The 124,860-nt window shown below is 37.9% G+C and overlaps 11 protein-coding genes and 1 long non-coding RNA gene across 24 annotated transcripts; 4 read left to right on the top strand and 8 right to left on the bottom strand.

The window, feature by feature from the left end:
* The first annotated feature begins 15,897 nt into the window (after nt 1-15,897).
* LOC112127176 lies at nt 15,898-19,263 on the top strand. The gene is made up of 3 exons (XR_002910435.1): nt 15,898-15,954; nt 18,984-19,123; nt 19,215-19,263. It is a non-coding gene; the product is annotated as an uncharacterized LOC112127176 (long non-coding RNA).
* Nucleotides 19,264-20,124: 861 nt separating this feature from the next.
* On the bottom strand, nt 20,125-22,757 carry LOC106671958 (cholinesterase 1-like). 4 transcript variants are annotated; one of them, XM_024227594.1, is made up of 7 exons: nt 22,670-22,757; nt 22,208-22,275; nt 22,047-22,153; nt 21,851-21,979; nt 21,649-21,793; nt 20,681-21,593; nt 20,125-20,622 (listed from the first exon to the last, which is right to left on the bottom strand). In XM_024227594.1, exons 2-7 carry the CDS (start codon nt 22,272-22,274, stop codon nt 20,214-20,216), a joined length of 1,770 nt encoding a protein of 589 aa, XP_024083362.1. In that variant the 5' UTR covers nt 22,275; nt 22,670-22,757; the 3' UTR covers nt 20,125-20,213. The 4 variants fall into 4 exon arrangements, with proteins under 4 accessions (XP_024083362.1, XP_024083366.1, XP_024083364.1 ...); XM_024227598.1 differs by lacking the exon at nt 22,670-22,757 and having other exon boundaries at nt 20,681-20,996; nt 21,057-21,593; nt 22,208-22,437; XM_024227596.1 differs by lacking the exon at nt 22,670-22,757 and having other exon boundaries at nt 22,047-22,141; nt 22,208-22,443.
* Nucleotides 22,758-28,795: 6,038 nt separating this feature from the next.
* On the top strand, nt 28,796-31,108 carry LOC106671954 (cholinesterase 1-like). Its single transcript, XM_014402967.2, has 7 exons — nt 28,796-29,104; nt 29,159-29,265; nt 29,321-29,449; nt 29,506-29,650; nt 29,706-30,242; nt 30,300-30,615; nt 30,674-31,108. Exons 1-7 carry the CDS (start codon nt 29,038-29,040, stop codon nt 31,077-31,079), a joined length of 1,707 nt encoding a protein of 568 aa, XP_014258453.1. The 5' UTR covers nt 28,796-29,037; the 3' UTR covers nt 31,080-31,108.
* A 1,731-nt stretch (nt 31,109-32,839) lies between these two features.
* Nucleotides 32,840-37,690, bottom strand: LOC106671877 (synapsin). Its single transcript, XM_014402831.2, has 7 exons — nt 37,640-37,690; nt 36,621-36,730; nt 36,100-36,407; nt 35,566-36,044; nt 35,306-35,511; nt 34,849-35,243; nt 32,840-34,794 (listed from the first exon to the last, which is right to left on the bottom strand). Exons 1-7 carry the CDS (start codon nt 37,688-37,690, stop codon nt 34,619-34,621), a joined length of 1,725 nt encoding a protein of 574 aa, XP_014258317.1. The 3' UTR covers nt 32,840-34,618.
* Nucleotides 37,691-40,397: 2,707 nt separating this feature from the next.
* LOC106671948 (pancreatic triacylglycerol lipase-like) lies at nt 40,398-43,157 on the bottom strand. Its single transcript, XM_014402959.2, has 9 exons — nt 42,941-43,157; nt 41,928-42,343; nt 41,744-41,867; nt 41,449-41,685; nt 41,250-41,398; nt 41,070-41,184; nt 40,887-41,016; nt 40,643-40,828; nt 40,398-40,574 (listed from the first exon to the last, which is right to left on the bottom strand). The coding sequence occupies exons 1-9, from the start codon at nt 43,059-43,061 to the stop codon at nt 40,475-40,477; spliced, it is 1,578 nt and encodes a 525-aa protein (XP_014258445.1). The 5' UTR covers nt 43,062-43,157; the 3' UTR covers nt 40,398-40,474.
* A 910-nt stretch (nt 43,158-44,067) lies between these two features.
* Nucleotides 44,068-49,995, bottom strand: LOC106671947 (sodium channel protein Nach-like). 5 transcript variants are annotated; one of them, XM_024227589.1, is made up of 11 exons: nt 49,393-49,995; nt 48,911-49,093; nt 48,652-48,852; nt 46,752-47,054; nt 46,590-46,707; nt 46,401-46,512; nt 46,174-46,338; nt 46,039-46,092; nt 45,880-45,970; nt 44,552-44,640; nt 44,068-44,494 (listed from the first exon to the last, which is right to left on the bottom strand). In XM_024227589.1, the coding sequence occupies exons 2-11, from the start codon at nt 49,081-49,083 to the stop codon at nt 44,190-44,192; spliced, it is 1,611 nt and encodes a 536-aa protein (XP_024083357.1). In that variant the 5' UTR covers nt 49,084-49,093; nt 49,393-49,995; the 3' UTR covers nt 44,068-44,189. The 5 variants fall into 5 exon arrangements, with proteins under 5 accessions (XP_024083357.1, XP_024083354.1, XP_014258444.1 ...); XM_024227586.1 differs by having other exon boundaries at nt 46,575-46,707; nt 49,393-49,994; XM_014402958.2 differs by having other exon boundaries at nt 46,590-46,692; nt 49,393-49,992.
* Nucleotides 49,996-51,677: 1,682 nt separating this feature from the next.
* On the top strand, nt 51,678-56,372 carry LOC106671878 (gastrula zinc finger protein XlCGF57.1-like). The gene is made up of 2 exons (XM_024226709.1): nt 51,678-52,643; nt 55,082-56,372. Exons 1-2 carry the CDS (start codon nt 51,915-51,917, stop codon nt 56,357-56,359), a joined length of 2,007 nt encoding a protein of 668 aa, XP_024082477.1. The 5' UTR covers nt 51,678-51,914; the 3' UTR covers nt 56,360-56,372.
* A 126-nt stretch (nt 56,373-56,498) lies between these two features.
* LOC106671897 (THAP domain-containing protein 7-like) lies at nt 56,499-57,998 on the bottom strand. The gene is made up of 2 exons (XM_014402865.2): nt 57,788-57,998; nt 56,499-56,990 (listed from the first exon to the last, which is right to left on the bottom strand). Exons 1-2 carry the CDS (start codon nt 57,871-57,873, stop codon nt 56,576-56,578), a joined length of 501 nt encoding a protein of 166 aa, XP_014258351.1. The 5' UTR covers nt 57,874-57,998; the 3' UTR covers nt 56,499-56,575.
* Nucleotides 57,999-61,304: 3,306 nt separating this feature from the next.
* On the bottom strand, nt 61,305-66,144 carry LOC106671895 (twinfilin). Its single transcript, XM_014402861.2, has 9 exons — nt 65,940-66,144; nt 63,896-63,976; nt 63,721-63,832; nt 63,479-63,644; nt 63,197-63,422; nt 63,000-63,143; nt 62,812-62,936; nt 62,592-62,752; nt 61,305-61,381 (listed from the first exon to the last, which is right to left on the bottom strand). Exons 1-9 carry the CDS (start codon nt 65,962-65,964, stop codon nt 61,363-61,365), a joined length of 1,059 nt encoding a protein of 352 aa, XP_014258347.1. The 5' UTR covers nt 65,965-66,144; the 3' UTR covers nt 61,305-61,362.
* On the top strand, nt 65,420-85,976 carry LOC106671894 (DEAD-box helicase Dbp80). 2 transcript variants are annotated; one of them, XM_024227575.1, is made up of 8 exons: nt 65,420-65,453; nt 81,660-81,943; nt 83,533-83,762; nt 83,824-83,916; nt 83,978-84,195; nt 84,272-84,687; nt 84,745-85,099; nt 85,167-85,976. In XM_024227575.1, exons 1-8 carry the CDS (start codon nt 65,435-65,437, stop codon nt 85,226-85,228), a joined length of 1,677 nt encoding a protein of 558 aa, XP_024083343.1. In that variant the 5' UTR covers nt 65,420-65,434; the 3' UTR covers nt 85,229-85,976. The 2 variants fall into 2 exon arrangements, with proteins under 2 accessions (XP_024083343.1, XP_014258346.1); XM_014402860.1 differs by lacking the exon at nt 65,420-65,453 and adding an exon at nt 81,073-81,103.
* On the bottom strand, nt 66,675-75,150 carry LOC106671893 (protein piccolo-like). Of its 5 annotated transcripts, XM_024227573.1 has the most exons (11): nt 73,235-75,150; nt 73,107-73,172; nt 71,369-72,935; nt 70,799-70,936; nt 70,586-70,728; nt 70,063-70,236; nt 69,855-70,009; nt 69,661-69,799; nt 69,407-69,595; nt 68,694-68,834; nt 66,675-68,619 (listed from the first exon to the last, which is right to left on the bottom strand). In XM_024227573.1, exons 1-11 carry the CDS (start codon nt 74,786-74,788, stop codon nt 68,473-68,475), a joined length of 4,413 nt encoding a protein of 1,470 aa, XP_024083341.1. In that variant the 5' UTR covers nt 74,789-75,150; the 3' UTR covers nt 66,675-68,472. The 5 variants fall into 5 exon arrangements, with proteins under 5 accessions (XP_024083341.1, XP_024083328.1, XP_014258341.1 ...); XM_024227560.1 differs by having other exon boundaries at nt 71,369-73,172; XM_014402855.2 differs by lacking the exon at nt 73,107-73,172 and having other exon boundaries at nt 71,369-73,106.
* Nucleotides 76,437-80,970, bottom strand: LOC106671896 (putative protein kinase C delta type homolog). The gene is made up of 6 exons (XM_014402863.2): nt 79,060-80,970; nt 78,049-78,094; nt 77,855-77,993; nt 77,743-77,774; nt 77,320-77,405; nt 76,437-77,248 (listed from the first exon to the last, which is right to left on the bottom strand). Exons 1-6 carry the CDS (start codon nt 79,129-79,131, stop codon nt 76,991-76,993), a joined length of 633 nt encoding a protein of 210 aa, XP_014258349.1. The 5' UTR covers nt 79,132-80,970; the 3' UTR covers nt 76,437-76,990.
* Nucleotides 85,977-124,860: the final 38,884 nt, after the last annotated feature.

Here is a 124,860-nt window from a genome sequence, read left to right as displayed (position 1 = left end):
CATTCGAAGAGATTTCCCCATATGAAACTTATTTAGTGAAAGAGCTGAATCGATTCTTGATGAACCTTTCCCCAATATAACAGGGCGGTTCTGAAGTATATCATGTGGATTTCCAACGTTAAGCACCTACTCGATGCTATCAAGCGTCACAGGACTTAATTATTACACTTACTCAATAGCAATGGATATGCCAGAATCGTTTTGCAGTTGGTGACCGATCAGGTCCATCGGCGAAAAAAAGTTGTTAAACTCGTTCGAAAATATAGATAAACTTAAAATTAGAAAATTAAATATTGTATAATTAATATTGAACTCGATTATAATTAATAATTGATAATTATATAGTGTTAATACTTATTTCCAAGTGTTTATTCTAAATTGTTTGTTTGTTTTATTGTTTTTATTTTTAATGTACAGTTATAACCTTAATATTTTTAATTAATTTTTCTTTTTATGTAAGGTCTTGTTTGAGATGAAAAAGTTAGTGTCACGAGCGGGGATTCGAACCCACGACCTTCGGCTCCTTAAAGCCAAGACCAACCAAGACCTTACATAAAAAGAATAATTAATTGAAATAAGTAATTTGTTCAATTAGACCACTGAACATAAATGGCTTAATACTTTTATTGTATATATTTGTAATTGGGAAACTGTAAATAAATAAATAAACCAAAGTCAGGCTGAGAGAGGTCTCAGAAACTTGAAAACCTCTCTTTATGGCTTACTCCGGAGGACAGGATTTATCGTTTTTTCAATCATCTTAAACATAGCTATTAAATCATACATGTATCGGTAACCCAAGAAAAAGCATCTTCCCAAGAAATGTTACTTAAAACAAAAAAAAGTGGTACAATAAAAAGCTCAGAGATATCCGGCTTAAAATAGGAGAAAATGCACTCGTCAAAGCACAAACGTCATCGGACAAAAGAAAAAAATGTATCGTCTATCTCGCCTACAAATTTGCCGAGCCCACACACAATTTAAAAAAAATTTATCGGTCGTAACTTATGAACCCTATTTAGAGTCCAATCCACACAAACAGAGTACACATTTCATAGAAAAAAATTGGTACTTAAAAACATTAATATAAAATAGATTCTAAGTATATAAGGTTATCACCATAGACAATGCATAACCCATACATTTTACTATCCCTTAAACATAAACACAAGGTATACATCTAAAATATTCTGACTAGCCCCTTTAGCGAATACATGTGTAATCCAATTATTAACATTGTAAATGAACCGTTTCCTAACAATCAAACCGTTCACCTAAGAGGATTGATTACCTTTTACTACAAGTAGGCGAATTTACACACGACTATTCTTTTTCTCTATAGCAGAAGGGACAAATTGTATAAGAAATTATAACTTACTTTTTATTAGTTTATACCCACTAATATAGAAGGATACAGTGATTTATTTATTTATTTATTTTTTTAAATTAAAATACGATGGAGTCGTGGCACTTCTCAAGTCACCTCACCTTTCAGGTTTTCAGCCAGCCAAGGGAGGATACAAGGGAAATGACATACATCTATTGCATACATACTAACGGCACATAATGTTCCTCGAAGTTTTTCTTCTCAAGACAAAAGCTTAAAGAAATCATCACAATTTAAGTTTCCATTTCCAAACCGAAGCAAGCGATCTTATAATTTTTTAAAAATATAGAGCGGATTTACGGCCACACACCCCATTTGTTTAAATTCAGCACTCCAAAGGATGTCAAAATTTTCTCACTTCCCGTAACTTATTTCTTCAGCCCTCTTCATATCCGATTACAACCAAGGAAAAATTCCCAAAGGCGGAACCAATCAATTTGGCGTCCCCACGTGTAAATCCATTTGGCGGTCTCACTCCAAAGAAAGCAGAAAGCCGACCACCGCGGACTTACGTCGTTGCACGTGAGTTCTTCCTTCTTTCAGCTCCTGAACTCCACCCTGAAGGAGGAGTGATGTCACGGGTCCAACCCGGAATCACGGTGCCGAAGCCCAATGGTCGGTACATTATGCCTTTCCTAACACTTGGATGCAAGGGGGATTTCCAGGAAAAGGATAATGGTGTAACTTGGAGAGCGTGGTGAAATCTCTTAAGCACATTCGTGGGTAGGCTACACATCAGCAGGCGGAAGGCGGGTGCTCGATCAGTCGCACAGAAGGGTTAGAGTACGAGATCCTGACTGCAAAGACTACGGGCTAGCGCAAAGTTCCAAGCCCGGTAGGGCGCTACATGGGAATGGAATCGTATTGGTTTAATGGCGAGACCACTGGCGGGTACTCAGAACAGAGCCGGTTGATTGGTGGTGCCTTTATCGGCTTCCTTTACCGAAGGCAGTGTCCGAGGACATCCTCTGACAGAGAGGATCCGGCAGTTCCGACGCTGGTGGAGCCCCGACACTCTGGCTATAGTTACCTTCTCTATCTAGACAGTGATTCCCAAAGTGGTCCCTACGGACCCCCAGGGGTCCCCGGTATCAACCGGGGGTCCGTGGAAAATTAAAATTGATATGGGGGTCTCTGAACAACGTCAGGGGGTCCGCGCAAGGTTTAATATAAAAAAAATATAATATAAAACAGAAGTACGTTGGTTATCTAAGAGTGCATGTACAAATCGATTGTATGCGCTCTTTGATTCAGTGTTGGAATTCCTGGAAACCAAAGACAATGATTTGCGACACAATTTAATTAACTCAAAAAATGACAGCCTATATGTCTGATTTATTTGCCAAATTTAACGAAACTAATTTGAAACTACAAGGTGACCAATTAAATTTAATCAAAACTAAAAGCTTAATATCTGCGTTTGTTGCAAAACATTTTCTTTACAAACGAAACTTGGGAAGAGAAGAATGCTCTCAGTTTCCAAATCTTTCGAAATTGCAAATTAGAGATGAAGATTTGCTTGCTAACTGTCAGCACTTAACGTCTCTTCATACAGACCTGAACCAAAGATTTGATGACATTCTTCACTTTGATATTCCCGACTGGGTGTTGAACCCTTTTGCGCGAGGACAAACTCAGATCCCAAACACAGATGAATCCATACTAATACAGGAGCTGTTTATTGAAATATCCACAAATGAGGAACTTAGACCAATGTTTGAACAAGGATACCACAAATTCTGGTTACAAAAACAGATCCCAATTTTATATCCTGCACTATGGGTTATTGTACAGAAGTTGTTGACTGCTTTCCCGTCTTTCTATTTGGTAGAGCGTGGATGCAGTGCCGTTATGAAGCTCATCACAAAAGAAAGAAACCGATTAGAAATTATACACTCATAACATCTCATCACGTTCATCCAAGTCATAATTTTTTTATATTTTATTTTAAACAAAAGTAATTTATATATATTTATAATTTCAAAAATACTTCTTAACAAAACTTTTTTTTAAATTTGTAATTTTTATATTATGGATTTATGTGGCTTTTTTCACTTGGGGGTCCGTGGGCAATTTTTGAATATAACATGGGTCAAAAAAGTTTGGGAACCACTGATCTAGACAGTATAGCAGGTTAGTCAACTGATGCATTTCAGTACCGGGTGAGTGGCTTTCCAATAGCTATGCGGCACGCGGTCGAGTACATAGATGCTGACTCACCCCTTCGGACGGGGCAAGCGGGAGATGTCACTACGTCTGTGTGATGCTTATTTTCTTATGTCCTGTGTGTGGCTTCTACACCAAGCCTTACAAGATTACCACTGACCACTTGTGAGCGGAAGTGTGTCGCTCCTAACTTGAGAATCTAAAACGTGCGATAAGGCCATGTGCCAGGTGCGCACGTTAAAGAACCTCATTGTCCTTCTGATGACATTGCATCTCCAAGTCCAACCCGGAGTTGTGAGGCTGTTAGCCCAGGATATTCCTGCAAACAACCTCACAAAACAACAAAAACCTTACTCTCAATCCTTTCCTTCCTTTATCTCTTATACCCACCTTCCTCTTGTATGTAAGAGGATTTCCATGTTTACTGTAACTTTGGGTGTCAGGAAAACACCCTAAACCAGTAGATAGTTTGGCTAGTCTCTGTCAAGATTCTCGCTACTATTAATCAGTAAAATTTCGCGGACAGCAGCATGCGAGTCCTCAAAGCGAGAATTACTGAACTACAGGCGTAAGAAAGACTCGAGCCCATTGGATTAGATTCGTAATGGAGTGGTGAGACCTGGAGAGTAGTTCTTTAGGCGGCTGTTAGTATTCCACTTAAATCGAAAACAAAGTTTGTCCTTCGGGGAAAGTCTTTAAAGGAATATAAGTATTATCAGTTATTTGCAATAAGGTGTAAGAAGGTTTAATTTATGTTTTTATTTGTTCCTTTCCTTTGTTTAAGCACTTCTGCGCAAACTCTGCTTAATTGCAGGGGTAATTAAGTGTACCTCGAGGTTCGAGGTGACACGGTTTAGAGCCGACAAACAGGTAAGGTCATCACCGGCCCTCTGCGTGTTTTCTCCTTTTTCAGTTCTTTCATGCGTATTTTCTTTTAAACTGTAGCCATTCGATCCGGTTACTGACTTAAATGTATATGTCGATATTTCGTTTGTACCTCAGGCACTTATGGGGTACTTTAGTTACCCTCCAGACATCACACACTCCCCCCCCCCGTGTACTCGATATTCCTCGGGGATATGATAGTATAGATATAACACACACATATACACTGTATAGATATAACTTATGTTCACGCTAATAAATTACATTCATTCAAATAAATTACCATAAACACAGCACCCAATAAAAACATAGAATTCTGATCACGTCCCCTCCCCCCGTGTACTCGATATTCCTCGGGGCGGGGTTGAATCCTCTCCATTCTCGGTAATAACTTACATTTACTCTCCAGACGTCACACTCTCACCCCAGATACACCCTAGTAAATATTTGCGTGCTTTTCAACCTGTTGTTTACCTCAATTTATCTTATTATTATATTAGCTCATAAGTTTTGTTATCATTTTAATAGCACAGTTATTTATTTAATTATTAATCTCAATATATTTTACAGTTCTATTAGTTCTATAATTTTAGTAGCAGAGGAAATTATTTTGTTTTAATTTTTAGTTAGGGTAGTTTATAATAAAGATTTAATTAATTTTTTATAAAGCGCTGTCATTCATTTTACATCTGAAGTTACAGTGATAATAAAAAACATTGTGTTTAATAGTACCTATTAATATATTTTAAATCTTCCTAATCGAATCCGTTCAGGATTTCTTGTAGTGACTTTCTACCTCTAAACGAGGAGCAAGTTACATTCTCCTTAATAAAATGAGCAAAAAGTCCAGTTTTATAAGAATAGGAAAAAAAAGAAATTAAAAAAAATAAACATTCCAGGAAAAAAGCTAAAGAAAAGTAAAGCACAAATAGATGAAATGTGATAAATTATTCATTGAAATTAGTAGAATTTTCAATAAATCGGAGTCATCTGAACTCGATGACTCTTCATAGACAATAAAGCCTCAGACAGAACCCTCTGAAGACCTTCAACAATGGATATCAAGAAATATTTATCGCTAGGTTGCTGGTAAAAAGTAAATAACCATAAAATCATTGTAAACAACCAATCTGTGAGTAAACCGTCATTTACAAAACTCGAATCTACACACTCACCCTACCTTCATAATTTCTAATAACATTGACTGGATAGGAAAAGAAAATATAATATAATACAACATACAATTTTAGTACATAACTAGAGAAAATAGAGTACAAGAAATTAATAATATACAATTACCATTTATGATTAACTAAAACTATAAACTTAAAATGTTGATAGGTCATAATTAAATTATAAACTAAATTAATGAGACTACCCATGAGTTACCTACTTATTAGAACTGATGGACCAAAAAGAGTGACATTCTAAGACATAAAAAAGGCAAGATGTGTAAGGCAAACCTGAATTGAAGGAAAAATTGAATTTTAAAAATTTATGAAAAATATAAATCCTAACAAATACATCGAAAATACAATGCTGTTTTACTTATCTAGTTACGATATATGTCTTGTTGTCATATAAATATATTAACTTTGTAAAATTTTCAACAAATAATTGAAACTATGTTGATTTTTATTTCGTTACTTTGGCACAGAATGTACCAATGTTTACTTGTATAATTATTAAATTTGATTTATCAATAAAGTTTAGTTTCCGAAAACAAAAACTTTATCTGGTTCAAAAATTGTATATTTTTGTGACTGTTACAAGTTAACTGTAGATCTGTACTAGGCAAGGCAGATAATATTTTATTTTTGGAACACTAATTCCATTAAAATAAGTATTTCATTTATTGTGGGCAGATCTTATTGAGCCAAGATGATTAAATTAGATGTTGGGGCACTAAAGAATAATTACACTAACATGCTCACTAACCTGACTGCCAGCAGAGAGAGTTGATTTACCATTTGTAAATCCCTCCTGGGAAAAGAAAAAAATTAAGTTAAAATCAGAGAATAGTAGACAAGATACATACAAAAAATAGATGTTATATAAATGAAATTTACCCTCTGAAGGCAAAAATCCTCGCCTTAAAACAGCAATGATGAACAACTAACTCTGCACACTTATCACACTCACAAAAAAACTTAACGCACTGTTTAAACATCACTTTGTGAAAATGTAGAAAATAGTTGTAAAACCAGTTCAACAACCCCTGGAAAAAAAAAACAGAACTCCAGAACTGTATAAAGCATACAATAAATTATACGTAGTTTACACATAAAAATTATTGATCAGATTTTTAAAAAAATTATATTAAATGTAAGTATAACTTGCAAAATGGGTGAATATGATTTGCTGTACAAATGGTTCAAGGTTTCTAGGTATAATTTGTAGTCAGGTGAGTTCGGTAAGAGGTAGAATAGCCTTTTCATAAAATATTTTTGAACCTTGACTTAAAAAATGGGGGGATATGATTTGTTGTATACATGCTAAGTAAAGTCACTGTATAAATAGTTTTAAAAAACTTATGGAATTTTTCTTTTAACTTTCAATGGCAATGATTTTTTATCAACCAATAAACCGTAGATTTTAATAGCATTGAATTAATAGAAAAGGTAAGAAACATCATGTAGCTTTGTACTTGGGCTGTGAATTATTGTAAAAAGACCCATTTCATAACGACATTTACTTAATATTATCAAATGCAGTAGTTATGTTTGGATGTCCAACAGAAGTTTTATTTTATTTTTTTTTTTTTTTTCAAAGTTTGTATTCAACCTTAAAGTGATGAGGTATGATATTCAAAAAAGTGTTAAATATCCTTCATAAAACTATGAACCTTGCTTCTTGAAGTTCAAATATCCAAATAATGTCCACCATTCAATAACATCATGAATTTACTGAGCAATGTAAATCAGTATATACGCTTTAGATAGAACAGGCGTTCTATCTAAAAAAAGTTAAAGTAAGTTCTGTCCCACTTTTTTTTTAACATGCTTAAAATATCTTCAATAAACAATAAAGGCTTTGATTCTTTTGTTAATTGTAAGCACATCCTCTGTTTACAAACCAAAATAAGTGTAAAATTTCTTTATATTTTTCACAATGGAAAGTTCTACCAGAGAACAGGAAAAATGTCATCATAATCAGTTGTATGATGCCAAGAATTCGACAGGTGAAATGATATGTTCATGCAAGTGTCAAAAATGTATTTATTATACTATTAATAGAGACAGCAGAATTGTTAAGGACAAGTAAAGTTCTGGACCTTTCCGGACAAACCAAACTGATATCTGAGAGTCATCCTCACATGGCCTATTCTTGGAATAAGAATTGTGAGCTGTGAATAAATTGAGTTGTGATTTCATCCAAGAAAATCACAAATAATACATATTGTCAATAAGCGTCAACCTCGGAATGTTAATGCTTACCTAAAAGGTAGAAAACTTTAAGAAGATGAAACCCTAAAATACTTAAGCATCATAATCGACAACAAGCAGCAATGGGACCACCAAGTGGATTATGTAAGTGATGGTTTAGGTTGTGAAGCCATCAAAACCATCTATAACAGAGCTATCATCCCAACTTTAACTTACAGAGCTATCATCCCAATTTTCACTTACGGAGCTCAAGTTTGGGGTTAGGTGGTTAAAAAAGGGTAAAAACAAAATTCGTTGAGTATGTCTAATGCTCTTAAGGATAATTAAGGGTTACTGGACCATCTCTATGCAGCTTGTTTGACTCTGGGAAAGCCCCTGATATATTTATATGCAAAACAGCTTGATCTCATAGTTGATAGAAAATGGATCAATAGTGAAAATGCTTATGATGCTTTGTAGATAATTTAGATGTTGTAGATAATGTTGGCCCTGACTGACCCTACGAACATAGCAAATGAATTGGGTAAGCATTTTTCTTCAAATTAGGACAACAACCACTACTACCCTGATTTCCAAAAAAATACAAAATGAAAGCTTTGAGCTGGATCTTACAGGAGATGAGAGAAGAAAAGCGCCATAAAGGGGGGCAGTGTAGGCAGATCCCCCCTCCCAGAGCCGCATTAGAAAAACACCGAACTAAAGTTTAAAAACTGGGATTCATCTCATGCAGCGCCCTTTTTTACTGGTCCCGTTTTGGGGCCCCTCTTCCATGCTGGTTCATCTCTCCACAAAACAAATCATGAAAGAGCCAGCAATTAAACAAAATAAATAAATTGAAAAAAATTAATTGATTTAATCTAGAATCATTAGTTGATGACTAAAAGGCCTTTTTCATTATGTAGTTATCTTACACGAAAGAAATTAACATAAAAATCCTGAGCATAGATTGATCACGTTTGATGCAAAACATCAGTCTATTTGTTAAGTTACTTTACAACAATAAAATAGAACAAATTTCTCTTTATAAATAAAGGGAAAACACATTTTTTGAGAGTTAAAATGAAATTGTAACATTTTTTGCTATTTGAGCCGACTCGAGGGGCCAGCAGTCAGAAAGCGTTTGATACATGACAAAATATAAATCAATATTCGAATTAAACAATAATTGAAAACTGACCAATTGATTATTTCCAAAGAAATTCATTAAAAATACACAGACCCAGACTTTTATAAACTTAATAAACGTCAAAAATGAAAAGTACCTTTTACGAGGAAGAAAACGTGATGTTGGATCTATGGCCGCCAGGAGTAAAAGAGAGCGAATGGCGGGAATATTACTTCCTTGTTCCCACCTACTGATAATTAATCTTACGATTCTTTCATAATAGAAGTTAAAAAAATCTTTAAAAATAATATCAACCGAATATTTTAAGTAAGTTTTTTTAAATTAAGTCCGATTCTTTTAAAAAATGTCATCGTAATTTAGTACTTTCTGTAGATACTTGGTCAAGCTGGCAGTGATCTGATAGGCCGACGATTCTCAATTCAGAATTTGAATAATTATTTCATTTTAATAATAAATAATTAATTCGGAAATATTAGTTAATTTTTTTGCCATTATTTTTTCAAAGGATTTTGAGGAATGTAATATGTTTTATTTACAAGGAAGTGTCCTGGCATCAATGGCCATTTCCCGCCTTTCTCGTAGACATTAATGTCTACTTGTGTGATGTGTTAAGACTTTAAATTAAATACTTTACCAATCAACCGTTACTTATTATTCATTATTATACTTATAACTTATTAACAACAAACCAACGATCAATTTAAACATTAAATTGATAACCACAACAAAACAAAAGGAAAACACTTTTCCCAAGCGGAATGTAAATGTTTATATATATATGGGTGAATATGATTTGCTGTACAAATGGTTCAAGGTTTCTAGGTATAATTTGTAGTCAGGTGAGTTCGGTAAGAGGTAGAATAGCCTTTTCATAAAATATTTTTGAACCTTGACTTAAAAAATGGGGGGATATGATTTGTTGTATACATGCTAAGTAAAGTCACTGTATAAATAATATATATATATTACACAGGGCGGGCGACCAAGACCCGAGGGGTTAAATGCCTGGGTAGACTCGTACCCCATCCCTAAAGGGTCCGGGACTTGGTCGGTTCACGTGTCCTACATAAAACTCTTGGAGTTGTTCACAAACCCCAAGATTTTGGACTATTTTATCTTGGGGAGTGATTTGGCATTGTCCTCTCCTTCAAAAGCCTCAAATCTATGCCTGGCATACCTATCACACTCTGCGAGGCAGTGCCGTGCCATTTCTTCTTTTATTTCACAGAAGTGACAGAAGGGGTCTGGTAAAATACCCATTATGAAGAGGTGTCTTCTCAAAGGGCAATGGCTCATCAGGAAACCTATCAGCCTCCTAATTCCCCTCCTTGAGTTAGAGAATAGCCATTTCGATTCTTTTGGTTTGATCTCCTTCACAAACTCCTTTGATTGCCTATGTCCGAGGGACAGATTCCATTCTTTTAGGAATTGTTTCATGCCCCAGCTATTAATACTGTCTTTCGCTGTGCTTATAGAGTGGGGTAATACCGGTTGTGGCCCGACAAACGCAGTATTTGAGCCTTCTTTGGCCAGGCTATCCGCCTCTTCAAATATTTATTTAGTTTACACATCACTTTATTTATTTACCAATTTCTATACTAATTAAGCATATGAGATCCCAAATTACTAGTTTACAATAAACTCATTCAAAACCAATAAAAAAAAAAAAAATCGATTCAAAATTTTTCTGTTATATGTAAAGATTACTGAGACAGTTGAATTGCGTGTGGTGGAGTCTGTTTAATGATAAGTTATGATATTCTGTACAAAACGATCTCCATAACATCTAACCTACAAGTTATTGGTGGCTAGAATCTTTAAATCACCACATCTAACAGAATGCTCAATTGATTATCACCTGGGAGGGAGGTACTGCGAAACCGCTTTACAATGGACAGCTAAGAGAACCTGAATTGTTCAGAACAAGAATTGTCCGTTGTGGAGGGATGGGTGACCAAACAGTAGATTTTATTAACAAAATTCACTTCATGATTAATATTGGCATAATATGTAAGTATATTTATTATGTATTTAAAAATAAATATATTACATGTACATATTTGAAACATTAAAAAATTAATAAGTAATAAGTATATAAATATTTATGTAAAAATTTATGTTTTAAAATATTGTGTAATTTTCATTTGATTTGCTTTCAAACTTTTTCAATAATGAATAATAATGAGTTAATAATAATTATTTTTTGATACTACTAATTTCTTCTTGATTACATATTAGTTGTGTTATAGTATTATAACTCTTTGTTTCTTCCTTCCTCAAAAAATAAATAAAAATAAATAAAAAAATAAAAACAACTGTAATTTAAAAAAAAAAAAAGATTAGGTATTTTTGGAATGGAAACAATTTCTTCAAAAAAATAGGACTAGTAGGGGAACAATTAAACAAATTTTTATTTATTTATTTTATTATATTCTGGGAAAGCAGGATGCAATCTTTCACAAGAATATCATTCTATGTATGTAATAAAAATTTAAAAAAAAATATAAAAAATAAAAATTATGAAATAGACAGAGAAAAGGCAAAAAAATATAAAACTGTCTGTTCATTTCATTAAAAACAGCGTGTCCGCATCCAATAGAGAGGTGTCCATCATAGAGTATTTCAAAATACATTGATTTCCTATATCATTGAGTCAAAAACAGAAAAACATTGTCCTTTACGAGGGGTTTCACTGTATCTGAACCTTGAAAAGTATTTACCAATTGCTAAATCTTGTGTTAATGGATGATTTCATTGTTAATGGTCCCCTTTGGAAGAACAGAAGAAGAAAAGAAATTGAAAAATTTCTTGAAAAATGCAATGTCTATTGTCAATAACATGTCCAATACTATCAATGAGACCTCAGACAGAAGGATAAAAGAAAGTGAGGAAACAATGGAATTCACACATTGGACACAAACAATCCAAGAACCTCCTAACAGATTTCAGAAAGTAAGATGTGACAGAATGTACCAAAGGAAGCAGGAAAAACTGTGAATCCTAACAGGATTCTTAGCAGGACGCTTTAAACTAAATGGACATTTAAAGAAGATAGGTATATGTAGATTCTGTAAAGAAGGAGATGAGACACCAGCACATCTATTAACTATGGTGGTACACTTGCCCACTGGAGGAAATGTTTTGGGATGTACAATGCAGAAGAAATTAACCACTGAAAGCGGGCCTACTAATCAAGTTCCTTGGTGAAATACGACTCGCCGGTGTGCTAGAGGCACAGAATGGGGGTACAATAGCTGTGAAAGGGTGCAGTATATTACACCCCAACTAATACATCTACATCTAATAATGTGTCCATGCCTACACACCTTTGTGAATATGCATACATATGTAGTATTCAAAGATTGTTGGTTTATAAACACAGAGGATGTGCTTACAAATGAGAAATGAATCAGAGCCCTAATAGTTCATTGTAGATATTTTATACGTAATGTTGAACTGGCAAAGAACTAGGTGTGCCTCCACTCGCGGGTTATTGAGTTATTCAAATGCCTGAAGATGAACTCAAAAACCCACAAGTGGAGATAGATCCAGTAAGTGACCCTGTGCCAGTCAACATTGGTTCACTGACTGGAAGACCAAAACCTATCATCAACTCTATTTTAAATGTGTTAAAAATATTAAAAAAAATAATAAAGTGTACAAAACTTTTAACATGATAGGTTTACTTATAACAAGATGATTAAATTGGCTGCTGGAGCACAAATAGAATATTTAATAACATGCTGACTAACCTGACTGCCGGCAGAGAAGTTGACTTACACTTTGTAAATCCCTCCTGCACACTTGTCAACACTCACGGAAATACTTAACTCACTGTTTAAAGAACACTTTGTAAAAACGTAGAAAAAAGACATAAAAACGGCTCAACACCCCCTGGAAAAAGAAAAAAGAAATGTATAAAGCCTACAATAAATTAAATGTAGTTTATTTATCAGATTTAAAAAAATGGTACTAAATATAGCTATGACTTATAAAAATGGGGAGGATATGATTTGTTGCACAAATGCTAAGTAAAGTCACTGTATAAATAATTTAAAAAAACAAAAACTTATGGAATTTTTCTTTTAACCTTCAGTAGCAATTAATGTTTGAATGAATGAATAAATGCTTTTATTTACATAAATGAAATATAAAATACAAAATATTACAACAGCAATATTGTATGTACTAATTTATCGTAATATTATTATTAAAAATCATATAAAGATGATGGCTGTACGTTGTCTGTCAAGTTGCCTAATTTATTACTTATAACAATGTATAAGGAGATTTTTCTTGTGCTTGTCTTGTTTAATAATCATTATTAATTAATTAATCTTTATGTAAGCATCTTAATGTAATTAACTGAAAGAAGTTATTTGGTCAATTGGACCACGAACTCTAATGGATTTAATCTTTTTTTTTCCCCTCTTAAATATGATATATATTACATTTCTTTTAAATCATTTTTTATTTCTTTATGTTATTTGTACTATTAACTCAGATTAGTAATAGAAATGCTCAATCAGGGACTTTCTATATTTTAGTGTTTTATATAAATATATGGCAAGTGCCACCCAATTTGGACTGTTCAATATATTTACTATGTCCACTAGATTTAGATGCCCTTTTCCCAAGCACCCTTTTCTAAATTCCCTCAGAATTGGAGATATTTCTAAAAAGTGGTAGGTATCCTCCGGCATTAATTGCACATGGTACAATTAAATACCCTATCCCTCCTCCACAGTTGGCAATTAAGTCCAATCCAGAAATGCAGTATAAACTAAATGAGTTCTTGTGAAAATAGTGTTTTGCTTGATCCAGATTTAATTTTACATATAAGGTGTGGAATTCACAAATCATGGCTCTAAATAGCATTTCATTTTTAATTGTAATTTCAATTTTATTTATTAAATTTTTCGAATTAAACATTTTAAGAACTTCTTTATTAATTTTGACCCACACCGGGTTGCCTATTTACACAAGATGTTTAAACCAAGATATTTCTTTACCTATTATTACATTTGCTATGAAATCAGTAGTTTGTTTGGGGGATGACTTAATGCTTTTTAGATATAATTTGGGTAAAATTTTAATTTGTAACTGTATTTTTGAACCTTTTCTACTTCTGACTTTTATTAAATGTAACTATAACTTGCAAAAATGGGGGGAATATGATTCCTTGTACAAATGCTTAAGAAAGTCACTGTATAAATAATTTTTAAAAACTTATGGAATTTTTCTTTTAATTTTTAGTGGCAATTGTTGTCAACCAATAAAATGTAGGTTTTTAATAGCACTGAGTTAATAGAAAAGGTAACAAAAACAAAACATCATGAATTTACTGAGCAATGTAGCACTTAAGGTAGAACGACCTATTATAAGTTTTGTCCAACTTTTACACAAACACGTTTAAAATGTCTTCAATAAATGATAAAGGCTTTGACTCTTTTGATATCGTAAGCGCATCCTCTGTGTTTACAAACCAACAATGTGTAAAATTTCTGCGTATTTTTCACAATGGTCAGGTCTATCAAAGAACAGGCAAAGTGTCATCATAATCAGTTTTACGAAGCCGATAATTCTCCAGGTGAAAGATATGTTCACTCAAGTGAACTGAGTATTGGTCAAAAATGTATTTATTATATATTAATATAGTTTATTAATAGAGACAGCAGAATTGTTAAGGACAAGTAAAGATCTGGACCTTTCCAGACATACCATAGTGAAACCTGTGAGTCAACCTCACACGCCCTATTCTTGTAAGATCAATAGTGAAAACGATTGCAATGCTTTGTAGATAATAAAGTCCTGACTGGCCCTACAAACATAGCAAATGAGTCAGGTAAGTGTTTTTCTCCAAATTCGGACAACAACCAGTACAACCCTGATTTCCTTGCCCCCCAAAAAATACGAAATGAAAGCTTTGAGCTAGATATGACAGGAGATAAGTGTGTGCCTTGTCGCAGGGAAGAGAAAAAAAACATAAATGGGCAATGGCCTAGATAATCTGGCTGGTGGCATGTGGGCAGACTTTGTGAGATGCGGTCTAGGGTGACGTAGGTTTAGAAACACATTTTCTTTATTGGGCCAACGTTTCGATCTTTATTGAGATCATTTTCAGGGCTCAAAGTGTGTGTTTTTTTTTAGTAGATGTGTCATTGCAGTGTATTGTGTTGAGAGCGAGAAACCTACGACACACCAGACCGCATCTCATGTTCTCCAAATAATCACTATTTGTTAAATTACATTGCAACAATAAAATCGAACAAATTTCTTTTTATAAATAAAGGGAAAACACATTTCTTGAGAGTTTAAATGAAATTTTAACATTTTTTGCTATTTGAACTGTCTTGAGCAGCCAGCAGTTGGAAAGCGTTTGATACATAACAAAATATAAATCAATATTCGAATTAAAAAATAATTGAAAACTGATCAATTGATTATTTGCAATGTAATTCGTTAAAAATACCCAGACCCAGACTTTTATAAACTTAATAAATGCCGAAAATGAAAAATACCTTTTTCGAAGCAAAAACTGATGTTGAATCGATGGCCGCCAGGAGTGAAAGAGAGCGAACGGCGGGAATATTACGTCCCAGTTCCCACCAACTGATATTTAATTTTAAAATTCTCTTAACGGAATTTAAAAAATGTTGAAAATTAATATAAACCGGATATTTTAAGTAAGTTTTTTTAAAAATTAGGTTCATTTGTTTTAAAAATGTAATCATAATGTAATATTTTCGGAAGATCTTGAATCAAACTGGCAATGATCTGCTACGTCGGCGATTTACTTGTTTAGAATTTAATTAAATTTAGTTTAAAAATAATTACTTAATTCTTAAATATTCGATAATTTTTTGGCCATTATTTTTTTACAATATTTTGAGGAATGTAATATTTTTTATTTACACGGAAATGTCCTTGCATCTCCGGCCGTTTCCCTCCTTTCTCATAGACGATTCAGGCTACAACAAATGTCGCGACCTGAGCTCTTCTTTGTAAGTTTTTTCTCCAAATTATCATAATTTTAGATTAATCCAAGCTCCTTTCTCGATCAAATAAATGAGAAATCGTTAATTAAATAATTTACCAATCAACGGTTTGAAATGTTGATTTGGTTTGGGATGGCATAGTTGACCTTAGGGAGTAAATTAAGGTTAAGGATTGGCCATTGTAGGATCACTAACGGTTAGAGAACCACCCCCCGGTCTGGCGACCGACTTTTTCAATTTCTCAAAGATGCTAATTTAATGTACACGATTGAATATAAGTTAAAGTAGCCTTTGTTGTTTGTGTATGGTCTGGTTCCATGGGGGTGGCAGCCGGGGAGTCCGGCGTGGAGGAAGGGTGTATGCTTTGCACGCAGGTGAGAAAGAAACACCCTGGTGCTTGAGTGATGTGGATCTTTGCAGTGTATGCGCATACATACAGGAGAGCCAAAATAAAATTAATACAGCAATAACATCATGCTAATTATAGTCCTCGTCCCTCTGTATTACAATTGGCTCTCTGGGCTGTGGCGCCTGCAGCTTTGTGCATACGTTGAAGAGATTACAGATTTACAACATTTTGTAACTTGTAAGTTTGTTGTTCATCGATAGATTGGATTGTCCTACAAGTTTGTAGAGTGGACTATAGCGTTTGTTTAAGTCTTGTCGTTTCAGTCGTATGTGCTGATTCCACAATAGGCGTAAATCTAGATGGAACCCAGGATAGCATGTGCAGTCGGATTTGGGGATAGGAACGTTGTAGTATATTGTGAGAGGAGATTTGCTTGAGTGTAAATGTAAATGGATGCACTTGCTTTCGTTAATCTTTATTTTCCATTATCGAAACTACCTGTGATATGTCTGCAGATTTTCCAAAGCAATCACAGGATCTGGGTTAGAGGATAGTATAGCCATGTCATAAAGGATATTGAGGATTGGTCCGAGCACAATGCCCTATGGTACTCCTGCAGTCAGTATTCAAAGTAATCTGATCCCTGATGGACTTGAAAGAACTGCTCTGTTAAATAAGAGCAGAAGATAGTGTATAATATATATATATATATTGGGTTGTCCGGAAAATAATGCAGGATTTTGGTATTAAACAAAAAAAAAGAAACTAGTTACTTTAAAGCAATGTTCTTTAATCAAAATAATTTCCCATACTCTCAATACATTTCTCCCAACGTGTTGGTAACTTATTAATTCCGTCTGAGTAGAATTCAGAATTTTTAGAATTGATAAAGTCAATAAATGCATTTTCCAGTTCCGTTTGATTTTTGAATATTATGTGTTGTAAGTAGTGGTCCAGGTGTCTAAAAAAATGGTAGTCAGTAGGCGAGAGGTCCGGAGAGTAGGGTGGGTGAGGCAAAGTTTCATAGCCAAGCTCCAATAATTTTTGTGACGTTACACGTGACACATGTGGTCGAGCGTTGTCATGCAACAAAATGGGCCCTTTCCGATTGACCAAAGAGGGCTTCATTACTGCCAATTTCTGATGCATGGTATTAATTTGGTTACAGTATGATTCAGCATTGATGGTTTCGCCAGGATTTAAGAAGCTGTAGTGTATTAAACCAAATGAAGCCCACCATACCGTAACCATTACCTTTTTTTGATGAGTTGGGGGCTTTGGAAAATGTATTGGAGCTTCTCCTTTGTCGAGCCACTGTCCAGAACGTCTAGTGTTATCGTAGAGAATCCACTTTTCGTCACATGTAACAATTCTGGCCAGAAATGGGTCATTTTTGTTTCGACAAAGAAGTGATGCACAAACATCAAAGCGCTGATTTTTTGGCGATCGTTTAATGAGTGTGGAACCCAATTTTCGAGTTTTTTCACTTTTCCAATCGCCTTGAGGTGGTCAGCGACGGTCGTTTTACTGACTTTGAGTTGCTCTGCAAGTTCTCGAACAGTTGTTTTGGGGTTTTCTTCCACCACTGATCGCAGAACATCATCATTAAGAGAGGAAGGCCTTCCACGACCTTCTTCATCTTCAAGGCTGAAATCTCCCTCCCGAAATTTTTTAAACCACCTTTGCACAGTGCACTCATTAACACAACCCTCGCCCCAGACTTGGTTAATGTTTCTAGCCGTTTGGGCTCCGCTTCGGCCGAGTTTAAACTCGTAAAAGAAAATCGTACGAAATTCTCGCTTTGACATTATAAGGATGACTGAATTATTTCCAAGTAGCGGAATGCTACAGAGGTAAACAAACAATATCATTTGGAAGAGGATTAATAAGTGTTGACATTCATACAAATGAGTAATCCTGTAAACGTAAACAGAATATTTTATATAGATTTTTTTTAATGAAAACTTAAAATCCTGCATTATTTTCCGGACAACCCAATATATAGAGTATATATTATATTAATGATATATATACCCTCAATAGCAATCAATGGATATTTGAACTTCAAGCAATGGTTCAGGGTTTAATGAAAGATATTTAACACTTTTTTTGTATTCATACCTGATACTTTAAGGTTGAATACAAAATTTGAAGAAAAACGTTTGACACTTCAATAGAAGTGTTACATTCAATAGAAATGGTGGGATGAGTATTTAGATTCACTTTTTGTAAATGATGGTTTTACTCACATATTTGTTGTTTACAAAACCAACTCTGCACTTTTCTAATCATCATCAGCACATATTCTAGCAAGTAACTGCAACTACAATATTTGATAGTATTAAGTAAATATTGTTATTGCGAACTGAGTCCTTTTTACAATAATTCTGAGCCCATGTACAACATTGTATTATTGTATTTTCTATTAATTCAATCCTATTAAAAACATACATTTTATTGATTGACAAAAAATTGATTGCTATTGAAGGTTAAAACAAAAATTACATAGATTTGTTAAAATTATTTATAAGGTAATTCTAATTAGTATTTGTACAAAAAATTATATTCCTCCCTTTGTGTAAGTTATAGTTACATTTAATACAATTTTTTGAGGATCTAACTGATAATTTTTCCCTGTATATTACATTTAATTTTTGTAAGGTTTATACATTTCTGTTTTTTCCAGGTGTGTTGAGCTGTTTTTTTGTACATTTTCACAGTGTTATTTAAACAGTGCATTAAGTTTTTTCCGCGAGTGTTTACAAGTGTGCAGAGTTAGGTAGTTCATCATTGCTGTTTTAAGGCAAGGATTTTTGCCATCAGAAGGTAAATTTCATTTATGTAAAATCTATTTTTTATATTTACCTTATGTATGTCTACCATTTTATGATTTTAACTTAATTTTTTCTTTTCCCAGGAGGGATTTACAAAGTGTAAGTCAACTCTCTCTGCTGGCAGTCAGGTTAGTGAGCATGTTAGTGTAATTATTCTATTATTAACCCAGTGGTCAATAATTTTTGGTTTAATACAATCTATTTAATACAATAATANATATATATTTATTATTGTATTAAATAGATTGTATTAAAGTTTGAGTTTTTGTTTTTATAACCAAAAACTCAAACTTCACAACATATCACAAAAAATATGACAGGCTGTAGACTGTAGGCACTCAAAATAAAAAAATTAACTATATAACGCAGCAAACCCAGATATTATATTTTTGGCGCTTGATTTGAACAAAGCGTACCATCAAATTGGTAATCGAAAAATTTAAAAAAATTACTTCCTTTCATGTCCCCTATGCACTATGCCTACTAAAGTTTTGAACCACATGTGAATGAATGTTAACAATTCTATTCTAAATAGATTTTATTCAAAATGTATTTTTCTATTCGATGATTTGGTGGTGTACTCTACAGACTACTAAACTTACATTGAACATTTAAAGGTCGTTTTTGGTAGATTACTGGATGTCAGTTTAACTGCAAATTTGGAAAAGATGGAGACAGTTCGGAAAACTTAACTTTCTGGGGCCTACAAGGCTGTGTCAATTGGCAAACTCCACATCTGTGTTGTCTTAGACCCACCTAAACCCCAAACAAATTGTTCTGTTTTGGGAGATATTCAATTTTCAATTGTTTTCAGCACCTGGCTAAAATAGCTAGTTCTTTAAACCAACTTAGGAAGAATGATTCACCAATTGCCTGGATGCAGGAATGTGAACAGCCTTGTATAAACTTGCAAGTTAAAAGGATCCGAAAGGAATCACTCTGAGTATGAAATTGAAGCGATGGCCATGGGCTATTGTCTAGAAAAATACTGAATTTATTTAAAAATGGTAAATTCTACTTCTTTATTGAAAGCGGTAATGATCAGAATAATATCTAGTTTGATAAAATCAAGTCAAATTTATTTATACAGGTTCTGGGTCTTTTGGTTGCTGCCTCCTTTTTTGACACTGTTGAAGCCTTTTATGACACTCCTGGAGGCGGCTTGGTTGCATTATCTCAGCCTGCTTCCTCCTTCTCCGACATTGTAGGAGCCTTCTCCGACACTGTTGGAGCCTTGCCAGAAACTGTTTGAGGCGGCGTAGTTGCGGTATGGGTGTGGACTCGTTGCCATCCAGGATGTCTGGGTGTGGACTGCCAACATGGGAGGCAATGGAAGTGGAATCGTGCAGTGGTAATATATTTAACGACTTCCACGTCTCCATCCTCTTTGACAAGGCTTCATCCAATTCCTTGAAAAGTCTTGGGTCATTGAGAGCATCCGTGACCTTGAAGAAATGCTTGTTCTCTGAGTGTGGTTTAAGCTCGCATGGGCTAAAAGTTACATTAGTCAAAAAGGGGTTGAAAAGGCTTGGAAGCTTGGTCGGCTCACCTCCCGTAGACAAATCTGGCAATCAGGTCCGACAGGTTTTCCATCGTTTTGTTCTGAGATGGAGTACCTCGTAGGTCCTGGTACATGAACGCCTCGAAAGGACCTCTGTGGAATTTGGCCTCTGCCATGGCTGGAAAAACGAACCACCCATCCTTGATGATGCTCTTCAAGTCGTTATTACTTTTGTAGAATGCTGCCACTTTATACCTATCTTCCAGCACGAGATTGTTCGCCTTCCCTATGATCATCTCATAGTTGAAGTCATCCCAAATGATCGACGATACGGATGAACTGAATTTCCAGTTTTTCTCGAGTACTATTTTTGTTGAAATGTTATCAGTTTGTGATTGTTTTGTGTGTATATTTGCTGACTTACATAAGTCGATGAAAGACCCTTCTTCATCCTTCATACCAAGGAGGAGGGAAAAGTTTCCCCGTGTTTCCGGCTTTTTCCAAGGGTCATACTCGATAACCACATTGTCCACAACGGGTATGAAAGGATACAAAAGCTTCTGCAACCAGTTGGCATGGTACACTAATGTATAGCTGTACATTCTGTTTGCTTCAGTGACTATCTTCGAGCTGTTCATTGTTCTAAAACAGTCCAGGTTGTAAAAGCAAAAAAATGAGGCCATGATGTTTTTCGTATTTCCCTCCACCCATCGCCTTTTCGATAAGGCCCAGGGTGCAAACCTGGACCCACTAAGAGCTATCCCCTTGCCAATCCTGCCCGACAGAGCGCCGTTTAAGTGGAAGAGGACGTGTGCAGCTCCAGCGCCTTCTCCTCCCAAAGTAATCTTATTCGGATCACCTCCAAACTTTTGTATATTCTTGAAGACCCATTCGATGGCCATCTGCTGGTCTTTGAGTCCGTAATTGCCTGGATTGCTCTGATCTTCTGAGCTCAGAAAGCCTAAGGAAGAAAAAAAATTATAACCCCTGCGGTAGCTTAGTTAGATTCAAATTACCTAGTGGGCCCAGCCGGTAGCTCAATGTCACGACCACCATCCCTTTTTCCACAAGCCTGACAGGCTGGCAGACGCTGGTTCTGACACCTCCGTAACGGAAGCCGTTCCCGTCGATCCAGACCAACACTGGCAAGCTTTTATTTACCTGTTGACCTGAAAACTTAAAAAAACACAATTTAAATGGAAAAAATCAGGTACTGACATAAGGCAAAGGGCTATAGACGTTGAGGCAGAGGCAATCTTCCTCTCCAAACACTTTATTGGTTGAGTCTATGTCCATACAGTGCACCTTACGCTCCACATTGCCTAAATAGTCGAAACTGATCGGGTCCTATGTCAAATTTAAAAAAATATACGTATACACAAACCAAACTCCTTTCAATTGTATATTGTTTTACCCTGAAACTGTTGTACCCAATTGGTGGCTTGGCATACCTGATCCCTTCGAAGGCTAGATAATAGTTATCACCTCTGGCTGTCAATTCCCGACTGCCTTTAAAATCACCTGTTAATCCACAAGAGATAAGACGTGAAATGTCCTTTTATTCCATGTGCTCACCGATGAACTGGAGGTGGCTCCACATCGCCCAGATTCTTGCCAATGGAGACGTAGGCAGTGGGTACATCCTTGCACAACCGTTGAAATTTAAACAAATATAGCTCTATGTCAGGTGGAAATTAATTGATGAAGAAGGAATTAAATGATTCAGAGCAGAACCAAACAAGAATCAGTTAACTGAAGATAATTGATCGTGTCTCGGAAAATTTAAAAAACATAAACATTGCAACAGATAATCCTTTTTAGTCTCTTGAAATTACTATAATGAATGTAAAAGTTGTCTATATTACATTTCCATAGTATCTGAATTAATTTTTTTAAAATTGTTTGCTGTAAATATTTGTTTTTGTTTCAATAAAATTATTGTACATGTTATTGTGAACATTGAAATAAAACATCCAAGAATAATGTCTATCAACTTGGATTAGAGAAATTTGCTGGGATCGTGGGAATTATATTTACCGAATTGATGTAAGTATTTTAAGTGGAATTCTGAAGTCTGGAAGTTGTTTAGGGTGAAGTGTGAGGTTGATGTTTTGTATTAGAACAGGCTTCTCATGTGAAGTTGATTTGTGATCTTGATTGTTGAATTTGATGAATGGTTTACCGCTGATGACAAGGCTCTACTACCATGAGACCATGAGATACCAATGGAAACCCAGGAAATGGCCTGTGATGCAATGAACCGAACATGGAAATGATAAAAAAATATAACATTTTTCAAATTCTTAAAAAATATTTTAAAGATGTGTGTGGTGTTTATTGACCGTTAGCCAATGATTATTGGAGATTGTGAGATGCGTTCTGGTGTAACGTAGGTTTTAGAAAAACATTTTCTTTATCATGCCAATGTTTTGATCTTTATTGAGATCATCTTCAGGGTTCAAAGTGTTTGTTTTCTGTGTAGATGTGTCATTCTTGTGTGTCGTGTTGAGAGTGCTCTTTGTGTTAATGTCTTAATGTTTTAATGCTGGTGGTGATTTCTGTTTAAAATGTTTCTTTTGAAATGTATTATGGCTTTATGTATGCCGTTAATTCTGATGTTTGGTTGTGTTAGTGTGGCATTTGTGAAGTTAAAGTTGTTTTTGATGTGGGTAGGAAACACCTAGTCTTGTCTGCATTTCAACAAAAAAGTTCTCTGATTGATAGCTGATACAAGTTTCTTCTCATTGTTGGCGATGTCCTTCAGAATACTCTTTGCTTGATGTCCGTATGTAGTTGAAATCTGTTTATAGAATCCCATGTTCTTTGTTATTCTCGTGTAGAAATGTGTGGTGTTTAGTGACCGTTAGCCAATGATTATTTGGGCACTCTCAACATGACACATAGTAATGACATCTACACAGAAAACAAACACTTTGAACCCCGAAGATGATTTCAATAAAGATCGAAATGTTGGCATGATAAAAAAAATGTTTTTCTAAAACCTACATCACACTAGACCGCATCTCACGATCTCCAAATAATCATATTTTAAAGAAATAAAAATGCATAAAATTTAAAGAATCTTTTAAAATTAATAAAAATGAAACATTAATATCTATCCTTATCCATTTTAGATAAGATTCCCGCAACAGGGCTTAATATGATTTATGTAATATAACTAATAGCATGGTAACTTTTGTTTCCTGAAAAAGGAATTTTTTAAATTGAATTTCAGTGCAAAAAATCAATTTGACCAGTTTTCAATTATTATACAAGTCAAATATTGATTTATTTTGGTCAAATGCCTTTCTTCTAGTCACTCCTCAAGTCAGGTAGATGGTAAAATTTCAATTAAACCCTCAAGAAATGCATGTTTTTTTAATTTTGAAAAAGAATTTTGATCATTTTATTGCATTGTTAATGTACTCAATTAAATATGAGTGTTCTACACTCTGGGCTTCTTCCACCACACATCCTCATAACACAATACATCAATCAATAAGAGGATATTGTTTTGCCTTTATATATATATATATATATATATATATATATATATATATATATATATATGCAACAATAGAATCAGTAGTATTAAACCCTTAATATTTATACATTCAAATAGGAAAAAATTAGTAATTTGCATTAATTCTCTATTGTTAGCAAAGGCAATGCAGTTTATTTACTGACACTTTGTCCTTAAACGTCCAACTCTGTGGAAGTAAAGGTATCATTTGTGCGACTTCCTAGTTACTGAAGAAATATATCAATAAAGTTATATCAAATGTATGGCCATTATGGAAAAGTAAATGATAAAATATCAGTATTAAGTTAATATGAATACAAAGCAATGCAAAACAAAGAAATTAGAAATTTGAAGAAGTAATATGCTATCATTGTAAGAATTAGAATATGCTGAACAGAACTCACAGATGGACGTTTAATGTGACAAGATACTCTTTCTTTTTATGATGAGCACAATGAGCCATTTATGATTAATTATACAGGGTGGTCCAGCATAAACTCGAAAAAATTGGGCTGTAGTCCATCTCAAATAGAGTAAAATGCAACCAACCGAACTGTCCTATCTCATTCTGGATGAAGATGTTTTATTTTATTTATTTTTTAAATCCCGACCATAAACCATAAATTGGCATGTTTTTTCAAGATCTAGAGTATATGTCCCAATTTTTAATCACATTGTTGAATTCTGATTAAATTTCCTATAAGAAGGAGCTATTTTATCATATATAATTGATATATCATATATAGTAGCCATATGTTTGATGGCTACTTCGTTATCCAGCATGATAGCCATATTCTTGGTTTTGTACCCTTTGTTGTTGGGAACAATAAAAAAGAGCAGTAATGTGAACAATACTTTTAATTATAAAAGGAGCAATACACAAACAGATGTCGGCAAAATAACTAACAAAGTAACAACTTCCCTCTACTACAGTTACCGGTGTTACGAACATTCATTTTATAAATTATCTGCCAATACCCTCCCTAAATTTTTGAAATGAATAAACACTTTCTTTCATATTATTAATCAATCACAAGGAACTTGAATAACGTAATTTAAAAATAATTATAGCATAGAATTCACATATAACTTATACATTATAACTTATAATCTAATATTATTTATATAATTCTATAATTCTAAAATTTTTAATAGTAATCTTAAAAATCATTTAGACCTAATTCCTTTTTCAACTGACTGAATTTACTTTTAGGAATTGCTTTTGTAATAATATCTGCAATTTGATCTTGAGTTGGAATACATATCACTTCAATGACATTTTCTGAAATTATATTTCTTATAAAATGATGTCTAACATCAATATGTTTACTCCTTTTCATTTCACAAGTGTTTGCCATTTTAATTGCAGTTTGATTATCCTCATAAACAGTAATCTTCATTTTATTTTTACCAGTGATAAATTCAAAGAGTTGTTTAAAAAAAATACATTCAGTGATACCCATAGATAGTGAAACATTTTCAGACTCAGCAGATGACAAAGCAACAACTGTTTTATGTTTTTATTTATCTTAATGACAAAACCACAGATACTTTTACGATCCCTCACATCTGATCCAAAGTCTGCATCGACAAAAACATTCATGTTAAAATCACTGCCGTTATTCTTCTGAAAAATCAATTTACAATTTTTTGAACCTTTTAACTATCTTAAAACGTTTTTCAAATGCTTCCACGTGTTGGACTGAAATTATGCTGAAACTGACTGAAGAATCTAATTGCAAAACAAATCTGGTCGTGTACCTAATATCAAATACATTAACTTCCAACCAGTTCTCTATATGGCAAAACAATTAGTAGGATTGTGTAGGATAACAATTAATAATTAATAAGTAAGTCAAATTTAAATCCAACAGGCAGAGGTATAGCCCTTTCTTTACAATTGGTCCTCTTAAATTTATCTAAAATCTTATTAATTCGATCATTTTGAGATAAATACATTTTTTCATTTTCCCTTTCAATTTCAATTGCCAGAAATTTATTTTTCTTCCCATTAGTATTCATAATTTCTTTAATCTCAAATTTTAATTTTAACAAATTTAAAATAGATGAAAACCCATCATCTTTATAAGTGACCAAAATCATCTACCCATATTAGTAAATATGTATTAACCCTTTTATACAAACAAGGAACTACGTTATTCCTTACAAAGCCCATTTTTATAATATAAGAATTAAAACAATCATTCCATTCTTTTGGTACACATTTTAATCCATGTAACGACTTAATTAACTTACAAGCATTTCCTTCCCGAATGTTCTTTAATCGTGCCGGTGGTTTCATATAAATTGGTTCCTTCAGTGTCCATTCAGAAATGCTGCTTTTACATCAAGCTGATGAAGTCTTAATTCTTGTTGTAGTGAAAAAACTATAAGTTTGTTTTGCCTAATGTACTGGACTTTAGAAAACAACTGAAATGTACTAATAGATGCGACACACGAATACTTCAGACCTTCTCCAGTGAAAAAACTAATAGTGCTTGTAGTGTCACCATCCGAGCTACGGGTGCTTTCAGGTCACTAAGCGTGCTTTCTTAATTGGCACATTGGATATGGTATTTTCAGTAAAAACACACTTTGAATCAATTAGTTTTACACCTTGAGGTTTAGGTACCATTTCCCATGTTCTGTCTTTTCATGATTCTGTAGCTCCTCAGTAATGGCTTCATCCCATCCGTCTCTTGAGTTGATTGCTTCATTGTAAGTAGTAGGCACCACAGAAGGTAAATGCCATCATTAATTCTGCTTCAAAATCATCATACCTTCTAGGTAATCTCTTTACTCTGAAGATTGCCTTTGTCTTTTATTAGTCTGATCCTCTTCTTCAGCTTCTTCTTCTGGTATAGGATGAAGGTCCTTTTCTGCAGAAACTGGTACTTTATCTTCCTCAGTATTAATAATAGGTCGATTTTGTGATTCATCAAATTTTACAGAACAAGCAGTAATTACTTTGCGTTCATCAGGATCCCATAATCGATAACCATTTGCTGTATCCAATCATTATAAGCTGTTTACACCTTTCTAATAATTTTTCATCTCGATCCTCCTTGGGTATATGTGCAAAAGCCCGACTTCCAAATACTCTCATTTTTTCTAGGTTGACTGGCCTATTGAACCAAACTTCAGCTGGTATCTTCCCATTTGCTTTTGTTAAAAGTCTGTTAATTGTATATATTGACGTTCGTACGGCTTCTCCCCATAATTCCTTATTTAAGCCTGAGTCAATTATAATGCATCTGGCCATATCTAGTATTGTGCGATTCATGCGTTCGCATATTCCATTTTGTTTTGGATTACATGGTATGTTGTATTCTAATGTGATACCATGTTCTTTACAGTACTGAATAAATGAGTTTGAGACATATTCTCCTCCCTTATCACAACGAAAATATATTTTTTTATGAAAACGTGCGAATTTCTTCATGATATTCCCTAAATTTATCATATACTTCTGATTTTCTTTTTAGTAGGTATATGTAAACATATGTAAAATAAAAGTTGTATAATATTTGTAGCCATTATAAATTAAGAGTGTAAACGGACTTGCTACATCTGAACTCACAACTTCCAGAATTCGCCTAGGCTTCCTTTCATTTTCTAAATGGTTAAATGATTTCCTAGTCATTTTTCCCTTAAGACAAATGTCACAAATTTTGCTGTTTATAGACCGATGAATGTCCCAGTCTTCTATGTACTATTTCACCGCTCACTAAACTGGCAGACAAATGATTATGGTTCACTTCAACATGAATAGTGTATTGGTTTCCTTCTCTCTTTCCAATTAAAAATGATGAACTGTCCTTTAAAAACTTCACTTCACGTTTACTAAAAATTACCTATATTCCAGCCTTTTCGGTACGTGAAACTGAGAGCAAGTTGTACGCAAGTTCTCACCAACCATACCTTCTTAAATAATGTTTCAAAAAAATTTACCAATGTATTTTTCTTCTGATCAAATTTCATTTCCACCTTCGCAGATAAGCCGACATTCATGTATGTAGTTTTTAGAGCTTCATACATTTCCTTTGCAGTTGTTTTTGATCTCACAGTAGCGAGCACGTTGTCCGCTAAAGATTGAACGATAATATCCTTCGCCTTTACACAGTTTTCTATAGTCAGCCTCAGTCATCCTCTCTTCCTTTATTTCCAGTGCCTGAAGACAATTTTCCCGATCCAGTCGTGTCTATTCTGAATTCAAACTTACCAGTACGGCAGACGTAGACGCCATGTTTGCGAACGAACAAAAACAAATTTCCGAGCACGTCCTAATAAATTAACCGAACCGAACTTTACATTCGACACCTCTTGTGAAGGAAAAGATTTCACACAAGCTCCTTCACTGTTTCTGGGCCCATAACCTGTTTTATATGCCAATACCCTTTGCCACTTCTCCAGAGGGCTTTCTTCCCAATGGCAGCCTGACCACCTGTGGCTAAACTATTTTGCATTTCTTAAGCTTTACTTTGGAGGGGATTATCGAGCGTACAAGCAAGACACAAAATGTGCTACATCAACTTATAAGGAATTTTATTCATTATAAGGAATTTTAAGAGAATGAAAAGGATTAACTGTAGAAATGGTGAATGATGGAGTGAGTGCGGTGTTCAATCCTTTTTTAAAAAAGATGGTTCCTACTCACAGTAATTTGCTTTCCAACTAGTTAACTATCTCTTTTAAAAAAGGATTATCTGTTGTAATGTTTTTGGTTTTTAAATTTTGCGAGACACGATCGATTATCTTCAGTTAATTGATTCTTGTTTGGTTCTATTTTGAATCATTTAATTACTTCTTCCACCCGACATCGAGCTGTGTTTGTTCCAATTTCAATTGTCGAGTTGTGCAGAGTATAACGTCATCTACAGGGATGCACCCACTGCCTACGTCTCCATTGGCGAGGATCTGGGCGATGTGGAGCCACCTCCAGTTCATCGGTGAGCACTTCGAATAAAAGGACATTTCACGTCTTATCTCTTGTGGATCAACAGGCGACTTTAAAGGGAGTCGGGAATTGACAGCCAGAGGTGATAACTATTATCTGGCCTTCGAAGGGATCAGGTACGCCAAGCCGCCGATCGGGTACAACAGTTTCAGGGTAAAAAAATGTATCTCCTGAAAGGAATTTGGTTTGTTATGGTTTGTACATATAGGACCCGATCAGTTTCGATGATCCAGGCAATGTAGAGCGTAAGTTGTACTGCGTGGACATAGACACAAGGGATGAAAAGTTCGGAGAAGACGATTGCCTCTGCCTCAACGTCTATAGCCCTTTGCCTTACGTCAGTACCTGATTTTTTCCATTTAAATTGTGTTTTATAAGCTTTTAGGTCAACAGGTAAATAAAAGCTTGCCAGTGTTGGTCTGGATCGACGGGAGCGGATTTCGTTACGGAAGTGTCAGAACCAGCGTCTGCCAGCCCGGCCGGCTCGTCGAAAAAGGGATGGTGGTGGTGACGGTGAGCTACCGGCTGGGCCCGTTCGGTAATTCGAGTCTAACTAAGCTACCGCACAGGTTACAAAAATTTTTCGACCTTAGGCTTTCTGAGCTCGGAGGATAAGAGAAATCCGGGCAATTACGGACTCAAAGACCAGCAGATGGCCATCGAATGGGTCTTCAAGAATATACAAAAGTTCGGAGGTGATCCGAAAAAGATTACTTTAGGAGGAGAAGGCGCTGGAGCCGCGCACGTCCTCTTCCACTTAAACGGCGCTCTGTTGGGCAGGATCAACAAGGGGATAGCTCTCAGCGGGTCGAGGTTTGCACCCTGGGCCATATCGAAAAGACGATGGGTGGAGGGAAATACGAGAACCATCATGGGCAGAGTCTTTTGCTATCACGACCTGGATTGTTTTAGAACGATGAAAAGCTCAATTATATTCGCCGAAGCGAACAGAATGTATACTTATTCGGTGGTGCACCATGCCACCTGGTTGCAGAAGATCTTGCATCCTTTCATACCTGTCGTGGACGGTGAGGTTATCGAGTATGACCCTTGGAAAAAGCCGGGAACGCGGGGAAACTTTTCCCTCCTCCTCGGTATTAAAGACAAAGAAGGGTCTTTCATCGACTCATGTAAGTCAGCAAGTACACCCATGAAACAATCATAAACTGACATTTCAAAAATCACAGTGCTCAAGAACAGCAGAAAATTAGGGTCCCTCGTGTCGACTAAATTTGGGGACGATTTCAACTACGAGATGATTGTAGGAAGGGCGAACAATCTTACGGAGGACCACAGGAATAAGTTGGCAGCGTTCTACAAGAGCAACGAAGATTTGAAGAGCATCATCAAAGACGGGTGGTTCGTCTTTCCGGCTATGGCGGAGGCCAAATTCCACAGAGGTCCTTTCGAGGCGTTCATGTACAGGGACTTACGAGGTACTCGGTTTCAGAACGAAACTATGAAAAACCTGACGGAACTGATAGCCAGATTTGTCTACGGGAGGTGAGCTAACCCATCTTTCTCGCGGTTTTGACCCACTTTTGTTGAATATAATTTTCAGCCCGTCCCAGCTTAAACCGCACTCGGAGGGTAAGCGTATCTTCAAAATAACAGCTGCTCTCCACGACCCAACACTCTTCCAGGAAGTGGACGAAGCCATGTCGAAGAGAATGGAGATGTGGAAGTCGTTAAATATATTACCACCGCACAATTCCTCCTCCTATGCCTATACTTCACCCATTGTTGAGTCCACCCCCGGCACCACCAATACTATCAGTTTCAGTATCCCTGTCGTCCTGGATGGCAACGAGTCCATTTCCATACAGCAACCACACCGTCTCCAACAGTGTACAAGGAAGCTCCAAAAGTGTCGGAGAAGGTTCAAACAGTGCAGGAGGGGCAATCAACCCGAGGTATCTCAACCACGCCGCCTCCTACTGTGTTTTTCCTTTCCAGAACCTCTATAAATAAATACATTTTACTTGATTTTGTTGAACCAGATATATTTCTATTCATTACTGCCTTCAGTAAATTAGTGCAATATCCCGTTTTCTAAATAAATTCTATATTTTTCAAGAATAGCTCAAGGACAGCAATTCAGGAAGAGACAGGAGTCCGCGTGACAGGAGTAAATCTCCCAGATATGCCCTTCTAATATCTGCTGATTTCTATGCTTAAGTGTGAGTTTATTTCCCAGTACCTGATAAACCTACAAAGAGCCAAAATCTTTATAGTTTGATATCCTGTAAAGAGCCTACGTTTTCATCCCTTGACACCTACAAAAATCTTACCTCTTTTCTGTATAGTTTGATATCATGTAAACAGCATACGTTTTTTTCCAGCTTGATAACCTACAAATAGCTTAGCTCTTTCCAGCTGGCAACCTACAAAGAGCCTACCTATTTTAGCACTATTTATCATTCCCTGAGCAACTTAACCTACTGTTTAAATAAACACATTGTAAAAATATAAGAAAAAATATAAAAATGGCTCAACACCGCTAGAAAAAAAAGTACAAGGCATACTATAAATTAAATGTAGTATATATAGCCAGATCCAGAAAAAGTTGCCTTCTTTACAATGGTCCATGACCGACATCAAATCATAGTTTCAAAAGCAGAACTTAGACAACATTAAAAGGGTGTATAAAATTAAAAGAAAGAACAACCTGTTTTATATAATGATTTTTTATTACTTTTCCCTTTGCTTAGTTACTATATGTAATTATTATTTTTTTTGTTTTTTCACCTGATTATTTTCTTCTTTGGTTGTCGATAATATATATTATTTATATAATGATTAAACATTTAATCCAAACGATTACCATTACGTGCAGGATACAGTTTCACTTTTGCTTTCATTTTTTTTAAATATTTTTTTTTATATATACACACACAGTTATTATAAATCGATGGTTACATAATTAGTTAATTAATTTTTTTTACAAAATACAGTTAGTTTTAAGGCTCATTTGTCGCTTTGTATTGGGGGGGGGGGTTGAGTTTTAAGGAGGCTACATCAAGTTTGCGACATATGCTTTTTTTAAATATGCGGGTGGGAAAATGTACAATTTTGGATTTTTTATATATATTGTTTTTAATTTTATTTTTTTAAGCGTTTCTCCACGGAAGCCCAAGAATGGAAGGCGGGCGAAATTTAAACCCCCTTTTTGTACGAACAACCTTCTACCATTATTACTATATTATTATTATATTAATATAAAGAATTTTTTTATTACTTTGTATACAAGCCAGGGGTTTGGGTAAAACAATACCTTCTTCGCTCGCCTCCGAACGACCAAGCGCACCTAAAACACTACATATCGCACGCGGGGGGGGGCAATTTTATATTTGCTGGTGTTTTAAAATTTTCGTCATTTTGGGTCAGACGCCCTAGAAGGGCCTTGTCGATTACAAACGATTCGACAATAATTAAAAAAGAAAAAATAAATAAATAGACAAACCTTACATCTAAAAGTTTTAAATTTATGTACAGTTAAAGCTTTTTTTAGGTTTAAATTTTTATAGCTTTAATGCTAAGAGGCATAACAAAAGACACAGACTATTCTTCTTCTTTTAAAATATTGCTTTATTATTATATTTGATACTCCTTATGCCTTATTTAACTTGTCTTTTTACTTGTTAATCTGTGTGCCTCTTCACTTCACATGGCACTAATGATGAAGCTTATTTATATTAGTGCATATTAGTGCTTTATTTTCTTTATGTTTGATGGTTTTTTTTTTTTTGCCGTGTATAGCTTATTTGATTGATATACATCGCTGGGGGTTTTAGGTTAGGTCTAACCTCAAAATCCCAACCGAGGAGGTTCTTCTTCAATATTAATTTTTTTAGGGTTTAAAATTTTCAAAACATGTTTTTTATTTATTTATTATTTGAAAGGGTTCCGACCGAGGTTTTGAATCTTTTTCGAAAGTCTTAACACTAGGGCTTAACCTAACTTAACCTAGAACGAGGGCGACGGTTTTTCCTCTTTCTCTGTGTGATTGGGGTTGGAGAAAAGGTCTGAAGATAAAAATGCTTTATTCAAAAAAAGCTTATGCGCCGCCCTCCATATGCACACTGACGCATAGAAGACCCGACACGACCGGGTATAAATCTAGCAGATTTTTTCTTTATTTTTTACGGAATACCGCCGGACTCGGCGTTTTGAAGAATTATCCTACAAGCTATATGAAGAAAAAAATTTAATAAAAAGCTCTAACATATAGGCGTAAAAAGCGAAAATTGGGCTTCCTGCGGTGAACGCTGACCATCACACTGAGAAACATTTCAAGAAAGAACATAAGAAACTTCAGAAAAGTCCGTTTGTTCAAATTAATTCGATACTATCAACCACAAAAAATCCCTTATATACTAAGTCAACACTTAAATCCCCAGTTTTCTTTTTCGTACCTTCAAAAGGAGAAAAGACAAAGGAGTTGTATCTTAAAAACTAGTGTCTTTGGTTTCATAGCTGCAATGCGTACACCGTACGCTATCAATGATAAACTAAAAAACACAAAATCAAAAAGTGCAAGTGCAATTTTTATATAAAGACTTCATTTTTTAATATTATCGTGCAACCTACAAACGAATCAACAATGAGATCACTTTCATTTTATTACCTCAAAATACTAAAAAACTACTAGTAAATAATTTAAAAAATAACTAACAACAAAACTACACTATGTACCTGGATTTCCCTTTAGGCGTTGTACATTGAAACAATCGCGTTTTACTTTTCTTTGACGTACAAGACCTGCGGATGGAGTCGGCCAATCTCAACACCTCTGATGATGGTATGTCGTCTGATTGACTTTGAACCGAACCGACAGACTACTGGTCTCAGGGTTTTGCTCTCTGAAGGAACCAAAACCACAATGCTCTCTGGATCTCTAGAACCTATATGACTTTTGAACCGAACTGATAGATCCCAACTGGTCTCAGGGCTTTGCCCGCTGAAGGAGCCAAACACCCAAAGGTCTCTTGATCCAGTGATTTGTAATGTAAATAACAGTCTGATATACCAAACTCGAAATCATCAAGTTATTGGATTGTCGGTCAGATTTGGTTCAAGGCAGCCATGTTCTAAGTACCATCGGACGATTGTAACATCAGACTTGGCTCATCGCTTCCGATTAAAATTAAAACACAATTCTTGCAAGCATTTTTCTCCGTTTTCCTTGTAAGTCAACTACGCTTTGAAAAGTGCTGAATATTGTCATAAATTTTTACAATATTTTTCTTTTTTATACAAAGTTATATGTATATATATATATAAAGCCACATATATATGGTATATGGTGGATACATTAGTAAACTAAAGGGATGTCACATTATTTGTTTAAAAAGGGTTTTCTTAAAAAATGTTTTCGAAGGCCTCTGTGACATTTATATTGAACGTTGCTAAATGAATTCTATTGAGATGGTTCGGGGGATGCTACGCTAGCTTTTTTTGACGAGATGGTAAAGGAAAAATCGTGTCATCGGAATTCCATCGGGGCTTACATATCGCCGAAGATACCAGCGAATGTCTTCCTTAAGTTCTTCATCGTGTCTTCGGAGTCTTCGGCCGCTGCGGCTGTCGTACCCGAGGTGGTGGATGACTGTCGGCCAAAGGAAGGCCGAGCAGTCGTGGCCGCCGTACCGCTCACTGAGGAGACCGTGCTCGTCTGAGACACTGTAGAAATTTAAGGTTAATTATTTTTTTTTTTAAAGTTACTTGATTGAGTACCTTGTGAGTCTCTTCTGGGCTGATTAGGTACGCTCGAGGCTTCCCGACCGTCGTCCTCTTCTGCCTGGCTCGTGACGCTCATTCTGGACGTCGCCTTGGACATCCCGGGCGCCGGGGGCTTGCACACTGCCTGCATCTTCTGGCAGACGAGGTCTGCTATGAGACGCCTGTCCTCCTCCTGAGAATCGCCCATGAGGCTCAGAGCGCAGTCGTTCACCTCGATGATGGCCTCGCGGCCATCCCTCGCGACTATAACCTCAAGGGCGCACATGTCCAGTCCGTCGAACAGCTCTGAAACCGCGTCGATCCAGCTCTTGTAACGATCAACCATCTGGATCTGTTCCAGCATCGCCGACCCCGTGTTAGTCTTCCAATTCCCCGATATCGATTTTCTCCTGAATAAAAATTACAAAACCATCAGATAAAATCCTTACTAAAAAAGATGATTAGGTCTTACATGAAGGCTTTATAATTGTTGCCAATCTTCTGTATGTGTATGTCGTACTTGGAGTCGATGTAAGGCTCAGCGGTGCAGTAGGTGTTCGCGACGGCGACGACGGACGCCACGTCTTGGAAGTCAGAGTTTGTCTCCACCTTGAGCTTTCCCAAGCCTGAGTGGGCATGGCCGATCTTCACAACGGCGGGCAGTTTAGAAGATGACATCTACAGAAAAAATATATTATTAAGGAAAATTGGCTTATTTAAATAGTCTGTTACCATCTCTTTCCAGTTGGGATAGAAAGATTGGTCTATGAGCGGAAAGTTATCCTTGCCGAGCTTCTTCTGGAGTGAAATGAGGTGGCCGAAGACCCAAGGCTTATCCTGGAAGTTGTAAATTGCCGAGAGCGTGTTGATGCTCGGCACGCCGCCGTACTTGAGGCCGAGCAAGGTCGACTTGTAGTCCTCCCCGGCGTCCTTCAGGTTCTGCCGAACGAGGACGAAATCCGGCTTGAACGACCTGGCGACCCGGGTGCCGTTCCTGATGACGGTCATGTTGACGAGGGTCCCCTGGTCCGAGCTGGCGATGAGCGAGACCTCACGGAACTCGGCCTGTTCGACCCTGATGTCGTAGTCGCCGTGGATCCTCCTCACCCTGAAGTACTTGGACCAGTCCGTGTTCTGGTCGTCGATGACCAAGAGGGTGAAACACCTGTCTTTGTTGTACGATGGTCTCGCCGCGCTAGAGACTGCAGCACCTGGAAGAAGAGTTGAGATGATATGGTTCTTTTTTTTTTGTTTTCTTTTTCCTACCGATGAGGCTGGCTCCTTGTTCCTTGGCCGCCCCTGTCAGGGACTGGACTCTCTGGAGGAGGCTTTCCCTCGTCTTAGCCGGGCTGGACGGTGCGGACGTCGTCTTGCTACCTGGCCTGGAGAATGAGAGCGACGAGGGCGGCTGGCCGGACTGTTGCACCGCTTGACCCGGCGGACCCGCTCCCGGCGTTCCATGGGCCTCCTGCCCGGGCAGAGGGCTCACGGACGCCGACTGCGTCGAGCCCGGGGGCGGTGGCGGCACCTTGGGCTCGTCATCGAGCTCCGACGACAAGTCACCGGAGCTGAACCTGCGGATGAAGTCACTGCCTTTCAATTATCGCATCCCATTCGTCCAACCGGCCTAGGCTACCATTCTACCACTACGACTACTGGGGGTCAAGCACGACTTTCTGCTGTGTACTTTCAACGTGCCGAACGACAGACCACGTGATTTGACGCGACGTTGCGGACCACGGATTCGACACAGCAGTCACCGTACAATGAAGGTCGTGGCAGCTTACCTTCGTTTCAGGTAGTTGACATTTGAGGTGAAGGACTGCTTGAAGCTGGAAAAAGCAATTTTGACGGTTTGTCGTACTCTGGTGGGAGAAGATGGGGTTGGAACAGCCGGCTACAGCTATTCCGGATCTACCTACAACAAATACCCAAAAATTCTTTCTTCCACATATAAAAATGCACATAGTCATCCCTTTATAAGAAAAAACGGATAGGCTCCCTAAATTTAGAATTAAAAAGCCCAATAAACACAGATAAGCTAATCTCTTTAAAGATTAAACATTTATTTATAATCGAGATTCTTTTTTCTCGACCGTCCTTGTCTGGATGATAACAATATCCTCAAAGAGAAAAGAAACCGCAGTTCCCTTCGGGCTCGAGGTCGCTCTACCTTTCCGTCAACAACGGAAACTCTCCTCCTCGCCCCAAATCCTCCGGAATTGACCCAGATTAATCAATTGTACAGGTTGTCGCAGACGGCGAATTATTCTAGACTGGGGAGGGCGTCTGGTCAATGAACTCTCCTCTGGAAGGAGAAGATCAATAGGGGAGACCTAGCCTTCCTTTATTCCTTTTCGGGCACGCTCGACAACGCGATGCTTTTGAGTTTTTATTTTTTTTACATCACTTCCCCCACACAGATAGTCAAAACCAACAATAGAGCAAGCGAGTCAATAATAACATAATGTACCACTCCCGGATGCACTGGTTGGTCTCAATTTGATCTGTTTGCATGTCGGAACCTAAATAAACTTTGGTCATCCACTTTACATTCTCTCACTCTTTCTCACGTTCTCTCTCTCGCTTTTACTCTACCCTCCCTCTTTTTATATATATATATATATATATATATATATATATATGGAAGCACTCAGCACTCCTTGACAACAGAAGTATAGAATGTGTTCTGTTTTTGTAAATTTTTTCACCCTTTTACTCACTTTCGTTTTATGGCTATATCATTGATCTGGATTGGTCAATGACTGAAACGGTGCTTTGCAAGTTTGAATCCGTCGATGTTCACTTGTAGCCTGATTCTTGTTATTTTTGCTCCTGATGCGGAGTACAGATCCATCTCTAAATCACTTCCCCCCCCCTCTCTCTCTTTTAAATCTTTCTCTCTATTATACTCAAACATATGGGTTATCATGAAGAAGAAACATGAGCATCGGACATCATAGATAGTCAATAGTAATCAGAGAGTATTCGGTTTGTTAGAATTCATCAAGCATTAGTTATGCACCGTCATCAATAGTTATGACTTGGGAGACTGGACGGACCCATAACACGAAAATCATCAGATTCGGGGACGCCATGAATGGTCTTTCGTGTCGTATGCGAGCCGAAGTTCTGTTGGCCAATAAACCACAAAAAAAAAAAAATAGTGAAGAGAGATTAACAATCCGCGAAGCCCTCGGTTCCACTATAAATGACGGGCGAAGCCTCTCGGACATGAAAGAGTAAGCGGATCCACCGGCATGTTCCACCGAACGGAAAACATTTTGCTTTTGTTCTTATAAAATCCTATTTGCTAGATTTGGCTCTGCCTGGTTGGCGCCTAAATCAAAGCGAGACTGAACGATTGGTCATCGGATGCGAGGAACATTGGAAAACGGTCCGCTGCCTTTCTGGGTTTGTTAAAATTGATTGGTCATTAATGGTACCATCGGAAACTTGGCGAATCCAAGGTCACCTAAAGAAACAACAGACTTCATCTATGAATCAGTGTTTCTCTGAGTTTTGTAAGAAAATAACCGGTACGCTTAGTTGATGGCTCATTAGCGATGCCAAGTGAGACTGTACGGATCCAAAGGTTTTGGCCATTATTGGCAATGGGTGAGGGGGTTATTTACGGCTGTTTAAAGCGAGACGATGCGGATGACAAATTGGTACAAGCAAACACTCAACTCATTATCGGTCGTGTTTTGTCAAGCGAGACCACGCGGACCGCAGTCACGTCCGAGAAGCCGCAACAGTTGCGACGATTTCCCCTGAGTACGCGGCGGATCGATCGCGTCGAGAATAGCCCGTTTCGGGCCCGCACCGTCTCGCGTTTTACTGGGCTGAAAAAAATTAGCAAGGGTGGAAATACAAGGTGCCTGGCGAGGTGCCACCCCGCAAAAGGGTAAACGTTTTCACGTCAGGTTGTGCCGAGGTGGGGGCGTGCCTTTTTTCAAGTTATTCGATAAATAAGGAATAAAAGAGGGTTCAGACTAAAACAGAAACGTGGACAATGGAAACTTGAAAAGTTAATTATGTGCCCTTTTGAGTAAACTTAAGAGTTTGGAATAATTTTACGCAATAGGAAGGATATTGTTGAAAATAATTTTGGATACGGAAGAAATAGTGGTTAACCTTGGATAAAGTGGATGGATATTTTCAAGACTGGGCTGGTGGACAGTGTCGCATCACTTTCTCCATTGGAAATTGCCAGAGTTTTCCATTGATTTTCCATTTTATCGGAATGTTCTTTTTTAGGCATTTCAGTTCTTCTTTGGTTATTTTTTGGTTGAACAATAGAGAATGAAAGGAAAGCCACTGGAAAAGCAAGGAGGTAAAAAACCAACGTACTTACGTGAATATTCCGAAAGGCAGGAGGTCCCTTTCGGAAGGGGGAAAAGCGAGAAAGAGAGAGAACGGGGCCTGGAGCGGATTTCACCACCGTTCTAACACTGCCGAAGGGGGTGTGGACGCGACAGAGAGCCGAGGGTTGAGGGAGGCGTGGCAGCGGATCAATAAACTTACCCCCTACCATCCTCGGCCACCGCCCGATTTCGAAAAATAACCCCTACTGTATTTTGAAAAAAAAATTAACAAAAAATCAAGATGTTTTATTCAAGGAGCAGGTTGATTTGACATCCCCGAGGTGGGTTTTCAGGGTGGTTTCTGAGAAATTTGAATTCTGAGGTTTTAGGAGGGGTGCGCGGATCGATTTCCCAAGCGGGATTTTTAAACGTTTTCATAGTCCAGAGATGTTCCGTTTTAAACATGAACATCATCCAGAAAATGGTCCGGCTAGTCTCGCTTTTCAGTATTTGGTAGAATATGTGGTCCAATGACCTGGACTGTATGAAGAATATGAAGGCTGTTTATTAGTGCAAGGTCACTCGCGCCGAAGTACTGCTCGTACTTAGCTGTGAATAATGTGAACAACAGTCCGCCTAGACTTGCTTTTCCCAAAGTAACGGATGGCCCAATATCCTGAACTGTACGGCGAACGTAGGCTGTCCATGGGTTGAAGGTAGTAGACTGGTGCCAATGCAATGCACGTATTTAGACGTGAATCAATTGAACAATGGTCCGCCTAGTCTTGCTTTTTCCACCTAACAGATGAGCCGATATGCTGGAATGTATGAAGAATATTGGGTGCTTATGAGTTCAGGGTAGTACTGTTGAGTGTGGCACTTATATAGTCGTGAATAGTCCGAACAATGGTCCATCTAGTCTCGCTTTTCCCCACCTTGGTATAACTGACAGCCCCATTGCTGTCATTACGTGATATATGAAGAAGGTTGGGTGTTTGAGTATAGGGTAGTACAGTTACTCTCAAGTATTGCACTATTTAAGATATGGATCATTCGAACAATGGTTCGCTTAGTCTCGCTTTTTACCTGACTGATGAGACGATGTTCTGAATTGTAAGAAGAATGTTGTCTGTTTATGAGTTCATGAAACACTCGTGTCCAAGTACGTTATTTGGACGTGAATTGTACGAACAATGATCCACCTTGTCTCGCTTTTTTTCAATTTGTTAGACGGGTTATTCTAGTAGGATAACCAAGAACCATTTAATGTGGTTTTATTCTTATATTTTTATATATATAAAGTACAAATATAATAAATAGACGGTAGGAGACATTCATGAGTTGTCTTCCATCATGATCGGCTTGCCGCACGGTTGCATGTCCACCTGTTTGCCTTCAAGCAGCAGCTCCCCTCCGACAGGGCATAGGCGAATCCTGTAAAAAAAGACTTCAGTATCCGAACGATTTTAAAATAAAAATTTAAAAAAACACAGCAAGTATACCCTGAAGACTCTGTTAGGTTTTCGACAGTGACGCTCTCAAGGTGTATTGTGGACACGCTGACCCTCCAGGTGAACAAAAAGAGCGTGGTTGAGTGGATGAACGTCACCTTGGCCGATTTGACCCGGCCGACTTGCGACGCGGCGACCGCCTGGGTATGGACATCACCCGGTTTATGAGTCATCTCCCTGAAACACTCATTACATTAAGTTTGTATTTTTTTAAACTGATGAAATGTTTTTTTACTTGAGAAAAGTGATGCTCTCCGTTTCCCCTTGGACTCCGACGATTTTGATTTTGAAGTAGCCGACCTCGCCCTTGTGAATTCGGCTCTCTTCCGACGAGGATATCCTAAAGGTCAGCTTGTACAGCGCTCCTGGGAAAAGACAATGGAATAAGAGTTGAAATCATATAGGGTGGAATACTTACTGCAATATGGCTTTTTTGCTCCGGTGATCGTGTACAGCTTGACCTGAGACCGGCCGATCGGCGGGTTTTCCGAGGCGAAGAAGCCCATCCTGGCGCATTCCGGTCTGTCCGGTTTCTGCGGTAATAAAACATTACAAGCGTTTTCTTTTTTTTTTTTTTAACGGTCCGGGGTTGGCCTACCAAAGCGCTCTTACAGTTGAAGCACTCCCCTTTGAGGAATTTCGAATAGGACTCACACTCGACGGCTAGGAAGTCGCACCGGTCATATAAGCTCTCGATGAAGTATTCGTAACTGCGGACGTGGTTGCAGCCGATCACCCTGCGAAACGCTACAACAGAAGGTGATTTATACGTCGAAAAATTAACCTGTTAGTCTGACCTTTGATGAACGTCCAGTCCATTTCCATGTAGTTGCCGACGGATTTGTTGCACCCAGGCTGGTCCAGGCCTCCGTTCGGGTAGAAGTCGAGGTGGCCGATCGGCTCGTCAAGTCCAAGCCCACCCTGGATGAACGGTGTGTTGTCTGTATGGATGACGTCCACGAAAAGAGCGTCAGTTGGGTCAAGACGGACGACTGGGTCAGTTTTTGAGAAGTGCGGCTTTGCAGGGTCCAAAGCTGAAAAAAGACACCTTTATAAACTACTCATTACATTATTTGGAGGATAATCCATTACCTGATATCCGTCCGAGGGTGAGACCGAATCGGCTTTTCAACACGTGGCCGATGTATCCGTTCAGATGGGCACCCAAGGAATGACCGATGGCGTGACACTCTTCAGGCCTAATGCCCATTTCTTTCTAAAAAACAAGAGTAACGACTTGAAAGTCTTGAGTGAAACCGTCTATGCAGTTACTTACATGTAAGGCGTTGAGCAATAAGGCGGCCATGGTCCCGACCACCCTCGTATCCGCGACAGCCTGCGTGTACGGCGGGTTGGACCCACCCTGCCACCCGACGACGATGACGTTCGAGTCGGAAACATTTAATAGGCGCCGTTTCAGCAGTTTGATCCATTTTTGACCACCGTGTTCCAGGAAACCGTGGGAAATGAGGAACGTCCGCCCAGCACGGATCATGGTGCTGTTGGCGAATGTGGACGGCTTGTCGTAGAAGAGGCGGTGGCACGTGTCCCTTTCCTTGCGCGTGTACAGGCAGAAATCCGGGTCGATTTGTTCCGGCGAATGGGGAAAATTGGACACGGGCCTCGTTTCTGTGACCCAGGGGGCGTTGACGGAAAAACAGCCGACACCGTCGTAGCAGACGTCTTTCATATCTACACCAAAAGCACTCAATGATACTGCGATACCCTGTATATATCGGTTTAAAAAGTAACCGTAAGTCATAACCAAGATTTGTCTTTCTGGTCGACCAGTCTCGTTTTTCCCCACCTTTGTATAACAGATGGCCCCATGGCCTACACTGTGTGAAGAACGTTGGGTATTTATAAGTTTAAGGTTGTATATGCGTCCTGCGCGTGTGTAGACGTGAATCATCCGAACAACGGTCCGCCTAGTCTCGCTTTTCCACCGTGGTATAACAGATGAGTCGACGGCCTGGACGGTATGAGAAATGTTGAGTGTTTATGAGGTATTATTATTAGCACAATCGGGCCGAATTGGTAATTATAGAGACGTGAATAATCCGGACAATGGTCCGGCTAGTCCCGCTTTTTCCCACTTACTATAACTGAAGGCCCTATGACCTGGGCTGTATGCGGAATGTTTGGTGTTTATGAGTGCTGGGAAGTTCATTTGAGTATTGACGTGAATCGTTCGAACAATGATCCGCCTAGTCCCGATTTTCCCCCTTGGTCTAACTGACGGTCTAATAATGGTGTGGACATACTCTTGAAAGTAAAGAAAAAACTTACATTTCCCTTGATCTGCCAGGCTTATCGTGTTCGTCCAACGGTTCGTCGTACCCGTCGAGGCGTTGGTGACGGCGAGGAGCATCGCCGTCTGCAGCAGCACGCTGCCCGTATGGTTGTACATGACTTCTGATGTCAGATAATAGCAAAAGAAAATTCCCTTTTCTCAACAGCTATCCGGTCGTTTTCTGATCGAAGACTGGGCGAAACGACGATCACAAATCCCTTATCTAGGTCGGGGGTCAAGGATTAGATAAAACAACAAATAATAAGTAGATTATCACTCACTGGACGATGACGGTTTGACGCGGACTCCGAGTCCAAATTCGCAGATATTTTGAAAGAATCAGTATTACACAACGGTTTTTCAAGTGACGCGTTTGTTTATTTGTTGTTTGTCACGTCAACACCCTTGGACCTCGTGGCAACCACCAAAACAGTCATGGAACAATACTTGTCCATCTAAATAAATATTTACTTACTTTCCAACTTTGCCTTTCAACTCCATTTTATACCAAAACCTAACCAATAACAATTTATTCAAGTCATACAAAATGTATAAAGAACAAACAATATTACAAATGTATAACAAACCTTTAAAATATCTGGACCACTTAAATTTAGCTTAAGTAACCTTTCAGTGATGCATCAGGAGCAGACGAATAAAATAACCTCTCAGTGCTGCTTTGAGAGCAAAAACCAGTGATAGTAACCTCTCAGTAATGCATCAGGAGCAAATGAATAAAGAAACCTCTCAGTGATGCATCAGGAACCAAACGAACAAAGAAACCTCTTTCTCAGTCATGCATCAGGAGCAAACCAATAAAGAAACCTCACAGTGATGCATCAAGAGCAAACGAATATAGAAACCTCTCAGTGATGCATTGAGAGCAAAAACCAGTGATTGTGACCTCTTAGTAATACATCAGGATTAAATGAATAAAGAAACCTCTCAGTGATGGATCAGGAGCCAAACGAACAAAGAAACCTCTCTCTCTCAGTCATGCATCAGGGGCAAAATAATAAAGAAACCTCTCTGTGATGCAGTGAGAGCAAAAATGCAGTAAAAGTAACCTCTTAGTAACTCTTCAGGAGCAAACAAATGAAGAAACTTGTTAGTAATTTCTTTTAAACAGTTTTTATTTGTTATTGAACATAATTATGTGGAATGTGCGTCTTTATATATGTATGTATATATTTAAAGCAACCCAAAGTGTAATGCATATATATCAGTAAGATCCGTCGAATCCTTTCAGTTGAGAAACGGTATGCTGGTCCTGTGTTCCTTGGGCGCCACTTTCCCCCTGGATCTCGCGCCGTTCATCACCTTGGCGACAAACTTCTCGTCCTGTCTCGCTTTGTCCTTACCCCATTTGGGCTTGAGGCTCAGGTCGATCTCGGGCTTCGGCATTTCCGCCTCCTCCGCCCTCAGCATGGAGAGCCGTTCCCCGTCCCTGTAAACCATGCACGCCGCCCTCAGCGTGAAGTAGTAGACTATCTCGACACCCGAGAGGAGGGAAAAGCCGAGAAAGAGTCCCGCTATGCCACCGAAGGACACTGTGGACATGAATTTACTGTTATGTATTTCCGAAGTTGAAATGTTGTATGACTCACCCAGTAGGTCAACCCAGCCGAACAGCACTTCCCTTTTGTATCTTATCATAGGCCAGGATACGAATCCTATCTCGAGTTCGTCCTCTTCCCTGTGTTCCACGTCGAAAAACAACATCAAATACTCAAAAACATAGATGACACTAAGATGGATGTAAGTGCAGGTGGGGGTAAGATTGGGCTGTGATGCACGTAGGTAGAGGTGGGGATCAATAGGTTAATAGAATAGGTACAGATGAATGTACATTGGACCCCTAGATGAATATAGGTCCAGTGAGAGTAGATTGGAATATGGTAGGGTAGATTGAACACTGAGATGGACATATGTAAAAGTAGATGAAGGTAGATTGGACCTGAGATAGGCATAGGTCCAGGTAGGTGTAGGACGGGTGCTGGACATAGGTACAGGTGGGGATGGTTAGGGATGTGGATTTGACACTGAGATTATCCTAGATTCACGTGAGAGTAAATCGGGCGACAGACATAGGTACATGTGGAGGTGATTTGGACTCTGTGGACCTTGTGCATAGGTAAAAGTGAAAGATAAGGACACTGAGTTTTATATACAACAGGTGGGAGTAAATTGGGCACTCACATGAACGTTGGTAAGCGTGGAGGTATGCATACTGAGTTGGATGGAGGTACTGGTTAAGGTAGATAGACATTGTAATGAACATAGGTAGCGGTGGAAAAAGATAGGACACTGAGATGGACTGAGAAATGGGGATAGATTTCGATTTTATGTTGGACGTAGATACACATAAGTGAAGGTGGACATAGGTCCATAGATAATACGTAGATAATACAGGTGGAGGTACATTGGACACAGACGTGGATATAGGTACAGGTAGGTAAAGGTGGATTGGACCTGAGATGGACATAGGCACAGATTGGATATTGCGATTGTTATAGTTACAGGTAAATTTGACACTGAGGTGGATATAGATTTGTGCAGGTAGAATTAGATTAAACCCTGAGGTGGACATAACTAAATGTAGAGGTACTGAGTTTTAAATACATAAGTACAGGTACAAGTAGATTGGGCACTGAGATGGACTTAGGTACAGGTAAGTGAAGGTAGATAGGACGTGAGATGGGCATAGGTCCAGGTTTGAGCACATTAAGTGATAGACTTAGGTACAAGTATAGGTCGATTGAATACTGAGATGATCGTAGGTAAATGTGAAGTTTTAAGAATACTGTTTTAAGAACTGAGTTTTATATACATAGGTGCAAATTGGGCCTGAGATATACATAGGTACAGGTGGAGGTAGATAGATGGAAATGATATTTTAATGGAATATGAAACATAGTGATGGATATTTGGTTACCCCATCTGCGCATCATTTAGCTTTTCCACCTCGTAGACAGTGTTGTCGCATCCTAGCTCACATGGGCAGTTAAGCCCCTTCTTCATAGTTTCTTTAAAGGAAAAAGAAAAAAAGCTCAATTTCTAAATAAAGTTCGAGCTTAGAACTAACACTCAATACCTATGTGTTGGGATAAACAGATAAGCCCATCGAGCTTGCAGTAAGGGAAGCCATCTGGAGGAAAAATATCGTAGTTTTAAGATTTGAAGCGTTCAAGATAGCGCGTATACCTTTCAACATAGTGCGACCACTCACCGACTTTGTGGTAGAAGAAAGGCACGCACGAACATTTCTCCATCGAGTACCTCATCCTGCAGTCGGTCATGCAGGCCCAGTACGAGTACTCGGGGTAGGTGCGGAGGTTCACCTCGTCCTTGAATATGCACTTCCTCTGCTTGGCGGTCAGCTGGCGCGTGTCGTCTTGAATGAGAAGAAAGCTCACAGTTTGTAAAAGTGGGGAGGAGGGAATTCACAGGGCTTACTCGTCGTGTACGTCATCCGGGCCGCGAAGTATATCTTGTTGGTTGTCTTGACCCAGATGTGCTGCGGTGCCATCTCGGCGCTCGGTAGCTCCTCTGAGTCGTGTATGTATATCTTAAAAAAAAAAAAAGTTTAAATGCTTTCAGTAGCAAAAACAATGATGACTAGATTGATACGTTATAGGAGATCACTGATGATATGTTTTCAGCGTTGAACATTAGAGACCATTTGGAGTCTGTTTCGTAAATCTCCTTCACTTTGAATTTTTCGTTTGGTTCGATGCCTTCAGGCCTTCTGTACTGACAGAAACTGTCTTTATATTTGTTATTTGTACTTTATTGTTTGACTGTTACCCTGGCCAGTCGATCTCTGCGTTCTTTGTGTTGAAAGAGTAGCAGAATCCGTTTTCCGTGAATGTCGGCTTGAAGACGTCACAGCAGCCGATCGGTTCGCCTTTCCACTCGCAGTCGAACATGAGCTCTTCGCAAGGGTAGACGATCTTGTATAAGAGCTGCCTGAAGCCTCCCTGATCCAGATCCGCCTTGTCCTTGTAGCCAACGATCTCGGGGAAGTTGCGGTACGAGAAGTTGCCGACGGTCTTGATGAAGGACTCGTACAGGTGGAGCTTCTCCTCGGAAGCGGACTCGCCCCATTTCCTGAGGAGGAAGGAAATGTTCATCCGTGGACAGGGGGTGGATAAGGCGCCAATTTGTAACGTAATCCCTAGGCTCTCCCATTCCTTAACTAACTAACCATCTGACTGTCAGAACCGTCCAGCTGATTAGAGTGGTTAGAAATCGCCTGTTTTCGATAGAGTAGGTCGAGGTGATAGGTTGCGATTGATGATAAGAGATGGATGGTTTAAAAATCTTAGGATAATGATGGTTCGTTATGATAGATGAATAGTGATAGTAGTTTAATAATGGTTCGTTGGGCTAGACTGGGCAAATGACAGTGTTTATTGGGATCGATAAGTGGGATGAATAGTATGGATGGCTGGTTTGTGATAGTCGGGGTGGAGAGTTACCTAAGAGAAGATAAATGATGGTTCGTTGAGTTGAACGGTTAGTAATAGTTATGATGGTCACTTAATGTTAGTTGATAGGATGGTTGGGGTTAGTAGGCTAAAGATGGTCCGTTTTGATGAATGGTTGGAATGGATGGTTCAGTAACAGTTGGAGAGGACCTTTAGTGTTACTAAGATAATAATGGCTCGTCGGGATGGATAGTTAGTGATAGTAGGTTGATGAGGCAATCAGGAACCGACAATGACAAATGAACAAGAATGTGGCCGGGACCGAGTGTGTGTGCCGTTGGCTGAGGTCAGGGGCCGTGAGTAGGTTGACTCTACAGCGGTTGAAGGGACCCTGGTACAGCAGGTAGCCAAGTGCAGAGGCTGGCCAGTAGCCTTGTCGGCTGTGTTGAGAAGGCGAGTTGGAGACTAATGCTGGGAGTACCCTTGCCATCGTCGTCGGTTCTCCATTAGTGATTAGTGAGAACTCGTCGGGGAGACGAGACTGGAGGTGTGAAGTGAGACCTTGTCGGGGAGACGAGTCTCGAGGTGTGAAGTGAGATCTCGTTGGGGAGATGACTCTGAAGCCATTGGGGCAGTGCCCCTGCTTATATAGGCACTGGCTCTGTTGTGATTCGCTGCAGAGTGGATGGCGAGACCATTCTACACCCAGTAGTGGCACATAGCGGGTACCATGGTAACTGTCGGTGGCCACCATATAGCTCCCCCAATGGGCGAGCCTCTCCAAGCTGCGGATCAATAGTGTAGTGTGGCGTGTTCTTCCAGTAAGTTCCTCCCAGTCCCTAAATTATTCCAGGGAACATGTTCACGTTGTGTGTTTACAAACTATTATACAAAAATAAACATGAAGACTATTTACATTAATTTTGACGGGATCTTGAACATTGGTACCTTGGATAGCCCCTTATAGCCAAATAGGACAAACGATTGAACCACACTGAATCTTTTTTAGGGATGGTCTTTTTTATTTTCCCTATTTCTCACCTCATGTGAAGAGCATCGGTGTACCACCGGACCGCTGTAGGTTCACAGCCAACCATCTTACTATTATAACCAACCAACCTCTAATTAGCCATCCCTATTCATCCTCCCACAACCGACGATCATTAATCTAACGGCTAAAGATGGTTAGTGTTGGTTTGCCATGGTTGTCCCAGTGGTCACATTCCCATAATTGTATGTGGGGGCTTTATATTTAGAAACTGGCGATCAGGACTTACGCTTTGGCGAGTTCTGCGACCCGTTCCCGGCTCACGGGGTTGGTCGGGCACAGGGATATGCCGGGGAAAGGTACGTCCCAGTTGTGAAAGTCCGTGTCCAGGCCTGTGATGGTCGGGTTCGTCTGGAACTTGTCCCAAAGAGAGACGATGATGATCAGCGTGACTATCGCCCCGATTGCGACGAATATGAACCACATGAGCCTGTGGGGGAAAGTCGAAAAATTAAATCGACGTTCTTTTTTTGTCATGCAACGCGCACCTCTCGTACGCCGGGCGACCCTTCTCCGCGATGAAACGGACACCGTGGAGTGTCGAGTTGGCGAAGAACTCTGTCGTCTGGTGCTTCAGGGACGTCTCGAGAAGCTGGTGCTTTTTATAAGGTTGCTTTCTCATTTCATCTGGCATCTCGTTAAAATGGGTGACACAATTCATTCAAAACAAACTGAAAAGTGAAAATGTCGGAAAACAGTTTATCAAGAACACAGATAACAAGAAACAGACTACAAGTTGACTGATTCAAACTTGCAGTGTACCAATCAATACCAATCAATTATCAATAATAAAAAAAAGAAATATTAACAGCTAAAAGGTGATGAAATATTAAAAAGAACAATTAACAATTATACACTTCTGTGCCGTTTTATTATTAATGCTCAAGCATACATTCTCGTCTTACTTATGCCACAATCATACAGTATAATAATTTAATAAATTAATTACAAATTCATTGCAAGCTGTTACCTTTACAGAGCGATGCAGGGGAATAGATTTTTTTTTAAACTGCACACACCCTTACGTGACACGAAGCTATTACACTAGGGTGATATCTCGTTTGATTATCGTGATCAGTGATGATTTGGTCGATTTATATTGGCGTGTCCGGAACAATCGCCGGACTGATTTGTAAATATATTGTTTATTCAAAATTTGAACGGTTTCGGACCTGAGGAATATCGGGGAAATGTGAGCATTAGGTAGGAAAAAGAAAATTGCACAACGCGGAAAAAAAATAACTTTCAATCGTGAACAAAAGTTACCACGAAGTGTTTTTTAAGTGTTAAACAAAAAAAATTAAAATTAATAGACAAATGGACGTTAAAAAAGGGGAAAAACTCAAGTTACCTAATACATTATTTCCTCGGTATATTAAGGTTTTATTGAAAACTTTAAGGTGTAGTGCGTAATTCTTTGACCACAAAAGTTCAAGCAAAATTGTTTTATAAGTGTCAAACGAAGAAAACCTAAAGAAATGGTCAAAAATATCCAAATTATCAAAGAAATAATTCGACATTAGTCACGTCCTTTGTTTTCGAAGGATTTATTGAAAACTTTTGTGTTTGTTAATCAATTTATTTCTCTGAAGACTTCCAAAATTACTAATTTCTATTTTACATAGAATGAAATCCAAAGAAATGTGGTCACTTTGGTCAAAAATAGTTCAATTTTTAAAGAATTAATTCGACCATTGTCTCTTTCTTGGGTTATTAGCGTTTAATGGGAAACTTATGTCGCTTAATTTATTAATTTCAACACTTCAGGCATAACTGATTTGTAAGGGCCAAAAAATGAAAATACAAGAAATGATCAGATCGGCCAAAATTATCCAAATTTTCAAAAAAATGGTACGACAATAGGGACAACCTTGGTTTATTAGAGTCTATTAGGGTTTGTCGCATAATTTAGTGCCTAGAAAACGTAAAAAATAACTCCTTTTGAATAGTCAAATAAAACCCAAAGAAATTGTTAAATCGGCCTAAAAAACTCAAGTTTAAATAGAATAATTTGACAATAGTCACTTCCTTCGTTTGTTGCAGTTTCCTTGTACACTTTAGGGTTTATTCCCTACAAAACTTTAGGCATAACTGCTTTATAAGTTACAAAACCCAAAAGAATCGGCAAAGTTGCCAAAAAAAAAAGAAGGCAAAATCCAAAAATATAACTATTATAAGCCATTTCCACATTGTTTTATTGGAAACTAGCATTTCGTAGCATAATTATTACGCAGAAAATTTCGAAAAATAAGTGATTTTTATAAGTAAATTATGACAAAACACAAAGAAAAGGTTAAATTAGCCAAAAATATCCAAATTGCCAAAAAATATTTCAACAATAATCACTTCCTTGGTTCATTGCACATTTCTTGGATACGTTAGGGTTTATTGCCTACAAAATTTTAGGCATAATTGGTTTATAAGTGTCAATGAAAGAAAGCCCAAAAGAATCGTCAAACATTTCTAAAAATATAACTATTATAAGCCATGTTTTTTCACGCTTTATTGGAAACTTTAAGGTTTATTGCCTACAAATCTTTAGGCATTGTCTAGCATAATATTTAAGCAAATAATTTCGAAAATAAGTAATTTTTATGGGACAATTAAAGAAATCTCAAAGAAACTTTTAAAACCATAACAAAAAGAAAAAAAGACATCTTGATAATCATTTTCTTGGATTATTAGGGTTTTATTAGAAACTTTACGGTTTTTTGCCTACAAAACTTGAGAAGTAACTGCTTTATATGTGTCAATTAAAGAAAACCCAAAGAAATGGTCCAATTGGCCAAAAAATAGCCAAAAATTTAGACATATCGTGACGATAGTTACTTCGTTGGATTACTAAGCTTTTATTGGAAACTACGGTTTTTTGCCTACAAAACTTGAGAAGTAACTGCTTTATAGGTGTCAATTAAAGAAAACCCAAAGAAATGGTCCAATTGGCAAAAAAAGCAACAAAAACTCTAACGTATTATGACGATATTCACTTCCTTGGATTATTAGGGTTTTATTGGAAATTTTATAATTTATTGTATACCAAACCATCCAGAATATTGCAGTAATAAATGTATTTAAGTGTTACACAAAAGAAAAACTCAAAGAGACTGATCATCTAAAGATAGAAACCATGAGCCTCAATCATACGTCCTTCACACCCATGGTGGTTGAAAGATTTTTATCGGAAACTTTTCCGTTTGTAAGTCATTATATCGCATGGGAAACTTGTGAAATAGATTTTTATTTAATTTATCTTTAAATTTATGAAGAAATAGTTTGTTTTTAGGTGGATATTTTGTTTATGTTGTTATGTTTTTGATAAGAGTGATAAGAGGTCATAGGATAACAGTCTTGGAATTTCGTAACCTTCCTGCTGTCAATTTTACTTGTATTTTGTTTTCTTATGTTCGCGGGATGTGTTTTTGTCGTTTTTTTAATGTTTTATAGTTGATTTTTATAGTTGATAATTTAGTATTTGTGTGTTTGTCGTCCGTGATGGAGCCTGAGAGCGGTGGGAGCGTTGAGAAGAAAAATTCCAAGGCGAAGCTACTCCCCTGCCCAGAATGCGATTTCAAGAGCAAGAGCAAGTGGTCGCTGACAGCGCACATCCGCACGCACACGGGTGAGAGGCCATTTGCGTGCACGCTCTGCAGTTACAGGTGCACGCTGAAGAGCCACTTGAAGAAGCACATGATGAGCCATACAGGCGAGAAGCCATACAGCTGCGACTTGTGTGACTACCGTTGCTCGAGCCAGGGCGACCTGAGAAGGCACAGCGTCATCCACACTGGCGAGAAGCAGATCTCATGTAGCCTTTGCGATTACAGGTGTTCGCAGCAGAGCCACCTCAAGCGTCACATGATGGTCCACATGGGCGAGAAGCCATTCGAGTGCACACACTGTGACTACAAGTGTTCGCAGCACTACAACCTCAAAGTCCACCTGCTCACGCACACGGGCGAGAAGCCATACTCTTGCGGCCTCTGCGACTACAGGTGCTCGCAGCAGAGCTCGCTCAGGATGCACATGATCGTACACACAGGGGAGAAACCATACGCTTGTGACCTGTGCGACTACAAGTGCCCGAGGCAGAGCGACCTAAGAAAGCACATGATGACGCACACAGGTGAAAAGCCATATTCGTGCTCGTTCTGCCCGTACAGGTGCAGCGTACCAAGCAGGCTCAAAAGGCACATGAAAAGCTGCACAAAGAAGACAAACCTTTGATAAACACTATATATTTATATTTTATCAAATTGTATTTTTTATATTAATACACAATTTTATTATTTAAATAACTCTTATAAATCTATCAGTGACCTAGGAAATAAAGATTGTTGAGTTATTACTCACACATTAGCTTTCTTCGATTCCAAAAAAACTTATTTTTTAACTTTTCTAAGCAATAAACACTAAAGTTTCCAGGAAATATTAACTAAAAAGATAATATTGTCAGGTTATTCCGTATGGATTTGCAATTTCAATGCATATTTGACTATTTTTTAGAGCTTTTTTGTTTGATTCTTTAAAAAAAAGTTTTTCCAAGGTTTTGAGTTCAGCAAATTATGTAACAAATTCTTAAGTTTTCAATAAACCTTTTACTAATCATATATATATATATATATATATTATGCAGGGTGGGCGATCAAGACCCGAGGGGTTAAATGCCTGGGTAGACTCGTACCCCATCCCTAAAAGGTCCGGGACTTGGTCCCGTTTTACTAATCATATAAATGGATTTGTCAGATTATTTCTTCGTTTTTATGGCTGTTTCAAGCCAGTTGGAACATTTCTTTGGTTTTCTATAATTGAAATATAAAGTAGTTATGTCTCAAGTTTTATAGGCAGTAAACCGTAAAGTTTACAATAAAACCCCAATCAACGAAGGAAATGACTGTGACTGATATATCTTTGGTTTTTTGGTCAATTTTTTTCTTGATTTGTTTTCTTTCTTGAACATCCATAAAACAGTTATTTTTTTAATTATCTAGGCAATAAATACGCCAGGAAATGCTAAAGTTTTCAATAAATCTCTGAAAAACAGTTGCAATTGTGATTGTTAATTTATTGCTTTGAATTTTTGGCTTTTTTCCCAAACCAGGCTATATCTTTGGATTTTTTCATTTTGTCTCTTAAAAACAGTTATTTTTGAAGTCTTCATGGTAATAAATTTGGTAATAAACCCTAAAGTTATCAATGTTTTCAATATACCGACAATAACGCAAGGAAGTAACTTTTGCCAAATTATTATTTGAAATATTGAGATATTTTTGGTCAATTTGACCATTTCTTTGGGTCTTCTTCCTTTGGCACTTATAAAGCTGCTATGTATGAAATATTGGGATCAATAAATCTGACAGTAATTTCAAATAAAACTCTAATAAATCAAAGAAGTAATTGTCGAATTATTCTTAGAAAAATTGAGCTTTTTTATTCATTTTGCCAATTGGACCATTTCTTTGACGTCTTCTGACTTTGACTCTTATAAACCAGCTATGTCTGAAATATTGAGGTCAATAAATTTAGCAATAAACCTTAGACATTTCAATAAAACCCTAATAAACCAAGGAAGTGACTATTGTCAAGTTGCTTCCTTTATGATTTCATCCTATTTATTTTTTTCAGTTTTTGGTTATTTCATAAAAATCCAGTTCCTTGTAAGTTTCCTGTGTTGTAAATTTAGCAAAGAGCTTAAATTTGTTAGTAAATTAAAAGTAATCAAAGAAGAGCCTTGTGTCAAGTCCAATAACTGTTTATTTGGGTTTTCTTAGTTCTAATCTTAAAAAGAAACTATCTCATTAATTTTTTATTTAATTTTCTTAACAATATTCAAATATTTTCTTATGAATTAATTAATTAAAATAATCTATAATGTTCTGACAACTCAAGATGTGACATGAGTCGGTGGAGGTTTCGACCGGCCAGGTTATGACCGTCAGCCTTTGCCGAGTTTCTCCCAGGGTTTCCTTTTTTTCGGAAAATAGTTTTATGTTTTTATTTTTATCGTTTTACCTCGGTGGCGGAGAGGGAAACAGGAAGAAATACGTGAAAATGCTTTCCTCGGTTGATATCAAGGATTTTTTTTTGTTTTCAACTTTTCATAACCTTACACGTAACCTCCCTGTCAACTTTGTTTTGTAGTTATTTTGTCCTTTTGGACTGGCTGAAGGGGTATTTTTGTTTTATGAGTTTTTTTTACATATTATTTTCCACTTATTCAAGCCGGATCGGATAGGACGATCAAAAGGACAAACCCATGGATCCAGGGTAGATAAAAAAATATTTATTTTAATTTTTAAAGCTAAATGTCTTATCTTTTTGTCCTGGACTAGAGTTGAATTAGTATATTTTCAAAGAAAGTAATCTGTTTTGATAGTACTTTCTCATGTTTTTACCTTATTTGAACAAGGGTGAACTTTGTTGAAGACTTGGTAGAGATAAGGATGTTTATTCTTATCGTTGAGGAGTTTCGAGGGTTGATCAAGTTTAATGTTGAACTTTTAAATTTATATTGTGCTTTTCTTATTTGCCTGGACGCCATTTTGGTGCGATGTTGTTTTTGTTTCGGTTTTCTGATTCGTACGGTATAGAGTTTTGAAAAGGGTTGTAAGCTGTGTTTGTTTTTCAGGTGCTTTCACAGTCGACTTGATTTTTGTGGATGAAAAAGGCCATGGCGATGTAGATGTAGATTTGAAGGGCGTCGGATGGATGTAGAAGGGATCGCCATGGAGCCACACTGCAGCGCCGAGACGCCGTCTAAGCCGTTGTCGTGCGAGGAGAGCGGCGGTTCAGATGCGGAGCCCAGACCAACCGACGTCCACAAGCCTAATGGCATGCTCGCATATGAGTGCAGCCTGTGCGACTACAAATGCAGCCAGAAGACGACTTTCAAATCACACATGTTATCGCACATAGGCGGTAAGCCGTTTACATGTGGCCTCTGCGACTTTCGCTGTGCCCAACAGAACAGCCTACGTTCGCATATGACAGTTCATTCGGGCGAGAAGCCGTACACGTGCCGGCTTTGTGATTACAGATCGACATACCAGAACGACCTGAAAAGGCACATGATGACTCACACCGGCGAGAAGCCGTATGCTTGCGGATTCTGCGACTACCGATGTTCCCACCCCGGATATTTAAAGACACATGTCATGATGCACACGGGTGAGAAGCCGTTCTCCTGCACGCTCTGTGAATACAAGACAACACGCCAGGGACTTTTGAAAAATCACATGATGAGCCATACGGGGGAAAGGCCATACTCGTGCTCGTACTGTGAATACAGAAGCTCGCATAAAAGCTACCTCAAGACGCACATGATGATACATACAGGGGAGAAACCGCATTGTTGCAGCCTCTGCGGATACAGCACAACACGACCAGCGGATCTTAGAAGCCACATGATGAACCACACGGGCGAGAAACCATTCGCGTGCACTTTCTGCGATTATAAATGCAACAACCAGAGCTACCTCAAGTCTCATATGATGTCGCATACAGGGGAGAAGCCGTACGCGTGCACCCTGTGCGATTATAGGTGCACCCGCCTTGGACATTTAAGGGGACACATGACAAACCATACGGGTGAGAAACCATTCGCGTGTACGTACTGCGATTACAGGTGCGCGCAGCAGAGCTACCTCAAAACACACCTGATGACGCATACAGGGGAGAAGCCGTACTCATGCAGCTTCTGCGAGTATAGGTCGGCGAGGCAGGACGACCTGAGGCGGCACATGATGACGCACACGGGCGAGAAGCCGTACGCGTGCACAGTCTGCGACTACACCTGCTACCACAAGTCTCACCTCAAGCGTCACATGTTCACACACACTCGTGAAAAACCTTTTTCGTGTACGTCGTGCAGTTATAGGTGCTCGCGCAAGTCCCAGCTCACGAGGCACATGTCGACGCACAATATTGTACTTTGCGAATGAATTTTTACTTTTTATTTTAAAAGTTTTATATATATATTTAAAAAAAGAAAAAGAAAGAAAAAGCAGATATTCAAGCAAATTTTCTATTTTTGTATTTTTAAAATCTTTATAACATAGTTAATTTTGCTTAAAATCTCACCCTTTGATTGAATTTATAAAAAAAGTGTTTTTATTTGTAGTTATTAAAAAAATTAAATTAAAAATTAAATTAATGAATTATTCATCTAGGATCATTTCTGTAAGTCGTTTTACTCTTGATTTTAGCCTGAATATCAATTCGTCCTTTTCGCTGAGGGCGGCGTTGAGACGAGCGATCTCGCTCTTGAGTGCCTCAGTCTCGTCGGACGGTTCATCATTGTCGGACTGTGAGTAACAAGCATCCTCGATGGAAACATGGACCTGCTCAGGCGGTACGGCATGCTTCCTCTTGCGGGACAGATTTTCGGTAGGGATGGCATTCTTGGTGAGCTTGCGACGACGCTTCTGACCCATGAACTCGGCCTGGAAGTCGCGTTCGAAGCACGCTTCCTTGAAATGCTCCGAGCAGATGTAAGAGCCGTCGGCCTTCCATTCATCCGCTCTGCGGCAGCTCATCATCCACACCTCGCGGAGCCTTGGATCCTTCGGAAACCTAAAATCCGAAGAAAAAAAATTTCTTTGTTTGTATTAAAAAAAAAAAAATCTAAACAAGTACAAACAAATTGACTATAAATAATAAAACTCAATACAGTGTTCAAAAACAAAAACAGTTTCTCACTTTATTCTTAAGGTCCTAATCCAAAATTATACTTTTTTATATGTATACATATATAGTTTTCAATATAGTTGCTGAATTTCCCCTTATGGTCAATTTTCAACATTAAGAAACAATATTTAAGAAGAAAGAAAAGAAAAATCATAGGTATTGCTTGGTGTACTGTAAAAAGATCTAGAGAGGTGAGCTGAACTGCACAGCCATTGATATTACGGTCTGAATTTAATCAATAATTTTTATGTTATAAAGTTTTTTAAAATAAATTTTGTAAAGATAGTATGTGAGCAGAGGAAAATCTGTAAATGTATAAATTAATGTTTTGGGTTTCATTTAAAATTTAACTTTCTGGAAATTATATTTTCATGTCGTAAGACAATATGCCCCTGAGCTTCGGAATGTCCCTGCCTTGCGGTTCACCCGAAGGCCATTGAATTGACCACCTCGACATAAAAACACAACAAATTGAATTCAAACTAATTTTATTTCAGCTTTACAACACAAATTGAACCTGTATCTGACATATAAGAAAAAATTAATTATTGACTGTCATGTTTGTAGGACAATGAGCGAACACGGTTCGAACCTTTAGATTTATTTTATCAAACGGCACTTTTGTGAGTTTAAAAACAATCGAAATTTACGAAAAAAAACTGAATTTGTTAAAATTATATGACCTGTGGAAGGAAATGTCCATGTTTTTCCTCTTAGCGTCGTACCACGTATTAGTGCAGATCGCCACGGCGCAGCAAGTGCCCGGCATCCCCGTAACCTTTTTCCTCCGACCAAAATTCAACAAAAGTTTCTTTTTGAATTGTAAAAAGAGAAAGTAAAAGCAGGAAAAAGTCACAGGGGCAGGAGGTAATCAGTTGAATCACAGCCTTCTTGTAATTCTATGACGTCGGGACGTTAAAGTGGTGGCGAGTCGAATCTTTCTGATTTTTTTTCGGCCCGCAACATTTCGCCTTTTTTATTTTAGGCATATTTCCGTTTTTTAAATTATACTCTTTTTAAATAATAGTCCTAGGGAAAATTAGGTTTTTTAATTGTTAAATGCTGTGGGTTTTATCACAAAATTTTGACCTGGCCGTTTGCAACCTTCACGCTTATCAATTCATCAGGGTACAACAAACTTGAAAGGTACTTGTTTTTTCTTTTTTTTGTTTGTTATTTGCCTTGATAAAATTTGTATTCTTTCTGCTGCTATGATCGCAAGAAACTTTATTCGAAGGCGGTCGATCAGGTATACTTTTTTTTTTAAATCTATTGTGTCTCATTTCCTGTGCTAAGTTGGTCCAACAGTGTTTATTAAAAATGATCATATTCATCAAGTCAAAGTTTTTTTTAACCTTTTTTTTTCTTTCAAAATTTCCAGCCATGACTTATGAACGAGTGAAGTACAGGAAGTTGGAGCGTGACGAATCCGACTCCTACGTTGACGGACAGGTACTTACATACTGGGCGTCCTGATATATAAATCAGAATAGAAGGGATTGTAAAATTTGGTCAGTTTGAGGAAAGGAAGCCGAGTGTGCCATGGAAGGCGATTGCATTCGCTTCGCTCCTCACAACCGTCGGCTTCTCCCTGTTGGTGTTTGGTGTACTCATCGTAAGCGGCCTGGCGGACATCAAGGTGAATGGACATCAGTAACTTAACTTTCATTAAATGTAACGTTTTTAAATTTCCATCAACCAATTTCACATAAATTATTTCTACTATAAAAATTAATTAATAATTAGTATAGTATTAGATTAATTACTATTAGTATAGTAATTAATAAAATTAAGTAGCCAATAAAATAAATCATTATTCGTCAATCAAGAAGACAAAAACGGCTATTGTTAAGGTGGCCCCTCTGCAATTTTAAATTTTTTTAGTTTCAAATGTATTTTATTTTTACAGTACGCCGACAGGATGTGGCCCGTACTCATCCTTGGCGCCCTCATGTTCCTCCCGGGTGCATACCATGTCCGGATAGCGTACTATGCTTTCACTGGCCGGCAGGGATACACATTTGAAGAGATACCGGAATTCGACTAAACCTTGACGCCATATGGGTTTCATTGTATAGAAGATTAATTTGGGGGGGGGATCATATCAATTTTCAAAATGTTTCACATCGCCTATTTTTTTCCTCGCACTGTACTGGAATGAAAAGGGGTGGAAAGAAAAAAAAAAATCAGGTAAATCGTGAAATATAATTTTTTTCTTCAATAAAATAATTTTTATTCTTGTTTTTAAATATATAATATCATTGCCTATTTTTTATTTTTTAAATGCAATTTTATATGATAAATTATAAGATCTAGAATATACAATATCACCGATAGTTATTTATTTTTTTTTTAATTCGAAAGGGCAAGACCTTCGCATAGTTAACAAATCACCCAAATCACAATTATTGTGCGTTTAGAAACAAACGCTATCAAAATTAATTAAACAAAAATTATATAATAATAAACTCCTGCTCAAAATTAACGCACCACCTTAATTTTTAAACAGAAATTCTTTTTAGAGAAATCCAGCTAAATCTCTTCATGTTTATTCTCTTTTTTATGCTTCACAATCCCACAAAAGTAAACAAGAATTGTTTACAATCGTGTTAATCCGCTTTGAAATGGATTTGGTAAGATACACAAGAGTTTCCTCCTGGTTTATTCCTCAGTTTCACTGCATCTGCTTAACAGACACCATTTCTTTTGGAAGTTTAAACTTTAATTTAGAACTTATGGCGCCCATAAGACATTTGAGTGAGCGTGAAGCCGTCAGAGCGATGACTCTTCTTGAGGAGGGCTACAGCCAGCGACAAGTTGCAAGAATAATTGGATGTCACCATACCACCATCGGAAGAACTCTCCAACGGTTCAATGAAACTGGCAGCAACACACGGAGGCCTGGACAAGGACGTCCAAGAGCAACGACCGAGAGGGATGACCGATTTTTGCGCTTACATGCCCTCAGAACGAGGCAGGTGACAAGTTCGGAAATGAGTAGCCTCCTTCAAAGCACCAGGAATGTCTCAATTTCGGCTCCCACTGTTCGAAGAAGGCTGAATGAGTTTGGCTTGAGCAGTAGACGGGTTGCTTCAGGGCCACTACTGACCAGAGACCACCGAGTAGCCAGGCTGCGATTTGCCCGGGATCACCTCAACTGGAGTTTTGATGCCTGGAAGAGAGTTTTATTTTCTGACGAAGTTAGAATCGCTCTTAATTCTCCAGATGGTCGTGCTCGGACATGGAGACGAAGTGGAGAAAGATTTGCTCAGTGCAATATTATTCCTCGCGTCGCCTTTGGTGGAGGCTCCATCATGTTCTGGGGAGGTATCAGCATGGAGGCCCGCACAGAGTTAGTCGTTGTTCCAGGACGGTCTCTAAATGCACCAAGGTATGTGGAAGAGATCCTCCAACCTCATGTAGTGCCTTTCGCTAGGAATATTGGACAAGGCTTTTTATTCATGCAAGATAACGCTAGACCTCACCGTGCGAGATCGGTGGAAGAATTTTTAAATGAACAGAATATTGAGCGGATTGAATGGCCAGCTCGTAGTCCTGACCTCAACCCTATTGAGCATATCTGGGATCAGCTAAAAAAAAGGATTAGGAGCCGAATACAACCTCCTAGCAACCTTTCGCAACTGCGCCAAGCGGCATTGGAAGAATGGGAGAATATTCCACAAGAAAGGGTAAAAAACCTCATCAACAGCATGAGAAGACGCCTGGATGCAGTAATCAAAGCCAGGGGAGGCAACACCAGATACTGAGTAATTAAATTTGTGTTTGAACTTAAATGAAAATTTTTGACCTTTTCAGTCTTTTTTATGGAATATTTTTTAATAAAGTTTACCGTCCTTTTCTGCTTTTCATTTTCATTTGTAATGTTTTATTATTAATAACCTACAATACTAAAAATAAAAATAACGTTCAAAAAACACCTGAGAAAAACATATGGTGAAATATTGAAGTGGTGCGTTAATTTTGAGCAGGAGTTTATAATAGTGATAATAACGATTAGGAATGTCGCACGCGAGGTGGATCAGGAACGACCCGTGTGCATTGGAAAAAAAGTGTGTGTATTGTCTGATACCTTTTGTTTGTTTTTTTGGAAGACAAATCGTTCAAATATTTCTTTCTTTTTTAAATTTTGACTTTTTTCTAATGTAAAAAACAATTTTTTTCTCCTCCCTCCTTTTTTTATTTAAAAATTATATTTTTTGTTGGCCAATTATTAGGAATATCCTGCCTTGCCGTGCGGTCACTCGAGGAGGGAGCACCTGAAAAAATCGTGCCAATTTGTTAAAAAAAATTTAATTAATTAATTAATTTAAAAAATGTAAGGATAGGAAAAATATTTCCTGATTTCTTTGTCGAGACGAGCAAATAGATTTTTACTCGGCCAGCCAGAGTCTATATAGTTTTTCCCTCTCTTTGATGAAAGTTTTTTTTTTGTCTCTATTGGCGAAAAGTAAAGAGCTTTACAGGCCTGGGTCGAGGTTCGTTTTGGTTGGGCAGAGAAATTTTTCATCCTAGTTGAATGTTGTTTTGGTCAGACTGACTTGGGATTTGGTCAAGCGTAGAATACTTTGTATTTGACCGAGTTCCGTGTCAGTTGAGAATATTACCTTTTTGGCCTGGTTAAGTTCTATTTTTTTGGTCAAGGGAAGAATATTTTGAAGCAATTTTTTTGGTCTGGTTGAGTTCTGTTTTGGTCAAGTAACTGATTTTGTGATCAGGCTGAGGACATTTTTGGCCAGCTGAGACTGGATTTGATCAAATGAACTATTAATTTGTGTTTTTTCCCCCCGTTTAAAAGGTGTTTTGGTCAGAATGAGAGGGTGTTTGGTCAAGGAAAGAGTATTTTGGGCCTCATTTAGTTCTGTTTTGGTCAAGTAGACTTGACTTAGCACTTTTTTGGTCTATCTGAGTGTTGTTATCAAGCAGGTCTGTATTGGTCAAATAGAAAACGTTTGTGATCCATTCTGGTCAAAATGAGACTGGATTTGGTCAAGAAAAGAACATTTTGTGTTTACTAGAGTTCTGTTTTGGCCAAGTAAATTTTTTCGGTCTAATTGAGCTCTGTGTTGGTCAAGTAGATAACTTTTCGATCTAGCTAAAGTGCTATTTTGTCAAATATATAGCTTTTTTTGGTTTAGATGAGTTCTCTTCTGACCAAGAAATGACTGGGTCTAGTGTAGATTGTTTTGACTGAAGTCAAACGAGGACCGATATTGTTACAAAAAAGGTAAATGGTAAAGATGTAATTTTCAATTTACGCTGGGAATGAGGTTTGCTAATCATTACGAGGGTTGGATCATGTTAAATAAAATATTCTTGAAGCCAGTATACTTTCTTTTTTTCTTTTTTTTTACTGCTCAATCGTACAACAGTCAATATTTACAAAGCCATGAAATATTAATGTTAAAATGTATGTGTGGGGTGTGGATGGGATATGAGGGGGGTCGTGATAAAAGGAAAATCCCTTACTGGTGCGTTTTCGTGATCCGCTTGGCGCCTCGGTTCTGGGGACCTTTTGGCTTGTCAAACTTGCGCCCGGTCGCCCCGAGCGTGACCTGCTCAGTCGGAGGTGGGTGCAAGGCATCTACGAGGCACTCCTCAGCGACCTCTTTCCCTGAATCGACTTCCATCTGGAAAGGGTGTTTTTCCGTAACAAAAGAAATTGTTAAAAATAGGCGTTGAAATATACCTTTTTATCGACCTTGGCACCAAGAATTGATTCTATCGTTTCGATCAATGGCGCCTTGGAGCTTGAATACAGCATTCTCTCTTTGATTGGGCAAGATGAGTATCCAGGCATCGAGTATATAAATACTAAATACAAATTATTATTATTTTTTTATACATATATTTTTTATATATTTATAAAAAAATTACCTATGGCTTTTTTATTTTCGCCCTTGTAAGCGTATTCGAACCTAAACAAATGGTAACGGGCAGTGTCCTCCGGCACTTGGCTCTCGAGCTGTTTTGGCGTGAGCGTCGTAGTCGCATCAGTGTCTATCCTCTCGTTCGGTATGTCTGAAATGAGGACAACAATCAAAACGCGACTTCCACTCCGCCAGCGTACGCACCGATGCAGAAACGGATGTAGTTGGCCTCTGAGGTGGCGAAAGTGGCGAGAGACTCTTTTGCTCTTTCCGTGATAGGCATCGTGAGTGAGTTGAGCGTGCTCGCCTTGCAGTCGACGCCAACGTGGATCCTCTCAGCTGTCTGGCAGAGGCGAGCCTCCTCCTCCTGTGGCGAGAGGGGTGGTGGCGCATCCTTTATCTTCTTAAGACCCGCTGAAGAAAGCTCATCCTAGTCCAACAAAAAATTAAAAAAAAAGAAAGAAAAAAAGAGAGTTCAATACATACAATTGAAGTGGCATGCAGTTCATCGGTTATCTGCCCGCTCCCGAACTCCTGTTTCAAAGTTGCCTTTGTCGATGCGTACAGCATCTTCTGCCTCACAGGTGAATCGTCCGGTGACCAGCTCAGTAGCAGCCAGTCATACCCACCATTCACGTTTTTCTTGTCAAACCTTAAAAATTATAAATAAATAATAATAGTAAAAAATAAAATGATTCAAGTTATATCTGAAAAAACAAAGGGCCAACCTGCACATAATATAAGACGGCTGGTCGACCTCTATAAGCTTTTTGATGTTCTTGTCGTAATCGTCTTCCCATGTTCCTTTCGCCTCGACCTGGCTATTCAGCGTAAGCTCCTCTATTTTTACAAAAACCACAAATAAAGTAAAAAAAGAAAATAAATAGTGCAAAACTGTCTCACCATTGTCTATGATGACTTTGAACAGTCTGATTTTCCCCGTGTGGCAGTGTTTGGCGAAGAACTTCTTCAGCTTTTCATTCGCTGAGGAAAAAAAAATTAGATGACAAAAAATTTAACCAGGCTGGCACAAGAGTAGGCACAAAGCGGATAATGTGTGAGTGTGCACAATTAATGGTAAGAATACTAAAGAGAGGAGTTAGAGTGCGAATCTGAGTATATAATAAATAAATAAAAAAAGAGTGGGTGTGTGAAAAAAATGGAGTAAGTGAATGAGAGAATATAAGGTTAGAGGGATTAAAGGTGGTGTGAATGAAAATATAGTTTTAAGTGTGAGCAAGCGAGAAAAGAGAGGAGTTAGTGCGTGAGTCATTAAGGTGAATATAAGTTATGAATGGGTGAGAAAGAGAGAATGAGTTAAGTGTGTGAGAATGAGTGATTATAAACAAGTGAGTGTGTGAGAAAGAGAGAAGGTGTGAATCATTAAAATGAGTATTATATGTGAGTGTGATTAAGGGAAGTGTGGGTATAAATAGAGTATAAGTGATAATGTGAAAAAGAAAAGAGAAGTGAGGGATCCATTAAAGAAGAAAGTGTGAATGTGGAAGAGTATAAAGGTATAAGTGGGGAGGAAGGAGAAACTGTTAGTAAATGAAATAGTGTAATAGATTAAGGTGATCATAATGTGAGTGTGATTAAATAAGTGTGTGTGTGAATGAATGAGTGATTATACAGGACTGAGTGTGTGAGAAAGAGCGAAGGTATGAGTCATTAGATGAGTATTATATGTGAGTGTGATCAAGGAAGAGTATAAGGTGTTAGTGTGAAAAAGAAAGAGAAGTGTGATCCATTAAAAAAGAAAGTGTGAGCGAGAAAGATTATAAGGTATAAGTGGAGAGGAATGAGAAACTGAGTAAATGAAATAGTGTAATAGATTAAGGTGAGTATAATGTGAGAGTGATTAAATAAGGGAGAGTGAGTGTGTGTGTGAGAGAATGAGTAATTATACAGGAGTAAATGGGTGTGAGAATGAGTGATTGTAACGTAGTGAGTGTGTGAGAAAGAGAGAAGGTGTGAGTCATTAAGATGAATATAATGTGTGAGTGTGAAAAAGAGAGAGAAGTGAGGGATGGAAGGAGAAAGTGTGAAAGAGTATAAAGGTGTAAGTGGGGGGGGGGACTGTGTAGGGGATAGTGTAATAGATTAAGATGAATATAACGTGAGTGTGATTAAATTGTATGTGAATGAGTGAGTCATTAAAGAGAATAATATGATAAAATGACATGTCAAGTTGGTAAGCCTGCTCATTCGATAATAAACTGACAGTCACTCGTTAAACAGATGTACTCACGGAATTTATGTTAAGGTAATTAATTAATTAACAATTAATAATTAAAATTTAAATAAAAATATTAATAACAAATTGAGTGGGAGGTGGTTTTCAATTTTAACTTTTTCATCCGGGTCAGGGATGCTGCGTGCATCACCGGTGATAATTTAACTACGGCCGTGTATCCTGTCAATAATTGACTTGAGTGGGGGATGCCAATAAACAAAAAAGGTAAAGGGTTTTGAATTGTACTTATAAAACATTTAACAAAAAAAACATAAAATAAAAAAAATAATAAAATAAAAACAGCATCCACAACATAAAATTCTTGATAGTGTGGGCTGAGGCTGGATCGTGTCCATGATTTTTTTTCCTCTCTTTTACGCCCACTAAGGTTTTTTCCCAGTCTGGACGAAAAATAAGGTTAATTAATTTTTGTAATTTTTTATTGTTTTAATATATTTTTAAATTTTTTGGGTATGATTTCATCTCGTCAATCCGGTCGGCCAGCCATTTTTGTTTTCCGCCCTGATAATCAACCGTTGTCCAATTAATTAAACGCGTGTCCCTCCCGTGGGAGAGAATTAATTAATTAATTTAAAATCTGTTGTTATAGAGGGAAGGATGGGAAAAACAGACCGGCTGGAGAAAAACAGCCCCCTGGTTTAAAAGCGAAACGTTTTTGATTTTTTTAGTTCATATTTATAAACTGCTCACCTCTTATCCCAGTCTGGTGAGACATTCCGCCAGTTCGTCAGCCTCCTCCTCGGTGCCAATTAAAAAACAAACAAACTTCGATTTATTTTTGAGAAAATAAAACTTAAAAAAACAAAACAAAACGGCCAAGGGTTCTGTATCGGCCGGACCGGTCTAAGGCAATTCACCTAAAATGACTGACGTGACCGCCGACCGGGGATAAACAGGTCGACTGAACAAGCCAGTGTTGCTCCCAGAAGCAACGACGCGAAATATCCTTTAAAAACTCAAAAATCTCCCTTAAAAAACTAATTGTTCAACAACAAATAAAACATTATTTTTATGTTATTTCATCATTGAAATAAACTAACATAATAAAAAAACTACGTTACTATTGAAATTACAGAGTTTTTTTCAACGCCCCCTATCTCAATTCTAGCCTCAATTTCAATATTCCTCCACCGGCCTTCTTACACTCACACTCACTCAATACACACCAAAATTAAAAACTGTTTCCTCCAAGAACAAAATATCTTTATAGGATCGTAAATGCTGCCCTGTTCAAGGTGGTATGTATACGCAACCTGTATAGTCACGATTCAATTAACATGGAACATCGACTTCTGATAAGTCATATATGTTATTGTCTTGTTTCATTAAGGCTAGTCGGAAAAGGTTGAAGGATATGAATCGATAAGACGAGTCAGAACAATGATATATTTTTTTAAATAGATTTTAATTATTAAAATGACATCAGATTTAGACAATAATCTATTTTCTATTATATACAGTGTTACAATTAGAAAAAAAGATAAGTTTTAAATTAAGAATATAAAATCGCCCAAAATCTAACACCATAAGAGGTTGGGGTGAAAAAAAGAACTAACAGGGTTGACAATCGCAAAAACGTACAATATACATATAATGTAAAGTTGAAAAGAAAAAATACAAAACGAAAAGGAGGAGATAACATTAAAAATAAATAAACATATTTACAGCGTACAATATACACGATATAACACAGTTTTTACATTATTATTTTTTTAAGTATTTTTTTTGTTAATTTTTTTATAAATTACACCCTGTATAAAAATGGTTACGATAAAAACCAAATATATAAGGCAATACGAATATCTAAGGCATAGTATTTGAAGCACCCTGTATAGAATTTATTAAATGGGAGGTTTTTCGTTTTTGCATGCATATGTACGTGTGTAAGTGGGCATAGCAAGTAACCAACCGCTGAGACTTGAAGACATGTTGTCGGCCAATTTTGCAACTTTTAGTTTCGGCCATCTCCGTAGTAGGTGGTATTTGGTTGCTTGCGTGACAGTGTGTGCGTGTTTGTGTTGTGGTTTTGAAAACAAACAAAACCAGTAACGACCACCTGAAAACTTGATGATACGACTCATGGTTTGGTACAATTTTTAGGTTATGCCACCTCTGTAATCAACTTTTAGTTGCGTGCTTGCGTGATTGTTACATGCGTGTTTGTGTTGTGGTTTTGAAAACAAACAAAACCAGTAACGTCCACCTGAAAACTTGAAGATACGACTCATGGTTTGTTACAATTTTTAGGTTATGCCATCTCAGTAATCAGCTTGTAGTTGCGTGCTTGCGTGACTATGAATGCGTGTTTAAGTGTATGCTTTTGAAAGCCAACAAACCAAGCAACAACCACCTGAAAACTTGAAGATACAACTCCACTGTTTGGTACAACTTTGAGGTTATGCCATCGCAGAAGTCAGCTCGTGTTTGTTTGCGTGACTGTGCGTGCGTGTTAGTGTGTGTGTTTTTGAAAACCAACATACTAAGTCACAACCATCTGAAACTTAGAGATACGTCTCACTAGTCTGGTACAACGTTTAGGCTATACCATTTCAGCGGTAGGTTATATTTGCGTGAATCTGTGAGTGCGGATGAGTGTGGGCAAACTATGTAACCAACCGTTGAAGATATATTGTCTCTCTATTGTACAACTTTAAGGTTATGCCATCTCAGTGGAAGGTTTGTGTGCTTGCGGTAGAGTGCGTGACCCATGCGACCGTTGAAAAGGAAAGGTTCGCGTCCGTTTTCGGCACGTCTAATAGGTGTCATACCACGACACCGTATACAGGGTGCTGCAACGTGGGTGGATCCAGCCAGCTTAAACTTACAAAAATACATACATATATAAATATTATTTATCTAAAAAAGGCACAAGCTGTTTTTAGTCCGTCAAATGATACGGTGCACATGCACTATAAGATGTACAGGGTGCTGCAAGAGCCTTCCCGAGAAACAGTCGAACATTGTTCGTCGTTTTTCTTTATGTATTTGTACGTGATTCCCCAGGCACCCAATCTTTGTCTATTGTCTATGAATTGTATTAGTTGTTAAAAATATGTTAAAAATTTTAAAAAGCTAGACAAATGTTGAAGGGGGGGGGGGTTGCCAAGTTGAAATCTTTATAATCGTTATAAAAATATCTTATTAGGAACTTTTTAAGTCAAATTTTCCATTTGTAAGTTTGAAACAAAAAGAAAAGGAAAATGTTAGAATAACCGAGAGAGTCTCATTCCGTCGCGTTCGGGTTGGTGTAGCTGAACCCCTGGAACTGGGTCTGATCCATGGATTCAAGTATCGTCTTGTCTACCGGGGTGAGGACCGGCTTCTCCGACGTGAACACCTTGTCGAAGTACTTCGTGTCCAGGGGATGTTTCTGGAACGGATACGGGCAAAGCAAAGCAAAATCAGATTATTACATATCATTACATACCACGCATTATTACATACCACGGTCGGTTTGAAAGGAGGGTCGAGCAACTTCCTCTCTAGGAGGGGCCACTTGAAACCGTCGAAGAACGCGTGGTTCATCACGTCCGCGGCGCCGTTCTCAGACGAGCCGAGACGCTTTGTCCAGTTCTTCTGCATCAGCTGTAGAGAGAAAAATCGTTGGGTAAACTTTCGCCATATGGCTCTTTGCAAAGCCACGGTATAGGGGTGAAGTAAAGCGAGAACATGCGGATCGATCAACCTACTGAACCTTATAAGGATGTAGAGTTCCGTGGCAAGGGGTTTAAACACAACATAATTGTACTTTGGCCTTGGAAAGAGCGAGGCCACGCAAACACAGTGCCTCTTTATCCAAGTTGGGCTTTAATTACAGGTCACACGTTCCACTGTTTTATAACTTGTCGTACAGAAGTAGTTATCAAGGTGTTAGTCAGCATAAAATGACTATAACTTAGGACAGAGAAGATTGAGGCTGATTCTTGTACTTAGTCCGAGTTGGACTAGGATCGTTGGGACAACTTTCTCCACGTGGTTCTTTTGTATGTCATTGTGTAAGGGTGAAATAAAGCGAGAAGGGAGGAAACTGGTGAACCTTGAAAGGATGTAAGGGCTATGTGAAAGGAATGTTGACACCAATTAATGGAATTTTGGTAAGAGCGAGATCAAGCGGACCGAGATGTATCTTGCCCAATAGGATTCAGGTTTATACTTACATCCGACAGTATCGATTTAGCCGGGGCCGATAGATAGCTAGGCATGTGCGGCCTCGTATTGCATATCGACCAGAACAGGTCGTCCTCGTCGCACCCCGAGAACGGGCTCTGACCAACTAGCATCTCGTACAGAAGAATTCCGAAGGACCACCAGTCGGCGCACTGATTGTACTTGAGACCTTTGATTACCTAAGAAACATGACAATCAGTGTTGGCTCAAAAAAAGAAAGAAAAAAAGTATATTTTGAGTTTACCTCCGGTGCCATATAGTCTGGAGTGCCGCAGAACGTGTCTGTCGTCTTGTCGAGGTAGATCTGGAGCTTGCACATGCCGAAATCTGCTATCCTGACGTGCCCGTCGAAATCAAGTAGGACGTTGTCTAATTTCAGGTCCCTTGACGAAAAGAGCAAAATGAATAGAGATTTTTTTTTTTGGCTTATAAGCTTACCTATATACGATCCCCCATTTGTGGAGGAAAGAAAGGCCTGAGACGATCTCGGCCGCGTAGAACCTCGCTCTGCCTTCGTCGAACCGTCCGCTCTGCTGGATGTGGAACATGAGGTCACCACCGTTCAGGTACTCCATGACGAAGAAAAGGTGTGACTGGAGAAAAATCGATTAAAATCATAATTTTACGCTCGACACAAGCGACAAACCTCGGTTTGGAATGTACAGAAAAGGTGCGAGAAGTACGGATGACCCGTCGCGAGGGCGAGCACCTTCCTCTCGATCAGTGTGCACTCGACGTCGTCGTCTTCCAGTACGACGTCCTTCTTGAGGCACTTTACGGCATAATAGCACTCGGAGCCTTTCAACTCGGCGAGAAGCACCTTGACAAAACAAGAAATACGATGTTCATATTGACTCCGGACATCTGTGGGTCTGCCTAGTCAAACTCTGGCCAATTATCTCGAGATTTTTTTTTCGACAAAAATGAAAACTAAGCTGGGAAAAGAAAGAAGAACCTTTAAAATGCTCGTAAGAAGGAGAGATGTTGAAATTTGTAAGGTGGTAGGATATTGAGTTGTTGATCCTCAAAGACCTTCAATTTACAAATTGATCCGTTTCTCATTGAGCGGATGTTTGGTTCCGTTCCAAAATAATCGGCCAGTTGGCACGACGCCTGGCTCAAATAGACCCGAGTTATTACAGGACTGTCTGATTTTGACGTTTACTCACTTTTCCAAAGCTACCTTTGCCCAGGACCTTCAAGAACTGGAAGTCGTTGATCGAGTAGGACCTGAACCTCGGGAGTGTCTTGGCAGGAGGCGAGACCCTCCCAGCTGCTGTCGATTCCGACGAGTCGCTGCACTCTGACGAATCTGAAACACGGGATGCCGGGTCAGAAGGATGAAAGTTCCCGGTTGACGGATCGCCACGTCGCGGACCTACTTGCGTTCTGTTCGCTCGTCGTCGACGCCCTCCCTTTCAGCTGTAGCCGGGACAAAGCCTCGGCCATCAGCTTCTGATTCACACCGCACAGGTTCGGCATGAGCAGCTGGCACTTCCGGTGGCAGTTGACGTCGCATTCTGGCCAAAATGTCACGGTGTTATGTCTGTGTGTGAGTGTGTGCATGTGTGTTCCACTGCGGGTCCGCACCGTTTCGCTTTTTTTAACCTTCCATAACGATAAAAAGTACGACAACAGGCCCAATAAGATCAATGGATTATGTTGATCATATATGGAAGGATAGTGAGAGTAGGATATAAATACAAACGGCCTTGATACTTCTATAAATAATTATTGATCCACGTCCAAAATATACTCAAATGGTCTGAAACCCCGGGCGAAAAGGTGGGACCCGACAAGTCGAAAACATTCGTTGTCCGATGACACAAGAAACCTGGCCAAGTTCAACTTGACCTCATGGGCAAAACGTGATAAAACACCTAACTACATGCCTCATGGCCAAACTTCCCACCGGAAACTTTATAGAATGTAGAATATAAAGAAGTGTTTACCTTCGTCTTCTGAAGATGAAGAATCTTCTTGGACCTGGGGCTTGTAGAATCCGCCTAGTGTCTTGATGGAACGTTTCCAAGCGGCTCTCCTGCCATCTTGAACCGGATGTGCCGTAGTTTCCTTCTTCTCTTCTTCTTTAACCTCCTCAGGTATTGCCGGGAATCCCAGGCTCGATTTCCTCCTGTCGAGCAACTCCACCCGGATCATCGAATCGAGATGTGCGGCTTCTTCGACGATTATTTCGTCTGTTATGGACGTCTTGCGTTCGACGAGACGGCAGAGGTCTTCGTCGACGAGGCTGAGACGTTTCTTCGATATCTGCCTCATCAGCTCGCCCGGTATCGAGACTTCCATCTCGCCTCCTTTGGGTGGTTTCGCCTCGAGGGGTGTCACCTTGACCTGAGTTCCGGTCTTCTTCACGATCACCTTCTTCTTCTTGACGACTGCCTCGGCCTCCATGTCGTACTCTTCTACCTCGACTTCTTCCCAGTCGTTGTTGTTGGCGTCCGAGTCGTACTTGCTCGGGTCCGTCAGGTCCTCGTGCGTGGTGCACTTGAAAAGTTTCGGCCTGAATCCTTCGTTGCCCAGGTGACCAAGAGGGTCTTTATCCGAAAGACTTCCAACTTCCTCTTTCTTCAGAGATAAACCAAATTCAGGTTTTTTCTTTGGTTTACTAACTAATCCGTTAAGTTCTTCCCCTTTCTTTGTATTGGACAAATCCGGTTTATCCTTACCTTCTTCTTTGCCCAATAATCCTTTAGATCCTTCTTTTATCTTGAGCTGATCGACCTTCGATTCTGCCGGTTTAGGTTTATTTTCAGGTTTATCAGGTAATACTTTGGTTTCGCCTTCTGTCTTAGGTAAATCAGGTTTAGTGACTCTATCTTCTTGTTTACCCAATAATCCTTTAGGTTCTACCTTTGTATTAGGTAAATACGATTTAGGTTTATCTAGTAATCCTTTAGGTTCGACCTCGATCTTAGATAAATTCAATTTAGGCTTATCTTCAGGTTTATCCGATAATCCGTTAAGTTCTACCTTTGTCTTCGGTAAAGCAGATTTAGGCTTATCTTCTTGTTTACCCGTTAATCCCTTGAGTTCTACCTTTGGCTTTGGTAAATCCTCTTTAGGTTTATCTTCTTGTGTGCCTGATAATCCTTTAGGTTTTAACTTTGCGTCAGATAAACCCGGTTTAGACTTATCTTCAGATTTATCCGGTAATCCTTTAGGTTCTTCCTTTGCCTTAAGTAAATCAGGTTTAGGCTTATCTTCTTGTTTACTCGATAATCCCTTGGGTTCTATCTTTGTCTTAAATAAATCAGATTTAGGCTTGTATTCTTGTTTATCCGTTAATCCCTTGAGTTCTACTTTTGGCTTTGCTAAATCCTCTTTAGGTTTATTTTCTTGTGTGCCTGATAATCCTTTGTGTTTTAACTTTGATTCAGATAAATCCGGTTTTGGCTTATCTTGTTGTTTACCCGATAATCCCTTGAGTACTATCTTTGGCTTTGGTAAATCAGGTTTAGACTTATCTTCAGATTTATCCGGTAATCCTTTAGGTTCTACCTTTGTCTTAGGTAAATCTGGGTTAGGATTGTCTTCTTGCTTACCCGATAATCCCTTGGGTTCTACCTTTGGCTTTGGTAAATCCGGTAATCCTTTAGGTTCTCCCTTTGTTTTAGGTAAATCAGGTTTAGGCTTATCTTCTTGCTTACCCGATAAACCCTTGTGTTCTACCTTTGGCTTTGGTAAATCAGATTTAGGCTTATCTTCAGATTTATCCGGTAATCCTTTAGGTTCTACCTTTGGCTTTGGTAAATCAGATTTAGGCTTATCTTCAGATTTATCCGGTAATCCTGTTCTACCTTTGGCTTTGGTAAATCAGATTTAGGCTTATCTTCAGATTTATCCGGTAATCCTTTAGGTTCTACCTTTGTCTTAGGTAAATCAGGTTTAGCCTTATCTCCTTGTTTCCACGATAATCCCTTGGGTTCTAACTTTGGCTGTGGTAAATCCGGTTTAGGAGTATTTTCTTGTTTGCCTCGTAATCCTTTAGGTTCTAATTTTATGTTAGGTAAATCTTGCTTGGGCCTATCTTCCTTTTTGCCAAATAATCCTTTTCCCTCTTCCTTTGTTTCCGTTAAATCCCGCTTAAGCTCATCTTCTTTTTTGCCAAATAATCCGTTTCTTTCTTCTTTTGTCTTAGGAAAATCAGGTTTAAGCTTATACTCAGGTCTGTCCGGCAGTTCTTTTGGTCTGACCTTTATCTTAGGTGAATCAGGCTTATCCTCAGGTTTATTTGATAATCCCTTGGGTATCTTGTACTCCTTTGTATTAAGTAAATCCGGAATAGGATTATCCTCCGGTTTACCGGTTAATCTATTGGTTTCACCCTTTGTCTTAGGTAAATCCGGTATAGGATTATCAACTGCTATATCCGTCAATCCTTTAGCTTCATCTTTTGTCTTAGATAAATCAGACTTCGGGCTATCTTCTTCTTTGCCTGGTAATCCTTTAGGTTTTACCTTTCTCTTAGGTAAATACGGTTTAAGCTTACCCTCAGGTTTTCCCGGTAATCCCTTGTGCTCAACCTTTGTCTCAGGTAAATGAGGTTTAGGCTTATCTTCTTGCTTACCCGATAATCCCTTGAGTTCTACCTTTTCCTTTGTTAAATCCGGTTGAGGCTTATCTTCAGATTTATCCGGTAATCCTTTAGGTTCTACCTTTGTCTTAGGTAAATCAGATTTAGGCTTATCTTCTTGCTTACTCGGCTTATCTGATGGTACCGTGGGTTCTATATTTGTCTTAGGTGAATCTTCGTTAGGATTATCTTCTGGCTTATCCGGTAATATTTTACATTCGTCTTTTTTCTTGGTCAAACAAGTCCTAAGCTTTATGTCAACTTCTTCGATTTCTTTCGATTCTGAGTCAGGTTTCTTATGAGGTTCTTCGACTTCTTTGGTTCCGGACGGCTCTTCCCATGTTGAACTTTTTTGCCTGTCACTGTCTTTCTCGATTTGTTTTGTTTCGTCCTGTCCGAGGTCTGCCTTGTCGTCGTCCTCGTCGGTCGCGGGCGGTGTGGCTCCGTCACGTTCCGCTCCGTCCTCACTTCCACGGCACTCGCGGTTCGCAACGCAGCCTCGGACGACGACTGAGTCCTCCTCATCCCCGCCCGTATCCCGGCTCGTATTTATAAACCTGGCCGGCCGCCCGTTCCCGGTCCCGGTCCCACCTCCGCGAATAAAATCCTCCTTCTTGTCACGTATGGTGAACTTCTCGACGAGGTGGGCCCCAGGCGACTTTCCCAGGCCGAGGGCCCTCACCCTCGCCGATGCGACGTCCGACGTCGAGTACTGGCCACGGTACCGGTACATCACCGGAGGAGGGTGGAAGAGAGAATAGTACGGCTGGTACAGCATGGTGGTACGCGCTGCACTGCAAGACGCGACGCGAGACAATGCCGTCCCACTACTCCCTTCCACCGCGTATCATGTGGAAGGTGGGGCACCTGGGCACAATACGAGAAAATCCAACCTTCTCCCCCTTATAGACAAAGAAAGGAGGCACGGACCAAAATAAAAGGGGGATACGGCCAATAAAAACACGACCCCGATGCAAAACGGACCTTGTTCATGAAAGAAACCGGGAAAAGGCCTAACCGCTTCATTAAAACCGGCCACTGTAGACAGAAGACGTGAATTTAACCCTGGCACCAAGCCCGGGCATCGAGAACTACCGTCACCCCCTGCATCTCAAATTCCACCCCACAGAACCCCTCCCTCCCTCCCAAATTCCATTAAAAAACATCCATTTTAATAAATATCCCCCAAAAAAATCTAATAAAATTTCTTCTACGTTTATATTTCATCCTACCAAAACAAAAATTGGCAAACGTCCCAAATCGTAGGTATTCCCGTAACTCCTAGGAAACGTCAAAAACCACCCAATTAAGGGGGGAAAACCAGGTTTCGTGTGTCAGCAACAACAAACAAACAAACAAAACACCAAACACACAATTGTCAGTATAAGGACACGATAGTTGAACCCGATGGGTCGAGAAATTGCCGGGACCTTTTTGATTTAATTTACCTCTCTGAACCTTTCAACCGTGACAAAATGTTTCGCATATTTTGGCACTACTCCCTTACCCCAATGTATAATCGGACACGGCTGGAATTCAGACGAAGGGGTTCAAGGAGCGTACGGAGGTTCATTGGATTTAACGCTTTATTTAATCGCTCAGGTTTCTTACATCCGCAGAGAGGAGAGAGGGAGGGAGGGGGAGAGAGAGAGAGAGAGAGAGAGAGAGAGAGAGAGAGAGAGAGAGAGAGAGAGAGTGAGTGTGTGTATAAGATCTTTTCCCCATTATTTAGTACATTATTTAATTGCTAAAAAAAATATAGTTCACCAATATGGTGTCTTAATGGAGGAGTGATTGAACTATTAAGGGATGACAAGGACTATCCATTTTTTAATAGACCATGAAAATAAATAGGAAATGATGTTCTCCCTCTCCATTTTTGTTATTATATCTCCCTCTTTTTCTCGTTTTTCTTTCGTACCCGTCGATAAAGACCCCTTAATAAAATCTCTCCCCTATTTTGACGTCATAATTGAGGGAGTGATTTGAAAGAAAAAAAGTGAAATAGAACAGAGGGTGAGATTTTATATATTGAAATATGAAACTGAAATTGACACAGTTCACAGATATGACGTCATAGTTGAGGATATAAAGGCAGTACGTGCCATGTACCTTGGCTCTATCTAGTCATCATTCCCCAATTATAACTCATATTGGTGAACTGTTATTCAAAAATATTTAAGGTCGAATCTGAAGTTTTAAATAATTAACAGTAATTTTACAAAAATTGTTGCTAGCTAAGTTTTTTAAATGGATTATTTGGTGAGATGCGGTCCAGTGTGAAGTAGGATTAGAAAAACATTTTCTTTATTGTGCCAACGTTTCGCTCTTTATTTAGATCATCTTCAGAGCTCAAAGTGTGTGTTTTTTGTGTAGATGTGTCCCGGTTGTGTGCCGTGTTGAGAGGTTCTTTATTTTAACATTTTTTAAAAATTTATTTATTTATTTTTTTGGGGGTGCGTCGATGAAGTTTCATCACGTAATCACCACCCGTATGCTACGTCATTTTGAGAACCTTTCATTTTATGACCCATCATGTTCAACTATTGGAATGATTTGATATCTTAAATTTTTTAAAGTACGAAACAATTTTAGACGCCATATTCCGGGCCTTATTGTACTAAGAAACTTTCTCCCACACACACACCCGCACGCACGCACGCGCGCGCGCGCGCACACACACACACACACACACACACACACACACACACACATTTTTTCCCCTACTACTTTTTTCTTAGTTCTTATGTCTTATGTCCTTCAATCCACCTCTCCTTAATTATTTATGATTGGCTATAGTCTGTTTACAAAAAAAAAATTTCATGTGAGTCGTTGTTTGTGGGTCTTACAGAGTTTATTTTACAGAGTTCTAAATGTTTGTTATTTATTTTTGTCCACAGTCTTTTTGTAAAGTCCAAATTCCAGGTTTATTAGTTCAACCCCTCCCCAATTATGATGTCATATTGGTGAACCGTACATTCTAATCTAGATGTATATTTCTCTCGGAGGATTTCTCGACTGAAGTGAGCACCGGCGGACCCACCGGCCTGACTACAACCCACGGGTCAAACTCTCGTGTCCTCAAGACGCGTGTAAGTCCCGTTTTACCTTCGCACTTCAGACCTTGCCTGAAAAGGCCGTACAGTAGGCTGCCGCAGTGGTCGCAGAAAGTCGGCGAGACGAACGAATGTACGACGAACCTGTGTGGAACGTCCAGCTTGAACCTCTCCCTCAGGTACTTAAGAACAAATATGAAAAATATACATTAAAAAAGTAAAGACAAATAAACTTAGACAATGGACAACTCACGATCGTGCTCTCCGAATTCCTGCCCGATCCTGGGCACTTGGTGAGAAGTTTCTCGTGGCATCGCTTGTGAACAGCAGTCTGGCAAACTGTACAAAAAAAAAAAAAAAAAAAATGCGGAAGAAATAGTAAGAAAGCCTAAGAAGACAGAAAAGTGTGGCCCATCCTTAGCCTACAGACTTTTTTCTTCTTTCTCAATCTAACAAAGGTTATTTTGTAAGCAATGAGAAAGAACGAAACATTGCTATAGTTGTAGCATGGCTCATCCTCAGCTTTGGTAATTTATTGATAGACTTTTAGACTGCATAAGCCTGAATATGTGGTGGTAACAAGACAGGCCACTAAGACAACCTTGATCTTTTTTAAGCATCTTAATCTGAGGATAAGCCATACAAAAAGACCAATAAAGTAGCAATGGACACTCACTTTGACATTGATATCCTTGTTTGCCAAAACCCCTGAAACAAAGAAGGAAAATTTAAAAAAATATATATACAAATATAATATATATATTTTTTTAAATTTTAAGCAGTAGTACCACATAAACTCCTTGCAGAACGTGCAGAAGGTCGGCTGCCTGAAGAACTTGGCTAGGAACTTGTGCCCTTCGACTTCGTGAACCCTTTGGTGCTTGACGGCGCCACGCCTACGCCCGATACCGTAAGTTCGAGCCTCTTCTGGGAAAAAAATTGTACAGATTTATTCTCGGTTTATATGAACCACCCTGTATACCTTCTTGGTATCTATCCTTGAAACTACTCGCCCTCGGCCGGTACGTCTGAAAAAAAGAAGAAAAATTAAAAAATAATATTAATATATAAAATAAAATAAAAATCTTTCTCGAACATAAAAAATGTTGGGTTCACCAATATGACGTCATAATTGGGGAGTGATTGAACTATTTACGTCACACATCGATTTTTTCTTTCACGAAGAATGAATGAGAGTGTGTTTTTGTGTGTGTGAGAGAGAGAGAGAGAGGAGAGAGAGAGAGAAAAGTAGTGAGTAGTACATTTCACTACTATGACGTCATTGAATCAAAAAACTTTATCAAGACATAGAAAAATATATAGCCTCTTTTCCTCACTCATTCGTGAAAGATAAAGTCAACGTGTGTCGTTTAACAGTTCAATCACTCCCCAATTATGACGTCATATTGGTGATCCGCGATACATTTAACAGTAATATTATTCGTACAATCCTTTGTTTTTTTAGTCTTGGAAATAGGAAAGGCGCAATTTTGTTAAATAAGCTGTCTGTATTTGCAGTACGAGCTTCGAGTTTGTACAAACGTATATCGCTCTGTAAACAGACACTGTATATATGAACTAAAGGAGGGTGTAAACAAACAAATTGTTGATTGTGCCTCAAGAAGAAAAACGGAAATGTTTCGAACTGGGTTAATAGATGGGTAATATTTTTTTGGTTGGTTGGGGATTGGGAACGCTAGGAATTCGGATAAGGTCGCATTTCTTCAATAGAGGGGGTGATGGTTACTATTTGTAAACAAAAACAAAAGGATCTCATTGACCTTAATCCTTACTTGGGTGGGGTGAGGTTGTTGGGTTTTGTAGGTCTTTTCTCCCCCACCATTAAGGTTTCTGTTGAATTGTTATGTTGTTTTTTGTGTTGTTTTATTCTTGTGTGAAAGATTTGAAGTGGTGTTAGTTTGTTGTGAGGTGTTTTAGGTTTTCGTGCCTTGTCGGCCCGGAAGGGCGTTGGTGTCGTGCCCTACTATGGTACCTCATGACTGGAGAGAGATGCGGTCCGCACGGTCGAGCTGCGCTTCTTGCCGTAGGAGCCGGTGAACATCATCTCGGGGCAGCATCACCGTCGCCCTCTCGAACTGTGCCACCCTTTCACCCGTTGTTCCCGTGTCAATCCTTGCCGTGTGTCCCGCGAAACGGGGCTGCACCTGGTTCCGCTTTTCCACAGCTGGCCCGACGAGGAATGCCAGGGGGGAGGCGGCTCTAAATTTAGACGAGGCGTACGACGCGACGCCGGACGATCCGAAGGGGACCCAGGAGGACGCCCTTTTTTGAAATAAGACCCCCCCGATCACGGGAAAAGGTCTTTTTTCGCGGTGGACAACTTTTGGATAAAAAAAGAAGAAAGAAATTCGCCTATCTGGACGCGAGATGGTGGGGAGGTAGGCACGCGGATCATCGGGGGCGAGGTCAGAAGATAAAAATACACGAAGAGGGCCCAGCTGCGATTAGTCGGGCTGCTTTTTTTTCTCCAGATTGAAAAAGAAGAAAAACTAACAGCTAGCCACAAAAACCAAATCATCATTCGGTTCACAGTCGAAGGCCGAACATCATCATAAATAAGTTTTCAATCCAATTTTCATTACAGAGATTAAAAAAATAATAAAAACAAACACAGCTTACCCAAAACCACAGTAAAACCGGAACAACCAAAATGAAACTCTTAGGTGATAAGAAAGAAAAATATTTTGCCGATGGTCAACAATTCTTCCTTTTGATCAACTTAAGGACAAGACACAAGTCGCAATACCGGACCAAAAATCCGATCCAAAAGTTCAAAGAACCAAATTCCACCGACCTTCAAAGTTGGAACGTTGAGGTCTTAAGAAACCATGATGTTTGACGATTCTCAAGTGTTGTTCTTATTTATTAACTTGATGCCAAGAAACGAGTGCCGATATCTGACCAAAAGTGCGATCCAAAAGACCAAAAACCCAAACATCCCATACTCAAATAGCGCGCAAAACCGGTTTTTATAATTATTTTGATTTATAGTTTTTCCTTTCTGAACTTTATAAACTGTATATCTGTCCAAAATCCAAATCGAAGACCAAAATTCCAAAATGAAATTTTGTCCAAAAGGATGAATTCCAACGGCTTACAAAATGAAACGTTGAGGTCTTAAGAAACCAAGATGCTCAAGTGCTGTTCTTATTTTTTAATTTTGTAACAAACGAGCCGCGATATCCGACCAATTATCTGATCCCAAAATCCAAAACGTCCCGCCAAACACGCTATATCTCAGGCGGGGGTCAATATCAACAGAATTTTATAATTACTCTGGTTTAGGGGTTTAAGTAACTGTCCAAAAGATTTAGGGAAAATGACAAATTCTATCAACTTACCAAATGGATTATTGAGGTCTTAAGAAACAAAAATATTTGACCGATTGTTAACAATTGTTCTTATTTATCAACTTAAGGAGAACACACAAGTCGCGATATCCGACCAAAAGTCCGATCGAAACTACCAAAAATCCACAACATCCTTCCAACTAAGCCAAATATTTCAGACCATGCTTAAATCAAACAGATTCTTACAATTATTCTGGTTTAACAAGATTATTGGCTGTCCAAAATCCAGACATCATGTAGTCCAAACACCCAGATTCCATCAACCTACAAAGATTGAGATCTTAAGAAACAAAAATATTTGGCTGATTGTTAATAAACGTTTTTCTTTATTAACTTCAGATCACCATAGAATTCGCTCTGTTCGGCCAAAAATCGACCCAAATGACCGAAACTACTATATGACCTGCCAAACACGCCTAATATGTCAGAACAGTTTCAAATAAAACCGGATTTTTTAAATAAATAATCATTTGTGTTTTATGAAATGTCTCGACTGTTATAACATCACGTCTGTCCAAAATTCAGACCAAAAACAACAAAAAAACTTTAGGTAAAAAAAAATCCATGATGTTTGACCAAAAATTTACTTTTTCTCTTCAGATCGTTTTATCCGTCCCATCCTAAAGACGCATATGTGCCAAACTACACGCATGCAAAATAAAACAGGTTTTTTTTATAATCATTCTTGTTTTATTAAATGTCTCGACTGTAATAACATGACAACTCCCCAAAATCCAGACTAAAAACCGTATTGAAAAAAAAAAAAAAAAAAAAAAAATCCACTATGCCTGAACAAAAAACACTTCTTCTCTTCAGATCGTTTTATCCGTCCCATCCTAAAGACACATATGTGCCAAACAGACACGCATGTAAACAGTCATGCATTTGAATCGAATAAAAACAACCGTTGGTTGTCATGTCTAGATCAAATTTAGGGAGGGCCTCCTCACTTCAAATTTCGTTTCGCGGGCCTTTTTTTTTTCGTTTTACTTTGATATGAGAGATGTAAATTTTTCAAATCTGTTTAATTTGAATAGGTTTTGTTTAAATTTATGCGTTATGCGCACTTTTTGCTTAAGAAGCTTTTTATTATTTTTGATTTGTAAAGATGTGAATAGTGAGGTAGAGAGATTACGTTTTTTTATATATTATCCTGTTTTTATTTATGTTTTATTTAATAAAAACAGTTTTTTTGTTTATTTTGTTGTTTTTGTTTTCAAAGGTCGAGTCGGTTGTTTTTGTCCCTTTGACTCCGACTTGGGGCAACACTGGCCTGACGACGACTCCGAGAAACAAAACACTTTAACCCCGGGACCCCCAGCGGTTTTATTGACACGAGGCGAGACCGGGCGTACCGTTTTTCGTCTTTATTTTCCACTAATTGGGACTTTTCCTTTTTCTCCTTTTTTTTCCACCCTTAAACCTGTACCGGAAAAAAGCCGAAGGATGTACCAGGAGCAGGGCGGATGGGGAGACAAAGCGGCCGAACAGGACATCGCCAAGAACGTGAGTATACTTTGCCCTCTTATAGGCCCGAAAACGACTTAAAACTTCGTAACCATAACACGCGATCATCCTGAGACTTTTCACTTCAAACTCGACTTCGATCTTGTCAAGATTGATCATTATTCATGATGATCATTTTCCAACTTTAACCCCATAGTTTTACTCAATAAATACCTCTTCTTTAAAACAAAAAATACATAAAACGAATTTTATTACGTGATTATGCAGTAAACATTAAAAATAAGTCTGCCAACGAGACGTCTTGTCTGAATTCGGATTAAAAACAATTTTTAATAAAAAATTAATTCAAGGAATAATGATCTAATGATCAATTTTTAAAAAATAATAAGTTTTGATAATCATAGACTCAGTAGGGGAAAAACATGCTATCATGTTTCCATATTTGTACGGTTTGGCCCAGGTCTAAATTGAAAATATCAGGTTTGCCAGCATTGCTTTTAGACAGATCATTCAAGGAATTATGATCTAATGACCTTTTGATTTAATAATAAGACTTGTTAATCATAGGCTCAGTATGTAAAAAAAATGATCCCATGGTTGAAATTGTTTGCAGTTTGGTTCGGATCTAAATTGAAAATGTCAGGTTCATCAACATTGCGTCTAGATAGATTATGGAACTAAAGAGATCACTTCAAGGAATCATGATCTAATAATCAATTGTTTTAATAATAAGGTTTGTTAATCATACACTCAGTAGGGGAAAAACACGCTTTAATGATTCAATTTTTGTACAATTTGGTTCGGATCTAAATTGAAAATATCAGGTTTGCCAACTTATTTTATTTATAAAGTGAAGTCTGATATTGAAACAAAGATGGTCATTAGTTTAGATTGGTTTTTGGACGGTTTATCAATGATTTAATTTGAAAGTCTAGTGTGCCATCTTTTTGAAATATCTTGAATAGTTCCATCCCCAATCAAAAGTTCATGATCAGGTTTGTTTGATTTAGACAACCAGGTGTGCCAACTTGGTTTAGTTTTGATTAGATTGCTAAGTCAATCTTGTAAACAGTTTTTAATCAAATGTTCATGATCAGGTTTGTTCGATTTAGACTGAACCAGGTGTGCTAACTTGGTATAGCTTTGATTATAATGTTAAGTTAATTTCTTGAATAGTTTTTTTTTCCAATTAAAAGTGCATGGTCAGGTTTGTTCGATTTAGACAACAGGTGTGCCAACTTGGTATAGCTTTGATTAAAATGTTAAGTCAATTTCTTGAACAGTTTTTTAATCAAAAGTTCATGATCAGGTTTGTACGATTTAGACTGAATCAGGTGGGCTAACTTGGTATAGCTTTGATTAGAATGTTAAGTCAATTTCTTGAACAGCTTTTTAATCAAAAGTTCATGATCAGGTTTGTTCGATTTAGACTGAATCACATGTGCCAACTTGGTACAGTTTTGATTAGAATGTTAAGTCAATCTCTTAAACATTTTTTTTAGGTCAAAAGTTTGTGATCAGGTTTGTTCATTTTAGACTGAATCACTTGAGATTTTTTAGAAATCATGTCATGTTCTTACTATCAATTTAACTTGTCTTTTTCAGCGTTTTTAATTTTGTTTTTCCAGTTTGTTGGTTTGACACTGAAGGAGGGGAACAACACGATACTTGCATCGAACAAGCCACTCACAACGACTGATGGTGGAGAAGATGAAGACAAGATAACGAAAGCAGAGAAGAGCCTCCTTCAGAAGATAACGAGGACAAAGCTCGTGACTTCGAAGGCTGAGATTGAGATTCAACGCCAGGACCCATTCTCGCCGCTCCACTCAATCAAGTCGTTCGAGGCGCTCAACTTGTAAGTCAATATCTAACAAAAAAAAAAAAAAAAAAATGTTGGTTTTGATTTCTTTCTGCAGACAACCAAATCTCCTGAAAGGTGTCTATGAAATGGGCTTCAACACGCCTTCAAAGATTCAGGAGACGGCGCTACCCATATTACTTGCTGACCCGTAAGTCTTGAAATGTTTAAGACCTATGTGCGATTTTTATTTTTGCTTATTTTTTGGTCAGGCCTCAGAATATGATTGCGCAGTCGCAATCCGGTACGGGGAAAACGGCGGCGTTTGTCCTTGCCATGCTGTCACGAGTTGTTGTTGAGAACAAGTACCCTCAGGTTCTGTGTCTGTCACCAACTTACGAACTTGCGATACAGACGGGCGAGGTTGCAGCTAAAATGGGGCAGTTCTGTGATGATGTACGGATACGTTATGCCGTACGAGGAGAAGACTGTAAGAAATTTTGTTTAAAATAAACAAAGAAAAAACAAAATAAACTGCTTAGATTGAGTTTTTCTGTTTTCTGCAGTGCCAAAGCATACGAAGATAGACGAGCACATCATAATTGGTACACCGGGCAAGGTGTTGGACTGGGCAACCAAGTATAAGTTCTTTGACCTGAGCAAAATCACTGTCTTTGTACTGGATGAGGCGGACGTCATGATCGCGACTCAGGGCCACCAAGACCAAAGCTTCAGGATCAGAAAGTACCTGTCTGAGAAGTGCCAGATCATGTTCTTCTCGGCGACATACGACGAGGAAGTGATGCAATTTGCCAAGGGCATTGTACCGAACCCACTCCTCATCAGGTTGAAACGTGAGGAAGAGTCTTTAGAGAACATCAAGCAGTACTACACAGTGTGCGAGCACAAGGATGAGAAATACCAGGCGATTGCTAACATATACGGTGGAATAACCGTCGGACAGATGATGATATTCTGCCAGGTTTGGACACACAGATGACTGTGTTTTTCAGTTTTTAAAATTTGTTATGATTTTCAGACGAGGAAGATGGCGTCATGGCTGACAGAGAAGCTCTCAAGGGATGGACATGCTGTAGCGCTACTCTCGGGCGAGCTCACTGTTGAACAGCGTATCGCTGTACTCGACAGGTTCAGAGACGGCAAGGAGAAGGTGCTCATAACGACCAATGTACTGTCTCGAGGGATTGACATCGAACAGGTCACTGTAGTCGTCAACTTTGACATGCCTGTCGACCAGCAGCGCCGCGCCGACTGCGAGACGTACCTGCACAGGATCGGAAGGACTGGGCGTTTTGGCAAGACAGGCATAGCAATCAACCTCGTATCTTCACAGGAATACAGCACCGTGCTGAAACAGATTCAGGACCATTTCGGTAAGCCATTGTAAAATAAATATAACAGAAGTTGGTAATTTTTTAAAAATATTTTTATTTTTTGTAGGACGTAAGATCGAATGTCTCAACCCGGACGACTCGGATGAAGTTGACAAGCTCAATGACTAACGTACCTGTACATCAGCGTACATATTTCATATAATCATTTTTTTTTTAAATTAATTTATGCAGTAAGGATGACTGTGATTTTAAAATATACATTCATCTCGCACCGATTATTTGGGGAGATTGTAAAATATAATTATGATTAAAAATATTTTCATGTTTGTAATTTATGTTATTTTCAATCCGGTGGGGGATGCAGTACAAGGTGGATGACCCTTGCTGTTTTTTTTGCTTGTAGTTTACGAAAAAAATATTGTAGATTCATATAAACACAAAGGAGAAAAAAGAGGGCTTGTGAGAAAGTACGAGAGCAAAATGTACACAGATAACAAGAAAAATCATACACCAGGTCTGCACCTTATGATCTCCAGATACAAATCGTAGAAGTGAACATTGATGGATGAAAACTTGCAGAGAAATAAGAAAGGCTGTTGCAAAATGGACAAGAAAAGGGTCACCTACAGATGTTGAAACAATTGAACAACAATCAAATGAAGAAACGACAAGCCCAACTTCAACTGCAGTCTACAGCATACCACCATCAATCGGAACAATTTCTCCTGGTGTGGAAGAGGTGACATCTTCTAAGAAACATGACAAAAAGATTTCGATGAGAATTAAGATTGCTCAAGATTGCTCCAAACGGCTCAAAATCAGCTGTATCCGTCAAAATATCAACCCAGCACAGATGCACAATGCCGAGATAGCTTTCTTCTGATTCAGGCTAAAAATGTGATACAGATTTTGATAAGCGAAATGACAACCCAGTACCCATCTTTTATTGTCTGTTTCATTACATTATCCTACTCTTCCAAGCATATTGAAAACCAGAAGAATTGACATACGCAAGTATAACTTGGGACACAAAGGTTTGGTTAAAATGATCGGGCAACAGATTAAACCACAAAATAAATCATTCGACATCTTGGATAATACATATTTTAAAATTTTATTTACTTGTCTAAATATAAAATATAAATTTTGGCAGCTAACAAACGCTTTTTTTTTTTTTTTACTAGCTTTATATGACAAATTCGTATAAACCTAAGGGAAAACAGGAAGAGAAGAGATTGAGTATAGTGGCAAACAGTACACAGATAATAAGAAACAATTTACAAGTAAACCTCGATGGATTTAAACTTAGAAATTTTTTGACTCGTAGGTCGATGTAGATCATTAATCAACAATTGAAGAAATAAATAAAAACAGTGAAACGATAATAAAAAATTAATAGAGATAACATGCTTTAACTGTACTTCTGATGCTTCTTTCTTCTTTATTATAACTGTATTTGCTGATATATGACGGTAGATTGATTGAAGTGTAAGAGAGAAAGAAAAAAAAAAACATTGAGGCAAGGTAAAAACACAAAATGTACCCAGATAATAAGAAAAACCATACAAGTAAACATTGGTGGATGTAAACTTGCAAAGTGCCATTTGATTCATTGGCTGATGCACATCGACAACTGATGAAAGAATTAAACACAGTGAAAAGGTGGTAAAAAATTAATAGAGATAACACACAACTATTTTTCTATGGCTTTTTTTAATGTATTTGCTTTTATACGGTGGTCGTTAATAGAAATATAAGGGGTACTTTGCATATATTTCTTACATTGTATTTTTTACAATTAATACCTCTTAAAGTAATAATTAAAATTTTAGTGTTTTCTAAATTAACCTTTTTTATTGTTTTAATTTTAATTTGATATTTTAGAGAAAGTAAAAAAAATTGATAATTCTTCATAACAAATATTTTTTTATTAAACATCAAAAACAATATTTTAGCTTTCAAATTTTTTTTTCGAATTTAAACAAAATTTAAAAAAATTAAATAAATAAATAAAATTTAAACTCGTGCTTTATTTTTATGTTAAAATTTAACATAATTCGACTTAGGTAATCGGGAAAAATCCTGTTTGTATTGCTGATTAGAAATGTAATAATTGAACATCCAATTTTTTTTCTTTTATTAAAAAAAAAAATTAATACATAATCTTTTCTTTTTTGTTACAATTATGAAAAACAATTAAATTCTGAAACGTCCCATTCAGGTTGTTTTTATTTTTTCAAAAATATTACATAAAATTTACCATTTATCACATGAACCTATTACAAATTTTGTTTCCAATATTCTATTGATAATTTTTTGTTAAATTTTATATTTGTGTACGCCAGTTGAACTCTGGTCCGGGAGGCCGGTGTTCGTCCCGACTTGCTTAGACCTGAGTTAGTCTTAGTATCGCAGTCGGACAGTAAATGTTTTAATTCTTTACTCAGTCAGTTGGCCTAAAACATCACTTTTGGAACAACTCTTTCTAAAGGATGTTACACATGAATTTGCTCTAGTGCGATGAAGATGGATAGAAATATAAAGAAGAAAAAAAAAACAGAAGAGAATTTGGTCAAAGTAAAAGAGAGTATAAAGTACGCAGATAACAAGAAACAACTAAAGTTTATTTTAAAGAAAATCCTGTTTTATTTGAAACTGGTGTGAGATAAAACGGAAAAAACGGCCCGCGAAGCGAAATTTGAATTGTGTAAGTCCTTCCTAAATTTGGATCTAGGAACAACGTGACAACTAACGTTTTTTATTATTCGATTGAAGTGCGTGCATGCGTGTCTGGAACATCTTTAGGATGGGACGGATAAAACGATCTGAAGAGCAAAAGTGAATTTTTAGTCAAGCATCGTGGATTTGTTTTAACCTAGAGTTTTTTATGTGGTTTTTGAACAGATGTGATGTTCATAAAAGATGAATGATTATAAAAAAAACCTGTTTTATTTTGCATGCGTGTATGTTTGGCACATATGTGTCTTTAGGATGGCACGGATAAAACGATCTGAAGAGAAAAAGTGACTTTTTGGTCAAGCATCGTGGGTTTTTTAAACTAAAGTTTTTTTATGTGGTTTTTGAACAGATGTGATGTTCATAAAACATGAATGATTATAAAAAAAACCTGTTTTATTTTGCATGCGTGTGTTGGCACATATGCGTCTTTAGGATGGGACGGATAAAACGATCTGAAGAGAAAAAGTGAGTTTTTGGTCAAGCATCATGGGTTTTTTTAAACTAAAGTTTTTTTAATGTGGTTTTTGATCTGGATTTTGGACAGATGTGTTGTACCAGTCGAGACATTTCATAAATCACGAATAATTAAAAAAAAAATCCTGTTTTATTTGAAACTGGTCTGAGATATTAGGCGTGTTTGGCAGGTCGTATTGTAGTGGTCTTTTGGGTCGAATTTTGGTCGAACATAGCGAATTCTATGGTGTCCTGTGTTAACAAAGAAAAACGTTTATTGACAACCGGTAAAATATTTTTGTTTCTTAAGACCCCAATATTTGTAGGTTGATGGAATCTTGGTGTTTGTACTACATGAAGTTTTGGTCTGGATTTTGGACAGCCAATTTTCTTATTAAACCAGAATAATTGTAAGAACCTGTTTGATTTGAGTGGGTTCTGAAATAATGGGAGTGTATAACGTTATGGATTTTTGGTAGTTTCGATCGGATTTTTGGTCGGATATCGCGACTTGTCTGTTGTCCTTTAACAATCGGTCAAATATTTTGTTTCAGTAAGTTGATAGAATTTTTCATTTTCCCTAAATCTTTTGGTCAGAATTATGGACATTAAACGCCTAAACCAGAGTAATTATAAATATTTGTTTGACATTGACCCCCGCTTGAGATATTAAGCGTGTTTGGCGTGACGTTTTGGATCGGATTTTGGGTCGGATATGGCGGCTCGTTTGTTGCCATCAAATTAATAAATAAGAACAACACTTGAGAATTGGTCAAACATTTTGGTTTCTTAAGAACTCAACGTTTTGGATTTTGGATAGATGTGATGTTATTACAGTCGAGACATTTCATAAAATTTGAATAGTTATTAAAAAAACCCAGGTTTATTGTGCATACGTGTAAGTTTGGCATATATGTGGTTTAGGACGGGTCGGAAAAAACGATCTGAATAGAAGATGTAGTTTTTTATGTGGTTGAAAAAGCAAAATGTACACAGACAATAAGGATCAACTTACAAGTGAACCTCGATGGATTTAAACTTTGTAAGTGCCATTTGACGCGTTGGCCTGTCCAGATAATTAATCGAAAACCAATGAAAGAAATAAAAACTGAAAATTAATAAATATAATACAGCTTAACTGTACTTCTGGGTCTTTTTCTTTTCTTTTTTAAACTGCATTTGCAGATGTTTGATGGCAGATTGATATGAATGTAACTAAGCTTGCTGTTATATGACGTATAAACAAAAGGAAAAATCTGAGGAAGAGAAGAGAGATTGAGGAAAGGTAAAATGGCAAAAAGTACACAGATAATAAGAAACAACTTACAAGTGAACCTCGATAAATTTGAACTTGCAAAGTGTCGTTTTACTCGTTGGTCAATGTAGATCATTAAACAACAACTGAAAAAGAAATAAAGACAGTGAAAAGGTGGTAAAAAAGTAGTATCTATGGCTTTTTTTCTTTGGGTATTTGCTCCTAAATGATGGGGGTTAATAGAAATATAAGGGAGAAAAACAGAGGGCTTGTGGCAAGGTAAACTAGTAAAACAAATGCAGATAAGGATCAACTTACAAGTGAACCTCGATGGATTTATACTTTGTAAGTGCCATTTGACTCGTTGGCCGGTGCAGATCAATAATCAATATTAAAAAAAAAATTATGGAGGGTTTTGAAGGGAAAACGTTTTAAAGGATTAGAGAGAGAAAATATAAGGGTTTTTTTCTTACAGAACTCATTTTTTCTCCGATTTTTTATTTCCCGACAAATGCAAAGGATTGTATGTTTTTTTCATCTCGAATGAGGGTGGCGCGCGCGTCCGGACGAACGGCCCTTTCGGGGGCGGCGATGCGTGCTCTTTCAATTAACAAGAGCTTGGGGGGCGGCGGAGTAGATAGCGGCGTATTGTCCGCCCCCGTCCTTTGTGACCCGGTGGCAGATAGCGGCCACAATGGGTTCCAGGGGGTTGGGTAGGGGCGGCTGTTTTAACGACTCACGGGCGGATTTAAAAAAATACAAATCTCATATGGATCAGCGCGGGACTGGTACTACCGAAGCTTTTTTGAACTTCGGACTTTTTGGGAAATCTGCTAAAGTTTTCATTTTCACTGTTTTTATTTCTTTCTTCGGTGATCGATTATTAATCTGCATCGGCCAACGAGACAAACGACACTTAGCACGTTTTAATCCATCGAGGTTCTCTTGTAAATAGTTTCTTATTATCTGTGAACTTTATACTCTTAACCTCTTACTATCATTCTACCATAATATAACACCAAATATTATAATAAAAAAGCTACAGAAGTAATTTAAAGTGTTTATTTCTTTTCACATTTTATTTGTTTTTTCTGCTGTCGCTTAATAATCTGCATTGGCGAACGAGTCAAAAGGCACTTTGCAACTTTAAATCCATCGAGGTTCACTTGCAAGTTGTTTCTTTTTATCTGTGTACTTTTTGCTCTTTTCCTTTTCCTCAATCACTCTTCCCTCTTTTTCTCCCTTGTGTTTATATGAATCTACCATCATACTAAACTTAATTATGAAAATGTGTTATCTCTATTAATTTTTTAACACGTTTCACTGTTTTTTTCTCTTTCTTCTGTTGTCGATTATTCATCCGCATTAGCCTACGAGTCAAACGGCATTTTGCTTGTTTAAATTCGACGAGATTCACTTGCACGTTGTTTCTTATTGTCTGTATACATTTTGCTTTTTTACCTTGCCTCAATTTATTTCTCGCTTTTTTCCCCTTAAGTTTATACGTATCTGCCATCTTTCAACAGCAAATATAGTATGGGGGGGAAGCCATACAAGTACAGTTAATAGTGTTATTTCCAATAATTTTTTTACAATCTTTTCACCGGTTTTTTTCTCGTGTCGATTATCGATCTGCATTAGCCAACGAGCAAAACAGCACTTTGCAATTTTAAATCCATCGATGTTCACTTGTAAGTGGTTTCTTATTATCTGTGTTCTTTTAACACTTATCTTGCCTCAATCTCTCTTCTCTTTTTTTTCTCCTTTATATTTCTGTTATCGTCCTTAATATAAGAGCAAATGCACAAAAAAAAGTTAAACTGTTATATTTATTGATTTTTACGGCCTTTTCAGTTTTTTCTTTCTTCGGTTGTCGATTAATGATCTGCATCAGTGAACGAATGAAATGGAATTTTGCAAGTTTAAACCCGTCCATGTTCACTTGTAAGTGGTTTCTTATAATCTGTGCACTTTTTGTTCTTTTACCTTGACTCAATCTCACCCTCTTTATTGTTTTCCTACTTTATATTTCTATGAATCTACGATATAAAATATGATAATAGAAGGGTAGATACATGTATAAGAACGAAGAAAAAAGCGAAAGATATATAGTTAAAGGGTATTTAGTATATAACACAATACACTTTTTCACTGTTTTTATACCTTTTTTTGGTTGTCGATTATTGATATGGATCAGCCAACGAATCTAACGGCACTTTGCAAATTTAAGTCCATCGAGGTTCATTTGTAAGAAGTTTTTTTTATCTGTATGCATTTTAATCTTTTACCTTGACTCAATTTGACTCTCTTTCTTTTTTCCATCCGTTATATTTCTATGAAACTACGATATAAAATACGATAATAGAAGAGCAGATAAGTGTTTAAGGAAGAAGAAAAAACGACAGAAATCGAAAACTGCTAAAGTGAGTTATGTTTATTAATTTTTTACCACCTATTCACTGCTTTTATTTGTTTCTTTGATTGTCGATTATTGATATGCATCAGCCAAAGAGTCAAACGGCACTTTGCAAATTCAAGTCCGTCGATGTTCATTTGTTGTCCATTTCTTGTTATCTGTGCACTTTTTTCCTTTTACCTTATTTTCCTTACGTATCTTAGCGGAAATCTTTCGGAAAAATATTGCATCCTGGTTTTACAAGACACGAAAGCCTTCAGGACTTGTGGAGATTGTAAAAGAAAGTGGGGAAAAAATTAAGGAACAACATAGGAGGAGGGAAAAAAGGCAATAAGTTATTGGGCGGGTAGAAATATGTTATATAATGGGATGTTATATTATAGATGTAGATAGAGAGAGGCGGAGCTGTGTAATTATAGACTGGGCAACGAGGACTTGTTAAAGGGAACACCGTTACGGCCTGGGCTTCATCTTGATAGCCCGCTGGTGTTACATGGAGAACTGGCCCCGGGCGTCGAAAACAGCGCGCGCGCGTCTTTGCCAATACCGCGGCTGGTTTTTTTCCCACTTCGGTGCTCTACCCTGTATCAGAACGAGAATGAGGATAGGACAGGTTCGAGGGCCATCATTGACATCAATTCTGACACAATATTTATTTATTTAATAATCTTTCTTCTATATTCTATCTTCCTCTTTCTTTTACATCTCATAACACCTCTGCCTCTGAGGCGTTCTCACTGTCTCTTCTGACTTTTACTTTCATATTTAAATTCGTTTCAGTCCTTATTTCTCAGTGTTGTAAATTTATATATTTATATTAATGACCTTTCTGACTTTAGTTTAGTTAATCTGACACATGTTGCTTGAGTAAACTTCTGGTTCAGGTAAATTTGAAAAAAAAAATACATCGTTATTTTTTATACATAATCGAATGCCATGTGTTTCTGAGATCATATTAGTTAAATTCGTTCCAATATGACATATACCTCGATTTTTTGACAATATTCTCTCGAAACGACCAACATGGATCAGTTTGTGGTTCACCAATATGACGTAATAATTTGGGAGTTATTGTTGAAGTAATAAACGACGGCCGTTATTCCGTTATATCTTTTTTTCTGTTATTCGTTGAAGTTCTTAGTTCATTTATGACGTCATATTGATAACCTTTTACTTTGTTTCATTTTTGAGTATTTGAGAAAAAATCCACTCTCCCCCTCTCACTCTCTCACTCTCTCTCACTCTCTCTCTCTCTTTCGGTCTATTTTTCTCTCTCCTCTCTCTTTATCGCCTTCTGTCCTTAGTCTTTATTTTTTAGTGCATCCTGATCTAGTTCTTAGTTCAACTACGATCCAGTTATGACGTCATACTGTTAACCTTATTGTGTCATTTTTTAAATATTTGAGAAAAAATCCTCTCTTCCCCCTCTCTCTCTTTCTCTTTTTCTCTCTCTCTCACCCTCTCTATTTTTTATCTCTCTCTCACCACTATCTTTATAACCTTCTGTCCTTCAGACTGTATTGTTTATTTTATTTTAATTTTTGAAGGCTATAAATTTTTTTTTCTTAGTACAATTACGCCCCAATTATGACGTCATACTTTTAATATTACTGTTTCATTTTTGAATATTTGAGAAAGAAATTCACTCTCCCTCTTTCCCTCACACACTCTCTCCCTTTCTCTCGTTTTTCTCTCACTTTCTCACCCTCGCTCTTTATCGCCTTCTGTCGTTAAGGCTTTATTTTTATTGTGTCTCGATGAAGTTCTTAGTTCAATCACTCCCAATTATGACGTCATATTAGTAACCTTACAGTGTTTCTGTTTTAATATTTGAGAAAAAACTTTCCGACCTCACGCACCCTCTCACTTCACTCTGTCCTTTATTTCAAGTGTCGGCAAAGTTTTCTAGTACAATGACTCCCCAATTATGACGTCATTTTGGTGAAACGTAAAATTGTATTTGAAAATTTGAAAAATAAAAAACTGAGAATACCATACTCGGATGGTCGGCATACGATTCAGGTGACATGGTCAAATATCGTATTTTTTTTTTAAAATGGATGATTGAACCCCCGAAATCGTGATGGTGGAAGTGTGCGGAACTTTGGACATCGCGGACGCGAAAGGGGTCCCTTTTTCCCCCTTTTCTTTTTTTTCTATGTCTAGTGCCTCCCTTTCTCTACTCTCTACCCCGTCGACGATCATTTCCCAGGGGAGGAAAGAAGGTGGGGCCTCGGATAGAGCATAAATCCCGTGGTGGGGATCCAATGGCCGACCTCGCGGACCGCGGCCACCTCCTTCCCTGTGCACTGCGAGACCCGGCGGACATTTACAAACCGACGGTGGGGAGGCGAGGGAGAAGGAAAAGGGGTGACTATTAGAACATGTGACAAACCTCGTCGCCCACTCAACGACGTGAAAGTCGATTTTGTTCAACAGCTATGAAAACAAAACAAAAAAGTCCCGAGTGATTGATCGTCCCGTAAAAATAGAGTACAATGAGTAATTAAGAAGATCTCACGCTGGCAGGTATTTAGCCACATGCTGTTAAGGAATAAGGCGACAATGGGAGGGCCCGGCTTGTGTCAAAAGCTCTTGCCCAACTGGATTTTCTCCAAATCTAATAATAAACTCAGAAAGAAACAAGATTAGCGACCTCGACAGACATAACCCCATCCTGCCAAAATCCAACTTATCAAAGGTAATCCTAGGCCAGAGGTTGTTAATCAGTCGTTTACTAACTAGGAGTGTGATAATCCTTTGTTAATCCGCCGACTGCCAACAAAGAGTGTGACAATCTTCAACTCATAATTACCCGTTAATCCGTCATTATGTAAGGTTTACGAAAATCATAGGGTAGATGTGACTAATCCGTCTTCTACTAACGGTACAATAATCCGTTGTTAATCCGTCGTCTACCATCAAAGACAGCGATAATCTTCATCTCGTACTTACCATTGGTCGTTTAATATAAGACTTACGACAATCCTAGGCTAGATTTGACTAATCCATTGTCTATTAACGAGGGGTAAAATAATCCGTTGTTAATCCTAGGCTAGATGTTGTTAATTAGTAGTCAATAACTACATACTAAATACGATCACGCTTTGTTAATCCGTCGTCTGCCAATAAAGATTGCGATAATCTACTCATATTTACCGATTAGTCTTTAATATAAGGTTTACGGAAATTCCAGGCTAGATGTGACTAATCCGTTTTCTAGTAAGGGTACAATAATTCGCTGTTAATCCTAGGCTAGATGTTGTTAATCAAGCGTTTACTGACTAAGAGTACGATAATCCGTTGTTAATCCGTCGCCTACCAACAAAGACAGGGATAATCTTCATATCGAATTTACCGATGAGTTGGTTAATATAAGTTTTACGAAAATCCTTGGCTAAATGTTTTTAATCAGTAGTCACTAACTGCATACTAAATACGATAATCCGTTGTTAATCCGTCGTCTGCCAAGAAAGAGAGCGATAATCTTTAACCCGTATTTACCAATCGGTAATGTCATATAAGATTTACGACAATTTTGTACTAGGTGTCACTAATCCATCGTCTACTAACGAGGGGTAAATAATCCTTTGTTAATCCAAGGCTAGATGTTGTTAATTAGTAGTCACTAACTACAGACTAAATACGATAATCCGTTGTTAATCATAGGCTAGATGTTGTTAATCAGTTGTCACTGATTGCATACTAAATACGTTAATCCGTCGTTTACCAACAAAAAGTGCGATAATTTTTAACTCGTATTTACTCATGAGTAATGTAATGTAAGATTTAAGACCATTTTGCGCTAGGTGTCATTAATCCATCGTCTACTAACGAGGGGTACAATAATCCGTTGATAATCCTAGGCTAGATGTGATTAATCAGTTGTCACTAACTGCATACTAAATACGATAATCCGTCGTCTGCCAAGAAAGAGAGCGATAATCTTTAACTCGTATTTATCAATCGGTAATGTCATATAAGATTTACGAAAATTTTGTGCTAGTGTCACTAATCCATCGTCTACTAACGAGGGGTAAATAATCCTTTGTTAATCCAAGGCTAGATGTTGTTAATTAATAGTCACTAACTATAGACTAAATACGATAATCCGTTGTTAATCTTAGGCTCGATGTTGTTAATCAGTTGTCACTGACTGTATACTAAATACGATAATACGTTGTTAATCCGTCAGATGCCAAAAAAGAGAGCGATAATCTTTAACTCGTATTTACCGATTAGTCATTTGATGTAAGGTTTACCAAAATCCTAGGCTAGATTGGGCTAATCTATTTCTACTAACAATAAATATAGTCTTGTATTAAATGTTGTTAATCCATCATCCACTGATAATTCCGCGTGCACTAAGTACGAGTCCATGATAATCATGGACAAGTTTTCATTGATTATTAGCATGATAACGGGATTACGATAATCCTAGTTTTTATTTGTGACTAATCCGACAATCCTGTAACTAGGTTTCCCAAATTAGAAGCATATTAATCGGATTAGGAAATCCGTATATACAGCCAATCCGTCGTAGTCTGGTATAATCCTAAGTTATTTTTTTCTAAAATAATTTCCTAAAATAATAATCTTCGGCTAATTCGATAATCCTATGACCGTCAATTACTAATCACGAGTACAATAATTCCTGGCCGGATTTGACTAACAGTCTTCTCAGAAGATTATTACAATCCTAGGCAAAATGTGACAAATCCGATAATCCTAAGCTCGACGTTACTAATTTATTAATTTTTTAATCACTTTTACGGTAATCTTCTGGTAGATGTTACTATAAGTCTTTTAACTGGATTAGAATAATCCTAGATCCTCTAGACTAATCCCATAATCCTAATTCCTCTTCCATTGCTAATTTGTCATTTCTTATCACGAATACGACAAATATTTCGCTAGAAGTTATTAACTAACTATTAACTATTAATCTACTCATTAGGTCTACGGTAATCCTAGACAACATGTTACTAATCCGACTACCATAATCTCATCCAATACTAACGATTCATTTCCTATAAGGTGTAATCACAATTCCCGCCTAGATGTGACTAATTAACAGTGTACTCAAAGGATTATGATAATCTTACACAAAATGTGACTAATCCGTTAATTCTAATAAAATCCATTGCTAATGACTCATTTCTTTAAGATCCTCTCATCTGCTAATATGTCATTTCTTACTACGAGTATGAGAATTCGTAGCTAGTTGTTACTTTTAGTCTACTCAGAAGAATTACGATAATCCTAGAGAAAAAGGGACTAATCCGATTATGCTAATCTCATCCATTACTAATGATTCATTTTTTTTAGATGTGGCTTATCAGATAATCTTGACATTACTAACAACCCAGTACGACTACGATAATCCTAGAGAAAATGGGACTAATCCGATTTTCCTAATCTCATCCATTACTTGATGATTAATTTTCTATAATGTGTAATCACAATCCTCGTCTAGATGTGACTAATTTATAGCCTTTCTCAGAGGATTACGATAATCCTAGGCAAAATGTGAGTTATCCTAATAACATCCATTGATAATGACAAATTTCTCATAAGGTAAATCACTAGATGTGGCTAATTATTAGTCTACTCGAAGGATTTTCATAATCCTAGACTAGATGTGGCTAATAAAATAATCTTAGTCTTCCTCCGTTGCTAATTAGTCATTTCTTATCACGAGTACGACAATTATTGGCCTAGATGTTACTGAGTATTTGTCTACTCATTAGGATTACAATAATCCTAGACTAGATGTGCTAATCAGATTATCTTAATCCTCCTCGTTTGCTAATTAGTCATTTCTTATATCCTCACCAAAATGTGGCTAATTATTAATAAATCCTACAATAGATAATCTTAATCTTCCTGTGTTGCTAATTTATTATAAGGTGTAATTTCAATCGTCACCTAGATGTGGCTAATTATAAGTATCCTCGTACGATAATACTAGGGAAAATGTGACTAACTATTAGCCTCTACTCATTAGGATATCAATAATCCTAGACAAGATGTGGCTAATCCGATAATCTTAATCCTCACCTGCATATGGCTAATTATTCGTATAATCGTGCAATAATCCTAAACAAAATGTGACTAACTATTAGCCTCTACTCAGTAAGATATCGATAATCCTAGACTAGATGTGGCTAATCCGATAATCTTAATCTTCCTGTGTTGCTAATTGGTAATTTCTTATAAGGTGTAATTTCAATCGTCACCTAGATGTGGCTAATTATAAGTATTCTAGTACGATAATACTAGGGAAAATGTGACTAACTATTAGCTTCTACTCAGTAAGATATCGATAATCCTAGACCAGATGTGACTAATCCGATAATCTTAATCCTCACCAGCATATGGCTAATTATTAGTATAATCGTGCGATAATACTAAACAAAATGTGACTAACTATTAGCCTCTACTCAGTAGGATATCGTTAATCCTACACGAGATGTGGCTAATCCGATAATCTTAATCCGCCTGTGTTGATAATTGGTAATTTCTTACAAGGTGTAATTTCAATCGTCACCTAGATGTGGCTAATTATAAGTATACTCCTACGATAATCCTAGAGAAATGTGACTAACTATTAGCTTCTACTCAGTAAGATATCGATAATCCTAGACTAAATGTGGCTAATCCGATAATGTTAATCTTCCTTTGTTGGTAATTTATTATAAGGTGTAATTTCTATCGTCACCTAGATGTGGCTAATTATAAGTATACTAGTACGATAATATTAGGGAAAATGTGACTAACTATTAGTCTCTACTCAGTAGGATATCGATAATCCTAGATCAGATTTGGCGAATCCGATAATATTAATCCTCACCTGCATATGGGTAATTATAAGTATACTCGTACGATAATCCTAGGGAAAATGTGACCAACTAGTATCCTCTACTCAGTTGGATATCGATAATCCTAAATCAGATGTGGCTAATCCGATAATCTTAATCCTCACCTGCATATGGCTAATTATCAGTATACTCGTACGATAATCCTAGGGGAAATGTGACCAACTAGTATCCTCTACTCAGTAGGATATCGATAATCCTAGACCAGATGTGGCTAATCCGATAATATTAATCCTTTCCTACATATGGCTAGTTATTTGAATAATTGTACAGTAATCCTAGGCAAAATGAGACTAACTATTACTCTCTGCTCAGTAGGATTTCGATAATCGTAGATTAGATGTGGCTAATACGATAATCTAAGCTTCTTTGGTACTGATTCGATACCTTCTTTCCGGATTAAAGCAAATCTCTCGTCTGCCTCTGTCAAGGGAATCTAGAAAGTAGTACACTTAGAGAGGTGGTACACGTGCCCACTTGGAGAGCATAGGTCATTGGTTATGGCATGGTGTAGTATGATCTTTTTGAACCCCATGGGGCTGCCGGCCGGCGTGGTTTTCACCATTCGTTTTATTGGCAGTTGATCTGGTACGTTTTCCTCTTTGAAAAGGCGGATCACGGAGGACCTCCTGTCGCCCCCGTGTCACGTCGCCTACGGCCGGTGAATTCCTTTGATGTCGTCCACAGGCCGGATTCCTCCCTGCGCCGGGACGTGAGCTTCGACGGCCCGTGGGGGGTCGTTTTCACCGTGTGTGATCGATTTGTTAACGACCGGGGCCCGGAAGGTCTCGCTTTGCGCTCATCCCGAGGGGGGCCGGACGACGAGGGCCTGGGAGTCTTATTTATCGGGGCCCCCCTCTCGTCCGAAAATCACGACCGGCCATCACGACTCAACCGCCTTATCGACGTTTAATAACACACTGCGATTCCCACCTTTCCGCGTTTAACACACGACCCCCGAGCTAACGGGCTCGGATAAATAATTCATTTTCACCGGCCGACATTCAATCCGCCAAACAATAATTAAAAGAAGAAATAAACAAATAATACAACAATTAACGCTGTAACGACAAATTAGGTTAGAAATATATCACCAAAATGGTCAATAATCTGTGTTTACAATATGGATTTATCCTGATAATAATTATTTTTCATTCTTCCTATAAATATTTTGTACAATATATATAATTTGGGTTACAATTGCGATAATTCACACCAAATTAATCAATTGACTCAATATTGACTCATGGAAGGAAATCAAAACGGAAAGTTGATCACCGGACTATAGGCCTAAATAATTAACAAATCCAGGTCCTTGAAGGTATTTGTAAATATCAAATTTAGTCAATAATCATATCAATAAGAGGAATTATTCATGAAAGTTTTTTTGTTCGTTCTGCCGTTATTGAGTTTTGAGGTTTCGATTTGTTTTGGGCCAAATCATCATGACAATAAATACCGACTTAGTCAATTGATCGAATCAATTGCGTTATCAATAATAGGAATAATTCAAGACTATTATTTTCGGTTCGTTCTGTCAGTAATGCAATGTTTCCATTTATATTTGTTTTGGGCTACTGTCATCATAAAAAATAGCAGGTTGGTCAATCGATTTTAGTCAATAGTCTTGTTAGTAATAGGAATTATTCGGGACTATTATTTTCGATTCGTTTTGTCCATTAAGTCAATAGTCTTGTCAATATTAGAGATATAATTTTTTTTTCATTCTTTCAGTCAATAAAACGGTCTTATCATTTATATTAATTTTGGGATAATGTTGTGATAATAAATAGCAAATCTAGTCAATTGACTAAATATTGACTCATGGAACGAAATCAAACCAGAAAGGTGATCACCGGACTATAGACCTAAATAATTAACAAATCCAGGTATTTGTAAATATCAAATAATTTAGTCAATAGTCTTGTCACTAATGGGAATTATTCCTGACCATCTTTTTTGAGTTTCCTTCCGTCAGAAATGCAATTTTTTCCATTTATATTTATTTTGGGGCTACAGTTGTGGTAATAAATAACAGCTTGGTCAATTGATTTTAGTCGATAATCCTGTCAATAAGAGGAATTATTCATGACAGTTTTTTTGTTCGTTCTGCCGTTATTGAGTCTTGAGGTTTCGATTTGTTTTGGGCCAAACCATCATGACAATAAATACCGACTTAGTCAATTGATCGAGTCAATAGCGTTATCAATAATAGGAATAATTCAAGACTATTATTTTCGCTTCGTTCTGTTAGTAATGCAATGTTTCCATTGATATTTATTTTGGGCTACTGTCATGATAAATAATACCAGGTTGGTCAATTGATTTTAGTTAATAGTCTTGTCAGTAATAGGAATTATTCAGGACTATTATTTTTGATTCGTTTTGTCCATTAAGTCTTGTCAATATTAGAGATATAATATTTATTTTTTTAAGTTTTTTCCATACTTTCAATCAATAAAACGGTCTTATCATTTATATTAATTTTGGGATAATGTTGTGATAATAAATAGCAAATCTAGTCAATTGACTAAATATTGACTCATGGAACGAAATCAAACCAGAAAGGTGATCACCGGACTATAGACCTAAATAATTAACAAATCCAGGTATTTGTAAATGTCAAATGATTTAGTCAATAGTCTTGTCAATAATGGGAATTATTCCTGACCAGCTTTTTTAGTTTCCTTCTGTCAGAAATGCAATTGTTTCCATTTATATTTATTTTGGGGCTACAGTTGTGGTAATAAATACCAGGTTGGTCAATTGATTTTAGTCAATAGTATTGTCAGTAATAGGAATTATTCAGGATTATTATTTTCGATTCGTTTTGTCTTTTAAGTCAATAGTCTTGTCAATATTAGAGATATAATATTTAGTTTTTTCCATTCTTCCAATCAATAAAACCGTCTTTCCATTTATATTAATTTTGGGTTAATATTGTGATAATAAATGCCAATATAGTCAATTGATTCAATATTGACTCATGGAACGAATTAAACCAGAAGACTTAAATAATTAACAAATCCTGGTCGTTGAAGGTATTTGTAAATGTCAATTGATTTAGTTAATAATCTTGTCAATTCAATATCTAATAGAGATCTATCCATGACCTTTTGTCCATTATGGAGCCTTGAGGTTTGTCAAGTCTATTGTCTAAAATCAATTGACTAACCTGGTATTTTTATTCACACTTGCCCAAAATAAATATAAATGGAAAAATTGCATTACTGACAGGAGGAACCGAAAAAACATGGTCCTAGATTCCTATTATTGACAAGACTATTGACTAAATCATTTGACATTTACAAATACCTTCAAAAACCTGTATTTGTTGATTATTTAGGTCTATAGTCCGGTGATCAACTTTCCGTTTTGATTTTCTTCCATGAGTCAATATTGAGTCAAATAAATAAATTGGTATTTATTACATAAACCCAAAATTAATATAAATGGAAAGTCCGTTTTATTGACTGAAAGAATGGAAAAAAAAACTAAATATGTATTATATCTCCAATATTGACTCGATCATTGACTAAATCGATATTTAACGGACGCAGAACAGAACGGTGGCCCAAAATAACTCCAAAATAAATAACAATACTGGTCATTGATTGCAATTAGCAATATCAATTGATCGAGTCAATAGCATTATCAATAATGGGAATTATTTATGACTAGTATTTTTGTTAACTTCTGTCCATTGTGGAACTTTGAGGTTTCGATATGTTTTGGGCTACCGTTGGGACAATAAATACCATCTTGGTCAATAATCTTGTCAATGATTATTTGGAGATTGCGAGATGCGCTCTGGTGTGACGTAGGTTTTAGAAAAACATTTTCTTGATCGTGCCAACGTTTCGATCTTTATTGAGATCATCTTCAGGGACTGGGATTTAGAAACATTGTTTAAATCTTGTCAATATTAGAGCTATAATATTTAGTTTTTCCATTTTTTCAGTCAGTAAAACTATCTTTCCATTTGTTAATTTTGAATTAATGTTGTGATAACAAACCAATTTAGTCATTTGGATCAATATTGACTCATGGAATGAAATCAATCGTGAATGTTGACCGTCGGTTTATAGGCCGAAATAAATAACAATATCATTTTTGATTGAGTCAATAGTCTTGTCAATAACGGGAATATATCATGATCATTTGTTTCCGTTAGTTCTGTGAGTATTGCAATGTTTCCATTTATATTCATTTTCCATTCTATTGTCATAATTAATAAGACTCCGTAACGGCAGAAAGAAAAAAAATATAGACATCTAGATCTTTATTATTGACAAGATTATTGACCAAAATCAATTGACCAACCTCGTCCAATTAACACAACAGTAGCCCAAAATAAATATAAATGGAAACATTGTAATATTCAAAGAACGAACCGAAACAATCAAGTCAATATTGGAGATGCAATATTTAGATTTTTTCCATTCTTTCAGTCAATAAAACGGACATTCCATTTATATTAATTTTGGGTTAATGTAATAAATACCAATTTATTTAATTGGCTCAACATTGACTCACGGAACAAAATCAAAACGTAAAGTTGATCACCGGACTATAGACCTAAATAATCAACAAATACAGGTTTTTGAAGGTATTTGTAAATGTCAAATGATTTAGTCAATAGTCTTGTCAATAATAGGATCTAGGACCATGTTTTTTCGGTTCTTCCTGTCAGTAATGCAATTTTTCCATTTATATTTATTTTGGGCAAGTGTGAATAAAAATACCAGGTTAGTCAATTGATTTTAGACAATAGACTTGACAAATCTCAAGGCTCCATAATGGACAAAAGGTCATGGATATTGAATTGACAAGACTATTGACTAAATCAATTGACATTTACAAACACCTTCAACGTCCAGGATTTGTTAATTATTTAAGTTTATTGTCCGTTAATCAGCTTTCTGGTTTGATTCCTTCCATGAGTCAATATTGAATCAATTGACATTGGTATTTATTATTACAACATTAACCCAAAACTAATATAAATGGAAAGACCGTTTTATTGAATGAAAGAATGGACAAAACTAAATATTATATCTCTAATATGGACAAGACTATTGACTTAATGGACAAAACGAATCGAAAATAATAGTCCTGAATAATTCCTATTACTGAAAAGACTATTGACCAAAATCAATTGATCAACCCGGTATTTTTTATCATGACAGTAGCCCAAAATAAATATAAATGGAAACATTGCATTACTGACAGAACGAACCGAAAATAATAGTCATGAATTATACCTATTATTGATAAGGCTATTGACTCGATCAATTGACTAAGTCGGTATTTATTGTCATGATGGTGTGGCCCAAAACAAATCGAAACCTCAAGACTCCAGCAGAACGAACAAAAAACTATCATGAAAAATTCCTCTTATTGAGAGTATTATTGAAAAAATCAATTGACTAAGCTGGTATTTGTTACCACAACTGTAGCCCCAAAATTAATTTAAATGGAAAAAATTGCATTTCTGACAGAAGGAAACTAAAAAAGATGGTCAGGAATAATTCCCATCATTGACAAGACTATTGACTAAATTATTTGATATTTACAAATACCTGGATTTGTTAATTATTTAGGTCTATAGTCCGGTGATCAACTTTCTGGTTTGATTTCGTTCCATGAGTCAATATTGGGTAAATTGACTAGATTTGCTATTTATTATCACAACATTTTCCCAAAATTAATATAAATGATAAGACCGTTTTATTGACTGAAAGAATGGAAAAAACTTAAAAAAATAAATATTATATCTAATATTGACAAGACTATTGACTAAGTCCGTATTTATTATCACAAATAGCCCAAAATAAGTCGAAACCGTAAGGCTAACTGAACAGAACGAACCGAAAAAATGTCATGATACATCTCTAATATTGGCAAGACTATTGACTCAATCAATTGATCAACCTGGTACTTGTTATCACATGTAAATTTTGTCAATCATCTTGTCAATGATAGGAATGACTATTATTATGACTATTATTTTAAGTTCTCCTGTCCATGGTTTCGATTTGTTTTGGGCCGCCATAAATACCAGCTTAGTCAATAGTCTTGCCAATATTAGAGATATAATATTTAGTTTTGTTTGTTTGTTCCATTCCTTTAGTCAATACAACGTTTCCATTTATATACATTTTGTGTTAATGTGATAATACATACCAATTTAGACAATTGACTCAATATTGGCTCATGGAACGAAATCAAACCAGAAAGTTGATCGATTGGACCACCTTGGTATTTGTTATCCAAACATTTGCACAAAATAATTATAAATGGAAAGTTGCATTATTGATAGAACGAACTGAAAAAAATGGTCATGATAGATCCCTATTATTGACAAGACTATTGACTCAATCAATTGATATGGCCATTGAAATACCTTTAATGACCAGAGTTGTTAATTATGTCGGCCTATAGTCCGTTGATCAACTCTCTCGATTGATTTCATTCCATTAGTCAATATTAAGTCAATACATCCATAATTATTTATGTTATTTATCCTATCGCAAGAATAATGGTCGAAATCGGTCTAATTCTTTGTTAAAGTTGGGTTATTGAGCATTTCATGTATATTTGCCGATATTCAGGGTGTTGCAAATTTGTCCTTCGAAACTAGCACCTTCTCTTCTCACCAAGTGCCGGAGAGATCGTGCCCGGCTCCGTCTTCTCGGGGGGAGGAGTTTCACAAGTCACAGCCCAAGGGGTTGTGAAAACGTTTCGGCGTTAAGAGCTGATTAACGAGCCGGTGCCCCAAGGGGTTTCGTGCCTTTACGAACCAACCCCGGCTCCGTTCCGTTCGTTTTTTCCCTCCTTCAGCCTCTCTCACCTCGCCTATCTCGAATTTATCACTACATTTGATCCACAAATCCGCCTCGGAGGCGAGAGGGGAATTATCGTTTTTTTTTCTATTTATTTTACGCTGCACCCCACACACACATCAATGCTTCACACTGCGCCTGGGAGGGAGAGAGAGGGAGAGGGAGAGAGAGAGAGGAAGGGAGTGAGAGAGGGTGAAAGAGGGAGAGGGAGGGAGNGGGGAAGGGAGTGAGAGAGGGTGGGAGAGGGAGGGAGGGAGAGAGGGAGAGAGAGAGAGAGAGAGAAAAAGAGGAAATAAATCTAGGATCAAAACGTCCTGATTTAGACGGACGCAGGTGCTCAATAAAATAAAAAGTCAATCAAAACGACTGAGAGATTAGGCTTGACCTGTCTTTTGAAGTAGCACTCCCGGATCGTGACGTCATATTGGTGAACCATAAATTTTTTATATTTGAGATATAATTGATAAAAAATCTCACACATATTCACCATTTTGATCTTGGTCTGTAAGAAAAACAAAGGTGAAAAATCGATTGTAATAATTTCAGATTTTCTTTTTCCCTTTAAGTGAAATCCCCCAAATTTGCCAGGTGGTGGTGGTTAAAAACACTTGGAAAATAATAATAAACTGAGAGGACAATTAGAAAGAGAAATTTAGCGAAAGATAAGGCCTTTTGAAGGTGTGGGGCGGGGAAAATTAATTTTCCTGGGCTGATAACGAAAAGTGGGAAGGGGGTTGGTGTGAAAAAAGGAAAAAATGTCACATGACGGCGGACATAGGATGGGGGTAGCTGGTAAAAAGTGGATGGTTTGTATATATATATATTTTTTTTAAAGCCTCTCGTGCCGGTTATCATTACAATCTGGGTTTTTCAAATCGATAATTGCGTGATCTGAGAGCTTTTCGGATGGGGTAAAAACGTAGGAGGGGCGTTTATCGCCTGTTTCCTCACTGGAAGGGGTTTCGATCAAAATCCGGCAAATGTGGAAAAAATATATAAAGAAAGTCTACCAATTAGATGCTCATCAAGGTAGAAAACTAAAATTACACACCACCCTGTTGTAATTAGTGACGGGCTTTCCTCCTTCTCGCGGAGGGGGTTGGACGAAGCGAACCGTAGCGGTCCCACGCTTCCGCAAACCCGGCCAGATAGGAATCTACGTTCGCAAGATAAAGAGACTACAGGAATAATACAATAATTGAACCCTCTTCCACATCGTGTGCACAACGGCGTAATAAATTAGCCGGCGCGATTTTGAAAGATGAACGTGCAATTAGCTCGTTCTTCGTTCTGATATTTTCGTCCTATCGTGAAACAAAAGGGGTACATTTACATTTAAAATATTACGAACACTTGAACTTCGAATTCGAAATATTCTTAGTTTAGAAATCCAAAGTAACAGGAGGACAGGAACTTTTGCTCCTGATACTCTTTCTTTAAGGACTAGGACAGGAGCTCGTCTCAGTGTTCATCTTCACCCTGATACATTCGTCCTATCTTGAAACAAAAACAATTAATTTATATTCAAAATATTCTTAGTTTAGATTAAAAATTAAAAGTATCAGGAGGACAGGAACGTTTGCTCCTAATCCTCTTGCTTTTTGACTCGGACAGATGCGCAACTTGGTGTTCTTCATCCTGATATTTTTATCCTATCATGAAACAAAAACAATTCATTCATATTCGAAATATTTTTATTTTAGATTAACAATCCCAAAATAACAGGACGACAGGAGCTTTTTCTCCTGATACTCTTACACGAGCACGGTTGGGCTGATTGCTCTCGCAAAAAGAATGAGAAATGGTTTTAAATTGATATTGTTCATCTCGGCCGGACACAAAAAGAGCTCGTTTTGATGGAAAAATTTTCTTAGTTTAGTTAGTATATCCAAAGTAACAAATAACACAAAAGCTTTTACTCCTTATTCTCTATTATGACTGGAACCGGAGCTCAATTTCGAGTTCATTTTCATTCTGATATTTTCGTCCTATCATGAAACAAAAAGATTTAATTTATATTCGAAATATTTTTAGTTTAGATTAACACTTCCAAAGTAACAGGGCGACAGGAGCTTTTACTTCAGATACTCTTACAAGAGCTCGATTGGTCTTGTTGTAAGAGGAATGGTTAGAAATTGTTCATCCCAATTTTTCTTCCTGAAAACAAAAAGAGCTCGTTTTGAAGGGAATCTTAATCTTGAAATCTTCTCAGTTTAGCACAAAATCCAAAGTAACAGGAAGGCAGTAGAGCGTACCCCTGATTTTCTTACTTTTCTGACTGGGACAGATGCCCAACTTTGCACATTTCTAATTCTGCGTTTTTCTGTCTGTCAAAAAACGAGAGTTCTTTTATATTCGAAATATTCTTAGTTTAGTTTAAAAATCAAAAGTAACAGGAAGACAGGAGCTTGTACTCCTGATACTCTTACTTTTCGGGCAAGGACAGGAGCTGAACTTGGTGTTCTTCTTCATCCTGATATTTTCCATTTTTCGTGAAATAAAACGAGTTCATTTATCTTGAAACGCATGTATGTAAGTTCAAATTATATAATGTTTGTGTCTCGTTGAGTGTAAGAATGATCAAATTGTCGTATCTGCGAGATTTGTCAAATTTTATCTCTCTCATTATAAAAATGACTACATTATATTAGTTTGGTGCCGAATATATTGACTCTGTCCGTTTTGATTCCAGGAGTCGGAAGTGCAACGGATGCAAGAACCGGTCATGGAAAAACAGTCGAATCCATTAGAGGGGAAAATTGCGCACGGAAGGTCTGAAAGTAGAGGCTCATCTTATCCCCGGGTAAACTCAATTTCATTTGAGGGGGGACCGGTTGCGGATTAAAATAATCGGCCGAGGATCGATTTCCGAGCATGGCGTGGTGGGACGGGCCCATTTGTCAAACGGGATAATTGATATGTTAAGAAGGTGCGTGAGCGCGCAAAGGCGGAAACGGCATTTGGACGATGTCTTCTATTTATTCATCAGGTTTCCGGTGAAAAGTGCACCTTTTTTTGTTTTTGTTTTTTACTAGGTCCAAACATCGATACCACAATACTTTGTCCTCTAATTATTCATATTCTCATATCAAAATAAGGGCCTAGGAACCCCCGGGGCCGGAGGGCGAGCGGATAAGGATCGGGAAGATCGGGAAGGACAGCTGCGGCCCGTGGAACGCTAGCATCCCCGCCCAACACGATTTATTATTTTTATTACACTGTAATTATTTGTTAAGCCATCGAGGGCGATTTGGTAGCGAGAGGCGGTTTATTTTTCTACCTTCTCCCACTAATTACATACGAGATTCGGCGTATTGTTATTCCAGGACGGTCTCAACCGCGGACCCGTGGGTAAATCGATTTTAATACTTTTTGAACAGGACCATTTCACGGGACGGGTAACGAGATTGGTTTTTAATAAAGAAACCTAATGACGAGGTCCTAGGATCGAGGAACCCACCCACAGACGCCCAGGGGCAATTAACTGGGTAAAACAAATTAAATGGACGGACCGGGATTTAACGGTACATGGATCGACGTAAAAACGTAAGAAAACAATTCGCTATTTGTTGAAAAAAGTCCGAGCCCCTGATACTTTCCGAAAGTGTCAGGACGAAGAAATACGCGAAAGTGATAAACATAAAAAATCAGGATTAAGAAAGATGCAAAGTTGAGCTCCTAGTCAGAAAAGTGAGAGTATCAGGAGCAAAATTTCTATTTCTCTTATTTCTTTTAAGTGACCTCTTTTTGTTTCATGATAAGACGAAAATATCAGGATGAAGAACACCAAGTCGAGCTCCTGCCCCAGTCAGAAAAGTATAAGAATCAGGAGTAAAAGCTTCTTTCCTCCTGCTACTTTGTATTTTAAGTTACGCTAAGAGTGCTTCTAATACGAAAAAAATGCACTTTTTGTTTTTTGACATACAGAAAAATGTGTGGTGATTAGTGACCGTTAATGGATGATTATTCAGAGATTGTGAGATGAGGGCTGGTGTGACGTAGGTTTTAAAAAAATATTTTTTTTATAGTGCGAACGTTTCGATCTTTATTGAGATCATCTTCAGGGCTCAATAAAGATCGAAACGTTGGCACGATAAAGAAAATGTTTTTCTATAAACGTAGTCACACCAGACTGCATTTCACAATCTCTGAATAATAACAGAAAAAATTAGAATAAAGAAGACAACGAACTGCACTCCAGTCCAAAAAGTAAGAGTATTAGGCTTAAAAGCTCCTTTAATCCTGATACTTTAAGGATTAAGAGATATTCGAAATTGAACTCCTGTCCCAGTCAGAATACTAAGGGAATAAAAGGTAAAAGCTCCTGTCTTTCTGTTACTTCGGATTCTAGGCTAAACCGAGAAGATTACCCACAAAAACGAGCTCTTTTTGTTTCATATCAGGAAGAAAAATCAGGACAGTTTCAAATTTAAACAATTTCTATTACAACACCCCCAATTGTGCTCTTGTAAGAGTATCAGGAGTAGCAATCTCCTGTCCACCTGTTACTTTAGAGTTTTAACTTACTTTGATGTTATGCTGAACAAAGAAGGTTTTCTATCAAAACGAGCTCTATTTGTTTTTAGGAAGAAAAATCAGGATGAACAACTTCAATTTTTAACCATTTCTCTTACAACAAGCCCAATCGAGCTCCTGTAGGAGTATCAGAAGGAAAAGCTCCTACTTTGGGATTGTTAAGCTAAACTAAGAATATTTCGAATGTAAAAGAATTCTTTTTGTTTCATGATAGGGCGAAAATATAAGGATGAAGAAGAACACCAAGTTCAGCTCCTGTCCTTGCCAGAAAAGTAAGAGAATCAGGAGTACAAGCTCCTGTCTTCCTGTTACTCTTGATTTTTAAGCTAAATTAAGAATATTTCGAATGTAAAAGAACTCTTTTTGTTTCATGATAGGGCGAAAATATAAGAATGAAGAAGAACACCAAGTTCAGCTCCTGTTTCAGTCAGAAATGTAGAAGTATTAGGATTATTAGCTCTTGTCCAATTGTTACTTTAGATTTTTAAACTAAACCAGAAAAATTTCGAATATAAAAAAACTCTTTTTATTTCATCATAGGGCTAAAATATCAGGATGAAGAAAAACACCAAGTTGAGCTCCTATCCAAATCAGAAAAGAAGAAATATTAGGATTACGAGCTCCTGTCTTCCTGTTACTTTGGATTTTGCGCTAAACGGAGAAGATTTCCCATCAAAATGAGCTCTTTATGTTTTCAGTATGAACAATTCAATTTCTAATCATTTCTCTTACTGCAAACCCAATCGAGCTCCTGTAAGAGTATCAGGAGACAAAGCTCTTTTACTCCTGTTACTTTGGGATTGTTAACCAAAACTAAGAATATTTTGAATATAAATGAATTGTTTTTGTTTCAAGATAGGACGAATGTATCAGGGTGAAGATGACCACTGAGACGAGCTCCTGTCCTAGTCAGAAATGTAGAAGTATTAGGATTAATAGCTCTTGTCCACTTGTTACTTTAGATTTTTAAGCTAAACCAAGAAAATTTCTAGTACAAACGAGTTTTTTTATAAGGTACCATACTAACGGTAGAAAACGTACTCCTGGTGCATTTTCATCAAACAGGCGTTGGATAACGTAGATATATGTAATTTTAAATTGTTGAGCTTCTGGAGTAAAAAAATCCAAGCTCCTATCGAATAAAGATGTAATTTTTGATACGTACTTTCTCACTTAGCACTTACAAATTTAGTCGCGATCGGGATAGCTCGGCGGATTTTCTCTGATCGTCCGGCCCGTTCCCACGTCCCGGCTTGTGGAGATTCGGCATAAAACAACCGGGTGTCACAGTCACGGCAGGTTTACGAGGACATCACCCCGCATACAAACAAGGCCCGACCGCGACTAGTCAAGTCTAATTTTCTTTGTTAACACAATGTTATGAAATTGATTGTACACCCCTGTGCGGGGGATGGGACCAACCGACGGGGAGGTCCGCTTCGTACCCTGCCCTCTAATTTGAAAGGATATCGACACCCGAGCGCCCCAGGCTTTATTAGAAAGGGTGTTAAAAAAACATATAAAATTTAGAAAAAAAAAAACCTTCGGCTTTATGGGAAAATATCTCAACCCTTTCACATCCTCGTTTAAGAAAAAAAATTCCCAACCCTTCCATAATTACTGAGTACTGTCCCAGGTTGAAGACCTTGTCTGAAATTGGTTTTACAAATCTAGAAAAATCTTGCTTTATTAATGAGAAAAAAGGTTTCAAAAGGAAAATCAAAAGTATCATAGTATCAAAGGAGTTTTTACTCTTAATCCTCTTACTTTTCTGGCTGTGACAGTATCTCGTTGCTGATTTGTTAATCCTTCTAACTGTCGTAAAATTAGAAGAGTTCGGTTGTATTCGCAATATTTTTGGTTTAGTCTAAAATCCAAAATAACGTGATACTCTTACATTTCTGACCTGGACAGGAGATTTACTTGGTGTTGATGTGTGCTGAAATAAACTTAGTTTAGCTTAAAAATCTAAAATAATAGAATTATAGGAGATTATACAATAAGAGCTCGTTTTGATAGGACACCTTCTTGGTTCAGCATAAAATCAAAAGTAACGGGAAGACAGGAGCTTTTACACCTGATTCTCTTACTTTTCTGACCGGGGCAGGAGCTCAATTTTGCATATTTCTTAATCCTGATTTCTACCTGTCAAAAAACATAATTGGCTCGTTTGGATTAGAAATATCTTGTCAAAGGGTGAAATGAAAAGTAAGAAGAGAACAGGAGCTTCCTATTCCTGATACTCTTACAGAAGCTCGATTCTTCGTCTTCTTCGATGTTCTAAGAGAAATTATTTGAAATTAAAATTGTTCATCCTGATCTTTCTTCCTGAAAACAAATAAGGCTCTTTTTGATAGAAAACCTTGATCGTTATCTTCTTCTTCTTCGTTCTTATTCGTTGTCTTCTTTATTATAATTTTTCTATATGTCAAAAAACAAATAGTGCATTTTTTTCGTATTAGAAGCACTCTTAGCGTAACTTAAAATGCAAAGTAATAGGAGGAAAGGAACTTTTACTTCTGATTCTCATACTTTTCTGACTGGGACAGGAGCTCGAGTTGGTGTTCTTCATCCTGATATTTTCGCCGTATCATGAAACAAAAAGAGGTCATTTATATTAGAAATATTCTTAGTTTAGTTCAAAAATCCAAAGTAACAAGAAGACAGGAATTTTTCCTCCTTATACTCTTACTTTTCTGACTAGGACAGGAGCTCGACTTGGTGTTCTTCTTCATCTTGAATTTCTTCGTATCATGAAACAAAAAGAGGTCATTTATATTAGAAATATTCTTGGTTTAGATCAAAAATCCAAAGTAACAGGAAGACAGGAACTTTTGCTCCTGATACTTGTACTTTTCTGACTAGGACAGGAGCTCGACTTGGTGTTCTTCTTCATCTTGAATTTCTTTCTATCAGGAAACAAAAAGAGGTCATTTATATTAGAAATATTCTTGGTTTAGATCAAAAATCCAAAGTAACAGGAAGACAGGAACGAAAATTTTGCTCCTGATACTCTTACTTTTCTGACTAGGACAGGAGCTCGATTTGGTGTTCTTCTTCATCTTGAATTTCTTTCTATCATGAAACAAAAAGAGGTCATTTATATTAGAAATATTCTTAGTTTAGATCAAAAATCCAAAGTATCAAGAAGACAGGAACTCTTGCTCCTGATACTCTTACTTTTCTGACTAGGACAGGAGTTCGACTTGGTGTTCTTCTTCATCTCGAATTTCTTTCTATCTTGAAACAAAAAGAGGTCATTTACATTAGAAATATTCTTGGTTTAGATCAAAAATCCAAAGTAACAGGAAGACAGGAACTTTTGCTACTGATACTTGTACTTTTCTGACTAGGATAGGAGCTCGACCTGGTGTTCTTCTTCATCTTGAATTTCTTCGTATCATGAAACAAAAAGAGGTAATTTATATTAGAAATATTCTTAGTTTAGATCAAAAATCCAAAGTAACAAGAAGACAGAAAATTTTGCTCCTGATATTCTTACTTTTCTTACTAGGACAGGAGCTCAACTTTGCATCTTAATCCTGATTTTTTCAGGTTCTCATTTTCGCGTATTTACTCAAAAGCTTGGACGGTTTTCAACAAATAGTTTTCTTTAATGACTAGGACAGGAGCTCACCTTGTTCCTGCTGATATTTTCAATCAAACAAAGCTACTTTTTATAGTTGTTTTTTATCGTTTGGCTCTTGTCGTTTTGACATAGATAGAAGTCGATAGTCTTTGTCAGAGGTGTTCTCATGTCCTAGGTTTCGTTCCGGGCTCGGCTTCCCAACCGGGAAAACATTAGTTAACGAGGTACAACGAGTACAAATCCCCCTGGCGTTGTCAGAGGGGCTTAATCTCCCGTACCACGGGTTCGTATTTATACCGTCTAGAGTCGAGGGACAATAAGCCACACCGGGCACACCTGTGCACGACTCGCTATCTCCGATCGGCGGGTGCCTTCCGAGCCGGGCAATTGATACCCTCGTCGGTTTTCACACGGAGGCAAAGAAAAAAAAAAAAAAAAAAACCAAACCCGGTCGCGAAATATAAAAGTCCGAGGCATTAGATCATAAATGATCGAGGAGCCCCTTGGGACAAACGAGCTCCAATCAGGTTTTGGGAATTTTGATAAAAATTTGATAAGGAACGGTCCCCGACCTCCCTGTCCAATTTTGGAGCCGGGGCTGGAGTCCGAGAATACTTTTTTCATACTGGATTCCATCGGGATTTGACAAACGGCCCTCGACGGTGACAATTTGCCAGAGGAAGATTAACAACCCAGACTAACGTGGGCCTGTCTCGTCTCGCTTCGTTCGCCAAACCATCTCTAGTTTTATGCTTTATAGTTGTAATAGAACATGGAAATGATTCTAAAGAAATTGATCGGACACGACAGGAGGACAATTCGAGTGCAAAACTTCCAAACTTTAATAAACAAGAAAAAATATCAATATGAACCAGTACACCAAATCGAGCTTGTCCCTCCCAATTAAAGTTGAGATCAACCTTCTATAATTTAATGTCATTTATCTCCTGATTCTTATTCTCCTTTTGGCCAAAAAGGAGAAAATTTAGCCGGCGAGCTACAAGATATGCATAGATTTTTTTTCTCCTGATACTTTTCAACTTTTGGGTAGAACAGAAGCAAATCAAGCCGGTCGAGCTCCTAAGAATTCTTGGTGAAAGCAGGAGAAAATTCTTCGTGGAAACCAAGAAACAAGTGCTCCTGGTTTGGATCAAATTTTACATACTCCATCCATGGACTCTAAAAGATTCTTCAAGCTCCTGGTAATTTTTTCTCTATTGCCCAGAAATCTAACAAATCCAGTCGGGTCAGGATCCTACCTTGCAAAGCCGAGCAGGACTAAATTTATCCTGTCTAGCTTCTAATTTTTTTATGACACGTTTTATCTCTTGATTTTCCATTTTTGGCCAGAAAAAATTAAATCTAAGTGGCTGAGCTCCTAGATATGTATAGACGTGCTCCTGATCGTTTTTCTTTGTTGGCCAGAACAGGAGCTAGTATAATAAGAGTACAAACAGCAGCAAACAAGGGCTTCTAGTTTTGAAATTTTATCTTCTCCTGGTAGTTAACCGTCATTAAGCTATCAGATCGAGCTCCTTGATTCCATAGATTTTTTCTCCTGATTCTTTTCTTCTTTTTGTTGAGACAGGAGCAAATCCTCCTGTCCGCTGCTAGCGCGTAGAATTATTTCTCCTGATACTTTTCATCTTTTGTCCAAAACTGGAACAAATCTAGCCCGGCGAGCTTCTTTTTAACTTCTCAATAGCTTATTTTACGACCTGATACCTTTTCTCTTTAGGCCAGAACTTGAACACATCTAGCCCGTGAGCTCCAAGTGTGAGAGCGTTCCTGCAAATTATAGAACCCAGTTCAAATCAAGTTTTCCCAACTACTGTCTGTCTCCTGATAGTTTTCCGTCTTTGGAATCTAAAAAATTCTTTAAGCTCCCGATAATATTTTCCACTTCTGGCCAGAAATGGAGGAAATCTAACTGATCGACATTCTAAGTTGTATAAATATTTTTCACCTGATACTTTTTGCCTTTCGGCATGATCAGGAGCAAATCGAGCCTGTCGAGCTCCAACTTTTGAACAGATCATTTTACCTCCTGATACCATTTTTTTCTTGTTGTCAGAATTTGAACAAATTGAGCCGGTCGAGCTCCAACTTTTGAATAGATCATTTTACCTCCTGATACCTTTTTCTTTTGGCCAGAATATGTGGAAAATGAGCAGGTCGAGCTCTAAATTTTGAATAGATCATTTTACCGCCTGATAATTTTTTTGTTTTGGCCAAAATTTGAGCAAATTGAACAGGTCGAGCTCCATCTTTTGAATAGATCATTTTACCTCCTGATCCCTTTTTTCTTTTGGCCAGAACGTCAATAAATCTAGCCCGTCGAGCTCCAACTTTTGATAGATCATTTTATATCCTGATACCTTTTACTTTTGGTCAGAATATATGGAAAATGAGCTGGTCGAGCTCCAACTTTTGAATAGATTATTTGACCTCCTGATACCCTAGTTCTTTTGGCCAGAATATGAGCAGATTGAACGGGTCGAGCTCCAAATTTTGAACAGATCATTTTACCTCCTGATACCTTTTTTTCTAGTGGCCAGAATATGAGCAAATTGGGACGGTCGAGCTCCAACTTTTGATTAGATCATTTTATACGTTTTTTCGTTTTGCCAGAATGTTTGGAAAATGAGCTGGACGAGGTCCAACTTTTGAATAGACCATTTTACCTCCTGGTATCTTTTTTTGGCCAGTAAATGAGCAAATCTAGCAAGTGGAGCTGCAACTTTTGAATGGATCGTTTTATCCTGATAATTTTTTCGTTTGGGCCAAAATATACGGAAAATGGGCTGGTCGAGCTCCAAGTTTTGAATAGATCATTTCACCTCCTGATACCCTATTTCTTTTGGCCGTAATATGAACAAATTGAACGGATCGAGCTCCATGTTTTGAATCGACCTCCTGATACCTTTTTTCTTTTGGCCAGAATATGAGCAAATTGAACGGATCGAGCTCCATCTTTTGAATTGATCTCCTGATACCTTTTTTCTTTTGGCCAGAACTTGAATAAATCTAGCCCGTCGAGCTCCAACTTTCGATAGATCATTTTATCTCCTGATACCTTTTTCTTTTGGCCAGAATATGTTGAAAATGAGCAGGTCCAGCACCAAATTTAAAATAGATCATTTTACCTCCTGATATCTTTTTTCTTTTAGCCAGAACAGGAGCAAATCAAGCCGGTCAATCACCTAGATTTATCTAAATTGTATCAGCTGATATTATTCTTATTCTGGCCAGATCAGAAGCAAACCTATTACTATACTCCTTATTATACTCCTTTTGACAAAAAAAGTAGAAAAATACAGGGTAGCTGGATTAGAAGCTCTTGTCCTTCTGTTACTTTTCATTTTAAGCGAAACCCAGAATTTTTGTTACGTGACAGGCGGAAAATATCAGACTGAACAGTTTAGGCTCTTACCAACGTATCACCGATGTCGTGTGCCATTTGAACATGGTGTGAGCTTATAAGCGAGCTTATAAAGACGTTTTGTCGGCGGGCTGAAGGGGGAAATACAGCTTGAAATCCCGTGTTCTCGCACTATAAAACTTTTTTTTCCATGTCATACGCCGGCAGAACAGTAAAAAAAGAAAAAAAGAAGGAATCATACCAATAAAAGAAACAAAATAAATAAACGCGGAGCGGGAAAATAAAGCCTTTTTCGATCCTTATCTTTACAACAAGCCGGCCCGTTGTGGACATGGGCAAAGGGCGAGGGGAGAAGATGTATAAAACCGCCGGTGTCTTTTTTTTAACGGTGGATTTCGGCTCGAATCAGAAGGAAAAGATAAAACTAGGAAAAATCTGTTCTTTTTTATTTTTATTTTCTTGTGTCCCTCCGTCGTTATTCAGCCCCTTTCTCGTCGGACGGCCGCGGATTTTATGCCCCATTACGAGTTTTTACGCGGACGGTGGACGACTAATTGGAAAAACGAGACCGGTGATGAAATTAAATGACAAAGCGTGAAAACTCCTCGAATTCTCACTAATAATCAAACGATTGCATACACAATTTAATAAGAGCCTTTCTCAGAAAGCATATTTTTAATTAGAAAAAATATCAGGAGCTTAAACGACCCAATAAAAAATGGATTTCCTACTTATCCTACTGTTTTGTTATATATGTTGTCCTGCTTGTTATGAAACACTAACAAGCTCTTTTGGATTAGAAATATTCCAGGTTTTGCCAGAAATTCAACATGATGACAAGAGCTTTTTACTCCTGATATATTTTATTTTTCTCTTCTTTTTTCCCGGTCATATGACGAAAACCTATCAGGAGGACAAACGTCTATGCAATAGCTCGAATAGAGTGGGTCTAGTTAGGGCCAGACGAGAAAAGTTATCCTGATACTAAGTGCCATACAATCTAGGAGGTCCACCGGCTCGGTTTACCCCTGTTCTTGGCGACAGGTGGAAAAGTATCAGAAGAAAATATCCGTACTACTAGAAGCTCCTCCAGCTATAAAGAAATTTTAGAGTTAAGTACAAGGAGCTCTTGTTTGGAATGCTTTTACAATAGGAGCTCGACAGATTGGCTCCTGTCCTGTATCAGAAATTGAGACTCTATACAATTCTAGTAGTTTGGCCAATTTTGTTTGCTCATGTTCTTGCCAAAGGGTGAGGAAAGTACATCAAGGAAAAAATCCTAGCAAGTTAGGAGCTCGATCTGGCAGATTTCATCGGGTTTTAACGAAAAGCGAAATATCAGGAGATGGAAACAAACTTTTTAAAACCTAACCACCAGCAATTATTTTTTGCTGGAATGCTATTACATAGGAGCTCTATATAACCATCTATGCAAATCTAGGAGCTTAAGAGGCTAGATTTACTCCTGTTCAGGCCAAAATAGACAAAGTATCAGGCGCTCAAACTATTTATGGAAATCAAGGAGCTCAGGAGGCTGGATTTGCTTCTGTTCAGGCCAAAATAGAAAAAGTATTAAGCGCTGAAACCATCTATGTAAGTCTAGGAGCTCAAGAGTCTGGATTTACTCCTGTTCAGGCCAAAATAGAAAAAGTATCAGGCGCTCAAACCATTTATGCAAATCTAGGATCTCAAGAGGCTGGATTTACTCCTGTTCAGGCCAAAATAGAAAAAATATTAGGCGCTCAAACCATTTATGCAAATCTAGGAGCTCAAGAGGCTGGATTTACTCCTGCTCAGGCCCAAATAGAAAAAGTATTAGGCGCTCAAACCATTTATGCAAATCTAGGAGCTCAAGAGGCTGGATTTACTCCTGCTCAGGCCCAAATAGAAAATGTATTAGGCGCTGAAACCAACTTTGCAAGTGTAGGAGCTCAAGAGGCTAGATATACTCCTGTTCTGGCCAAAATAGAAAAAGTATCAGGCGCTCAAACTATTTATGCAAATCTAGGAGCTCAAGAGGCTGGATTTATTGCTGTTCAGGCCAAAATAGAAAAAGTATCAGGCGCTCAAACCATTTATGCAAATCTAGGATCTCAAGAGGCTGGATTTAATCCTGTTTTTGCCAAAATAGGAATATGCAAATGTAGTTAGAAGTAGTTTGATTTGCTCCTATTCTGGTCAATGGCGAAAGGTTATCAGGACTTTGTATAATTTAGGACCTTGATTTTTCAAGCAGATTTTTCACAATTGTGGCCGAATACCATCAGGATTTTGAAGGCCCGAAGAATCCGTGTCATCCAAGAGAAATTACCGAATCAGTACCAAGATTACGGATTATCGTGGACGGTCGATTCGTTGTTTCCCGTTGTATTTCCAATCAATGGTAGAAAAACAAAAACTCCCATTCGTTCTCGGTCTTCTAATTGATGCTCCTGCTGTCGAGCCGAGGTAAGAAGAAGTGAGGGGTAGGAAATGTATACTTGGGGACGCGTTCCAGATAGGATCGGCACCCGGTTTAAGTGACAGATGATACTATCTGGACGGATGAAGGCCCGGCTTCACGTCTCCCTCCATCTCTCACCCTCTCTCTCTCTCTCTTATGATCGATGTCCCGGCCGAGTATATATACACGTTTCTTCTGCCCTCTCCACCTTGGGAAACGGTCACTTTAAAAAATATACACATAGATAAACAAAAGCAGAAATTTTTTAATTGTTTCAACCCTTCTCGGTGATCCACCCCTTCATCTGGTGAAAGATACCATTCCAGATCATATAATATGCAATAATATACCTAAAAAATTGATTATGGGAAATTCTTATGTTAAGGCTTCATTATATTTTAAATAAAATCGCCCAAACCTGATAACCAGCAGATTTTTTGTACCTAAACCTGGTGGCTTTTCCTTTCATGCTCGTAGGTAATAATAAGACTGCTTCTCTTCTCAAATGAGTCACTTTACAGTTTGTGGCTATGTTCTCCTTAAGAAAACAAAATCCTTAATTCAGCCGTTCAAACAGCTTTGCATAAATTTTTTATAATGGTACGTTTATCCCGTTTGGTCAGATCTAGAGGCAATCAAACTAATCGAGATCCCAGCTTTGTGAATATCCTGGTACTTTTCCAATTTTGCCTAGAACAGGAGTAAATCTCTAGGACGAGCTCCTAGCTTTGTGTGTCACCTGGTACTTTTCCAATTTTGCCTAGAACAGGAGTAAATCTCGTAGGACGAGCTCCTAGCTTTCTGTGTCACCTGGTACTTTTCCAATTTTGCCTAGAACAGGAGTAAATCTCGTAGGACGAGATCCTAGCTTTGTTTATCTCCTGGTACTTTTCCAATTTTGCCTAGAACAGGAGTAATCTTGTAGGACGAGCTCCTCTCTTGGTAGCTCCTGGTACATTTCCAATTTAGGCTAGAACAGAAGTAAATCACTAGGACGACCTCCTAGCTTTGTAGCTCCTGGTACTTTTCCAAATTTGGCTAGAACAAGAGTAAATCTCTAGGACGAGCTCCTAGCTTTTTGTAGCTCTTGGTACTTTTCTAATTTTGCTTAGAACAGGAGTAAATCTCGTAGGACGAGCTCCTAGCTTTGTTTATCTCCTGGTACTTTTCCAATGTTGCCTAGAAGAGGAGTAAATCTCTAGGACTAGCTCCTAGCTTTGTTTATCTCCTGGTACTTTTCCAATTTTGCCTAGAACAGGAGTAAATCTCTAGGACGAGCTCCTAGTTTTTTTTTACTCATGGTAGTTTAATGTGTTTTAAATCTTTTCATTTTTTGCCAGAACACGAGTAAATCTAGCAGGTCGAGTTAATTAGCTTTGTGTAGAATTCTATTCCTGATATTTAATTTCTGTTTTATCCAGAACACGTGCGAATTTAGCTGGTATAACTCCTAGCCTTGATTTTTTTCTTCTCATAATTTTTTCTCATTTGACCGGGATAAATCTTGCCAGTCGAGCTCCTTAGCTTTGTATATGTCCTGATACATTTTCCTTTTTATGGAAGAACAGCAACAAATCTCCGTCGAGTTAGGCCAGAGCAGGAATAGATCCAGCCGGTCAGCTTGCAGATTTGCATATATCGCCTCAGTTCTTTAATATTTTTGTCTGTTGGCAAGTACGGTAGTATATTTTAGCAGGTTGACCTCCTAGCTTTACATAGATCATGTTAGTTCTTGATATTTTTTCTGTCCAGAACAGGACGTAATCCACCAGATTGAGCTCTTTTGCCTAGATCGCTCTGCTCCTGATACATTTTTTAAAGGAGGAAATCCAGGCTATCTAACTAGATTAGCGTAGAATTATTTTGTTTGTTATTTTTTGTATTTATGCCGAAACAGTCATAAATCCAGCTCCTCGTCCCATGGATCGGGAAAAGTGCATAATCATCAGTATAATCCATCTCTGGCCACGTTTTTCTGCGTGTATATTATTTGATATATTTATTTCATTTGTGGATAAATTTTTCAAGAGGACGATCATCCCTCGGCGGATTTACGACCAGTGCGCTCTGCTCGACGGAATTTTTCTCCTCTCCTTTACAACCGCCTTCTGTCCTCCTGGGCGATAAATCCCCTCGACCTCCCGTCCCGCTATTTACGGAATGCCGTGAATTTTACGGGATCGGGCCGCGGATAAAACCCGGCAGGACCGAAAATATCGGTTTAGGGCGGGGGTTGAGATTTGTAACAATCCTTCTTCTCCTTCTTATTTATTTTCCTTTACTGCGGCCCTTTCATTTGCGTTGGATTTATCGGCCTATTGTCACAGACGGGTGACCCTTTCAGGTTCAGACTGTGCTCGTCCCTCAGGTGGTCTACAACATCAGACATCAATTGTATCACTAAAGGCTATTTGTACAAAGTCGAGACAAATTGTACACGTAAAGCAATTTTCAAGCCCCTGTTAATCACGAAGGCAAAGAAAATTTAAAAAAAGCTACTATTTCACTCCTGGTACCTTAATCAATTTTGAGCTATTCTTTCCTTTCGATCCTCCAGCTCTTGACGACTTCGTGTCTGATTAATCCGGGCCAAATCCATCGAATTAGAATAAAACAACCCGACCAGCGGGACCGATTCCGTCTCCTTCCCTCCCCACGGCCGGTTATCGCCTATTTATGTTAATCGATTCAGCTCCCAATGCCGTAATTAGATTCGGAGATTTACCCTCGTTTAATAACACAATTTAAACACCCGGCAGAGGGGGGCCCCCGGGCAGTAAATAAGCCATAGGGGAAGGAGAAAGGGAGTAATCTCGGCGGGCCGATCTTAAGGACGGGCTACCGGCTCACACGTGAGATATATCGTTCTGGAGAACGGCGAGACACAATGCATAATCGTTAACCAGCTTTGGTACACTTTTTTTTAAATATATTGCCGTTTAAAAAATTTATTCCTCGGTCGTTAAAAATCACGGAACATATTTGTTTTCTCTGTTTGTCTATATTCCCCATACGACGATTATTTACCCCCGCCACTGGTCATATTCCCCTGCCGACGATGATTTACCCCCACCACTGTTCATATTTCCCTACGGCGATGATTTACCTCCACTATGTCCTTATTCCCCAACCGACGACGATTTACTCCCACCCATTTCCACAATCCCCTCCGAAGATGATTTACCCCCACCAAGGTCCATATTCCCCTACGGTGATGATTTACTCCCACCAAGATCCATGGATTTTCCATTCACTAACTACGATGATTTACCCCCACCACGGTTCATATTCCACTACCGACGATTATTTACCCCCACCACTGTTCATATTCCCCTACGGCGATGATTTACCCCCACCCATTTCCACAATACCCTCCGAAGATGATTTACCCCCACCAAGGTCCATATTTCCCTACGGTGATGATTTACCCCCACTATGTCCTTATTCCCCAACCGACGACGATTTACTCCCACCCATTTCCACAATCCCCTCCGAAGATGATTTACCCCACCATACTCCTTCCAAGATCCATATTCATTAACTACGATTATTACCCCCACCAAAGTTTATACTCCCCTACCGATGAAGATTCTACCCTCATCAGTGTTCATATTGCTCTACGACGATGATTTACTCCTGCCAATATTCAGGTTTCCCTCCGACGATTATTTACCCGCACCAATGTCCAGGTTCCCTCCTACGATGATTTACCTCATCCAATGACCATATTCCGCTACCGATGAAGATTATACCCTCACCAGTGTTCATATTACTCTACGACGATGATTTACTCCTGCCAATATCCAGGTTCCCCTCCGACGATTATTTACTCGCACCAATGTCCAGGTTCCCTCCTACGATGATTTAACCCTACCACTGTCCTTATTCCCCTAGAAAGATGATTTACCTCCTATGCCCATATTCCCCTACTGAGGGTGATGATGAGCTTATATTTTGGAAGGTTTCGCTCCTGTTACTAGAAGAAGCTCCTAGGTTGAATGTTTTTGCTCCAGTTACTTAAAGGACCTCATATTTTACCAGATTAGGCTCCTGTTACACAAAAAGAGTTCATATTTTGGAATGTCTCGTTCCTGTTACTGGATGGAGCTCCTATGATTGAATGCTTTTGCTCCTGTTACTTAAAGGAGCCCGTATTTTACCAGGTAAGGCTCCTGTAACAAAACGTTTCTCATCTGTTACTTAAAAGAGCTCGTATTTTACCACGTTAGGCTCCTGTTAGGCAAAAAGTGTTCATATTTTGGAATGATTTGCTCCTGATTCTAGTAGGAGCTCTATGGATGATTACTTTTGCTCCTGTTACAAAATTTCTTTAACTAATTTCTTTTCGACTGATTCAGATTTTATGAAAAAAGGAGCTCGCGCTTTGTCAAATGTTGCATCTCTTACCTCCGTCTGCCGATTTTAATCAGTGTTTGCTACTGGCACTTCTGCTTACTCCCAATCGTATTAGTATGTCTCAAACTTTTTTTTATAGTTTTTAAATTTTTGATGTGCCCTGATTGAAAATTGGTTGTAAGTTTTAAAAAATCAGGGAAATTTGTACCGTTATTTTCCACTTGAGGGAATATTTTTTGGCCTGAATATTCTTTCCGTTCTTGCTGCTTGGAATTTAGTATCGCTCGACTTTTTTTCCCCACTGGGCCCAAAAATGCCAGTAATTCACCCCCTCCTCTCCGACCCTTCGCCGCTGCAAAGCTCGGTAACGTGGAAACACGAGACAGGCCCGAGGATTAAGACCCCGGAGACGTGCCCGCCATCTTCAAGTGAGGCGATAAAAATAAATAAACTCCGCGGGCAGAAGGGGTTTCGGCCCGAATATTTATATTAAAAAAAAAGCTTTATATAAAAGAAAACATAAAGAAATACTGGAGTGAGTCACCGATCGGTATCTTGATGAAGGTACACGTGTAACGGAGAGATTTATTTCCACGGTGCCCCTCGCTCCGTGAAAGGTGTTAACACGTTTTAAAATAAGGTGGGGAGGAGGAAAGTAAATCCTCAGAGTGCGTTCGACTTACGTTCAAACAGGGTAAAAAAAAGTGTAGCGAACCGGGCACTCGCGTCTCTCTCCCCCATGGCCGGTTTATCGCCTTGCATCTCCTGGACGAGAGGAAAGGATTAACGACCAAAAACAATTCTGATATCCTTTCTTTTACAACGGTTTGTTTAAACTTTGCGAAAGTTCTGCCTTTAAAACAACAGCTGTCTAACATCCCGAACGTATTTCATGGTATAGTTGTACA

Source organism: Cimex lectularius, unplaced genomic scaffold (genome assembly GCF_000648675.2).
Source record: "Cimex lectularius strain Harlan isolate CLEC.00 unplaced genomic scaffold, Clec_2.1 scaffold14, whole genome shotgun sequence".
NCBI lineage: Eukaryota > Metazoa > Arthropoda > Insecta > Hemiptera > Cimicidae > Cimex > Cimex lectularius.
This window is presented reverse-complemented; position numbering and strand designations above follow the sequence as displayed.

Coding starts and splice junctions, on each gene's coding strand:
- LOC106671948 (XM_014402959.2), bottom strand. CDS start 43,061: ATGTACAACCATACGGGCAGCGTGCTGCTGCAGACGGCGATGCTCCTC. Junction 40,829..40,886: donor GAGAGCATCACTTTTCTCAA/GTAAAAAAACAT, acceptor TGAGTGTTTCAG/GGAGATGACTCATAAACCGG. Junction 40,575..40,642: donor AACCTAACAGAGTCTTCAGG/GTATACTTGCTG, acceptor CTTTTTTTACAG/GATTCGCCTATGCCCTGTCG.
- LOC106671958 (XM_024227594.1), bottom strand. CDS start 22,274: ATGTACCCACTGCCTACGTCTCCATTGGCAAGAATCTGGGCGATGTGG. Junction 21,594..21,648: donor CTACCGGCTGGGCCCACTAG/GTAATTTGAATC, acceptor TTTCTTCCTTAG/GCTTTCTGAGCTCAGAAGAT. Junction 20,623..20,680: donor GCCAGATTTGTCTACGGGAG/GTGAGCCGACCA, acceptor TGTAACTTTTAG/CCCATGCGAGCTTAAACCAC.
- LOC106671896 (XM_014402863.2), bottom strand. CDS start 79,131: ATGATGTTCACCGGCTCCTACGGCAAGAAGCGCAGCTCGACCGTGCGG. Junction 77,994..78,048: donor CAAGGATAGATACCAAGAAG/GTATACAGGGTG, acceptor TTTTTTTCCCAG/AAGAGGCTCGAACTTACGGT. Junction 77,775..77,854: donor TTCTGCAAGGAGTTTATGTG/GTACTACTGCTT, acceptor TCTTTGTTTCAG/GGGTTTTGGCAAACAAGGAT.
- LOC106671893 (XM_024227560.1), bottom strand. CDS start 74,788: ATGCTGTACCAGCCGTACTATTCTCTCTTCCACCCTCCTCCGGTGATG. Junction 70,937..71,368: donor TTCATCTTCAGAAGACGAAG/GTAAACACTTCT, acceptor CATTTTGGCCAG/AATGCGACGTCAACTGCCAC. Junction 69,596..69,660: donor CAGACTATATGGCACCGGAG/GTAAACTCAAAA, acceptor CATGTTTCTTAG/GTAATCAAAGGTCTCAAGTA.
- LOC106671877 (XM_014402831.2), bottom strand. CDS start 37,690: ATGGATCTGTACTCCGCATCAGGAGCAAAAATAACAAGAATCAGGCTA. Junction 36,045..36,099: donor ACAAGGAGCCAGCCTCATCG/GTAGGAAAAAGA, acceptor CTCTTCTTCCAG/GTGCTGCAGTCTCTAGCGCG. Junction 35,244..35,305: donor AACAATTATAAAGCCTTCAT/GTAAGACCTAAT, acceptor ATTTTTATTCAG/GAGAAAATCGATATCGGGGA.
- LOC106671947 (XM_024227586.1), bottom strand. CDS start 49,083: ATGAATTGTGTCACCCATTTTAACGAGATGCCAGATGAAATGAGAAAG. Junction 48,853..48,910: donor GGTCGCCCGGCGTACGAGAG/GTGCGCGTTGCA, acceptor TTTCCCCCACAG/GCTCATGTGGTTCATATTCG. Junction 45,971..46,038: donor CTGTTTATCCCAACACATAG/GTATTGAGTGTT, acceptor TTTCCTTTAAAG/AAACTATGAAGAAGGGGCTT.
- LOC106671895 (XM_014402861.2), bottom strand. CDS start 65,964: ATGTCTCACCAGACTGGGATAAGAG. Junction 63,645..63,720: donor CCGTCTTATATTATGTGCAG/GTTGGCCCTTTG, acceptor ATAATTTTTAAG/GTTTGACAAGAAAAACGTGA. Junction 63,144..63,196: donor CTACATCCGTTTCTGCATCG/GTGCGTACGCTG, acceptor TCCTCATTTCAG/ACATACCGAACGAGAGGATA.
- LOC106671878 (XM_024226709.1), top strand. CDS start 51,915: ATGGAGCCTGAGAGCGGTGGGAGCGTTGAGAAGAAAAATTCCAAGGCG. Junction 52,644..55,081: donor GCACAAAGAAGACAAACCTT/TGATAAACACTA, acceptor TTTTGTGGATGA/AAAAGGCCATGGCGATGTAG.
- LOC106671894 (XM_024227575.1), top strand. Junction 83,763..83,823: donor TCGTTCGAGGCGCTCAACTT/GTAAGTCAATAT, acceptor TTCTTTCTGCAG/ACAACCAAATCTCCTGAAAG. Junction 84,196..84,271: donor TGCCGTACGAGGAGAAGACT/GTAAGAAATTTT, acceptor TGTTTTCTGCAG/TGCCAAAGCATACGAAGATA.
- LOC106671897 (XM_014402865.2), bottom strand. CDS start 57,873: ATGCCGGGCACTTGCTGCGCCGTGGCGATCTGCACTAATACGTGGTAC. Junction 56,991..57,787: donor ATGGACATTTCCTTCCACAG/GTCATATAATTT, acceptor TTCGGATTTTAG/GTTTCCGAAGGATCCAAGGC.
- LOC106671954 (XM_014402967.2), top strand. CDS start 29,038: ATGCACCCACTGCCTACGTCTCCATTGGCGAGGATCTGGGCGATGTGG. Junction 29,266..29,320: donor TCGGGTACAACAGTTTCAGG/GTAAAAAAATGT, acceptor TTGTACATATAG/GACCCGATCAGTTTCGATGA. Junction 30,616..30,673: donor GCCAGATTTGTCTACGGGAG/GTGAGCTAACCC, acceptor TATAATTTTCAG/CCCGTCCCAGCTTAAACCGC.